At 38.5% G+C, this 140,581-nt stretch overlaps 4 protein-coding genes across 10 annotated transcripts; 3 read left to right on the plus strand and 1 right to left on the minus strand.

Annotated features, from left to right (window-relative positions):
- The first annotated feature begins 634 nt into the window (after nt 1-634).
- LOC310910797 (alpha-1-antiproteinase 2-like) lies at nt 635-11,177 on the plus strand. 4 transcript variants are annotated; one of them, XM_083863807.1, is made up of 6 exons: nt 651-698; nt 1,436-1,535; nt 5,442-6,107; nt 7,056-7,326; nt 9,094-9,241; nt 9,839-11,177. In XM_083863807.1, the coding sequence occupies exons 3-6, from the start codon at nt 5,459-5,461 to the stop codon at nt 10,031-10,033; spliced, it is 1,263 nt and encodes a 420-aa protein (XP_083719933.1). In that variant the 5' UTR covers nt 651-698; nt 1,436-1,535; nt 5,442-5,458; the 3' UTR covers nt 10,034-11,177. The 4 variants fall into 4 exon arrangements, with proteins under 4 accessions (XP_083719934.1, XP_083719933.1, XP_083719935.1 ...); XM_083863810.1 differs by lacking the exons at nt 651-698; nt 1,436-1,535 and adding exons at nt 4,745-4,852; nt 5,229-5,365; XM_083863808.1 differs by lacking the exon at nt 1,436-1,535 and having other exon boundaries at nt 635-698.
- A 14,546-nt stretch (nt 11,178-25,723) lies between these two features.
- On the plus strand, nt 25,724-33,903 carry SERPINA10 (serpin family A member 10). The gene is made up of 5 exons (XM_083864224.1): nt 25,724-25,792; nt 28,088-28,848; nt 29,787-30,060; nt 30,745-30,892; nt 33,681-33,903. Exons 2-5 carry the CDS (start codon nt 28,128-28,130, stop codon nt 33,870-33,872), a joined length of 1,335 nt encoding a protein of 444 aa, XP_083720350.1. The 5' UTR covers nt 25,724-25,792; nt 28,088-28,127; the 3' UTR covers nt 33,873-33,903.
- A 2,390-nt stretch (nt 33,904-36,293) lies between these two features.
- PPP4R4 (protein phosphatase 4 regulatory subunit 4) lies at nt 36,294-101,652 on the minus strand. Of its 4 annotated transcripts, XM_083862859.1 has the most exons (25): nt 101,460-101,652; nt 100,893-100,966; nt 73,915-74,017; nt 67,015-67,162; nt 66,268-66,341; nt 65,175-65,281; nt 62,580-62,687; nt 60,484-60,605; nt 58,821-58,943; nt 56,464-56,633; nt 55,325-55,444; nt 53,408-53,485; nt 52,521-52,604; nt 51,220-51,402; nt 50,397-50,502; nt 49,512-49,659; nt 47,554-47,698; nt 46,636-46,677; nt 46,462-46,536; nt 44,452-44,527; nt 43,899-43,979; nt 43,469-43,562; nt 42,961-43,031; nt 42,069-42,204; nt 36,294-37,404 (listed from the first exon to the last, which is right to left on the minus strand). In XM_083862859.1, exons 1-25 carry the CDS (start codon nt 101,571-101,573, stop codon nt 37,380-37,382), a joined length of 2,607 nt encoding a protein of 868 aa, XP_083718985.1. In that variant the 5' UTR covers nt 101,574-101,652; the 3' UTR covers nt 36,294-37,379. The 4 variants fall into 4 exon arrangements, with proteins under 4 accessions (XP_083718985.1, XP_083718986.1, XP_083718988.1 ...); XM_083862860.1 differs by lacking the exon at nt 46,462-46,536; XM_083862862.1 differs by lacking the exons at nt 67,015-67,162; nt 100,893-100,966; nt 101,460-101,652 and adding an exon at nt 69,362-69,459 and having other exon boundaries at nt 73,915-74,010.
- A 9,631-nt stretch (nt 101,653-111,283) lies between these two features.
- DDX24 (DEAD-box helicase 24) lies at nt 111,284-126,197 on the plus strand (the record flags this gene model as incomplete). The annotated part of the gene is made up of 8 exons (XM_083863253.1): nt 111,284-111,998; nt 114,667-115,044; nt 116,668-116,821; nt 117,189-117,704; nt 119,779-119,854; nt 120,421-120,609; nt 122,984-123,117; nt 124,588-126,197. The coding sequence occupies 8 exons, from the start codon at nt 111,284-111,286 to the stop codon at nt 124,805-124,807; spliced, it is 2,382 nt and encodes a 793-aa protein (XP_083719379.1). The 3' UTR covers nt 124,808-126,197.
- Nucleotides 126,198-140,581: the final 14,384 nt, after the last annotated feature.

The following is a 140,581-nucleotide window of genomic DNA, read 5'->3' on the forward strand; positions in this document are numbered from 1 at the left end:
CTGGCTGAGGTGTGCTGGGTGCCATGGGGTCCTGGATTCACATCTCTGCCATCATCCTGCAATCCCTACAGCAACTCCCAGCCACTACAAACATCAGTACTGCAGCTTTAATTTTAAAAGGGATGTCCCCAGAAATTGGCCTTTATTAATGGCAATAGAGATAATTAAGAAATAGTGTATCATTTAAAACAAATATGCCAAATAAAAACTAATAAAAGTCTGGTATAGAGGAAGCAAAATACCTTGTTGAAAAATACTAAATTGAGATCTGGCTGCAGCATGCATCCACAGCTCTCTTTTCCTTAGGCTCATGTCTAGTATTATGTATATGTTTCATTTTACTCTCTTCAGTTATTTCTACTGAATGAACTCATGCAGTTTACAGAACTTAATGATGCATATGAAGTATTTCCCAGAGTGAGTAGCAGATTCCCATCAGGAGGATGTGTAGAAATGCTTAGGAATGTTCTAAGAAAAGGCAGGGTCTGGCCATGCATATACAGCAAAAATCAGCTGCCTGACCAAAAAAATTGTCTTCACTGTTTACTCTGCACTGTTCCTAAAGTAATAATGCTTGTCTGTCCTGGTTAATGTTTTCTAGAGGACATTTTGCTTTCATAATGCTATTCAACTGTATAAATAAGAGAGGGAGCTGCAGGGTAGTCCTGGTGAAGACAGCAGGATCCTTGGAAGCTGCTGTAAGTAGTGATTTATTTGCTTCCTACAGAGACTTTAAAAGTGTCTCCTCTTGTTGAAGGCAATCAGTTTTAAATCTTTTCTAAAGTTGTATCTTATACTGAAGTCTGTCCTATATAATGAGGTTTTTGTTGTGTCAACTGGATATAAAGGACATAGGCATCACAACTCAGGCAATGAGTTGCCTACACATTGTCAGGTCACTGGAAGAAGGAGTAAGAATCTAAAAGCAGAGTAGGGTGTCCTGACAGAAAGCAGGATGGTCTCTGGAGACAAGAAATCCTAAAAGGGTGACTTTCCCTGATGTACCTCCTGCAAGAAATAGGCCCTGATTCATTAAAAGCCTGATGATGGGTACTCAGAACATTTTTTTTAATGTATTGGTGCTTCTTTTTAAATAATTCTGGTGATTTTTATACTGAAGGTCTACAAGAAATACCATTGCTTAGGGAATGGTGTATCAAATGTCTGCTTCCATTTTAGATGAGACATTATTGAGGTAATCATCAGATTACAGCCCACTGAGAGAGAAGTGCAGAAACTGGTGATTTTTCACATGTTCAGAAGATCACAGTGAGGTCAACCTTTTTAACGAGCCAAAAACCAGGCAGTGGTCAGGTGTACACTGGAAGGCAGAAACGGAAAACCTGGTCTGTTCCTGCAGAGAGAAGAAAATCCCCTCTATCTTAAACACTGCACTCATTCCTTTTTGTCTACTTTTTTATTCTCTTGGGCTCAGTGATGCTTCATCCCCGAGTGTATGCAGTAACTCAGGATCAACAGCAAATACTCATGGTGGCCTGGTAGAAGTGTGAGAGCTCATGTTCACCTGTTTCCAGGTAAAGGGATCCTGAGAGGTGGATGATGCCACTTTCTGTGTGAATTCTCCAATGCTGGTTCACAGAAGACAGAAAAACACAAAACAGTCCTGTGAACAGTCACAGATATTTCTAAAGGATAATGTAAACAAGGCTTCCACATTTCTGCTGCAGAAGGAATTACTTTTAATGGAATATTCACAGTGGGAACAGTCCAATGCCCTTGGCTTGTGTTCACAATCTCCTCAGGGGCTCAGTCATAGAGGTATCAAAACTCTGAATGACAAGAGAATTGAATGTCTAGATGATCAGTCTGGAATAAACCCTGAACCTGTTCAGGTCCATATAATTAAATATGCAGAGCTTTTTGGCCAGCAAGGAAAGCACAGGTGAATTTGTTGTGCTCCTTTGAACAGGTGGTCCGGGACAGTAGGCTTCTGAGGTCATGTTCTCACACACAGATATGGCTAGTCAAGTCTTTCTTTTGTGATTTTTTGTGTGCTTGGATGATTCTTTCTACAAGTAAGTAGCTTGTAGCTGATATTTAGTTCAGTAGACACACTGGAGGTTGTGGTGCTGTAACTTGATGTGCCTAGTGCCCCCACAGTGCTGCTTTCAGGAAACAAATTTCTCAGATTTCCTTCTTCAGAAACAATCAGGAGGGAAGCAGCACCATCTGGTGAGCAAACAGCTTTTCTATTTATACCTGCATATGTTTTTGAGTAGCGCAATTTTTCATGTTGTCTGAAATGAGATTATCAGTGAGGACCCCTTATGGGAGTAGCATGGGATGAATATTCATGTCCTGGAATATTACATGAGACTCTAAAGGCAGAAAGTTGTCTCCAGAATATCTTGAAATCTTGGAGACAGAAATCAGCCCTAAAATGGACAAAATAGATATATCCACAAAGAAGCAAGTTCTGTCAGTCAGAAAACTCAGTCCAGCCCACTCCCAGGTTTTCTGGTGGAATTATTCTAAGATAACTACAGCTAATCCCAGTGTTCTCCATTTTCTTTCTGAGTTGCATAGTAGGGAATATTGTATGCTAGGGAAGAGGTAATATATTCAGCAAATGTTATCACCAAGTCTACTACAGATAAATTGCTGAAAACACTGACTTCCAAGTGCTGGCATACTCTTGTATCACTGTCTGGTTTGATTGAAAGCTCTTCTTTAAAGTAATCTATCCTTGAACACCACAAATAAACTGCCATTTGTAACACACAAAGAAAAGAGGCAGAGGTTAACGTGTTTCCTTCCAGGGTATTCAAGTCAGACTGGATTTGGAGCTAGAATTGAAGTGCTTTTCACTTTTACTGCCATGTTAATGGATAATCTGTGGGGTTTTTTTCTGGAAATTATAAAAGTAAAGGCCTTAAAGAACTTTCTGCAAACTTAACCCCTTCAGTCTGGGATTTTCCTACAGTCTTTACAGCACAGGTTCTCAGCTCTATTCTTTTTAATGAATCATTAGCAACTATGCTCCATGGGAAAATCCATCAATCTTTAGGACTATATGAGAATCTGCACCTTCCGTTTCCTGCTGAAAGGGTGTCCATTGTCAATTTGTTAGTGGTTGGTCACTTGCTAACCCAGAAGCCACAATAACATAAAATGAAATAGTAAGTATCAAATATGAAATAACAATCCCCAATCATATTCTGAAAGTTCAGAGGGTGCAAATCTTACTATAAAAGTACCTTTAGGCTTCAAAACAGGGACCAATCAAGACGGCCACTTGTATCTTGAAGGCTTAAACAACAAAAAAAGATCTGTACAAATCACATCTGCTAAGTCTTTTATAATCTTATGCCTTTAAAACTAACCATTATCAAGATTTTTGTGAGGTCTGACTCATGAGTCTTGACTGTTTGTGATTGGCCAGTACTGAGTAACAGATGGATGATTCAGATTCAGATTCAGATTGTATTTAATTATCTGTGAATTCAAAGCTGTAATAAAATGAAATTAATTCCATGAAAGTACATAAATTAACCACAAAATGCGAACATGTTGTCAATATAGAGAAAAAAATCAGGATAGGCAAAATTGCCCTCAGTAAACTGTAACTAATATTTTACAGAACCCTTACAGCAAAACCATTTTGTTTCTTTTCACCATCATTTTGAGGTCAAGTCAGTTAAAATCCCTTTATGCTTTGCATTCCAAATAAATAGAGCTGGCATTTTGAGGCATACATAGAAAAACCTATCTATCAGGTGCTATATTTTGTAAAAAATATTAAATGTGATGAGATAGAGAACAGGTGGCAACTTATGTTTAAAATGAAATGTTTCTCATTTTTAGTATTCATGTTATTCTTAATAAATTATGACTGCAGCTGAGTAAATAGTTCATAGTAAATAATTTATTCATAGGCAGTTTCTGAATCAGCCTGCTGGATATGTGGAAATAGATGAGGCTTAGCTCTGATGCTTTTGTTTGGGAGTTGATTTCTTTTCAAAGTCTGACTAATACACTGGTTCACTGATAGCAGTTCTAAAAACACAGAACTGGAGCTCTTGTGTTGAGTTACAAGTATCTAGATATATCAAGAATTATTTCAATGTCAAAATCAGAAGAAATAATTTAAAACTACTGTGTACAGTAAATAAAATTGTAGCCACCAAGAACCCAACCCTTATGGTTCTTACACTTGTCAGTAATGCTGTTACAGCAAATAGGCCTGCTTTTTATAATTACTTTTAACAAAAAAGTAAATGTTTGAATATTTTATTATAGCTTGAATATGTTTTGTTGTTCTCATGAGTCTAACTGTAAGTGGATATTCTACTACTAATACAAATTGCTCCCTCTGATGATATATAGGAAGCAGGACCATAAGCATAGCACTTTCTGACGAGTCTCTCAAGTTGAGTCATGCCAGAGATGAGAGGTGCAATTGGTGTAAAATGTCTCTCTGTGCAAGATTTTAGTAAATCTGGCTCATTATCTCCCCAAACCCTGTGTAACTCTTGCACCATTTCTTTGCCCTAGATTCCTCCTCAGAAATGAGGCCTATTGGGACACTCATCCCAATTTCCAAGGTCTCTTTTTAAGAGCTTATACAGTGCAGAGTGTCAGCTCTGCAATGGAATGTGGCTGCCACGGCCAAGTGTAACACATTGATAAACGCTTTGCTCTTTGACCAGTGGAGCAGCTGATAAAAATAAGGCCTTGTTCTTTGCTAATGGCATTGACTGCTTCTGCTGTGCTGAAAATGAACCCTCTCCAATGGTTTTGTTGAAGAGACGGCACATTGTTTCAGGTTCTTATTTAAAACACTGCATTATTTCTATTCAGAAAAAAAAAACTCCACCTATTCCTTAGAGAGGTGGGTGTTTATATCTGGTTTGCTACTGAAGAACAGCCCCTATTATTTGTCCTTTCTTTAAATATGACACTTTGTCATTCTGACCAAGAGTTTTTTAATGATCTCCTGCCTGCCTGTTTGCTCAAATTCTATGTAGCTACTGATTGCTGCTCACTTGCATGAATTTCCTCTTTCTCCCATAGCCCGCAAAACACCCAGACTTCTTCTATGATAAACCTTTAAGGAATTATTCAGACCATTAGTGTCAAAAGCAGAGTGGTACTGCAGCCTTTCAGCGATTAGCCAAGAGGTGTTTTCTGATGGGATATACTCCATTATCCAGCCTGCTGAGGGTGCTGTGTATTCAACTAATCCATGCTGAATTTTGTCTTTGCAGGTATTTAGGGTGGGGGTGACAGAAAGTTGGCAGAGACTTGCCAGGAGGCCTGGGAAAAAAAAAAAAAAATTCTGGCAAGAACTCGAGAACATGGAAACTGAGGACAAAAGAAAGAGATAAGACTTTTTAATTCAGTGGTAATGACAGAATAACTCTTTCTACCTAATATAATTCACTTACCTCAGTAATACCATCTCCTTTTTTTTCCAATAGGATTTTAATACAAGAAGATGAAGACCACACTCTACCTAAGTTTGCTACTGGCTGGGTTTCAGGCTGTTGCCCACAGTCAGCTCCCACCCAGCGACCACAACAGCCACGATCCAAATGACCATAAACATCACGTACATCATGAAGGCGAAGCGATTGCTTGCCTCAAACTTGTGCCAAACAATGCTGACTTTGCATTCCAGTTTTTTAGGGAGGTTACACAGGAGAAACCAAATGAGAACATTTTCTTCTCTCCTGTGAGCATCTCCACTGCCTTTGCGATGCTGGCCCTTGGGGCTAGATCAGACACAAAGTCTCAGATCCTGGAAGGACTCTCCTTCAACATTACAGAGATTCAGGAGAAAGAGATTCATGACGGCTTCCACAACCTAATCCACATGCTGAACCATCCTGATGGTGGAGTCCAGCTCGACATGGGGAATGCCATCTTTGTAACAGAGAAGCTGAAACTCCTACAAAAGTTTTCAGATGATGCCAAAGCTCTGTATCAGCTGGAGGCTTTTACAACTGACTTTAACAAACCAACAGAAGCTGAAAAGCAGATAAATGATTATATAGAGAAGAAAACACATGGGAAAATTACTGATTTGGTAAAGGACATGGACCCACAAACTGTAATGCTTCTGGCTAGCTTTGTTTTCTTTAAAGGTATGTCTCCTCTAGGGTTCACATTCTCACTATTCATTCCTATCAACAAATCTAATGTTGCCTACCTTAACTGAAAACTGGTCTGGGGAAAATTTCAAATGCTCTTTTCTGGGCCAGAAGATCCCCTAATGGCATAGTGGAGGTGGTGGAGAGGTGTCAGGACCCCTCAGGAAGGCAGCTAGAGGCCACACAGTCTTGTTTCTCTTTGTGACAGCTCCAGGAGCTCTGTTCCAAGCCACAGCCTTCCATACAGCCTGAGCTGGTGTTCCTGGGTTTAACCATAACTCCAGTTGTCCCATATTCTTCTAATTTTCAGTGAAGGCACTGAGATTTATATATGACCTATGACCTCTTTTTAAATTATGCATTATTCAATAGCCTAATTTACTACATACTCCTTTTTTTCCCCTATCAGAGTCCTTTATACATGCACACTAACATTTATTTATGGGAGAAGCTTGTGATGAATAGGGGAAAACATTTTAAGGAACAAAGCAGAAACACTGTGCATTTTTGATGTGGGTTAGATGTGCCTTTAAGCCTGACCTGATCTCAGATATGAGATCCTACATTATTGTATCTACAAATTGAGGCTTATTATTAAATTCAATAGAAATTAATTGCATGCAGTATATGAGTACACAGGTGATGTTTATAGAAAGACCACTTAGATCTCCTGAACAGAAAGCAGTGTTGGTTACAAAATAGCCACTTAACTATTTCATTATTGGCATCTGAAACATAAATTGAAAGTGGAATACAATGCACTCTTTTGAACAGGTAAAAGATCCTTGCATTACTGCGATATACATTCTAAAGTGTTATGTTTGAAAATTTTGTATTTAACGCATGAAAAAATAGGTGAATATTATTACTAGCTATAAAAAATTTAGTCTGTGATGGGATAGAACATGGGATATTCAGTTAAATTCTCCTTCTCTGTATCAGGCAGCTGGGAAAAGCCTTTTAAACCAGAGCATACTGAAGAAAGGGAGTTCTTTGTTGATGCTGAAACAACTGTGAAAGTTCCTATGATGAACCAGATGGGCAGCTTTGACTTCTATTTTGATGAGGACCTGTCATGCACTGTGGTACGGCTGCATTATAATGGGAGTGCTACTGCATTTCTGGTTCTGCCAGCAAAAGGGAAAATGAAGCAGTTAGAACAAACTCTGGACAAGGAAATCATCCAGAAATGGTCAGATCATCTCTTACAGAGGTAATCTTCTGCAGTGGCACCTGATTTATAGTGGTTTTTTTTTTTTTTCTTTTGGGGGAATGCAAACACTATGAACATAGCAATTCTGGGAACTGAATGGGTTATTTTTGGCTTGTGTGCCCTAGCTGGAAAAATCTTGCAGCTGGTTGGCATTTAACTATTCTTTTGTTGATGGTGAGTGACTTGCTGCTCTCCCAACCAGAGCAGAGACCATCCTATTCCTCTCTAAGGAATAGCAAGCCTAGATTGGTGTTTCTAAAATACTCTATGGATTGAGAGGAATGGTTGCAATTTTAAGCCAAATCTTCTATACTGAGATTTCAGCTACTGTGTTTTTCCTCTTATGTCACTAGTACACTCTGATTCAGGCATAAGTCTGAACCTTAAATAAAGCATAACTTACACAGTTTGTAGTAGTGCTTACAGACATGGTATGTCCTACATAATTATGTTGCAGCATTCAGTTGTTGTTAGAACTGGCAAGTGATTAATTGTGGATGTCCTGATTTTCTGGCATTTTGTTTTGAAACTATAAATATCTAATGAGTTTCTGTTAGCTTCAACCATTGACACCAACATCAGCTAATGCATTTTACAACCTTGTTTGTCTGGGAGAGAAGAGATCTTAGCAACAGTAGATGAGTAATATCAAGTTAATACATGCTTAATTTACCAAGCTCTGCCCTAATTCACAACTAATAAGTGCAGTTCACACCCATATATCTCAGTGCATCATCACAGAAATACCAGCACAGTTAGTAAAAACATAATGGGTAGCAAACTGAATATGAGCTAATAATGTGGTACTTCAAATATCAAAATAAAAATGTAGCATTCTCAGCTGCAATATCAGGAAAACCCTCATTTAAATGAATTTTTGCTGCAAGGTCATTGAGGATCAATATAGGAGTATGTTATTCATGGGAGAAACTGTGAGAACCAAATGGCAATTTCTGTTCTACTGTTCTGTTGTTGCCAGTGCTGATACACTTGGTCCCATTCTCTTCTAGAGACTGGGCAGTATCACATGAGGTTTACAGCACTGCAGTTTGGGTCCCATCTGTTCTGCTGTTCAATATTCAGCCCAAGCTGTCACTGGACAAGTCAGCAAAAGACTTGAGCCACCTAAAGGATAATCACTGCTGTGGGTGACTTGGATGCTCTGAGGATCCCTGGACAGGCCATGAAAACAAATCCAACAGAAAGCACACTAAGCAGGAGCTGCCTACAGACAGCTCACAAAGGCAAACTCGATCATGGCCAGCCCAGAGGAGGAAGACAGTTACAGGATATGGAATCCAAATGTGCAGGCAGCAGGGAACAGACCTTTCCTGGGGCCATGCCAAATGCCCAGTTATGCCAAAAATACTTCTTTGATTTGAGATGCTGGGATCTGCTACACTTCCCCAGAAGCAGACTTTGTCAGAATCTCTTATCAGCTCTCCACCTTCTTGAGCAACATGGGTAATCCCTCGTCTCTGCCTGTAAAGAGGGGCCCTTGTTACTGTTCTACTTAGCAGAGTGCTCTCAGATTATCTGAAACAAATCACCAGGTAAATACATTATGACTGCTATTATTATGATCAAGAATGGTAGTTCTCATATCACCATGAGATGCATCAGCAATTGAATAAGTGCTCATTGTACATTCAGGGTCCAAACCACTGGGATTTGACACTCATGGGAAATAAAGAAATTTCTCACCATCATTTATATTGTTGAAAAAATCCTTCTCACCACCCTCTGTGTTTCTCTTCTACCTAACAGATTTATGAAGCTCTACTTCCCCAGATTTTCTATTTCTGGGAGCTATGAAATAAGTGACACCCTTAAGAAGATGGGAATTGTGGATGTGTTCACCAACCAGGCAGATCTCTCTGGCATCACTGGCACCCCAGATCTGAAGGTTTCCAAAGTAAGTCTGTGGCTGTTGTCTCTTTCCTTTCTTTCATAAGCATGCAGGAAAATCCATCAGTGGTAGCATCCAGAAACACCAGGTATATACAGGTCCCAGCTTCCCAATTTGCCTGTAGCTGGGTCACCCAGGCCCTTCAAGCTTACAAAAGGAGATTGACCCTTGGTGACACTGGAGATCAGATTAGATTGCTGCATCTCTGGGTTTTTTCCAAGACTGGTATTGGCCAAGATTTCCTCAGCAGTATCTGAAATACGAGAGGAGCATCAATTCCTGACTCCTCAAGGAAAACCACTAACGCTCCCAGGCACAGCACAACACGTCCTTCTCACCCTGGAGAATCAGTTCTGGAGGTCCAGACAAACAATTAGAGGTGGAGGGTCTATATCCTTCATCCAATATTTTGGACTTTTTTTAGGAGATTTCCATAGCTCCATCGTAATTCTCACTTGAGCAGCCATGACTACAACAACACAGCTCTTCTGCCTCTACACACTTCCCAGTGGATCCCTCAAAGCAGGGCTGCTTTAAAAGGACTCTGATTCATTTCTCAAGAGGCTGTTGACTGCCCAGAGTGACTGTTTTCTTTTTTCCTAGGTTGTCCACAAGGCTTCTCTGGATGTTGATGAGAAAGGTACTGAGGCAGCAGCAGCAACTGCTATTGAAATCATGCCAATGTCTCTTCCTCCAACCATTGAGTTCAGCCATCCCTTCCTCATGCTGATTTTTGATAGAGATACAAACAGTACACTCTTCATAGGAAAAATAGTTAACCCGATTATCACTAGCTGAAGTGACATATGAATTTTGTTTGCTACTACTAATTAAAGATGTGAAAACGCATGACATGATTTATTTCCATTTGTACCAACACATATATGGTTCTTTGTTAGCAGCAGTTTTTATTTTATGTCATCATCAAAAACTATTGGTATTGACCATGACACTTGCTGAAGAGGAGGAAATTGTTTTAAATTCAGCTAGAAAAGACTGTCTTTTTTACCTGACTGAAAGGCAAGGAAAGTTCTAAGCTTTGCCAGTATTTGGAAAGAAATGCTTATATTACAATGGAAGACTTCTGCTTAATATGAGGTAGTCAGCAAGTAAAATTATGAACATTCTTGCAAAGCAAGCAGAAGTGGTTGTAATTTACCATAAGTAAATCTGATATGGGAAGAGTTGGATCAACATTGCAGGGTCACAGAAACCTGGAGCTTCTGATGGAGACTGCTCTGGGAATGCAAAAAGCTGCCTTCAACAGCTTTCTGTACCAGAAACCCTTTATCATTCTTAGTATCAATCTAGCAGCAAATCTGCCTGAGTTTCTTGCAGCTTAAAAGAGAACAGGAGGATCAACTCTGCCTTGAATCTGAAGATTTTCACCACGTGTTACCAATTTGGCAGGTTTAGATGGAGTTACTGACTTCTGACACGTGTATCCATCAGTGATGAGGAGGATGTAAGTGAATGGGAAGGTGAGGTGTTTGGATGGCAATTATACAAGCATACTGTCAAGCAGCTGAGATTTGTGGAAAACCTTTAAGGAGACTCTGGAATATTAGAGATTTTTTAAATGCTTTTGTCCCTTTACAGCCAAAAATTTAAGTAAGGAGCATGCAATAAGCAAATCATCTGACCCAGGTAGGGGTGACAGGCACCTAGGTAGAACATAGGGCAGCATGAAGGCTGGCTGGGAACCACCTTCAATGGACTTGGTTGACAACTGGTATCAGAAGGAGTACTACTGGCCCTGTTCTCCCTAAAGTTGTGTGCTTTGGGAAGAGATTAAAGGGTGTCATGTCATTGGCAATGATGCTGGGAGCAGTCAAATGGCTTGGGAGGCAAACACAACTTCAGCAAGGTCTTGTGTGCCCTCTGTGAAATTTAAGAGCAAGTGTGATTTTATTAGCGTGGTGCAAAGCATTGTCTCCCCTACTAGAGGAAAGCCCCCTTTCTGCTCTGTGTTCCTAGTAAAAGCCCTCTGTTAACATGATGCTTCATGGGTTTTTTTTACTAAATACAGTCTAGATGAATGTATCAACAATTCATAGCATCAAAGGCGGGACTAACAGTGACAGAAGTGCATGTACTTTTCTGGCACATTCCTGCATACTTGTCCATCTGTCTGGGTGGCTTTGTGGCCCAACGCCCACACAGAAGTAATTAACAAGGCCCCCCACCCGACTGCAGGCTTTTCATCTCCTATAAATACAGTTGCAGGGTTCAGCCTCACTGGGGGTGGTCTCAGCTGTCATCACTCCTACTGTTTACTGCTGTTGAGCGATGGGCATCCAACACAGCAACAGTAAAACCTTTAGAGGGTAGAGAGCTCAAAGAGGTGAGATCCACAGTTATGTATTGAATTCTGTAGAGCTGCAGTTGAAAAATGGAAAGAATTGATTTTAGGAGCGTGATACTCAGTTTACATCAAGAGTGGAAGAAACAGAGGCCACAGATGAATTAAATATTGCTTGCTCAGCTGTAAACCACTTTGCAGTGGATGAAGACATAAACACAGAAATACAGCATCATAGGAGGAAAGTTGTCCCCATATGGTTCTGGGAGAGATTTGAAGATGAAGAGAATTCCCCACATAAGTGAAATCAGCATTTGTGGTCTGTTAATCCTTATGTTTGGAAGGAGATTCCTTCCTTTCCTACCCTTAGTGCCTTGGTGCCCTCACAGATGTGCCCCCTTCCCAAGCAGGATGCTGGAATTCTCTTTTTCTCACAAATTCGAGGAAGAAGAGCCCACAGGGCAGCAGGAGGAAGGCACAGGAGCAGCTACGCTGCAGCAAAGAGCTCGCACTTCACAGTTTGTTCTTCTCCTCTCATACGATCTCTCCGTGTTTGTAAAGCATGTAGGGGAGGTTACAGGGACACTCAGCGGTGCCGGCCATGGGAGGACAGAGCGGTGGTGAGAGGGGTGTCCGCTGTTCCCAAGGGGATTCCTGTCAGTCACCATCGGTCTCCAGGAGCCGTTTGCTAGACTTGTTCATCAGGCAATAGCTCCGGCTGTATTGACATCACGCTGTGATTTTCCACTGCAGGGTTTGCCAGAGACAGTGTTAAGAAGAGGCAGGCAGAACACGTAGCACAAAAGAGCAGCAGACAGCCGCTCCCTACCCACATCCCGGCTGCGCTGGGCCCTTTGCTACGCGGCCCCTTCTCATCTCTCCCCACCATCCACCAAGTCCTGCTCTCTTAATCCTGCTCTCGTCGCTGCAAGCAACAAAACAGGTTTTCCTGATTACACTCATTCTTCTCATTTCCTCTCCGGACCAGCTCTTTTTCACAGCCTCCCACTCTCCCTCCTGCAAACTAACATTCTGTCCCTCCCACTCGCCAGTGCCGTGTGTTCATGCCAGCGGGTCCTCCTCTTCCTTCCCAAAAAATGGAGGCCAGGAAAAAAAAGGGGGCCCTGCCTTCCACAAAACATCTCGAGGGCAGCACACTGAGGAAGGCTGGGCTGAAAGGCACGGCTTCGGGTCCCTAGGTTATTGCCATGTGCTGTGATGGGCAATGTGGGGATATAAATGAGCCAGAGACACATCGCAGGGACAATTAGTGACCAGGTTCATTAGCCGTTGAAACAGCCGGCACAGCAATCGAGTGTAAGGATGGAGCTCACAGCTGTGCTTGTTGTGATCCCAGATTTGGGTGACCTGCTTGTCCCTTGGCCAGGAGCCAGCCCTGTTTCCTTGACTGCACCAGGGCAAGGCCATCAGCACAGCCTCCAAATACCCCATCCCAGGGCTGCAACAGCCTCCTGGGCTCACACAATGACTGTTGAAACAGGCGTTCAGGGTTTTGCTCTTTTCTCACCATCACTAAGGCTGTACCTGGAGGAAGGGAACCAAAAGTCCCCTCACTTCCCACCCCACCCCCTTCAGCCTGCCTATAAAGAGGACTCAAGGGAAAAACTCCGTATTTACTCTTCAGGCAGGTGTGATCTTATAGCTCTTGCTCAGCAAGAGTAAAGACACAGGTCAGTATAAGCTCTAACTGCAGATACAGCAGTGTTGTTGCTGGTAACACAGTGGCCCGGTTTTTGTTAAACTAAGAGCACAGGCCTTGGTTCTCTGCACTTGCCAGGCTTTGCTTGGACCTGCCCAGGCCTGTCTGGGGTTTTGTTTTGGCTACTTTGTTTTTAACAGTAATATCCAGCAATTGAGTGCTATCACCTAATTCGTCTAAATTTTTTCTTAGCTTTTTTATGATTGTGTACAGATATTTATGTAACCAAGAGATATTAATAACAAGGAGTTCTTCTGCATAGAATGAGATGTCTGTGACCCTAGAATGAAAAATGAAAGCATACAGACATGGTGGGATGATAGCAGGGGACTGGAGAGTACAAGCAGAGGATGAAACTGGGCACCTCAGAGTTAAAATCACCTTGCCAGTGCTCAGTCACTGGTCATCAAAGCTTTACAGACATGGGAGCAGGGTGAAAACAGTTTGGTGCTTAACCAGTAACTATGAGAACAGAGATTGAGTACACAGTGTATGTGAAACACAGCACAGGTCCTGTGTCCAAGTGTACTGTGGACCTGTGAAACATTGAAGAAAAAAATTAAGGGGAAGAACAGGCAAATGTGTAACAGTGATCCCAAGCTGGCCCCAGAGCACACCAGTTACACCTGCCCCATGTACTCCTCCTGGCAAGGATGTGGCCAAGCCTTTCCTTATGGTAGCTGAGGATCTACATTTTTGAAAGAAAACATCCCCCCCAAAACACCCCTTTGTGGTCAGTCAGTGAGCTCTGCCAAGTGCTTCAAACCTTGTGGATCAATGTTGGACAAAAGGCAAAAGTTGGTGCTGGGGTGAAAGAGGAATAAGAGTCAAGGAGCCAGCCCTGGGTGGCAGTCCTGATTCTCTCCCAAAGACCCTCCCCTGGCCTGCCCTCCCACCAAGCCTGGGCCACAGGACATTCAGCTCTTCCCCACAGCTGGGCAGCAAGACATGAGGAATGCTGGCCACATCACGGAGGGGCGAGGGGACACTCCCAGGCAGGAGGCTGATCCACAGCCCAGGGACCTTCTGGGTCACTGCTCTGGGGCTAACAGGCACAGAGCTCTGCTGAGGAAATCTGTCCCACAGACAGAATTTCACACTGCTTTCTTTATTAGTCCAGAAACTGAAGAAAGCAGTGCAACAGGCATCAGCAGGACCCCTTTTTCTGTGCCGCCTTATCTTATCTGTTATACCGATATTCTGTTATTCAGTCACTAGATGTTTAGCAACTTGACCAAAAGCACCTTTTTTTTTTCCCCTAGATAGCTACAAGAAATAAGATGTCATCATTATTTATTCTCTCTTATCTTTAGGAGCTGAGCCAGTCAGCTACAGATTAGTGGAAGGCATCAGCAAGCCTCTACTCATTGACAAAGGAGAGCAGCTCACTGAGAAGAGATAAAATCACAGCTAAAAACTCTATCAGGTTGCTTTCTTCATGATTACATGGAAAAACTATTTTAAAACAAATCTTCACAGCTGTAAATGACTGTCAGGCCTGTGACAGCAACTCAGAAGTTGCTGTGGCAAAGCCCCTGTGTGCTCATGCACGTGTCAGAGTTCCCAGCCTCTGACCAGAACTGTGTTGGTGTTGGGGCACTGAAAACAACCAGCATTTTTTAGGACACCTTGTTGCAGGCCATGTGTGAATGTGGTTGTGCAGGTTATTGGTTGCAGGAGACAAGCACCAGAATCTGGTTTTGTTTGTCATCGCCCCCTAGGCTATCTTGGTATAATCTGAAGCATTTATATTACAGCTTGATCTAGCTCTATCCATTATTTTATATCCCTGAGTTGGCTATGTTAGTTTACACAGAGAAGCTATTTGTCTGGTAAATGATGCAGCTGAGAGATTATCAGACTACCTGCTGTGTTGAAATAGCTGGCTTCAAAGCACGGGAAATGACTGTTTAATCAATTTAACATGTTTGGCCACAGGTAAAAGTGTAGCATGACTTAATAATTGTATAACATTTAAAACTTTAACAAAAGCTTGGAGGATTTATATTTTATTTTAATTTATTATATTATATTATATTTTATTTTGGGGGGAATTTGATTCTCAATATTCTCAAAATATATTCTGAGTCCCTTATACAGTCATGGGGAAGAGACACACTGTGGAGTGGCTCTGCAGTGGAAATGAGCTCAGCCTGTCATGCTGGCCAGTGAGGGTGATGCCATCCCACAGAACCCAGCAGCATCAGCCAAGAAAACCTGCCTGACTCAGCAATCTTCCCAAACAGGCAGATTTTTTGTGCATGTTTCTTTGTCAAGTTTGTGTCCTTTGGTCACAGAAGAAAAAATTCCTAATGATTCCAGACTTTAGTAAAATATAAATGCAAAGTTCAAGGGTGTGTTTAAGCTGGTGCCTGCAGAAAAGCCTCTTTGGTTAGCAGAGGAATTCATCTCACTCTGCTTCTGCCCGTGGCCACCAGAATTGGCAGTGCTGGGGCTCAGCCTGACCACGTGTAAGGCCACTTGGGCAGAGAAAATGGGGGTATCCCTACAGTGGGGGGGTCATAATAAACAGGAGTTCAGCTGAGAGGAGCCTTGGGATTGTAACTTTCAGCCTCACTGCCAGGCAGAGACCATGGTACAGAACCCCAGTGTCATCCATTGTGTGTCCCTGAGTGTACTGTCCTTCCTTGGGTAGTACAGACAGGGGCATGAGGGGAAAGGAGAGGTTTCCATGAAGTTGGAAGTCTGAAGTCAGGAGTGTGTTTTTGCTGCCATATTTGTAGGCATGATCTCCCCTGCAGAAATAACACCAATTTCCAAATGTCCCCTTTAACATGGCACAAGCAAACCCCACAATTTTTAGAATATGACAGCTGAGATCACCTTATCATTGCAGAATCAAGAATAGACACTTGAAGACAGCCAGTGCATTTTGCTCCAGCTTAGCTCTGCCTACCATGTGTATCATACTGTAACCAATGCAGGTTACGTTTACCAACACAGGGCATATCTCCGCAGCTCCCGAAGTACATCAAGAAGAGATGAGTCTCACACCTCAGTTGGGGAAGTGAACAAAGCCACACATCAAGATAGCACAAAATCTGGACATTTTTGAGATTACTGGGAGACTGTGATGACAGCATTTTATAATACAAATTTCTCCCGAGCTCAAATGCATTACTGTTGAGATGACAAAAGCAACAGTGGGGTTTAGGACTCTGCTCCCTCCTGGCTGTTTCCCCACACCATAGAGCAGTGCTGGGGCTGCTTGACATGCCAGCAGGGCTCCCTAGGTGGGCTGTGCTCCAGCAAGGCATGCTGTCTTCTCAGATTCTTTCCCAAGATCTATTCTGAGGGTGACTGCAATTTGCCACCATTCCTAAGCACCATTCCTGTCCATTCCCCACTAATGGAGAGAGAGACACAGCCCAGGTCCTCCCAGCTCTGCATTTGTTTGCTTAAGTCCTGGCACTCAGGCTCAGTGTCCTATTTCTTTCCTACAGATGCACCCACACACAGATACACTTGTACACACTGACACACACTGATCTTTACTGTATGGTTTGGGGATATCAAAGTGTTAACCATTGTTAGTATAATTAAATCAAATTACTCTAAAGGAGAGGGTGGCTAAGGCACTCTCAGTACACAGAGGAAATTCTATGAGAAAATGCTTTGCTAGCTTATACCTTTTTTTTTTTTTTTTTTTTTTTTTGCTCTCTCAGGGCAAATTTAAGATAACGCTCATGTTTGCTTTGCAGTGAGCATGCTGACTTTGCATTGTTCTTCCATCCCAACTCCCTATTGCTTGATTTTAAACTAGGAGATAAAACTCCATTGCACAGCTCATTTTTCTTTTCAGCAGAACTGAAAAAAGATGAGGCATTTGCATTTCATATATACTTAGGACAAAATTTCTAGCCTGGCTTCAACTTTTGCTTTTGCAACCTCATCTGTTAGAGCTTGTTTCCTTGCAGGCTTTCAGTATCATGCTGTGGACTGGCCTCAGCAGTTGAATCTTTCACATCTACTTGAAGTAGACTGTTACCAACATAAACTGCAGCATGTGCACAATTAATTACCAAGGTGGTCCTTGAATGAGCAAGGGCAGTTAAACCCACAGCCTGCTCAGTGAAGTAATGGAGTTATGTCATTATACCACTGTCTCATACAGAGACTTAATGCCACTTCCCCTGAGCAGAATGAGCTGTACTACAACAGGCACAGCTGTATTGGTGTAATTGCTCCTACAGGGAGTCTCCCACTGGCTCAGCTCTCGGTGAGGACTCAAAACACCATTGCAGGTCTGGGCTTGCCAAGAGTAAGAGCTGCTGTGTAAGTCAGATAAGCATGGGAGTCACGCAGCCACAGAGGGACAACAGACCTAGTCCTGTGGTGCTAGCTAGCAGTGGAAGCTATGAGTTTTGCAAAGCTTCACATCTTGAATTTTGATCAAAAAGGCAGAAAGAGTTAAATCAATTTCCCAAAATTATATTCAGTGATGTGCTAAATCATCCCATCTTCCATTACACTAGATGCATACAAAACCAAGGTTCTGCTATGATCTAAAATATTGGTTTAGAATAATATAGTTCTAGGTTGAAAAATTTCTGTACAGAAATTTCTGACATAAATATTTTTATATTTTTCACCTGCTGAAGAGTTTAAGAGTATAAGCTCACCCAAGAAGTCACTCATGCTAGAACAAAAGTTCTCACAAGGATTTAGGATAGCAACACTTTCCCATCGCAGTTCTGCTGCATTATTTCCTCAGGTAAACAGCCCTATGTCAGCTAAAATTTACTGAAATAACAATAGAACATCCACACAGAAAGAAAGCACTGGTAGTTTTCCTCCCCTTAATATTGGAATTGTCTGTATCTTATATGTTTCTTTTTCATATGAAGAAGATCAGTTCTTTGTTTTTGATGTTCTGTTTCATGCTCCTGGTCGGCTGCAGCCCCTCAGGTTACACATTACCTGGGAGGAGAAATTTGATCTGGTACACAGTAGCAAGAGGCTGATGAGCATCTGAGCACATTGTCACACACCATCCACATTACTCCTACACAAGTCCGAGAAGGAGTTGAGACAGGATGTCTGCAGCAGGTTAAAAGCAAAGATGTTTGCTAGACCAATCTGTATGGAGTCCAGGCAGGGTGGATTATCATTGGGTCTGACCTCCCACAAGCATCAAAGTAGATGCAATGACAATATTTTTCCTTAGAATGGGAGCATCTTTGTGTCCAAGCTCAGATCTTCCAAGGCCTACTATAGCTACGTTGTGCCTAAGCTGTAAGATAACTACAGTCAAGTGGAAGATACAGGTTTGGGAGGCAAGTGTATAAAATATGAGGCTAAAAAGTGTGTTCTCTTACAGTCTCTTGATCGAGTCCTCAATTCTTTGCTATTACTGCACTCTGTGTTCACAAGAGACTTGTTTGCTTTTTGGTCAGAGAGAGCAAAGTCTTCTTGAATATAACCACTTGCTCAATAAAATGTAGCTGAAATATCATATTCACCCTACGCTTATCTTCTACTGAACAGAATTTTTGGCTGACAAGAAGTCTGACCACAGGAGTGGTTGTCCTTTAGAAGGACAGTGACTGGAACTTGAAGCCACTACTGCTCACTGAAGAAGAATGGGTGGTGGCATGTAATTTAAACCTCCTGTCAATGCAAATGCTTCCATGCTCATTACAATGCCAAAAAGAAAAATGAATACCTCCATCAAAAGCAAATTATATGATGCATAAATCTTGCATTCATTCTATAATCACATGCTGACCAAGGTTACTATCATTTACTATAGAGCGACTTTAGTGGGATCTAAAAATTGTTTCATTATATAGGGAACAAAATAGGTGCTTTCAATCAAAAATGCCTAAGAAGGAACAAGTAAAGATGCTAGATGAGGCCTTCTGGGAGGTAAGAAGGATGTCTTGGATGTGTTCAGTCACTTATTCTGATCTGGCCACAACCCCAGGAAGTGTCTGAAGTAAGACTGCTCCCACACTGGAGATACCACTCTCTTTAAAGGAATATATAATACAGTGTATTATAGGCTTTTAAATGCTTCAGTTTGGCACAAAATCCTGAGTGTAGGAGGCTAGGAATCTTTCCAACAAAAGGCATAAAGAACAGTGCTGATATTGTAGTTACGGCTGTAGCACAGAAAAGCAAGACTAACCTACAGTTGAATCACCACTGACAGTGGTCCTGACATTGAAGGTGCTTTGAGGTGACCCATCGTCCGCATCCTGTGGGAGCACAACTTTCTGCTCCAAGGGACACAGAGACTTCACTGAGAGACTGCATTGTCCATGCCAGCCACGTGGGAATGTGCTGTTACTAGCCAAGAAACAGCCTCGAATGGCCAGTTATGTTTTGTGGATTGATGGAATCTTGGGCCAGGTTTTGAGTGCCTACAAGTTTACTTTTTCTGTCCTCTGTTCAATAACGTCTCAGCTTTCTGCAACCTTGATTGTCATCCGTTTCTTCTCCTTCCAGCTGTCCTATCACCCTATAGGAATGAATACTTACATAAAAACTGTTAATCGTGAATATATATCACTATTCTTTGTTATCCTGGAAGTGAATATTAAGATTTTATTTACCAGCACAAAAGTAAGTATCTGAAAGCAAACATATTTGCTCTTTTTTTGGTACATACAAAGAGTTATCTGGCCTGCAGATTCACTGAAACCTGGTTTCCATAACTTCTCTAGTGTGGATTATCTGATGTCTGGCAAAGATGAGCTCACCACTTCCTCCCACACTACAGGCTGTAAAAGTGTCTGCCCTGGGTCAGGTCATTCATACCAAAAGCAGAATTCAGTATGTTTCAGAACTTTATCATTTTGTCATGGTGGATGCAAAAAAAGAATACTTTCAAAATATATTAAATGCAATTGAGATAAGGTGAGAGAGAGATTAAGATAAAGAAAATATAACCTAAATCTCCAAAAACCCAAGCTGAAAATTTACTGACTCAAAGTTTAGAGTTAGATGGCATTTTAACCAGGAAATATCAGGAACTGGGAAGAGCAGTTCTGTAGTGGCCTAAAAGAAATCTTTCAAAAGAGCTTTAAACTTAGCACCTGGTTTCCATCAGGATTGAAAGCAACTCATGCATTTGCTCCATTTGCCAAATTTTATTTCAATACAAATTATATTCTCACTAGCAATGTATGTGCATGCTTAAGAAGTTCCCTTTCAAAGATGAGTGAGGTTGCTAAGTGACATTAGCACCTAAATCAAGGAAGTGAAAAATTAACACCTCACATCTGGCATTGCCCACATATTCAATGCAATATTCTTAGGAAACATAAAGAGAGCCATAATTGAGTACCTATACAGCTCATGCTGTCCAGTTAATTATTTCACTAAATAGTCTAAATAGTTTTCCTTATGAGAAAGAAACAATGGACATGTAGATACTGTAGATACTATAGATCACAACACAGATGCTGTCTTTAAAAACCTCAGGAAGGGCCTGGAACTAATTCCTCCTTAAATACTCCATGAGAGCACAGACAGGTCGATACAAACTCTCTTGAGGAAGAAATGTTGCTTTTGAATGCCCAATCCATGCATCCTCCAACACGCAGAGCATGCTCAGTGCCAGGCTTGCAGCAGGTTACTGCATTGATATCTCTGTTCAAATGGAAAAACCCCTAAGAAACACAAGTACACAACCCCACAATGCAGAGCTCTTTGCCAGTCACTCTGGACAATGCAGATAGCACTAACTTGCACTCATTTGGTACTTAGTAACCCTCAGCACATTTCACAAGTGCCAGAGGGCACCTTTTGGATGTCTGCAGGGGCCAAAGTGAAGAGACTTCTTCATTACATCAGGTAATTGCTTCAGGCCAGACAGTCAAACACCACATGTCCCAGGAACTTAGATGGATTATCACAGCAGTAAGGAAATGCATGTGCAGCACATGTAAACTGGATAAGAAATAGTGGGCAAATAGGTCATATTTCAAGTTCAGGTCATCAGAAGTTATTGATTGTAAAATTTTCTGCCATTCTGAAGGGGCATCAAAAAGATTTTTTTCCCCTAAAACATACCAGTCTCTTACACACTTTGTAATTCCTGCCTTTCGAGTTGAAATTTTTCCAGGAATTTAAAATAGAAATGCACTTGCATTTCACATCTACTGAGGAACTTTGAGATACCCTCCTTGGAGAACAGAAATATCTACCAGTGCCACTTTTAAAATTTGTGTCTACTGCCTGCTTAAGTCCTGTCTCATGACACAAACCTAGTAAGGCACAGAGAAGGGCAGCTGTCCAAACACACAAAATTATCCTTCTTCCCATCTGAGAACTAAAAGTTGTGATGACACCTGCTGGCTCCATGGGGAGTCGGCAAACACCAGTCAGCCCCTTCTAGAGCTCTTCAATACTTGCAGGTAAAAATGGAGGATAAATAAATAATTATGAATTAAATTTTTTCATTGCTTCAAGTCAGAAAATCACAGGAAACAAGGCTAGGAGCTTTAAAAGATCATTTACTCCATTCCCTGGAAAAAAACAGGGTCTGCGCTACTTCCATGATACATCATGGATGATTGTTTTACCTCTTACTGAAAATTGATAGTATTTCTCTGGAAACAGTGTTACAGCGTTTCATCATTTTTGCATTTCCTATAAAAGATTCCACAGTAAGATGTGTTATTAACAGACAATTATACTTTCATTTGTGTGTTCAAGGGCACTTAGACTGCACTTGACTGTGAAGTTGAAAGCACAATGGAGATACTTCAGCCCTATTTATGAGCTACTACAGCTTTACTGCTTTGTCCTCCTTGTATAGTAGTACAACCATCCTACTGCAGGTGACATGCAGGAATAGGTACCTTCCAAAGAGGTTTTCACTGCAGGAATCCTGTCACATGAAATGTGGCATAGTTGTACAAAAGGGATCAAGCTTATAAACAGTGTAGGTCTGGGGCCACAGCTGCATCCTGAGGATTTCAATTATACTGTCCGTTCTTGGAGTGGGAGAAGCAGCAGTCACCTTGATGAATCAGCTTGTTGACAAACTAAGCATGTTCAGGAGACTGTATAAAGAGCTGTTTTATGACTGTTGTTCCATGTTACTTTATGTGTCATGAGTAATTTCACAGTGAGACTTCAGAAGAACTACAGATCCCTTGCAAATCATCCCCTGCACTACTCCTGGTATTTCGTTTAGTCTAAGAAACATGGAAGAGGTTAAATCACATTCAGCCTAAATATTTTCCTGATTTGACACTTTTTACTTTCTGTTGGTCTCCATTATGGTCAGTATTTCTGACCGATTTCACCTAGGTCCTTCAAGGCAGTTGTAAATACCCTGTGTCTGCCTTGACAAACCAAATGGGTAGCCACTAGCTGGGGACAAAAATTTGCAGGGCCTTGAGTGAAATGTGTTTGTTTAGTTACTACCTTGTTTGAGCAAGGCAAGAAACTCAGTTCCAAAAAATCTCTCACTGGGAAGCTGGTACAGATACAATTAATTAAACCACCTGTCTCCTTCCTGAAACCTGCTCTCAGTAGTGCAGTCATGCCTACCATATCTCATAGCCCACTTTGAATCTCAGCTGTGGTCAACTTACAAACTGCTAAAATGGGTCATGGCATGTGGAGCAGAGGCATTACTTGGGCAAGCACTATTGTTGTTCCAAGGAGATCATAACTGGGAGGAATAATAGTCAGAACAGGGACCCTAAGCCCCCAAATCCTGAATATTAGGATGACTGGTTTCTTCATGGTCACAGAAGGTTTCCTAAAACTGACTGAGGAAATTAAGTAAGAGGAAAAGCAGCCACTGAATCAGAGGTGTTGCCAGCCCCACAAGAACTGCAAAAGGAAGAATTCTTACAAAAGAAACTCTCTATTTGGAACAAGCAGCTGAATCTGCCTCTGCAGTACCTGCCCCCCAGGTACTCAAGAGTCACAGTGCTTTGTCAAACAGATTGGTGAGAACCTGGGCTACATCATCAGTGCCAAGTTTTTCAGAGTTGCATATGCATCCAAAAACAGTTGTCTATTAGAGAACAGACAGTCTTTAGCTCAACTGCTGCCCAGCCTCAGCACTGACACAAGCTCCCAGCAGAGACGCGACTGGGCAGCAATGCACTTGTATTGGTCTTGCTTGTTCTGGTTTCAGAGGTGGTTTTGTCCTAAACTGTAGAAAAGTGCAATTCTGCCAGAGTCACACACTGGCAATCCTCTCCAAGTAAATCACTCTGTGAACATGTATAGTTTGGCAGGGTGTTACCCATATGTTGTGTGGAGTTTAACTGCTCAGAAGCTCTGTTGAATCCAAAGGGCAACTGGCAATATAAATAGGAGTTGGTGGGAGGAATATGTTACTCTCAATAGTGTATGGTGGATACACTCAGCAAGGTGTTACCTGGCATAAAAAACTAGAAAGGACTTGGTGAGTAACTAGAGAGGAAGACAATTCTCTCAGATCTCTATACACAGACAATACATCTTATAGCAGCCTCCTTTTTCCTCTGGGTAAAACAGGATTGATATGGGCTTTGTAGTCCAGCAAAGATTTAGCCTAGAGGTTCAAAAACTTCAAGATTTCTTCAAACCCCTTTTTTCAGTGCCATCTATAAACAATCTTAATCTTTTGAATATTAAGCATCAATATTGAGTGTCTTAACTCAGCTTCCAGCAGTGACCACGTGTCAGTATCTTGGTCTGAGAAAGAAGAGGCTTGTTTGCTCCTGTCATTGCAAATAACTGCTGATTTTGCTGAGCACAAACGTTCGGTGCCCATCAAGTTTTCCTTGTATTTTCTTTTTTGGCCACAACCACAGTACCACAGTCTCCAGAAGACACACAGATTCAGAGACACGCCACAGTAATGCAGCTTTGTTCAACCATATCGGATGCAAATTTCTTCCATGCGATGAGAAGACATTTGAATTTCAAATCCAACTGAATTAACCACAAATACATATAGACTAGGAAGTAGGGAGGGGAAAAAAATCCAGTCACATAGACAGAGAATAGTAGTTCTGAAGTCACTGGGACATCCACAGCAGAGCTTTTCATGTTTAGGGACTAGACTGCCTGATGTTAGAGCAGGGCATTCAGTTCGTTACCCCATCTTATATTCCCATATTCTCTAATACAATGCCTACACTGTTATGACTGGGATTGCTTCTAAAAGGAAGAATATTTTTAATTAATTTAAACCAATAAGAATTTAAGAAGCTGGAGCCTGTGACCCTTCAGTTAAACTTCTTAAGATCATAAACCCCACAACTGCCCTCCAGTGTGGTGTCCTTGCAACAAGGGTACAAATCTGGTTAGACAATGGAGGGGCTACATTCAGTTCTTAAGCCCTTCCTAATCAAATCTTGCATTTTGTAAGCAACACTCTTATAGAAGCAATACTTACCAGCAACAAACAAAAGCCTTTTTAAAATTGACTCCTGGATGCCCTAATTCTTTTGGGGCTTTCTAAAATGTCCAGCACATCCACTTAGACTGCATATGATTTTTTTTTTTTTTCAGTTCAGTGGAGAATTAGAGACTAGTACCCTTATCTCACATTTTAAAGCCAAATTATTTTTCTTTTACAACCCAAATCAAAATTAAGTGCTCTATTTCATTTGAGAGTATTTTTGGAAATAATTTAGGGGCATGAGGGGAAGATAGGGAAATCCATATTTATGTTTTATCTGGAATTAGGCCAACAATCAAAATAGTGAAGAGTTAAACCATTCCATGCTACAAAATTTGTTGAATGAACTATGTCTTAAAGAATGTGCCTTGCCCAACTAATAAGGCTCAAGACCCAAAGCCAGCCTTCAAATCTGTTCAAGCGAGACCCCCCAACTTAAAATTCAAAAAAATATATTAATGCCTCCCACAGCTCTATGTAACTTTTGCAGGAATATCAGCTTGGCCCACTTTGCATTTTATGGGAGAAACATCCCTCAGTGGTTATCAGGCAGTTGATGTTGGCAGAGTGATACGTCACCAAATGCCTGGCTCCTCAAAGAGGGAGTGGAGCCCCAGCCTCTCCTCTCAAAGCGTGGCCAAATTGCAGGGCAAGGGAGCTGGTAACACCCCTACAAATGTTCTGTACCTTCTCACTCCCTCCTCCCCCCTCCCTCCCTCCCTCAAGCTCCCCCTGCCTTGGTGAATGTTGACATATTCTTTTATGTAAGCAGATAATTTAAGCAGGATTGGATACATCTTCCATGACTGAGTAGCTCACAGCCTGCCTGAAAAATAATTTTCATGGGCTATTGGATGGTGGGGGCCACATCCTGATAGGGTGCTGAAGGGCTAAATGCAAAGAATTTATTTTTATCTCGGTTTTCATGAAAGACAGAACATATTTACTGGAATACAACCCTCTCTTATTATGCCATTTATAGGAAACACATATTCAGTGTTTATAAAGCAGTTAATTTATAACAGACAAAACCGGATTATCAGTCTTTGGAAAAGCAAATATTTGTTAAAAAACTTCTAAATGGGACAGACATCTTCATCTCATTTTTAAACATAACTGATTGAGAAAAGTAACGGAAGAGCTACCTAATAGGTAAGATGAGATTTATATGAAGCATTTAAAGGAAAGATTATTATATTATTATATAAAAATATATATTGCAATTTTATTTATTTATCAATGATTCTCTAGATGTGATGTTTTAAATGGTTGTAGACCTTAATCAGCTTCTAATAGATTTTTGTCTTGCTTTAATGCCTTCAGAAGAAAAAGGCATTTGCACAAGAAGCTTTTTTCTTTGATATTGATAATATTAAAACTAAATATTTCTTAAAATGGAAATAATGTTCACTTTGCTCTAACACACATTTATTAATGAACTATCTGCTCTACAAATAAAGTGAGTTGTCTAAAATTAGCAATAAGCTCCACTCAGGTCTAAAAATACAAGTCTATAATGTACATAAATTCTACTTTATTGTTCCCAGAACTGTTTTTCCTAGTTCTAGAGGACATGATCTATTTCTAACTGATAAAGATGATACAGCTGCTGTAATTTTAACTTTAAATGTTTGCAACCTCAGATTTGCAGTGATTATTTAGTGCAACTGCAAGGTTCTTATTCCTCTGTTCATTACACCCAAATCAGTAGCAGTTTTCTATGTGTTTGCCTGAGGATTCAGGAATCTTTTTTTGAGTGTGGAAGAGTTCGGGATAAACCTGTAAACAAGAGATTCTGCATTTGTCCTGCCCTTTCCATCCAAAACCTAATTGTGTTGGGAAGGCAGAGCCCTCTGGAAGGCAGCTCAGCACTTTGCCCAGTCAGTCCCTTCACATCCCCTGGGGGAAGCTGGTGGCCTCTTGAGCCAAGCACTGTCCCAGACCTTCCAGAGAGAGGCAGGCACAACAGCGACGTCTGCCAAATGCAACACTGCCAGATGTTGTGCAGGAATTGCATCCTGCCTAGAAAAGATGAGGAAGAGTTTGCATTCTGAAATGCCTGGTAAGCAGTTAGGCCTGATGCTCTTCTAGAGGGAGGGACTGCTGCTGCAGAAAATCCTTTCCCTGTGATTGAATACGATCAAAAGCAAAATTTTAAAATCCCTGCCTCTTCGCTAGAGCTGACTCTGCAGTGTCCAAGGATGCTTCTTCAAAGTAGGGATGACTCCCAGAGGAAAGAACCTTCTTCTTCACTGCCAGGGCAGGTGCAGCATTGCGGCAGGAACAGGAACTCTGTTCCTTCAGAACAGAAGTGGGTCACTATAGAGGCAAAATGCTCAACAGTTACTGCAATAGCTCTGAACTGCACTGCTCAGCCTGCCCAGAGACAGGGAGTATCCCAGCACTCCAGAAGTTGCATGCACCACTTGACCAGCAAGGCAAGAGCTGAAGTCAAGTCATCCCCTTCCCTACTCCAGTCCTGAAAATCCAGACACTGGGAATCTCATTGAAAATAAAGGAAGGGTTAATGGGAAAGAAAAATAAAGAAAAAATATTCACAACATATTTGCTGCATATTTTGCTCTGTTCTCTGTCTGCCATGCGCTCGAGAGCAGGCATAACATTCATCGAATTCACTGCTTCCCGATTAAGTCATGACAGCCCATCTGTGTTGCAGCAAGTACAGAACGTGACCTATTATCTCAAAAGAAAATAGCACAGCACCTGACTGCCAAAAGCACCTCGTGACTTGGCACCCAAATGCCTCAGTACTCACATCAACATACCTTTTCAGGACTAACTCCCACAGCCTGAATCAGCCAACTGTGAAATTCAGCTGAACTCTGAATAAATTGGATAAAACCAGCTCTCCCATGTGCCAAATCACAAATTATACAATGACCGTAATTTGCTGTTACAGATCCTTAACTAAAAAGGAGTAGTTAGCAACTGTCATGTGATTCTAGACTGTTGAATCTCTTACTACTTTAATGAGGGGCCATACAACCCATCCTCTATCTCGTTTATTCCTTTGACCACTGCTATACAAAAGGAATTTGTGCAGGTTTGGTAGTCTTGAATATCCTGTTTAATTTACAGTGAGAAAATGCATCTCCAAGGATTGCGGCCATTCAAACTTTTTCTGTAAGGTGCAATTCAACACTGCTGTATGGGAGAGAATCCATATATTGCTTTAATGGAAAAATGGGTGACAATCATATTTGCACTTTATGCTTGCAAAGTGTATTTAATTAGCAAATTTACACAATGTCTGATGCTAAGGTTTGTCTGAGGTGTCCTGTAAGATCTGCCTAATCTTCTCTGAACATTTTGTTGGCCAGGTTTAAAGTATATACCCTGAAGATGCAGAAAGACCACTATGACCTTTTGCAATGTGAATGGAAGAACAAACTAAAAGGTCATTTTGTTGCCTTTCTTTTTTTCTAGGGGAAAAAAATATCTGAAGAGCTCATTATTGGATGTCAACATGAAAATAGGAATCTCCATACTTCTCTTAAGTGAAATATGTTTTGAATTCATTAAGGCTGATATCAAATCTAGATTTCCAAAGGAGGAAAAAGAGAGTAATTTATTGGAAAGAAATAACATCAGTATTTCCAAAGAGTGGTATCATCAGAAAAATATCTCTAAGCCTTTTGAAGACCAAGGTTTTGAAGACCAAGGTTTTGAAGAATTCACTCTTCACAACTTCACTGAAAAGACTGCAAATTTTGGATTTAACCTCTACAGAAAAATTGCCATGACACATGATAACAATGTAATCATCTCTCCCCTTTCTGTGTCAGCTCTCATGAGTGTCTATATGATGGCAGCCAAAGGAGAAACATACAGACAGATTGTAAAAGGTCTAAACCTCCATGCTGTGAAGGACAGAGTGGACCGCCAACATTTACCAGCTTTGTTTAAACAACTGAAAGGTAACATCACAATGAATGAAGAATTTCTCCTCGTGCAAGGTATTTTTTCTTTTATTCAAAAGGACTTCAGCCTCAAGGAGTCTTTTCTGAATTTATCTAAGCAGTACTTTGATATGGAATTCCTGAAAGTGGACTTTGAAAACTTAACACAGGCAAAACTTTTCATCAATCAAAACATTAACAAAACGACCAAAGGAAAAATCCCAGAGCTTTTTGAAGAGCTGGACCAACATAATAAACTGGTGCTTGTGGACTACATTGTCTTTAAAGGTAATTGCTCTTTTTATTTTGCAGAATAATTATTTATTAGGAGGATCAAGACTCTGAATTAAGCTACATTAGGGGGAGTTAAAATGAATTTAGAAGTTCTGTTTACTCTATGAATCTATCTAAGTTTACTTTTTTCTATTAAGCTTATTTAATAGTAATTGTTTTTCATTATAGGGAATCACAATTCTTCTATGTTGTCTTCCATACAATAGAGTCTCAAAGAGAACAAAAAGCCCTGTATCAAACTATCACAGTCCATCTCCAAATTATCCCTTTATGACAGGAAACAATGTTTTATTTTCATTCACCCATTAAAATGAAAAAGTCTTATTCACAATAGTCTTTAATGCTGGATACTGGGCATAAAATCATACATAGTACACAAAATCGTTGAAACAAAAATATTTTCTCTATTTCCATCAAGAATCATCTTCCCCAGAGGAACCCAAGTACCCCATTATATTACCTTACAGGGGAAGGGAAAAAAATACCAGTGATGGACAGAAACCATTCCATGGAGAAGCCAATCCCCATCCAAAACACTGGATAATTAAATTAAATACAGGATACTGAACAGCTGGTAAAGAATTTCAGAGAAGGTTATATGTTAGGAAAGGTCAGATGCTCACCAGGCATTTATAAAACAAAGAGAACATAAATTCTGAACTTGAGTGGCAACTAATCAACCTTAGAAAAATATTTCCCTTCTTTCTGTGAGAATTAAGCAGTTTATTTTGGGGATTACTTCGGGGTTTTGCTGTAAAAAATTATATACAAGAAACAAAAAATATACTGAAATTGTCATCCACTTATCCCAGACATAACTGACAGCCACTTTGACTAGATACAGAAAATATCCTATAGTTTTTTAAACATTTTAGAACACTTTCTGAACAAATCTAAACACAAATAATTATTTAATTTATTTCTTTCCTCAGGCAAGTGGGTCTATCCATTTAATTCCAAATTCACAGAAATGGAGACTTTCCACATAAACAAATACAGAAGCGTACAGGTACCCATGATGTTCAAGTCAGATAAAATTAATTCAACTTTTGATGAGAACTTAAGATGCACTGTGATAAAGATACCTTACAAAGGGAATGCCCACATGCTGATTGTTATCCCAGAAAAAGAGGGAGACTACATTTCAATTGAAGACCATTTGACTACAGAGCTTGTGGAATCCTGGCTTGGAAACATGAAAACCAGGTATTGCTTTGACACTCATGGGGTCCTAATGTCTTTGATGTCTACTGCAGCAAAGCAACAAAGCCCAGCAAAGTTTAGCTGATCTTCCTAAGCCTTCTCCCATGGTAGCATCTCTGTGGCAGGACGTATCTAGAGAGTCTTGACAGAGTTTGCAAGTTTTGACTCTGAGAGGACAAAACTTTGGCTCACCTTAGTTAAAAATGACTCTCTCTGTAAGGGCATGAGTCTTTCCATAGTCTTCCTTAGGTCTCCTCTCTCCTTAAACTTAGTACTGCCAAGCAAAATCCACAATAAATCTAGACATTAAACATTTCTTACTAGGGGAAACCCAGAGGAATTGATAAATTTGAATATAAAAATGTAAACTCAAATGATTACTGTGAAATGTAGTTCCTGAAGTGACAATTCTTTTCACCAGTCAATAAATTAGTGTGTCACCCTGGTATCAGGACACTGTAACTGCTGGTGGAAATATTTATACAGAGCAAATGATTTCTAGCATCACTGGCAGTCAACAGGTTAGAAATTATTTCCTGCCAACCTAAATTCCAGCAGAGACTCTTCAGTTTTTGTCCCTTCTTTTTCTGTGTAAACCTTATTTCCTGAGTAGTGTGCATTTCAGCAGTCAAGTGACCTACTGTTTGCATTGACTTTTTTTTTTTTTTTTTTTTTTTTTTTTTACAGAAAACTGGATATTTCATTTCCAAAGTTTAAACTAGAGCAAAAATACAAGATGAAGAAACTGCTTCAAGGTCTTGGAATTAAAAAGCTCTTTACATGTTCAGCAGATCTTAGTCATCTGACAGATCACGAATATGTAGCAGTTTCACAGGTAAGCCTACTAAAATTATTTGCTGTTTGGATTACAATAGTATATAAATGGCCCAGCCAAGACAGTCATATAAATTTATAGGGACACTAACAGCAAAGTATTAGTGCTATCATCTGACAGGTATAGGCAATCTACACATCTTAATCAGGATGGATCCCACTTCAAGTCAGAGGTGTGTAGAGATAAGGGGCAGTGACAGCTCAACACCTCCCAAAGCTAACCCATCACAGGAGAAAACCTCTGCCTCAAGAGGAATATGGTTGGCAGGGAATGAGCACCGTGTCTAAAAAACTGTGAATAAGAAAGACATTGCAAATGACAGTCAAATGGCAAAAGCCAGGGCAAGGAAGGAAATTCAAGGAGAGAACTCCTCATACACAGTTCAGAGACAGGTATACTTCTCAAAAAATAAAGAACCTTAGAAAGTTTAAATAATAAAATCTCAAAAAGATAACAGTGAGGAAGAAAAGTCAAAGCATTCCTGCTTCTCCTTCTGCATACTGTGGAAGAGAGAAACAGAATCTGACAGCAAAAGATTGGCACAACATAGTTGTACTCCAACCCACACAGATGTTCCACTTCATATGCTGAAACTTTTAAAGAACATTTAAACAGGTAAAGGCAAGGGCAGTGAACGGGCAAGAACACAGGAACACAGTCCCTTGGAAAAAGAGGAGCGGGAAGAGATTTTGTACCACTGTTTAAGGGAAAGCACAGATGAATTTCAGAAGACTGATTAAAAACAGAGGCTGAATGAGAAGCAGAAGAGAATGGAAAACAAAGAACTTGTCAATCACATCATTATCAATTATGTGACCAGAGATGTTTTATGAAAAAGAAACAGCTAGTCTATAAAAAAGACAATTTGCTGATAATAGGAAATTAAAAGGCATGGTCAAAGAAAGGAGATGAAAGACGTAACACACAGAGATACTTGTGCCCAAAAGAATGCAGTGTGTGGGAACAAGATAAAAAGCAATTAATTCTAAATACAAATTCATACATTACAGTAAAAGTAAAAAAAAAATTCTGAAACAAGATGAATTTATAAACAAGATCCAAATAAAATTAATCTGGCATAGGATTTAAAAACACAGCTTAATAAACTTATGTAAGGAAATTTTAGCATGCAACTGCTTGTGGTTGGTGGAAGGTTGTATGGCACTGACAACCCAGGACCATAACTCCAGGAGAGGCTTCCCAGAATCACAGAATGGTTAAGGTTTTAAGGGACCTCCGAAGGTCACCTGGTCCAACTCCTCTGCTCAAGCAGGGTCACTTAGAGCAAGTTGCTGAGGTCCATGTCCAGACAGCTTTTGAATATCTCCAAAGAGGAAGAATCCACAGTATCTCTGGGCAACATGTGCTAGTGCTCAGCCACCCTCACATGAGAAAGCGTTTCCCAATGCTCAGAGGGACCCTTCTGTGTTTCAGTTGGTGCCCACTCCTGTGGTCCTGTCACCACTGATGAGCCTGGCTCCACCTTCTTTGCACCCTCCCTTTGGGTATTTGTACTCTCTGAGAAAGAATCCTTCTGATGCTGCTCTTACAAGTCTCCCTACACCAAATCCTTGTAGAAGCCTTTGTGATTAGCCAGCTAACAGGGTGGTATAATTAACACTTCTATACAAGTTTCAAAACCTCTCCTGCTTGACCTACAGGTTTTCAAAATTGCAGTGGCTTAACAAAACAACCTTTCTGGGAAGATGTAACATCCAAAGAATAAATATTTAATGGATAAAATTTCAGTGATTTTCAGTTTGGTATCAACTATTTCATTGTTGGGAAATATAATGGCAATCTGCAGCACTTTTCCCCCTTTCTCTTGATCATGTAAATTTCATGCTGATTCTCAGCAGTTAACTCTATTGTGTTATGAAAAAATCACACTTCAACAGGAGCTGCTAACTGATATTAGAAGCAATATGTGCATCAGCTACAAAGTGCCAGAGGAGCATTCTGTCCTGTGAATTGTGAAAGACAAATATATTTTTAAAGACTATGTAGCAGAAAGCTCAACACTGGTGAAGTCCTTCGACTGTTTTCGCATAAGTATTTCCTAGAATTAGGAGTTTAGGAGCTGGAAATCCACTAGATGACCAGGTGGTTCACTAATACAGACACTAACACAGCAGAAGCACTCAGAGATATAAGCAGGCTGAAAGTACAAAATGGAGAAGATGAAAAAATGAAAAATCAGATTCTGTCAGGCTGCAATTTCAGTGAGAAAGGAAAATCTTCTCAAACCAGTCCAGGACTGTATCTCATTGGTCTACATATTTAGTCTCTGCTACCAAATGTACAAATTAGAAATATACTGGAAAAAAGCAAAGATTGGTGCATCTCCCTAAGCTCTCACAAAGTCAGCTGTGAATGACATATCCAGCCAGTCAGTGGTTGTGACTGATGAAAACACATTTCCTACAACTGACAATCTCCTTTGCACAGTTAGGTGTCAAAGAGGAGCACTCTACACAAATGCAATGGTTGCTTCATGCAAAACCCTCAATCTCTAAGTGTAGTCTGTGCTCAGAAATGTGGAAAAGTGCAATGACTCCCGAACCAGCATCCACACTGCGAGCACTGTGGCCATCGTGGCTGTGCTGACTCCTCTGCTGCTGAAGCAGACAGCACAGGGGTCTACCAGCCTAACACAGGTTGATTGCACTGAACTGCTCATTTTAATCATTAACAGAAGCCTACTTCAACTGAATGCCTTCACCTGGAAAAACACTCTTCACATTAGTATTTACTTCTGTCACATATTTATTTCTACCTTGCACTTCAGGTTGTCCAAAAGGCAGTTATTGAAGTGGATGAAGAAGGAACTGAGGCTGCAGTAGCAAGTGGGTCAGAAATAACTGCATTCACAGTGCCTCCTGTCATCAAAGTGGACCGACCATTCCTTTTCATGATTTTTGAAGAAACTTTTAAAACATTACTGTTCATTGGCAGGGTGGTTGATCCAACAGAAATGTGAATAAAGGTAATAGTTTCTATTCTTTGGTATGTAAGAGGCTTTATTTTTATTAATTTATTTTAGAATAAAAAAGACACTGAAATATGAAATGTGAAAACCTGTTTTGTCTATCCAGCTAGCACTAGGTCATCCTAGCAATATTTTATTAATGCCACATAACAACCTAACTTCATTAAGGCTCAAAGCAACAAAAATGTGACTTATATAATCTACCTTTGGTAACAGAAAAACCCAACAACCACAGAAGTGAAATTTCAAAAATTAGTATTTTAGTGATAAATCTGAATAAAAAGCTCCAGACATTCACATGCCAAAATATCCAGGAAGCTCATTCCCACACACTGCAGATTCCTCAATGTTATCTTCTCTTGCAGAGACTGAAGAACCCAGTGACCTCAATGTTAGCAGAATTTTGCTGGTTATAAAAACAGAAGCAGTATCAGGCCCTAAAAGAGAATTTATGATCTTTGTCTAGAGATCTTTATTTTCTTACTGTAAAAATAAGTCTATCATGAAGTCTACATTGTCAGTGTGACCTCTTTCAAAGCATTTATGCAGACTATCAAATCACCTCATTTTCTCAGAGTGCATGATGTGCCTTAAAAATATTCTTTGAATTAAAAACAAAATAGTTCTGAAAAATAACTCAGGTATTCTGATCTTGGAAAATCTGGCCTGTACTACTTCATAGCACAAAGCTTGCCCTCTCCTAAACCCAAAATTTCTAGCTGTAATATCATCTGGATACCAGGGTGAACTATGTAACAGGACTCTAAAATTGAACTAAGGCAGACTTTGGTAGGAAAAATCATACCTCCATTAAAGTGGAATAAATCTACTCACAGAGTTGATCCTAAAATCCAAAAGGTGTTGCCAAGATGTTTCAGAAAAATATTTCCATGACCTAAACACAATTTCCTTTATTCAAGTAGAGCATTGCTTCCGACAGAATGACCAGATTTTAACATTTAATAGATTTTAATTAGCAGTGTCCTATGTATAAAGTATGAAACAATGCAAAAAGCTACTTCCAGGTTTATGCAGCTAACAGATCTCAGCATTATTCTGCTTGCTCATACAACCTTCACAAAATAATTGCCCAAAAAGGAGCAGAAGACTTTTCAAAAATGTTTGACAAAGAACTTCACAGGTGTCTATCAGTAAACACACATAGATACATCTGCTAGAAAATATATAAAAGATACATTATAGGATAAAGCTGGTAATCTGTGAAAATCACCTCAGTTACCATTTGGTGTCTGCCCAACAGCCCAGATATTGATGTAAACCACTCACAAAAGGACTTAGGAGGCAGGCTCAGCTATGTGACAAGACTATGAAGATGCATCTTACCTAACTCTGGACTGCATTACAAACGTATCCAGAAAGAGAATCCCTCCTTCCTGCCACTGGTCTATATGAAAACCAACAAATTCCACTGCACAGCTGACCTTCAGCTCTTATCCCAGACCTACAGCTGACCAGCAGGTATTAGCAGTGCTCTCAAGGGTTCAAATGCATTGGTGCTGTTTAACAGAACTAACGGAAGTAAGTTGTCCCTACAAAGACTGCTTGGGTGGAGGTCTGTAGTGCAAAGGACTGATGAAAACATGCACAAGACACCAGAGCTATTGCAGAAGGAAAATGTCCAGTCCAAAAAATGTCTAAACAGAGCATTTAAAGATTACATTGAAGGAATTTTGGGTTATTGAATAGAGCATTAAATAAATTAATCAGTCTAAAATGACAGACAGTGACGGCCAAGGAGGAGCAAAAGACAGACTGTTTACAGAACTCATATGCTTATTAAGGGGAGAAAGGGCTTCAAATTTCTGAACTTACTGGTTGTTCTGCAATGCTCTAGTAAAGGCATCAAAAGGGCATACACAGTTTTGAGTCCTGTTCTACAGCTGGCTACTGACTACCTGAATTTTCTCCCTAAGAACAGACTGAGCAGTTTTCTGTGGCCCACAGGTGAGTAGCTGACCCTTGAGTCAGCTGTGCCTGGGGAACTGGGAGTATCTGTTTGCATTAATGAACCAAAAGCAGAAGCCAGGAGGAGCCAGCCCAAGGTCACCTGTACACCTACATCAATACTGAATGTTAAACATCATAAAACTTGAAGAAGGTTTTAAAGAAATTTGTGATTTACAAGATCCTATGCCAGACTGCAGAGCAAATAAATATTTCCACAGAACCCAAACAATTCCTGTGACTTAAGACAAAGAACACAGCTAAATCCAACTGTGATGTAGGAAGCTTAAGAATTCAGACAGTGCTTAATCCAAAGAAACTTTTTGTTTCTTCACGCAGACAGCATACATCCAGTATTATTACTATGTTAAATAAATACCCTCCATAGGTAAGTGCTTTTATTTATTTTAATTATAAAAGATGCCCTGAGAATTTCTTTTTCAAGAACATGCATGTACAGCATTGTCCTAGGTTTTATTTTGAGTAAATCATCATCCAGGTTTTTACATTATAAAAAGTAACCACACGCACATATGCATACACAGACCAGATCATCTTTATCATACACCAATAAATTTTAAAAACCATATATTTATTTCTGATATCAATATATTTATGCTGCCTCCATTTTGAAAGAGAAGCTGACAATAGCTTCATAATCTCTCTCAAGTATTGGCATAAATAGAACTTTTCAAAATATGATTGCATGTTTTTCACATAAATTTTGATAGAAACATTAGCATTAATACAAACAAATGCAGATGACATCACTGAACCATGACAGCTTGCAATAGCAGCTGATTAAAAAACAGATTCATTATTATGAATTATTAAAGTAAAAATACAATTTGAAATACTAAAATTAAAACAAGTATTTATACAACAAAACTCAAGAAACAAAACTTTTTTACATCATCCGGAGACATTTGCTTTTAGATTGCTTTGAAACTTATATAGAACTTTTATGAACTTAGTACTTGTAAAAACATTAATTCCAAATTCACAGCACAATGCTTCAAAAGTCTATGTGTTTTTATAGACTGATCAATGGTTCTGGACTTTGGTCTTAAACTAAGTTTTCAGATTCTTTAAATTGTGGGACTACTTTTTCATATTCATAACAATTCCTTCTATTTCTTGCTTAAAATATGGGAGCTAAGAGTTGCTAAGATTGTAAATAAGCCAATTAAATAATGGGTATGTGCATTCTAAATCCAAGACTTCAAACTACAAAGGCATAACTGAAGAAAACAAAATCTTCTCCTTAGCTGCAGCAGTTAAGAGCACATAGCTGAAGTTATATTTCATATCATTTCACTATGATGTTAGAATTCTGCAACCATTACAGTGTTAAACAGAACATATTTTACAGCTTGGAATTTTATTTAGAAGATTTAGTTTAAAAAATTTAACATTGCAGGATGCATTTTATTCAGTCCAGGCATTAGAGAGTCCCATCTGCTGCTACCACCCTGTCCCATCAGAACGTTGCTTCCTCCAGTCTCTGGTTCCTTCATTTTTCTGTCAGATGATCTAGGAATTTGATTTTCTGTTTTTTCTTTCATGCAAAAGAAGAAATGCATATAATAGGTTGTTACTATATTATTACATTACATAAGATATTAAACTGCCATTGTCCACAACATTTTAACATAACTCTTAGCTGCTGTACTTTAAAAACTACGAGCTGCTCTATTGTGCCCACCGAAAAAGCCAAATGGGCATATTCTGAGGGCATTCCTCTCAAGAAGGGTGAAGTTCTCCATGAAGTTGTCTACAGAAGGTCTTGTACAGTGAGCTAGTTAAGGTGGTACAAGCAGTCTACTCACAGCTACAAAGTGTGCCAAAAGTCTGGCACATTACACTGTGATTTCTAGGTGTTCTGTTAACCAAAGGTCATTTGGGTAATTTCTGGATTTTTCATGCCTTAATTTTTTAATCTTTAGATCTATTTTTTTTCAGTTTCAAATAGTTGTAGCTGTGTCAATTAACAACTATTTGTATCAGTCAGAAATATTTCAAAGAATGAGGTGTAACTAACTCTTGGAAATATTAATTTGCATCAATGTTTTACAGCATCATTTAAAAATAACACAACATATTGTTTGGTTTAACTGTTCTAAAACTGCCAAATATTTAAAAGCTTCATACATTATATGATAATATATCAGTGTCAGGATACCTACAGGCTTCATCATAGAAATGGGATGCAAAACACATGCCAGTCCCACTGGAACTCAGAACTTCCAGCATCTTAAATGTCATGATGAAAACATGATTAAAAGCTGTAAGTAACCAACTCAAAGTGTAGTAGATCAGTGGCAGAACTATTTCATATTGTGCTTAACTTTCTAAGCAATTACATGACTGGATGAAAGACATTACTTTAAGATACTTATCTGAAACATATAATAGGTACATCATGGTCATGCACCAAACTGGATGTCTTATAGGTCAGTTGTGAGCATCTTATAAAATACTGGTATTTATTGCTGCATAAAAATTAATTTTCTAATTTATTATTAGAAAGTTAATTTTTATGCAACAACAAATCTGCTCCCTCTTTTTACAAGATGGAAAACCTGGACCACACATCCTTGAAGAAAACTTTGATTCAAAGTGAAATAAAATCAGCCAATATCTGTATGTATATAGGCAAGATGCAAAATACTTAAATGCTATCTATAAAGTGGATATATTCATTGACAAATCTATAAAGTTTCTAAATAGTTTAAAGAAATGTATGTTGAACATTTGCACTCATATTACAGCAATATAAACTCAAGCAAAAGATCTTATTCTCAGAAAGCTTAATCTCATAAAGCTGAAAACATTCAAAAGAATATAATAAAGCTACATAGCATAATGATACAAGATCAGACTGCTTGACAGAACACAGTGTTCATGATTTCTGTCAATGTCTGCAATAGGATGATTCATGATTTAACTGGCAACTCTTCAAGAGGAAGTCAGAAAAACTTCTCTGTTCTGCATATTAAGTAAGATCTCTTGTGGGACAAATTACTCAACCAGTGCTCTTTCTGATTCTTTCCTATTCCATCAGGTACTTAAAGCAGGTAGTCATCTCTTTTGTGATTCCCCCATTAAGTTATACAGGTGCTACTTTAGCATAATTCTGGTATTTTCTATGGCCTAAGTATTACCTATTAGCAACTGACACCTACACAAAAACAAAACTTCCCTGACATCTGCTTGTGAGCACTGGATCACAATTTATTATTTTTTTTTCCTGGCAACTACGTTATTTTCATAAAGAGATAAAACTTTAATTGGCACACCCTTATGAATTAGTTCAAACTTAATGTTTGAACGCATGAGTGTTAAGAAAAGACTTCCACATATTTTACTTCTAGAAAAAGAAACATATTAGAATTTATCTTATTCAAGTTTCAGAGCCAGCAAACTGAAAGTTAGGTCTTACCAGAACTGAGATGGTCAGTGCAAATTTTAACCAGCACATATGTAAATCTGCATGATGATATAGTAAAAAAAAATACCCAAATATTATATTCTCACCTTAGTGAGTTTTCTGCCTTAGTCAGTCCACCAAAGGTGATGCTCCTTGATGAGCATCTATTCAATTGTACCTCTCACTGTACAATTGTCAAATTCTTCTCTCAGAGTGATTTCTGTCAGCTGCTTATATATTTGGATATCAAATTTTTCCATCATTAACTTAGAAAATAATGCTTTCTTGAAACAGATATTTTTGTTGTTTTGTTGTTGTTATTTTTTTAATTTAAGTGTGCACATATTTAGTACCAGGCCTGACTTCCCAAGTAGAATAAAGATAAAAAGTACAGCTAAACACATCTGTGATTGAATGCATTTACCACCAAACATTCCTGTATCTTTATCTCTTAATATCTCCTTATAGAGCTGCTTCATTTTCTTAGGAAAACAGTGAAGTATTGGGTCAGTTTACAAAAGAGAAGTTGAATCTACAGCACAGTAGACATTAGACCACCTTGAGAGATGTCTTTTCCCATAAGAACACAGAACACTAAAACTCTTACCCTGAACTAAATGTAGGACATCCTAAACTTCCTCTTCTTTCCTCAAAAATGTTTTTCTTCCCCTGGTATATTCTCTTTAGCTTCTGACCCTATGCAGTTCAGGGACTTTCTGAACCAGACAAAGTACCCAGACCATTGTGTTTGATCAGATACCTACTTTCAAATACTCTGCTCCTAAGGTATTCGTTTGGGAACAGTACACAGAGACTTGAAGCTGTGTTTCTTACATTCCACTCTCCTGCCTGAAGACAAAAGTGCAAACTGCTCTGTGTGAGCTTTTTCCTGTCCCTCTGTATTTAAACAAAAGATATCAGTTTTATTTTAAATGAAAGATAGAGAAAGCTTCAAAGTTTGGAAACATTTTATGTGATATAAAATATATGTCTAACTAACCTTTTCACCTCACTGCTTCGTGAATATTAATTCATCCATTTTCTCCAAATCCTTGTGGGACAGCAAATAATTAGAATTTCTACAGATTGCTAAAAATATTTACATTTGAACTAATTTTCTGGTTTTAAAGCAAGGAAAAGAGGCATACAGTGATTAGGGTGAAAGAAAATAAGGTTTTGAGCACACCTAATTTTTGAAACTATGTAGCACTCCATGACATTTTATGTTCTCAAGATGAATGCCCCATTTACTTTATAGATAACTGAAAATGTCAGCATGTCTACTAATCTAACTGCTGACTTTGAAATGGTGTGCTTTGAAATAAGTGACCCCCTAATGATCACCTATAAAAAGTCTGAAGAACTGTGGGTAGTACTAAGAGAAGCCATTAGACACTAGCAAAGGCAGGGACAGAGGGCAAAGTGATTTGGCACCTTACAGTACTATTCCTGTGAAACCACAAACTCAAACAATGAGATCATCTGCATTCACAGCATACCTTCCAAACTCCTCTACAAGATAAAAGCAGTTTTAAAAACTATATGTCACTATGCAAGCTTGAGTTCATTCTAGAAAACAATTTACCTTATACAGTGAAGATGGTAGAATTCCAGCAGAAAAAAGTCAAGTACACAAGCAGCTAAATGAATACTGCTCTGAGAAATTCCTTTTTTGCTTGCTAAACTTTTGAGTGCTTTATTTTAAAATTGAGTAATTTTATTAACTTAAAATCCTGAGTAAAGCTGGGCAGATGTTCTGGTTTGTTTTTTAAAGGAAACTGAAAATACAGAAGTGGAAAAATATGTTCATACAGATATTTAATTCACCAAAACAGACCATCACTATTGTTTCCTCTTTATACCTGGCAAACCAGTATAAGATGTTTCCTCTTTCCTATCTTAGCTTCCAGTGGTAGTTTCTGTTACATTGAAATCTACTTCCCCAGACTCCTTTTCTTGCTGTAGCTGGCTCCTTCCCTTTCTCCATTCTGCCTTGGCTAAGAATGCAAATCTCTGCTAGCAAAGAAAAGTCTCAGTTTGAGCCCACAAAATTACAGCTAGTCCAATGACAGTAATTTAGTTACAGTGTAAAAGGAATCTGCAGGGGATTTGCTGCTAGAGTCTAGAGAGATTTGGGTGAGTATATGCCACAGTGATTTTCTATGACTTACAGTTTTAGCACAGGAGCAAAAAATACATCTTTGATTTTGTTCTTGCAAAATGCTGAACAGCATAGGCTGATGTTTAAAGGAAAGCAGCCTGAGGGAGATGCCTGGCATTGATTTTTTCTTTTTTTAAATGGCTATGGTAAGGCAAAGAAGGCAGCATTACTAACAAGTACCAGCACCAGTTCATCATAAGTCTCAAGATTCATCACAGAATTGTTATATAATGATACCTAAACATATATAAGTCCACAAAAAGAGGGAAAATGAAAAACTAAGTAGTCTAAAAATACTTCTATTTCTCCAACTACAGGCAGCTAAATCACTGTGACTGTAGTTATTACATATCAAAGGCACTAATCTTCACTTTGTCCTATTCCACCCTCTCAATTATGTACCAGCTGAATGCAAATATATGCAGGAGAAACAATGTAAAAGACTAATTAGAAAGTAATGCCATCTTAGAAACACTTATAATTGCATACATCACATTTCTACCCTGCTATTTTAGTATTTCAAAATCTGTGTGAAGTATAATAAATACAGGCCTAATTTTACATGGCTCATTTGAGCTCCCTTTGAAAACGTTACCCCTAGGCTCAATTTAACATCTTGTCAACAACTTACATGCTCATCCTTCGGGACTGACTCTCCTTATTTCCATTGTTCTTTTGGTCAGCTGAGTTGAATAAGTTGCGAGAACAACTAGAAGGGAAGGCAGCATTCCCACTATTCCCAGCAGAATGAGTCCGGAATGAATCATCTGAAACATGGAGGTGAAACTCAGACAAAGAATTTTGGTTGAAAACAATGCACAGAAAGTAAACAGAATGAGCTGTTTTTCCTGTGGCAATAGTGGCACATTTCCTATGGCACTAGTCCAAAACTTTAATGAAATGGTTTCTACTTAACATTTCTTCAAGTATTTTTATGAAAAAGTCTCACTCAATAACTGGCATACACATTTTCAATGAAAATATTAATATATTTAATGTATGTAAAGAGTGTGATTTCTTGGGCCAATCTTTAGCTGCTTAAAATTTAGCTATTTAATGTAATTTAATTGCCTAGTGCCTATTGGTGAATGGAAAGACAGGTTTCTCTAGAAAGTCATTAATCTTAATCTTATCTTTAATCATCCAAACACTTTAAAATTTAATGGACAGAACTGCAAACAGTAGTTTCTCTCTCTTAATTCACTAGAAGTTTTACATAATATTCATCCCCCTCAAAACCCAACCTTTTAACGATATCTGGAATTCCAACCAGGACATGACAAACTCAATTTATTTTTACTATTTTAAAATGTAAATTAAAAAATGTGTAGAAAAAAAAATAATCTGAAAACCACACTTACTAGACTAGAACTTAAATGCCCAAATTTATTGGATATCTATTATTCTGCTTTCTTTAGGAGAATGACATCCTAGAGTATGCCTGTCTAATTGGGCCCATATATTCAACACCCAAACAAGAAAACCATACATTACATTAAAATAAATTACAATATCCTACTTACCACTAAAGGATAACATACAACTCTTTCCCATTCCTGGTACTGAAGATGTATATCCTGTAGCAGAACTTTTACTTCAAAAAAAACCAAACAAAACAAAACCAAATTAGTTATTTCCAGGAGTGTTCCTCTCAATTGTATCATGCTGCTGTTTAATAGTATTGGAGGTTATTTCTGAGTTCATATGAAAAAATTAGATGAGAAAGCTATGCTGAAATTTCTTTAAGAATTACAAAAATACAAAGTACAAAATTAGATTTACCAATTTATATTGAAAATTATTTTAATATATGATAAAAGGTGACATATCAAAAGGAATTCATAACCATTTCTAGGCTTCAGCATGCCTTAGATGGTATTTCTTCCCTCAGTTAAATCAATTAAACAGAAATCTGAAAATGTTAGTCACAATTCAGTGACCACATCAGAGATCCATGAGCATTAATTTCATAAGAGCAGTCTATTAGCAAACATTTGCCTATGAGGTAAGCAATGAAGATTATAAAGATACTTAGGGCACTTGTCTATGTTGCTGTATTTTGGATGCAGTATTTGAGTACTGAAAGATTGGCTTCGAACCAGCTTGGATTTTTTTTCTTCTTTGCCTAAAATGATAAAGAACATTTTTTAATATGAATATTGCATTTCCTCAGTAATTAAGAACACTTTTAAATATATTTTTCTGTCATCCTATGGTAAATGAAGGAAGGATATGATTTAAATACTTCAATTTAAAAAAATAAACCTTAAGTCATTATTTATACACCACAGAGTAAAAGAAAACTAAAAACCATATAAAATGCATTCAGTTCTAGGAGAATAATCTTTTCCTCTGTGCAGTAGGTGAAACTTGGGTCCACAGATGTCAACAGCAGCTTTGCTGGATATAACCTGATGATGTGAGATCACAGTGTTCCAGGTGAGTTTTTGAACTTTCTTACCTGCTGATGTACCAGAAGAGCTTCCAGAAATAGAGAGATTGATACTTTTTGCCAACACTGATGACGTTTTACTGTCTCTACCTACAAAAAAAAAAAAAAAAAAAAAAAAAAAAAAAAAAAAAAAAAAAAAAAAAAAAAAAATCCAGTATAATCCCTTCCCTTTTAAAACCTAAATTTATATAAAAGAGAGGACATAACACATTACGGTCCTGAAGCAATGAGCAATAATATCTAATCCAGTGCTACTAGCACTTCAGAAATACCACAGAAAAGTACACTATATCCCAAAGCTAAAAATAAGAGAGAACTAAAATTGCAATGTATTTTATTAAAAAAGCCAAAATAAAACATATATATTATTATATATTATATATATTATGAGGCATTTTTTCATAAAGAACCTCAGAAACATATAGCAACAACATTTATTTCCTATTTCTAAAGCCATATATCCATATTTATCGTATAAAGTTTCTCTTCCCTCCTCCTTTCTCTACTACCTTTGTAGAAGAGTAAAGCATGCATAAACATGTACACAAATAAACAAACTTACGCTTCTTTTCAAACATTTTATCATTAATATTTGTAGTTCTTCCTTCATTTTTCTGCTTCTCTTTTTCTAATTGTTCCTAAAAGAATAAATAATTTCCTTAGATATTACTCAGGTAAAATGAAATAAACTGTGTTCCCAAATAACAGTTCATTTCTACTCTCTCCTGCTTATAATACAATCCCTGATGAATATCCAGAGAACCAATTAAGTAGTACAGAAAAAAACCAGGGTACAGGGTATTTTTAAATATCTCATTTAAAAACCACAATCTGAAGAAAGCTCAGAGTTGAAGCTCACATCTATAACTTATAATTAAAATTATGCCTGGCTTTTGGGGTTTTTTGTATTCAAAAAATAAAAAATACAGACATTGGCAGCTGGCAATGTAAAAACTTTCTGTAACACAGACACTCTGAAAATAGAACAAGCAACTTTTATTTCATACAATTCAATGGAAATGTATTTCTTAAGTTTTAAGGTGTGTCACATATATTCAAACCTTATAAAGATCTAAAATTAACATCTACAGTTGATAAATCCTTATGAAAAAATCAAGTATATAAAAATGTTCAGGTTCATAGAATTTATTTGCCCTTCTGTAATACCACCCAGCCTAAAAGTATATTCCATTTGGTGAATAAATATCACTCCAACTTCAAAAAACTAAGCAATATTAGCTTATATTATATACTATTTTCATAATAAAAATTGTTAAACGAAAAATAATTGCTCTAATCTATTTTTTTCATGTAGTTCTAATTACTACCCAATCAAGAAAAGAAAGAAGTAACTAATTCAGGTCAGGGTTGCTGGAATATCGTTTCTACAAAGTCAGCAACTAAAATTAAGGAAACTCACTAACATATTCAATATTAAAATATTTAGCATTCAGATACATTTAGGTGGGTTGCATGGCTCTTCATCTGTTTGGGACTGCAACATGTCACAATTCACTGTGTCCACCTCAGGTTCCCCAAAAGCACACCTCTCACAGGCAATGCTTAATGAGGCCTTTGTGATACAGAAGGGTTGCACATATCAGTGGCCTATATCATAAAAATTCAGGTGCTTTTCTAAATACAGCTGTAGAAACAGGGTAAAATTTGATGTCATCATACAATACACAGTAACACAGAGTACACGAGGCTATTTTGCACCACACAAATACTTACAGTATAAAAGCATTAACTGTATCTACCTGAAGACTGCTAGAGCCAGGTTCAAGAGTTTGAGTGTGTGTAAGCAGGTCCTGAAACAAAGCTGAACCACTGGCTCAAGAAGTGGCAGCAAGTCTGTGGGTCAGGTATATTTGCTCATACTGACCTGCAATAAACCTAGTGACATCAAAGTGGGCCACAAATGTAGGAAAGAGTGATATTTTTGGGACACTCTTGAATCTCTTTTGGTTCACTAAAAAGAAGTTCATTTACTGCAAGTCAGAGGGACCACAGTAACAATCTTAGGATCTTCTGAATCCTATCAGCTGCTCAGTTTCTGCCACCTCAGGCTGGAGGGGAGGCAGCAGACAGGACGACTGCAGTGGTCTAATCTGGGCTTGTGGGGAAGATATAAGGTGTGTGCTAAAGTGCCTGCTACACCTTCTGCCTTTCTCTTTTTCCTGGCTAATAGGAAAGCCTGTAACACAGAGCATTCTTTGCCTTCATTGGGACAAAAGAAGTTATGAGATTAATTTCTTTGCCTAGGGAAGCCACATGTGAATTCCGAGGTGTTCCATTGATCAGTTTATCATGTTATACATGGTATTCCTCAAGAAACTCAAGTTTGCCTTTCTAACTGATACAGCAAAATTTAGGTAGTAAAGAAAAAAAAAGTTACATGTTATTTGGAAGGACTTAACCCTAATATAAAGTGTAAAATGAAACCGTACACAGATTATGAACCTATTCAGCCTCTTCAAAATATGCATTTCCCCTACCTTAAAATTATTGCCTCATTAATATGTAGCTACAAACTATTTAAAAATAATGACAGTGTACTGATAAAATATACCATTTCCAAAAGGAGATGTTCTTGTCTCTCTTTTCCTCGATCCAATAAATCATTTTCATAAAATCTTTTCTGAAACTTCAAAATAAAATCAATAAAAATAAAAAAAAAAAAAATCACTACATGAAAATGGAAACTAAGAGTAAATGATAAGTACTAGAGTTAGTAAGTACTTACAGCATCTACAGAGATCTCCATCCTGTCCAGTTCTAACACCGTCTACAACGAAAATTAAACCATTATTTATTAATACTCAATGGCATGACACACTTTGAAGTAAAAAATTGCCTTTTCTTCCTAAGTATTTTAAGCCTATGCTTTTATTTTTATTTTTGTGGTACAAATGCAGTTTACAAGTGTCAGAGAGTATTCTCAGAGCCCTGCTGAGACTCTCAATGAACAGATTCACAGAATATCTACATGGAAATCAAAATACACTCAAGAAAGCACCACAGCAAGAATAGCTATAGCACAGGCTTAGGAACCAGGACTGAACAAAGTAACTGAGGAATTTGTGTATAACTCAGAAGGTTCCACATAGGTTCACCCAGTCTCTTTCCTGCAGACTGGCCCTGTAAGGAAGCCTCCTACTTAAGCTATTTCATTTCATGGTTTCCAAATTCGAGACTAAGCACGGGCATTCCTTAAAGATGTATTTTTTTGAATATTCACATTAAAACCACGTTTGTAATATTTTAAAATGCTGCAAATGCTTTGTCTGCATATTGCAAAATACATGGACTAACAAGATATCTCTGTCTTACAGACCTGATGAGTTTTACTAGAATCAACATTCAATCTTTCTCTAGTCATTTGCTATTTTTTCATAAATGGTCCTTAAGCCAAAATCCTGAATTCAAATCACGACAAAATAACTGCAATATAAGTAACCAAGGAAACATCAACACTCCTAAATTTCACAGAACGTACTATACTGTATTATCTTTTAACTGTTCAAAATTACATAACAGACAATGGAATTTTTAATCTCCCGTTCTTACATTGAGAAAATCAACAGAAAGCGTAACTTCAGTCATCTGAACTTTCAGTGATAAACCCAAGATAAAATGCTGCTTAAAAAAGAAAAATGCTTACTCTTTTCACAATAGTCAGGACATCTTTGTCTTTCTCTTGACACAGAAGTTTCCTTATACATAACTCCAACTGCTGAAGTAAATGTTTATCAGTGGGAATCTTCAGAGTAGATTTGACTTTTGGCAACAAACAGCATAGCTTCATTCTACAAAAAAAACCCCAAACAACCCAAATATTAACTTTTTGATGCAGATGTTTAATGTATATTGTTAATTCTCAATTTATTGCATACTAGCATTTGACACAAAATAATTAGGTTAATAATTAGGTCTTATTTTTCAGAAGTGATTGTTGCTTATGTGTCCAGACATACTGTTTTCAAAAAGTCTCTACAGATCATTAATACAGTCCAAGTAAAGATATTTGGTTTGCCTGTTTTTTTTAATCTAGAAAATTAAGGAGACCTCCTTAATTTGCACAACTGACTTTATCAGTCACCTAAATATCCTGGAAATCTGGTCCATTGGTACAAAGGAGCCCAAGTCTCATTAAAAAATCATGTTACTGCACGTAGTAGCATGTAATAGTGACTAGTTTTAATCTATAGAATTATATTAAAAGAAACACCAAGAACAATACATGGGGATATTCTCTCAGAGTCAACTGGCTTTGGACCAGAGACAATCCTTTGCCAGACATGGTTACTCTGATTATAAACATTCAAAACAAATTTCTCATATGAATTATTTTTTCAATTTTTATATCTTCAAAATATTTTAATCACGAATTAGTCACAATTTCCCATATACCAAGAGTTACCCCACACTGTAGAAATCCAGAATAGTATCCTCTTAAGTCTGTTTTAAAACCATCAGCTAACAATGTCTAGCCTGTAAACTTCACCAGAGACAGTGCATTTCTTTTGTACAGAAACAATCCAGAAAAGAATTAAGACAAAATGAATTTTAATGTCAGTTAAGGAGGGATTGCAAGTTAGTCCAAGTTTCCATTAAATTGTAATATTGTACCCACAGAGATTTTAATTAAAATATTTGTTAAGAGGAATAAGCTACTTCAGATTATATACAAATTTAGTTTATTGTTTTAATACAATCCTCTTAATTTAATGACATAATACATGAATATTAGTCATCATAGAAAATGATTTCATTTTTAGGATCCTGCTGAGTTGAAATGTGGTAGTTATAGTAAACACAGTGTCTATTTAAACAGTTTCACTTAGTAATAAACCGTATGTGGCAAAGCTTACTGAGTGCACACATGTATAGGCAAATTAAGCTTACATAAACCTCTGTGCAGCATTAATATAAGATGTTCAGATATGTTAATGATGACAACATAAATGACACAGAAACAAGATTAAAAGCATAAAATCACACAAAATATGTGACAAAAAAAGATCTACTTTCTTAATGGTAAAAACTGCCTGGTCCCTATCTGTTTAGAAAACGAAGGAAAAACAGTTACTACAAAAGTAACAGGAAAAACACTGTATAAAAATGAATAACTGACAAAATTCCCTAATATTATTGTATTGTTTTTCAATTTTCCTTAAAAAAGAAGTAAATACCCTTTTCCATAATGTAAAACCTGTTCTAAGTTGTTTAGTTCAGACCACTGAAAGAATTGCTTGAGTGTTTTACTCTACACATAGTGACAATGAAATGGATGGGAATTAGTGGAGATTGAAGCTGTGTTCTCTCCCTGCACTCATGAAACAGAATATTACTTTCTTCCCATCTATTACTGTCTCTCCTCTGTCTTATTGTTTGTTCCCTTCACTCCCAAACCTTGGTGCTTTTGATCAGTCTCTCAAGCACTCAGAACTGCCCCGCTTCTGGAATTTTCTAGCACCATTCCCACACTCTCCTGCATCTTTAATACTGGTCATTCTGAAGGCTCTTTATGTTTTTATTCACATCCCATTATTTAGGCAAAACATGAAACTTCTAACAGTATTTCTTAATATATTATACACTGCTACATATTCTTCATACCTGACATTTGCCACTGGGTCATGTGTAAGTTCAAGCACAGGTAAAAAGAAGTATTTACAGAAGAATGATTTTGAAAACAGTTCCATAATGAATTCACATGTATCTAAAAACCGAAGTCTGTTCCAGTAACTTTTTCCTTGGCCCAGTTCTGAAAAATAAAAATTTGCAGATATTATCTGTCAAGTTTTCAATGTCAGATAGAAAACATTTCATAGGTTGACCTTTGACTTAAAGATGGTAATCATAGTCATCAAAAGACAATTTCTCAGCCTATCTCAAATATTTCTTTTTACTTAAAAACTAATTTTGTCAGTGAGCACTTCAAAAAGCAAAAGAGCAAGTGACCTAGCTACTGTGTTAAACAAAGTCCTATATGCCTCTCAAACTGCGTCATAGGAGTACCAGAATTACTGTGTAAACATTAAGGAATGTTAATGAGAACTTTTAAAACTTCCAAGCTATCTTTAAAACACATAGCATACACGAAAACATCAACTTTAGGTGACTGATTAATAAATTAATTTTTGAGATTTATTCAGCACTTTTGCTGAAGCCTCCAGAGAACTTTACTTCAACAGAGGAACACTGCTTTTTATATTGCTGCAACCACAGTTTAGTAATTTTGGCTAAAAGAAGTAGGGTTGGAGGGGTCTTGGTATATTATCAGTTTCTGCACTGCCTCTTTCCCAATCCCTTTATATAAACTCCAGATATATTCCTCACACATGCACGGTACATTTCGCTGGTGATATGAGCAACTGAATGCCTTCCAAGCACAGTCCCTCCAATTATGGAAGGAAATTACACTGAATAAATGCAACTGTAAAAAGATCTTCAGTCAAAACTAACTTTAATTTCTCAGTAATCGAGGAAAGACCATCTTACGTTCGATCAGTTTCTGAATAACCTCGTGTCTCTGTTCTTGTTTGCGGTTGTAGCGCAAATAAACACAGAGAGTCCGAGCAGCTGCTTTTTGGACTGGCAGGACATTCTTGAAAGAAATAAAGGGAACACAATTAAACAAATCTGAAAGAGTATGACTAAAAATATATACAGAGTTAGGAAAAAAAATAGTTAAAATCTAGCCTAACTTTATAAGTTTTGAAATAACTGTCATAATGTAAGGGAGAATTAGGAAGTCTGGACAATTCATGAGACACCTGCTTCTTTATTCCTTCTGCCCAGCATGTAGATTCAACTATTTTATAAGCACCTTAAAATATTTCATGTTTGCAAGGCATCTTTTGTATTGCAGGTGCTAAAAATAAAACTTACTGCATCTTTTTTACTACAGTTTTATTCTTCAATTAACTCAGTAAAATTTCAGACTAGTAGCTCTACATGACAATTTATTTTAGAAATGCAGAATTCTTTCATAAAGAACAAATACTATGTAATGTATGGAATCAGGAAAAAGAAGGCATATTTCAGAGGAAAAATTTTGATTTAGCTAGAAACAAACTATGTGATGATGAGCACAAAGAAAGGAGGAAGTCTTGGGCAGGAGGAAAACTGTCAATCCAAACTTTGTTTCTCAAATGGAGGCAAGTTTTCAGCAAAAATTCTCATAGAAAGATTGATACACCATATGAAAGGGATAGTACTTTAAGATTAATATAACACAGGAAGTACTACACATAGCAAATATCCAGTGGTCTGACTTGCATTAACAAATAAAAAGAAATCAGAAAGTGACAGGTGGGCTCACATTTGTCAAAATGATTGTCAACATCCTGTGAAGAAAACGGTAATAGATCTGATCACTTGATATGATATGAGGGAGACATGCATATTTTTGTAGTAACTTCTCATGTGTTCTCCATTTTAAAGAAGTTGCTGCTCTCTGTTCTGCCGTTGTTAACGCAGGAATCAAGTCAGGAATAGAGAGTAACTAGAAACAGAAAGATAAACAATAATTTTACATTTTCAAGCTGTGTGTCTTGTCACTATGCTTAAAAAGCAAATCACAACAATATAAGAAGGGAAGACTAATCTAAAAGCTATTTCAGTACCTAACTAAATACACTTTCATCTCCAACCCCTTCTCCTGACAAAGAAAAACTAAACACTGTTCTCTTTGTAACACCCTTTTGCAGATATTAAGACCATTACGCCACCTCTCCTCAGCATTCTCTTTCTAGAACCAAATGAATCCCATTTCTCTCTTATCCTTTTAATCTTTGCAGTTATTGTTCTCGATCCCCTAATTAGTTTTAGTAGGAATTAATTTTAGTAGGAATTATACATATTTTCTCAGTAAAAGGCAAAGTATTTATAGTGGCCAAGATAAATTCCCTTTAGCATTAAGGAAAATGAAACAGACTGCCACACCTGACATTGCATTTGCTGTATGTTACATATATATACAGCTGTAAACATCTGATAAATTAAAATGTTTAAAGTACACTGTCAACTTGTGTCTGTACAAGAAAATAAATTTCTTCAGTTCTTATACTGTTGCTATATCTCAATTTATCCATACATTTAGGAAGTATCCTCAAAAACAGCATCCTTCCTCTTCCATCTTAGAGGTGAGGAGTCTTGGAATAAACCATCATCCAGAGCCACATAAAATTAAATTAGAAAAAGTGGGAGCTGAGTACAGATCTCTTAATTCAGTGTCTTTACTTCAGGAAATAGATTTCCTTCTCTAGCAGAAGCCTGAAAATGGCACCCATGAGCAATTGACACAGCCATATGAAAAAGATTTAAAATAGGTATTAGCTATAATTCCCTTAATATGAAACTAAGCTTTGTTTTCACTTAACTGTGGTTAATTAGAAAAAGAACATGCATAAACTGTTAATTTCCATATTAACTCTAATCTTTCCAATTTTTTTAATATTAAAGTTTATAAAGTCAACAATCAAAAAACCAAACCAAACAGAAACTTCATTTGTGTCCAAAGCAGAAACTAATCATGAAAGCCTTTTCCTACAAAATTTGTCTGAAATTTCTTACTCCCTTCATTTAGAAAGAAAATTTAAAAATCCCCATGAGAATACTCACCTTGCTTTCTGATCCATTGTTTTCTCCTCCATTAGTCATTAGTTCAAGGATTTCAGGAAGGTGACCTACTAGGGCATCTAACACCTATTTAAAGAAAGGCTGCATGAAAAGATCTGTAAATGAACTCAACTCCCTTTTTAACTCACACCAACATATCCCTGCTGACACCTCGCAAGTTACTGCTCTCTCATGTTGAAAAAAAAAGATTACTTGCATTGATTAGTTGCATTGATGACTGATATTTTAATGCAGTAAGTAATATAAGCATTACACATTTCAGTTTTTATGGGATGAGACAAGTTTTCTAATTGGAGTAGTCTAACTTACTACTGGAGTAACCAGTATCAGAGGAAATGGTAATTTTTTTTCTCCAGTATACATGTGTCTCTTTTTTCCATCCAAAAAAGTCTCACTGTGTTAACTGCAATATAACTGATTCATGTCTATGCAAGTTACTTTGGACCAAAACTCTTTCTGTAAACCTCAATCTTCGAACCATACACAATTTCTTTATCTCCTCTTCAACTGGACAATAAAAATAAAGCAAAAGACCTTGAATACTATCAACTATTATTTTAATATAGCACCAAACCCAAAGCTTTTTAGAGTTTATAAGGCCATAAATAATACATCAATTACAACTATTTATAATTAGTTTTTTTAAAAGCTAATAAATTTAGTGTGGGTTTACTAAATTCCAACACCTTTCTATTTTCCTCCTTTTTATTCGGAGAAGGCTGGCATCATTATGCAGAGTCTGTGCAATAGAAGTAAAAGTTGTTATCATTTCAAATTGTTACTCTACTGTGTCAATGAAGAGTTATTAAACATGAAGATAATCTGCCTTGATGTAACAAGCAAAAAAAGTTCTGATAAAAGTGTATTACCTCCAGTGACTCATCCTGTAATAGCGTAACCAGTTCTTTATGTATTGTGTACACATCAGAATTTAAAAGCTTAGCAACCTAAAAAATGACAGTAAGATAGCAAGGTGAAACATTCCTTAGTTCTATCGCACAACACCACTTACTTACTTTACAGCAAGCATGAAGAGACACAGAAAAAGTGTCTAATATCAGCTCCCTACAGTTGTGTGCTTTCCCATTGATCACATTAAAAATACGCTTACATAAAGCACATGAGTCAAGAAACCGGTCTATTATCTAACTGTGAAACATGGTTTTAGAATTAACTCTATTTCACATTTCCCAAAAATGTTTTTGGCTGCACTGCAAGGCTAGAATTTTCCTTGTGGAGTATTCAAATGTTATAAATTAGGAGAGTTAAGAGTCAGCCTGCTGTATAAATTACAGAAGATAAAATGCAAAATTTTCTTAGCCTGTGCTGGATTTTAACTTTCCTCAACCTTTCAGCTGAAGTTTTCACTCCTTACTTCTTTTGGTTTTTGACTGTGACTTATATGATTCATAAGTCTTATGTAAATTTTTAAAAAACACTAGCAGTCAGTCCATCTCCATGGCATTAAAAGGTTTTATAGCAAGCATAACACAAACTTGAGGAACAAATTTTTTTTGCCACAAGAAATATTTAGATGATGTTTTTTAATGTTTTTTTAAGCCAAGTGAAAATAGGAACTTACTTCCAATCAAGATGAAGCTTTAAGGAAATGGCTACAAGGACTTGTATTTTTTGGAAAGTAATCCAGCTAGCAGGGAATGCCATAAATTACACATTTTTGTCTGTAACATGGTTGCCTAGTTAAGCTGTTACCTAGTTGAAGCTGTTAAATCAATGAGAACTAAATGTACATTTAGACCAAGGTATAATTTTAGTTTTTATAAATGAGCCAAAATACTTTCTTTATATTCAGGTGGTACCTTAATAGTGCTATACAACTAAAATAAAATATTGTGTAGAATTAGATACCAAATTTACAATTTCAACAATTATGTTGGAGTATCATTCATTAAAACAAGGCATCAATAGGTAATGAGAACTAGAAATCCATACATCTTTCTTACAGTGGTGGAAATGGAGCCATTTTTCCTTCTACTAGTCACTTAAATGTTGTTAGCAAACTGCTTAATTTACCAATTTCCCCAGCAAAAAAATGGGATCAAAGCTGAGCTCAAAGACTGAAACACAAACAAGGATTCTCAGTGAGAGAATATGAAAGCATTGAAGATTTCCCTATATTGGTTTCTATATTCAGAAGAGTGTATTTTAATTTCTGGAATTCACTTCATATAGTTACTATTACCTATGCATTTGTACATTTTTTAAATTTTATGAAAATAACAGAGTAGAATTTAGATAAGCTGAATGAAAATATAAGAATACATATGCTGTTACGTCTGCATAAATTTCCAAGTAGTTTCATATTAAATTGACCATTTCATTTAGATTTGTTCCACATAAATATTCCTCACATACACCAGGAAACTACAGTTCTAAAAGTTTTCAGGCACAAAAGGGGGAAGTTCTTTTCTCCCATTTGTCTGTTTTCTAATAGTATTGAAAAACTTCCAAGTATTATAGTTACTACATTTATTTATGTTTGTGGTACTAGATCATCAAAAGTTTCTTTTAGCTTTTGCTCCTTACAATGTGACCTAGCAGTAATCTCTTGTAGCCAAATGTCACACAACTTAATTAAATAATGTGTGTATATGGGTATATACAGAGGTTAGAAGGAACTGAACACTCTTGATGAACTAAATAATTTAAATACATTTTCTCAAAACTCTTTATTTTGGTTGAACAGTCACAAATGTAAGCTTAAAGACAAAAACAAAATAAAATTAACCCATGTGTGCAGTAACAAAGAACCATTGTAGACTTACTTCAAAGAAGCTTATGGCCATGGTATATCTGACAGGAACTTCAGGGTCATGACAAAGGCAGAAGAATATAGAATAAAGTTCTAAATGGAAATTCTTTGGATCCACAAAAACAATCATGGCCTGTGGAAGGATAAAGTCCTTTTTTAACTACACAGCTAAAGGATGACACTAAAAGAGATTATCAGATGAACTTGAGAGATAACAGGTTGTCATTGTGTGGAGGTTTTACTGGCCTTATTAAAACACAAGAACCAGAAAAAATCCAGAGTTGAGAACTAAACCAAATTTATTTGTCTTCCAGACATGCTGCAGGCTGTTTTTCTGAAGATAAGGACTAAAACAATCAGATATAAAACTTCAGATTTACAAATATTGTTAACGTTTCTGTACTCTAGCAAAAACTGTAAATGGATACTTCAAAAACAAAGAACATTTCAGCAAGCAGCAAAGCAAGAATCTGAATTTCAATAAGATTGTGTTTGTACATACCTTGGTTTTGCTCAAATAAACCAACAGATGTCTACCTACATACAGTGTGCTTGCCTTCAAAAGGCAGAAGAAAAAATAATTGTCTATTGGCTCTTGGTACAAACATGTTTTCATTGAATGCAAATGCAGAATGTCAAAATACAAAATAGATTTATAAAAATACGACTGGTATATTTAAAAACTTTGCATAAAATTGAAGACTTTCTGTAATCAGGCAGGAACGTGACTAAAGCATCAACCTGAGCATCCAGTTTCAATCTCCAGCTCCCCAGAATGATGTGACACACAGTGAAAGTGAAAGTGTAGATTCAAGTGGTTTGAAACTGAGGACTCTGTTTCACAGACCTTTTCCCAAATCCTTTGTGCTAAGCATTTGGAGAAATGCGTAGGAAAGAATAAGATCAGTACACTCTTAGAACAACATTTCCTCAGTCAAAATTTGCCAATAATTTTCTGAGGCTCTGCAAAGAGTAGTACTTCCTGCTAAGTCTTCTGGACAACCTCACTAACTGAAACTTTGCAGGAAAGAGCTAAAATCTAGCTAACAATGAAGAATTTGGGAATAACTCCTCTATCACTTGTATAGTGCTATTCGGTAAACCATATGCACACTACAAATTAATATTAAACCTTAAATTAGTATTACTTACTGGAAAATTGTAAGCACAGTTCTTCCTCACTGAAATATATTTCTTTTCCTGTTCCAGAGTTTGCAGATGTAGTTGATTATCATTATGTCCATTTTCCTGCTGTAAACCCAGTGTGGAAAGCTTCTTATAAAACTCCAAAAACCGCAAGTGCTGTTCAGGAGTAAAAATGCCTCAAAAAAAGAAAAAAAAAACAAACCAAACAAAACAACAAACTTTCCTCATTACAAATGCTATTAATAATGTACCCAAACAAAGCTTATTTTTAAATTTATCAAATATCTTAATTTTATCACTCTGCTGCCTCCCACTCCCCTTGAATTTAGCAGAGTATAACCAGAACACACAAGTACTTAGAACAAACTGGAATGTAACTAGCAAGAACAATTCAAAAACTATAAGTAGTACATTACTAATAAGAGAATAATCAAGGAAAGGCTCAATTTTATATTCTAGAGAGGGAGGAAAGCTACAAGTGATTGGTATCAAGAAGGCTGAAATGTTTAATTATTTTTTCTTTTTCAAATTCCACTAGTATCATCAGGCTGAGTACAATTAATAACTCTGACATATATTCAAGCTTTAAGCAGAGAAGTAACAGGTCAGTGATCTTAAACAAGAGGTTTTCGAAAGTCAGATGTGCATCTGCAGTCAGATGTGCTTCATTCCAGTATTCAAAATACTTAAGTACTAGTTGTTGAAATCTTAAATAAGGCAAATAACAGAACAGAAAAGGGTTGAAGTGGTATTGATATTTAACAGCTGGAGAGGGAAAGGACAAACATATAATTATGTAAGTCAGGTTACTTCACGTTTGAAAAAATTGAAACAAAAAAAGAAATTTAAAAAGTCTACTACAAAATAGCAACACACGCACACATACACCCACATACACCCCCCAAAAAACAGCAGTAGCCAACATGGCAAAAGGAAAACTTGTCAAACAGATTCGGTTTTCTTCTAGTATGGGCTAACAGAACCTGTGAAACAAAAGAGGCAGTAAAGGTCGTGAGTTTCACAACAAGGGAACAGGAATGATAGGTTAAAAACTATAAAGGTGCTCCAAAACTGCTTGGAAAAAAAACCAAGAGAAGACTACCCATGTGCTACTGACAAGACAGGCCACTGTATAAAATAAGTTCTATCCCAGCTGTGGTACTATTCAGTATTTTCATTGATTTTCTGGATGCTAGACAAGAGATTTGGCTTATTCAGTATTCTGAAAGAATCAACCAAGGAGAGAGACTACTTATTTTTCAGAAGATAGAGTTTAAAATGATCTTCAGTAACTGAACATATGGTCTTAAAACTTTAGACTACTATTCCATTAGAACAGCAGTAAGGCACCATGCTTAGCCTGATCTGCATCACCTGCACAAGGCCAGGAAATAGAAAGACTAACTAGCTGCTAGATCTTTTTAAAAAAGCAAATTTTCATACTGAAAAAATGTGAAGAACAATGTATCAGGCCAGACACATGAAGTAACCCTTTCACTTCATTCAAGTATACTAGGGTGTAACACTTCAAGAAAAATATGAATTTGTCACATGGAGTTCAGAGGTGAAGAAAGATCAGGAATTAATCATTTAACCTAGAGAAAAGAAGACTGGAAAAACATGATAAACACAGGATGGACTGTCCTAGATCTCTGTTTCTGAAAATAACATTTTGACACTGTGGAACAGCCATGTCAAGTAATCTGTATTGAAGCAATGGTCAATTTCACAGTCTCTAATATAATCATGAAGGTTCATTTTAAAGAGCTGTAGCAAAGATCAAAGGATTTAAGAGTCTAGGGGGAAATTATAATGTTTCTATGCTGTTCCTCCACAGGTAATATATGGTGGGCAGAATTATCAAGGAAAGTTGTGCTGTGCTCAAGTGAAAATTGAAGTACGAATTATGGGTCTAAAAATTATGAGTACAGATGTGCCCTCAGCTGCAGCTGGGGAATCTGCCTGGCATTAGATCTCCTTTCTCCCCTGAAGTTCCTCATGGGCCACACTCTGCACTGTGCCTTAAAAAGGAGATCAAGCACAGAAGTGAACAAAGTTAACATCATAATGTTTTCAAAGGTTTCTAGTTTCAAAAATTCAATCATCCAATCACAAGCTCCAGAACACCCAAATAAATCAGACAAACCAATAAAGATAAAACACCATGTTTCCATCTTTGACCCTGTCTAAACAACACAAAAACAACAATAAACAATACTCAGATGGTCACAATAAGAGGAAATATCCAAAATCTAACCAACTACCATTTTATTTGATACACTCAAATCTGGGTATTTCCAAGGGGTTCAAATTCTCCAATCTTCCCACAGTCTTAAGATTTTTAAAAAGAAATTAAAGCATACCATATAGTCCATTACAAAGTTTCCCTAAATGGAAAGATAAAGAAACTAGGATAGATTCATCTGCTTTGAAGGATTTTTCACAGAACGATTTCACTAATGGGAGAACAGTTTGACTCCGATCATCTGAAAAACAAAAGAAATTTTTAGAGTTCACCATTTGTCAATATTTTAAAAAGAGCACAGAGACTGAATTTCTGTAAGAAATTGAGAAAAATTTCATTTAACATTCTCAGGATTTCTCCTGGCAGGCACTCACTGAAGGTACAAAACCAGAGATAGAGAGAATGATCCTAAATTTAGAACCTTTCCTGTTTTGTTCATTTGTTTGTTGGTTGTTAGTTAAAAAGCATCCCCCAGCAGAGGGTGAGGCAGAGAATAAATAAACAGTCACTACCTTCTCCATCCAATGAGAATACAGAGAGAGAAAGAACACTGCAATATTCCTACAAGATTTCCTCCAATAGTAGGAATACAGGGAGATCAAGACTGAACATGACTGTAACAGTAAATAGAAAAATCAGGATATGCTGCAAGTTAATTTTTTAAACCTATTGAAAAGTGATTCAAAAGTTTTGGTACACAACAAATTCACAGACAAACACAATAATTAAGGACACAGGAAAAAAAATTCAGAAACTAAGGCCAAATCCAAACACTCTGCATCGTTATAAAATAAAGGGGCAAATGTTTGAAGAAATTTGTATCTTTGGACTTATTTTAAATAAAATCATTGTATTAAAATGTTTGAGTTTTAAAGGGATCACGATTTTTTTAATGGTCAGATCAACAGCAAAATTCAGCAACTAATTGTGGCTGAACAAAGTTAAGATGGCCTGAAGAAATATTTTGATATTGTGGGAGAGAAACTCTAGGATATAATTTTGGGTCATCTACCTTCAGAAGTGTTAATTTTCTAGTTCAGCCATGAAAGCAAAACCCACACAAACCCAGTTTCTAGAAACATTCCTTAAAAACCTGTAAATAACTCCTGATTGCTTTCTCTAAGCCTCTTACAGTAACTCAAAGCAGTAGTTACAGCAGGGAGTGGGGGGAGGAGGAGTGAAGACTGAGAGGTGAAAAGAGAGGCACAAACTTGATAGCATCAATACAGAGGCTCAGGAATTAGAAAATTAACCTACTATCATACTTACAGATATAAACACTAACTGCTAAAAAGTCCATTCACAGTAGTCTCCCCAAAACTCTATTATTTTTTTCTTTTCCTTGTCCACTTCTTTATATGGCTTAAATATAACCATATATTGTAGTAATTCATCACCAAGTTCCTGTATAGTACATTTTTGTTGAGTTAATACTTTGTATTCTGTGTACTGATAGCACTACAATAATTGATTAAATACTAGCAACTCAACATTCCTATAATTTATACAGTAATTTTACTCATTCCATTTAGGCATATTATATTAGAAACTTGGAATATGGTAATTGATTCCATGGACAACTAGCTCACCGCCCTTAAACCTTTCTGCATATAAAGCACTGCAAGACAAGAAATACGAGGAAATATAAAGGACAAAGCAATGATCAAAATAAAATCAGAAATCTCTGAATAGTGCAGTCAGAACAAAAAGCATTTAAATACAATTATAAGGTGCACTAGAGCAGTACGAATTGGGCTAGTAAGCCTAAATTAAATTTATACCTGCATCAAACATATCGAGCAGATTGACTAAGGTCTCAAAAGCTGCCAGGCGTACACTGCTGCCCTCATCTCTTGCCAGTTCCACTAACTCAGGAAGCACCACAGTTTTTGTTAGTTCTGTCCTGCAATGTGAAGCAAGCAGTCAAAAGAAAACTTCCAATGAAACAATACTGCCACTGCAAAACAGAATTCTTCCTTGAAATACTCATTTAGATATTTCTTCAGTAGTCAAGAAGAAAAAACTGACAAAGTTCTAAGGAAATTAAAGTCAAATAAAAACCTCCAGTCAATCTCAGGACTTTTCTTTTTCATCAACCAAAGAAATATGCAAATTTTAAATGCAAAACTTTATCATTAAAAAAACATTCAAATTAGCTCAAAATAAATTAGAGAAAATGTAGTCTGAAAAAAATCAAAGGACTCCAGCTATTTCACTGTATCTCTAAGAAAATTCTTATGATCAAATATGCTCAATATGATGGTCCAAAGCCAAAATTTAATAAGTATGAGCCATGTTGGATTGAAGTGTCTGGAAATTTTATACATCAAAGATGAGTCATCTTTAGAGAGAACATCTACTGCTCAGAGAAGATGCAATTTCCCAACTAGTCTAATCTCTGGCTTTTGGCCTTGGTTTAAACTAGTAAAGAAAGGGTTCAGCTTGTCCTTTTTTGCCTTGGTATGTACTGACCTACTAACATATTACTAATACTTAACTCTAGGATGCCGAAATAAAAATATCCCTTCAAACCAGACTAAAGCAGTAACAGCTGCCCCTTTTGTAAGTCAATATAAACAATAATCCTTTCAAATATTTATAATCAGCATCAAAGTGATTTGCACCTAACAGAGTTTATTATATTTACCAACAAATCAAGTGGTGTTAAGAGTATTCTTCCAAGCAAATGATTAAAATTTCAAATAAAATTACGAGAAAATGATAGATCATTTAGTGACAATAACACTAACTAGAAAAAATAAGCATTTTGATTGTTGTCACATTACACCTTCAATATTTGAAAATTTCCTCATGTCTGTTTAGTTATTTTTTAATTTACCTACTACCTATTCATCCTCCACATGACACACTGGAATAGCTTCCATACTGAAAGTACTCAATGCTCACCATTTCTCATGAGATTAAATCATCTAAAGCATTGAGAAGGGATTAAGTAAAAGCTTCAGAGAGAGAACGAATAAATTAATGCTAAAAATAAAAGTTGGTGAGGAAAGAATCAAAGAAAAATACACAGGACAGACCATTGATTGATAACCATGTATTTAGCCCCATCAAACCCACTGTTCTAAGGCAGGGTAAATTACCAGTAATGCTGTTATTTGCCGCTGCAAAATACCTATGAAGTTTTCAAACTTTCAACTCCCACACAGAATAAGTGAAATTTAGTTCATTTTAAAGACACTAAACAGAATTAAGAAAATTTCCTTTCCAGTATGGTTACTTATTAGTATAAGATCTAATCTATCTCTGCTGTCTAGCACTGGGTAAGGAATGTTACTTGATAGATTTTCAATTCTGTAGAAGTTGCTGCTTTTTTTCCTCCCTGACAAAATAACAGGTAGAGAGACCTCAAATTTTAAAATATTCACTCAGAGACCAATCGTGTAATTAACATTTTCTTTTATTAAGTTCCAGACTTTTTCAATCCTATGTGTGAATATTGAAGGCCTTCTAGCTTCGAGCAGAAGTTGATACTGAGCTGAAGTTTGCTTACATTTAGCATCCTTTCTCAAAACACTGCACAATAATTATTAAAACTGCTCATATTTGTCAGAATTTTCAAGTAAGCCAAATACCACCAAATGATAATTGAGATAATTTCAAGAAGAAATAAATGAAGCCATTATTTACAAAAAAACTGCTGGGTTTATGGTTCAGCAATTTTACTATAAAAGAGAAAGAAAAATCTAAAAGTAGAAAAGAAACAACTACCAACAGCCAATTACTAAGAACACATCTGTACATTCCAAATTCATTACTGAGTATGCATGAATTCAGCAATTTTAAAAGGCGTTTTTAGGTCAACATTTTAGAGAAATAATCTGCATTTAAGATCAGTCAGGTAAATTGCACTCACCCTACTCCTCGAGCTACATGTTCCAGTTGCCGACACATGCAAGTTCTGACTTCATATTCCACATCCTGGCACAGTGATTTTACCAATGGAAGAACCTCTCTTTTAATACTAAAGATGTGAACATTTTTTATTAACACATGGAACAAGAATATATAAAATCTATTGAGTAGCACTGAACTTTACTCATATATTAATTGTTTATCCCATATACTACTAATTTATCACACACAGTAAATGATTTTTCTGATAATCAGCAATTAGAAAAGAATATTGTACACTGGATGCAAATATGTGCTACAAAGAAACAGGAAAAGGAATATTTACTGTCATTATAATTTGCTCGTATTTCATCTATTATTTCTTATAAACTACAAAAATAGTAGGTACTACTGTAATAGAATGCTGTCCTCATTTAATAGCCATCTTCAGTACAATTTCTGGACAGCCACTGAAAGAATAAAAAGATTATATACATGGAAATGCAAATCCCAATTAAATGTCTGTAATACCTCATCTTTGATATGCAGGTATCACCCAAGACATAATTAGGAAGAAAGGAGAAAAAGAATTGAAGATTAAAAGCTTGAATATTGCAATATCTTCAGGGTAGTAGACCAAGTATTCATGTAAATCAATGGCAGATACAAAATAAAAAATTTGATTCCTATTTCAGTATAAACACATATTACAACTTGGCAGAATCAGCCATTGTGTTCCCTTTCACTGCCCAAGGTTCTGTCATAAGTATTCATAAATTATCTCTATAAAAATCCTTATGTTATTGGAAAACTCAAGATAAATAATATGTAGACACTGACAAGCCAATTTTCAAGCCAGCTTGCACAGCCTCCATTCATTCCAGTGAAAATTAATTTACTTCTTGCAGAAAAATTTTGCCTCAAGTTTCAAAAATTGTACAATCTTGGGAGTGTTTAGAACACACTAAATTAGAGGGTACATTAAAAAAAAGAAAGAGACTTTTTTAACTTGGAACACTGGAACAGAGGGTAGAAAAACTAATGTTTCATGACAAGGATAGGATATAAATAACCTGGGAGTAACATCAAATAGAAGTTTTTAATTACAGCATAAATTTTAAGAGGAAAAACTGTGCCATTCTGTAGAAGAAAGTGAAGATATGCTTATATATTGCCTTCTCCTGAGGTTAGATATGTCTTCTGGGCATGTACCAAGAGCCCTTCTGAAAGAAGAATGAGAGTGTGTCCTGAATTTTACTCAGCCTGCCACATTCCATACCTGAAGACCCAGCTCTCTCTTCAGGCCTCTGAACTGCACTCAGAGCTCTCTACCAGAAGACCAAGATGTCCCAGAAAATTCTGAATTATCCTTCTTAATATGTAGTGGCTGTGCAGAAAAGGTGCTAAGACATGTTTACTGAAACGAGGGGATTCCTTCTGAACAGCAAGGAATCATGTTGAAGAAACACCACAAAAGATGTGATTATCATGGCTCCTAATTATCACCACTATATTTCCACATAAGATTCCAAGTAATCCCTAAAGTCACTTATTTCCATGAGAATGTAATATCAAATAAATAAATGCAATGGCTGTTCTGACAGAGTCCTAGAGACTTGGAATATAAAGATTTGGTAACATTCTCAAAAAATACTACTATACCATTTTCATTAATTTTTGAATGTCCAACAAGTATAGTCTAAACATCAAATTAAGATTTAGACAGTTTCCTTTTACTCTCTAGTGTTTCTAGTTCTTTTTTACTGAACTAGTGCTTCTAGTTCTTTTTTACTGAAGAAAAAATAATCTAAGGAAATTTATTCTTAAATGTCTTTTCATATTGTCCTGTTGTTCTTCCTTTCTGTTATGCTGTAATTCTTACATTTTGGGGCAGATCAAAATTATTAGAATGGACTTCCTCAGACAGACAGTTTCTGGGCATTTAGTGGCCCATGGTGGGTTTCTACTGTAATTCACAGTCGCGTTGTGTTGGATTGCTCAGAGAGCAAACACATTTGGTGAAGTGGTCCTACTATCATAAGCCTGAGTAAACTGACCAAGGAATGTACCACACCAACTGCTTTGGGCAGATGAGTGACTCAGATTTACTTTCATCATTGCATCCTCTTCTGTCCAGACTCACAGATACTGAACCTAAGGGCTGGATAGTATCAGGGAAGAGCAGTAGTTCCTGATATATCTACATTTTAATTAGGGATGGAAAAAACCAGATCTACATGCTAAATTTGGTCACATAACAAAAAGTTAGGAATGGAATTCCTCTTTCTTTGACAAGAAACTCTAAGGGGATGAAGTTGTGTTCTGTGCCTGTAAGTAAGAAATCCACTGCGTGGTTTATTTTCTAGTAAGAAAAACAATATGGAAGAGTGGCATGAAAATGGTATCCATTCAAATGTGTGAAAGAACATACAAATTCAAGTTATAAAATGATGAACATCAGCAAGTCTGGACATGCTAGTTAAATAATGAAAGGAGTCTGTGAAAAAAAAAATCATTTTTTGCAATAAAGTCTACTTTTCTTGTAGTAGTTTTTGTCCAGTAAGGAAGAAATACTAGTTTACACTGTGGAATGAAAATATATTGACAGCCTACTTACATATGAGCTTCAAATTTGTTAGCTACTTTTCCCATGATTTTACAACTAACTAAGCGGGACTGAAGTGTTTGAGAAAGTTGTGCTTTGGAAACAAGTGGATTCAGGATCTGCATGGAAAAAAAAGAAGAAATATGAGCAGAAAAATTGTGAGCATTAAATAAAGTATTCCTCTTCTTTAAAAAAAAAATCTAGAAAAACTTATCCCAAATGTCATTAACCTTTTCACTGAATTAATCAGTACTAACAATAATGGTGCCTATGCACACTAATAGTCGATTTTATTTAAATGACATCTTTGAAATTACTTTGCAATTAGATTTTGGAGGTGACTAGAATAATTTCTCTATGTTTCTTCCAACCTAATTTTTTACCCTTTAGAAGATGTTTTTTTAAACAGTTTTGGATTTTACTCTTATTTTAATGAGAATTTTTGTACTACACAAACAATCTTATATTTAAGTCTCCATATTGTTTTAAATTATACACACAGTCAATATGTCTGCTGCAAAGCTTTTAATCTCAACAAAATACGAATACTTAAAAGTGAATAAATTAGCAGACTAAAGGAGACTGGCATTATAACTTAGGGACAGATTTTCTTCTTCCTTCTTGAGCTACACAGTGAAAAATTAAGAGTGCAGTGCATTAGAGTTTTTGGTACACCAAGAACTACTGAAATACACTAAACAATGCATCTCCAGCATTCAGTTCCATTTAGCAGATTATTAGAATTGTAGTTCAATAGTAAAAAAAATGTAGTTTCTTCATTAAGACATAAAGTGAGATACTATCCTGTAAACCAAAACAGGATGCAGGAAACGTTACTGAGAATACAAAGTGCAGTGGATGTGTTACAGTGGAGTGTAAGTGTTGACTTTATTTGCTGAAGAACACTATTTTTTTAAGCTAATCTTCCTGTCTCACCTTTTTGCTCATTTGTCTCTTACAGTGTGTTCCACAACCACAATCCACAATTACCATTTTCACAGATATAGAACTGCCACTAATCTGACTGAGGTGAATAAAACTTGCAGGGAAATACAGTCTTACAATCTTAATATTCTTTTATGTTAGCATGAGAGATTAGTATTACCTCATGTCTGACAGTTTCTTTTGGTAAAGCTTCTATTACAGCAAGAAGAGTTTCTAACCATGCATTGCTGACACCTGTTTAAAAGAAATGAGTTATATGTGATGTCTTATATTGCACATACAACTAAACCAAAATATACATCAGTTTTACAAAATTTGCTTTAACTTTTTACACACGTCTTCAAGGAACTATGTATCTGAAAACCACTATATTAACATTCAAGACTTCAGAGTAAGAAGTAGGATAGGTATGAAGCAAAGTCTTCCCCTGTTTCTTTTCCCTTTCCAATTCCTATATAAAATTATAACTAGTCTAATTGCTTTATAAAGCTAATTTCCCTCATTTAGAAGCACTGAAACTTTCTAGTCACACAACAGACCTTTTTTTCCTTGGTATTCTAAAATTAGTGTCAAAGAAATTAAGAAAAAATAATCAACACAGAAGAAATGTCAACCATCCTCCCTCCATTTTCTCAGCCACAAAACGTTGGCACTTTAGGAGAAGCCCAGACTCAGAAACAACTTTCGGATTTAATCCTTCAGACAAAGTGAGAGGGGTTTTTTTGCTTCAATCAGAATTACATTTAAATATCAGTATGAAAGTGGTCGTCATGCCAAAATCTTTTCATTCATGCAAGTCTAGACACAAGGTCACAGTGGTTGCACTGTTGATACAGTATTGTAAGGTCACTAGGGAAACAAAACATGTAGAGGTCATCAGCCATCAGAGTAGCTGTACAGCCCCGACCTGCATCTCTGTGTTCCAGGTTCTGAAGAATGATGTGTAGGAAGGAGTGGGAGTACGTATGAATGGACACCGACTCCTCTTGCAGAACAGTCAAAAAAGAAACAGCAGCTGTTAACTGCATTTCCACTCCTGCAACATGTAGAACCTCCTGTACAATTACAAATTATAAAAATTTAGAAAGTGAGGCAGAAATGTACTGAAAGAACATCCAAATTTTTACATTCACTTTTAGAATTAATATGCAACAACTTGGGTTAACTACAAAATTTGCTGTAAAATTATTTTCTCTTAACAGCAATTTATTGCAGACAATTAATTTTCTTGATATATCATGATATATCATGAATCTTGTAAGAAATAAGAAGGTACTTATAATATCTTTTGTGACTTTAAGTTTCATCAATGCAATGTGTGGATTTTTCTAGTTTACAAAATGAGGGGTAGAAACAGACCAGCCAACAATTGTACTTCTGCTGTTTATGCACATGAATTAAAATAAAAAGTTTTTCATTCATTCATTCCTGCATTCCTAGACAGTAAAATAGCAGAAGACAATTTAAATTTTATCCCTCGACTAACATGGAATGCAAATGAAAAGTACCTATATATAGTCTTAAGAATAAAACAAGATACACTAGAATATTTACCTAGCTAACTAAACATTTAGTACTTCTGAGCTCTGACACACAAGAATGTCATTAATTAGGTTGTCTTTAAAATCATCCATTCAAAAGTTAAACAAAGTTAATATATTGAAATGAAATATTACTATTTTTTAAATTTGAAAACAGGCATATTAAATTTTCAATTTCAGATTTATGCACAGACCATGCAGGATGCAATCTTTGACACAGCATTCATTGTAAGTATTGGTAATTGTAAATCTGTCAACTAAGTGTACCATTTGTTTACTTTTCTAAGTGTGTCTTTCTATTTCACGAGAAAATAAAATGTTCATTGTTCTACTACTAAAGCATTATACTCATTTTACAAGTGATTCCAAATTCAGTAGGAGTTTAAAGCCTGCATTTCCTACTTAGCACTCTATATATGTGGGTTTGCTTCTTTTTTAAAGTGCTTGATACGAACAGTGTTTTCTCAGATCACTCACCAAAAATCAAAAACAAACTGGACTTTTAATTGAAAATAAAAATGTCTGGATCAGATTAAAAACAATAATAATTTTGCACCTAAGTGCATGGTTGCTTATGGATTGGACTCTGCACTCAGTTACAAACTGGCTGCATGGCCAGGTCCTGAGTATTGGTGAATGGAATTACATCCAGTTGGCAGCCAGATAGAAGTGGGAATCCCCAGGGCTCAGTGTTGAGGCCCGTCCTGTTTAATATCTTAATTAATAACCAGGCCAAGGCCGATGCTCTGAGGTTCAACAAAGGCAAGGGCTGGGTCCTACCCCTGGGTCACACAACACCCATGCAGGGCTACAGGCTGGGGACAGAGTGGCTGGAGAGTGGCTTTCCTCACTGAAAGGGTGGTCAGGCATTGGAACAGGCTGCCAGGGATGTGGTGGAACTACCACTCCTGCAAATGTTCAAAAGGCATGCGGATATGGAACTCAGGGACATGGTGATAATCGTGGTGCTGGGTAAACAATTGGACTCAATAATCTTAGGGTTTTTCCAAATTTAATGATTCTATGACTCCAAGCTTTGCATATCACAGGAATTTTGCTGAGAAAATAGTTTGTAGAGAACATCTGAGAAATTACTACTTGACTTGATAAAAACCAAGAAGTTTTCATTCTACAAATATCAAACCATTTGTACATGCAAATGTACACAGAAATTATTAGCTTGTTTCAAGGAGAACCATAACTTATCTCTCAAGACCTGTCTCAGTTTAAAACTATGTTTTTTTCTAAAGAGATTCTTTGTGTCCTTGCTCCCATAAATTAAAAAAAGAAACAGCACTGTGCTGCTTTCCAACAAAATATTTGCATTCAATACCCACAGAAACTGCCTTCTTCTTATTTCCACAGACTGTCCTTGTTCCACCATTGCTCTTACAGCCACAGACAAGAAAGAATAAGGACACCCACCGATTTTGTATTTCGAATATTTCTGGGATCAGAATATCTGTCCATACTTTTCTGGGATTCTGGCTTACACTTGTTCAAAAAAACATCACCAAGAGAACCAAGAGCACTATCTACACACTATAGATGCTAACACAGCAGTGCAGACCAGAAAATTATGGAGCAGTGCCAGGTTAACAGTTGGACTTGGTGAACTTAAAGGTCTTTTCCAACCTAAATAATTCTGTGATTCTATGAATTCAATTTTCCGTACATATTTACTTTGTACGCAATACAAACAGGGTTACTTACCAACAAACAAAGTTTCCAAATAGCCTCCTCCACTGATCCCCATAACTCTGGATAGTCATGTGTGAGAACACATTCTCTGGATGTGCCTCCTCATGGACCTCGGGAGACATTGAAATATAAATTTCTAGACTGCTTACACACCTGCCTGCACTGATGTTTACACTCAGAACTGTACAGTTCTGCATTTGGAAATGTATGGGTTTCCTCTTTCCGTTTTCATACAACCCAAGCTGAGTAACTTAAATTTACTTAATTTAAATTTATTTATTTAGAAAGTAATGTATTCTTCTATACATGGATACTCCACAAATTTTCATTCCAGACTAAAAAAGCTCTCCCTATCTTATTCAGACAAGCATATTTAATGGAATTTAAGGGTATTAGCATGTTCTTAACTATTCTAATGTCTACAAGTTAAACTCGGACATCAAATTAGAAAACTTGGCTTATTCCATTAATTGGAAAAAAGAAAATTCACCTCTAGTTTAAATCAACATTTTGTCCTGCAACAACAGAATTCTTTTGAAGGAATGCTGCAAGCAGAGACATAGGCAAATCATTTTACTGATTGCAGTGGTATGATAGAAATTTTCATTTAAGACTAAAAGACACAGAAATAATGGAGATTACAGAAGCTCAAGGATACAATAAGAATGGACATTAAAATTAACGTTAAGTATAAGGAAGGACGAAAATCACCCCACCTTTTCTTAAACTATAAAATCAGCTATGGAAAAGAAAAGCTTTCAAGAGGAGGCTGATATATTAGGAAAATAACTACCTACGAAAATCAGTTTGGAACTAATCAGACAACACTGAATAAAGCTTGATGTATACACAACAAGAAGAATAAGCACAGTTCTCTGCAATCACAGCATTTGGAAAAATGTTTATTAGTCATTCAGATAGACACCTGCAATCTCCCTCCATCACTTTTGGTTGCAGAGCCCAAAGATGGAAAGCAGGAAAAATACTATTAACATCATCTGAAAAGAGCCATTTTGTGCACAAAGAGAAATGCTTGTAAGAATGTCGAAGCTTTCCCTAGATCTGCATTTCAATGACTTCCAAGGTTCATGAGGAGGTGCATGCAGAAATCCAGAGTGGGCTCTCTATGCAGAACAACACATACAAGGATACAATTTCATTTTAACGGCAGAATTTTAAAAAACACCTTCCTAATCTCATTCCTACGTTAACATCTAAATTATATACTGTAGGTTTGTTTAAATAGCATAACCAAAATACTGACAATTAATTACTTATGTATGTCACATTTATTGATGTATTGATTTTACTCATCTGAGACCTAAAACACTTATGTTAAATAGTGTCTTTGATAAAATTTTAATTTAATTAGATTTCACAGAATGATAAGCAATTTGCATACACCCATTTCTATATCTCTAGAAGTAACCAGATTTACCAATTTTTCACAAATTAAATACAAATTTGCAATGTATTCAGACTGAATATTCCTTGCATTTATTTCTTTCTTCATCTGCTTTATCCTCAGTTCTAATAAAAACATTAATTTAGCTTTGGGTGTCTGCAAGCATGCTAAGTACACTGGTTTCCTTATGCAATTATATGGTGACAATACTTCCAAATAAACAGCCCTCTGAAACTACTACAAAATTAGTTTTTCATGTGCCAATTTGATTTCACAAATGAAACTACTCCCAACCTAAAGAAGTAGAACCTAGTGCAGTAATTTAAATCAGTTTATTTTCCTGCAAGGGCAGATTACATTTGCAAGACTCTAATCGCAGTTGAGTTCAATTATGCCTTTACAGACTATAAAAGTTTCCATTTAATGGTCAGGATGATTCCTCCAATAAAAACAAGGTTAAGAAAAAAAAAAAAAAAAGGTCAGGTTAACAATGTCAAAAACAGTTTTGCAGTTAAAAGTGCAGTGCACATGGCTACAACATCACTTTACTTCTATTACAGATAAATAATATTAGATAACAGAACACCATTGAAGAACTGGCTTTATAATTGCATTGCCACAGAAAGGAACTTAACTCCTATACATTCCACAAAGTTTGAGTTTAAAAAGCTTAAACTTGAAAGGAACGCCTGGATTTAGACTGACCTCATTATATTTTACTTTTTTACCTCTGTCTGGAGCCCATTAACTTAGGTTTCATTTATTTTATCATCTAGGAAGTCATCCAGTTTGGGTTTAAATGACACTGTAAGATGAAAACCACACTACTTTTCTGAGCAATTTGCTCAAAGATTGATTGCATTTATTATTAAAGTTGTCTGCTTCATTTCAAATATTTCTATCTTCAATGCTTCTTTCTTCATATACTGTTTTCAGCTGAATGTCTTTAGTATTATACAGGAAGATACTTTTACAAAGTAACTAAGTACACCCTGATCAAAGATCACACTGAGATCTAACTGTCACTGTACAAATACATTCCAGGCTCTAGGCCCTATTCATGCAAATGATCATACTTTCAAATATTTTCTTCATCCCTATATAAAAAAAAACCTTAAAACTAGAATCAAAAACTGTATTCCCATCTAGAATTTTTATTGAAGATGGGCTAAGACCAGCACTTCTCTACAGCCTAAAAATAAGTGTTGAAAATCTCCAGTGTTTCCTATTCCTCCTTAACTTCAGAAAGAATTCTGCCCTCAGGGTAGAAAACCAGAGGCATAAATGGATTCAGTATGGTAAGCATAAAAAACCCAAACCAACTTTTCTTGAAGCCAGTAGGTTGGTTTAGAAAGACTGCATTACATATGTCAGAATAATGTGGTTCTAACTGCAGATATTTCGTGCAAGTTGAAGGGTTACCAATTACTTCGCAATTTCAAGTCATTCTTCTCAAAGCATTTTTACACTCATACATACTTAAGCAAAATACCTATTAACCTGCATCTTATAGTGCAGACAGCAACCAGACACACTGTAATGTTTTAAAGTGTCTAAACAATCTGTCAGTCTATACCAGCCCTTAGTGCTGAGGAGAACTATTTCTTGACCATTTGCTGAATCTAAATAACCAGACAAAAGTAGGAACAGTTTGTCTTAAGAAAGAGAAATCTCCTGAGATCACAGATGTTTCAGGAGGCAACATAAAGTTGAGAGGTGATGTCTAATATTCACAGAATGCCTGAGGCTGGAAGGGTCTTCTGGAGGGCATTTTGTCCAATCCCCCTGCTCAAGCAGGGCCAGTTACAGCTAAGACATGCCCAGACTGCTTTTGAATACCTCCAAGGAGGAAGGCAATAACGTCTCTAAGCAACTTGTGCCACTGCTCAGTCACCCACACAGTGAAAAAGTGATTCCTGATGTTCAGAAGAAACCTCCTGTGTTTGTTTGTGCTTACTGCAACAACAGTTGAAGCTCTGTCTGTCACTGGGTATCACTGTAAAGAGCCTGTCTCTGCCTTTGCTTTGTCAGGTGCTTGCATACATTGGTAAGGCCCTCTCCAACCCTCTTCTTCTGCAGGAGTCCTCCTAGGGGTCTTTAACATTATTAAGTTTTGCATTTGGATTTGTGATTTAGTTTGGTCTTACTTGGCCAAGGCTGCTCCTTAAACTACACCTTTCATGAACCTGTACACTTCTGGGAAAGGGTTCATATCTGGGACAGAGTGGAAATACAGAGACAGGTATCTTCTCCACAATCACAGAATCATAGAATGGTTTGGGTTGGAAGGGACCTTTAAAAGTCAGCTAGTCCACCCCCACAGCAATGAGCAGGGACACCTTCCGCTAGACCAGGTTGCTCAGAGTCCCATCCAGTCTGACCTTGAACCTTTCTAGGGATGGGGCATCCATAACTTCTCTGGGCAACCTGTTCCAGTGTTTTACCATCCTCATGTTAAAAAATTCTTCTTTGTATCTTGTCTGAATCCACCCTTCTTTAGTTTAATCCCACTGCCCCTCATCATATCGCAAAAGGCACTGCCAAAACGTTTGTCCTCATCTTTTTTATAAGCCCTCTTTTAAGAACTGAAAAGTCAAAATAAGGTGTACCCAGACCCTTCTCTTCTCCAGGTTAAACAACCCAAATATCCTTTATGAAAATACCTCTATACAAAATTACTATATAACATTACATGGTCAGCATGCATTTATCACAGCTATCAGTGGCTTACTAAAAATGTAGAGGGAGAACATGAAATTGCACAGACAGCTAAAAGCAAACTATAGTTTTCTGGACACCACCATGAAGATCCTGATGTTTGGATGAAAGGAGATTGAGAACATCAGAATCAACCATTAGGACTGGATAGTCCTCAAAAAGAATTCTCAAAAAACTGTCAAAACACTGGTAAATCTTTAGAAGTTTTAAATAATATTATTTCTGCTTTTTTTTTCCATCCATTGTAACAATTTTTTAAAAACTGTTACAAGTATTACCGGTAATACTTTATAAGTTCAGTGAATTAATGCAGAAGACCTACTGGACTGACACCTCCTAGACTGAGTTTGCAATAGAAGTGTGATTTTTTAAATTTTTTTCGTTAAAAAATACTTAAACGGGCAGAAAAAGATACATTCAAACCTCAACATACAAAACTTACTCTGATTTTTGGTAAAACCCGACGAAGTGTTTCTGCAGGATTCTGTCGCATAAGGACTGGAAGATTTGCCACCACACTTGTTCCTTGGATATCCTGACCAGAACTTACAAAAACATAAACATACAATACAATAAGTAATACAATTACTTACTGTGATGATTACAAGCTTATGGCTTTCATTAAAAAATAAGACAAAACCAAGAAGAATAAACCTCCATTATTCAGGTTTTTTATGCAAAGCAAAGAGAGGTTGTTTTTTTTTTTTTTTTAATAATATGTAGTAGAAGACCATATTTAAAAATAGCAACCTATCAAGCTATTATATATAATTTCCTACATGGACTGTTTTAATTTTTAGTGAAGCTTTGCATAAAAATACAAAACTTTTGAAAGACTTTTTCAAACCAGATGATCAAGGCAGTGGTTTCATGGAATCTTTTGCCTTATAGCAATACAAGAGATAAACCATAGGAAGGAGGCAAATAGAAACATACATGAAAACAGCACGCAATGTACAACATTTTAACAGAAATCTACCATTATTTCCTTTTTGTAGGGAAAGCAGTCAGATGTATAGTCATATGCACACAAACACGATTAAAAATGGAAGTAAAAAGTTGGTTAAATTACACATCTTGTATCTTTCTCCTCATTCTGTCTCTCTCAATGGTATCCCACAATTGAAAAAAGAAACAAAAACAAAGCAGGATGGGAAGGAAATGGTAGGCAGCAATTAAAAAAGTACGAGACGAAAAGAAAAATTACTCAAGTGGATCAACTCCTAGAAGAGAATCAGAAAGCAAGAGGGTCTGGATGCCAAAATTAAAACTAAAATTAAACATCAACACATCCTTTTCCTTTGGCAAAGCACACATATCTTTGTGTTATCCAGTAGTAATGCAAAAAGCCAAGGTAACTTGGAGAAGCTATTTAATTGAAATTTTATTCATTTTGTATCAAGATGGAAGAAATCCTAACTGCTAAAAAATGCAAACAAAATGCTACCATTATCCATCAAAATGTAAAAAAAAGGGAAGCATTTCCCTTTAAACCAGAAATTCTTAGTATCTGGCTTACTGCCAATTAAGAATGTGAAGCAGGAGGCATTTCAACACCTACACAGTCTGTAATTTTCCAACTGCAGAAGATTTCTATTTCTACCAAATGAGCTGCACCATAGATTTTCTTTAAATATTGAGGACTTCAGAATTATAGTGAATTATTGCTAAATGCTCAGATGTATACATTTTTGGAGTAATAAACAAATTAAAATAAATGTTAAGTCTTTTCTTCAGAGTCACAGTATTAAGAAGGCACAGTGTTATAAAGGCACTATTTCTTTATTAACAGTGCTAACTACAGAAGAACACAACAGAGCCCTATACTTAGAAGTAATTTAGCTCAGCCTCTTTGTGCTAGAAAAATCCACATATCATTTAAATATAAAACTTCAAGACTCATCTTCTGAGTTCATCCCACAGGAGATCCCAGTGACTTAGCAATGCTGGGAATCCTCAGGCAGGGAGGGAAGCTCTTGGGCCCCAACACTCCTGTCCTAATACTTCCTTCCTCTGCAACAACTGCTTGCTGGTACCAGACCTGGTCTAACTGCAAGACCCACTGCAAAGCACTTTTCAAATACTTCTCAAGCACAACCACAGAACTAAGCCTTATCCCTCTAGCCCCTGCATTTGCTTTTACTTGTTTCCTCTACCAGCACAGAATGAAGTCCACATATATTTGTCATATCTTGAGATTAAAGCAAATCCTCCCAGAAGGAAATGGAAAGTGATGTGGACTGAAAACTGAGTGAACTCTAGAGCCTAAAGGGTTGTGATTAGTGGCAAGGAAGCCAGTCATAGGTGGTTTACCTCATGGTCTACCTTACTGAGGGCAATAAAGTTTTCACTAATGGCCTGGGTATGGGACAGAGTGCACCCTCAGTGTATGCAGATGACACAAAACCAGGAGGAGGTACTGACAGACCAGAAGACTTGTCTTCAACAAGCTGGAGAAACAAACCAAAAGGGATCTTAGGAAGACCAGCAGCAGGAAATGCAAGTTCTGTAGCTGTGGCAGAACAGTCCCATGCACCAGGAGAGGCTGGGGACCAGCCAACTGGGAACTGGCTTGGCAGGAAAGGACCTGGAGGTCCCGGTGGACACAAAACTGACCTAGAGCCAAGAATGTATTCTTGTAGGAAAGGTAGCTGACAGCACCCTGGGCTGCACTCAAGAGCATCACCAGCAGCTCAAGAAACATTATTATTTTTCTCTCTATTCAACACAAGAAAATCACAGGCAGGCACCGGCAAGTTCATTGCAATCTTTGTGCAGAAGCTTAGACAAAAGGAATTTTTAATTTTGAGAAGAGAAAGCTTGGAGGCCTTATTTGACATGTGTAAACTCTGACGTGAGACAGTAAAGAAGACAGAGGCAGATTCTTCCCAGTGGTGCCCAGTGATACGATGCAAAACAATTGGAAAAAATTCAATACACAGGAAATTCTACCTAAACCTTAAAAAACCCACCAATTCTTCTATTTTAGAGTATTCAAATATTGGAATGAGTTGCCCACACAGGTGGTGCAGTCTCCATCCATAGGATTCAAAATCCTGAGTTCAGGACAAGACTCTGAATATATTGCTCTAATTGACACTATTTTGAGCAGGGAGGTGGACTAGATGATCTCTAGAGGTCCCTTCCCACAACTATATATGATTATGTTCAGGGTATGTCTTGCCAACTTTTCAAACTTTCATGAAGCTCAAGGAAGACAATAAGATTTCTTACATTAATTTTTAAAGCATTTTTAAAAATAGATTCTACAAGATAAGAACAAAGAAAATTTTAAAAGTCCCTGGGTACTCAGTTAGAAACACTTCTATCTGAAAATGGATGGAAGGACTACAACTCCTTCTGCAGCAAGAAGAATGAAGATTAGTCAACTGGATGTACTGTGAGACAATATTACCACAAAGGATTTTGAAAAAGAGAAGATAGATTTACATTTCTCTCTCCTTCATTCACACTACATGATGGCAGGAGCAGAATACAGTATTGTAAAGAAGACTGAGGCACAATGTTTACCCAAGCTCTAACTGAAGCTCTGTTTGTGTAGAGGCTTTTCTTTCACACTGTGGCTAACTGCACCAGTTCAGCAAAAATGACTTGTTAAATAGCCATTGTTGAATCAACCACTGAAGTCTGTGCTCTGTGTAAACAGAAGTTCTGATAAATGGCTGCAGGGAATTACAGTGTTAACTCACCACCCCTTAAGTGACATTATTTTCAGTCCAAGATTCTATAATGTTCTATGTTGGTCCGAATCTAAATTTGTTGAAGTAAAAATTTAGCAACTTCAGTGAGTGAGGTATTAGAATAACATGATTTAAAAAAAAAAAAATTCAAGTATTCTGTAACTAACTGGGCATTAGGAAATGAAATTCCTAATTCATTAGGAAATTAAATACAAACACTCAAACGTCAAAAAGGGCATCCATGGTTGTGGGAATCTTTGGACACATTCATAACTCATCTGCACAATGTCTTGAGCAATGTGATCTAGCATCAAATGGCATCAGACTTGGAAGTTGGCTCTGCTTTAAGCAGGGTATTGGACCAAATGATTTCCAAGGGTCTCGAGATGTAGGAATGCATTTCCCACACTCCCAGCAGGTGCTTCTAAATAGGGAAAGAGTTTCAGTTCACCTTTAAACATTTTAGTAAGTTTACCTAAAAACTTCCACACCCTTCGGACAGTAATTGACTCAGTGCCAAGAGTCACCTATTGGAGAAACACCTATTGGATCTTGTCACCATTCTTCAGACCCTCTATCTCCCTCTCTTGGCTGCAACCCAGGTTATCTCTCTCCTAAAACATTCAGTACTTAGAAGGGAGCACAAAAGAAAGTAAAGGCTTTTTGGAGTGTCTTAGCAAGGCCAGAGGTTGGAGTGTCAGAGGTTTTCTCAGACATCTGTGCATGGTTCTTTCATTTGTTTTCTGTAACGTTTGTTATCTTGATGTTTTACTTATTAAACTTTTGATTTACAAAACACCTCAGAGGAGTAGTCTCGCTCAAATTAATTTTAGCCACTTCTCTACAAAGGCTGGACCCTCAGAGACTGATACATTAGCACCTGGCTTATTGCACTCTGGCCACGAGCTAACCTGTATCACCCACCCACCTAAACTATTCAGTGACTGGGATTCTTAATCCTAGACCTAATTCCCTATTTGTATAAAAGTTCAGTGCCTGACAGGATTTAGCCTTTTCCGAATTATTCGACTTCAGTTCTCCCTCCAGGATTTCTGTTTTCCTGTACAATCTACTGTTGCCAAGGCAAACTAGAAATCCAGATAAATATTTCTGTCAATAACATTAAAGTGTATGGCTCATAAGACTTCCTTCGAGAATCACCTTTAGTTTATTGTGAAAAATTTTACATAGCAATATTTCAAATGCAGATGGGTAGACACAGACTTAAACCTACTACACTGCTTTCTAAGTACTGTTCTTGCTAATAAAAACTAACACTTTTATAAGAATTTTGGGGTTTTGAGGGGGTTTTGGGTATAAATTTTTATTTGACTGAACAGTGTTAGCTTTTTAGTAAAAAAGGGGGGAATCTAGAAATTATGAAAACGTCTTGGAATCACAAATATTGATGTGTCATTTAAGACTACCTTTCATTTTATTTAAGTGAATATTCCTTTGATAAAATACAACCTAGTATTTTCTGTAAAAGTACAATCCTTTCTTTACACTGGTGTAATGCAGAAACTTTCCTTTTATTTCATGTGAGGTATGCTTACATTTCAATTATACTTCTTTAAACATAAACCATGTAACAGTAGTGTCTGAACAGCTATTTCACATTTATTGTAGTGATTTATTAAAAAACTATGGACATTGATCTAATACCAATATCCAACTATGACGGACAAAGACTCTCTAACAGTTTAAAGTTAGAAAGTGTATGTTTATTACGACGCCGGGCAGCGTGTGGGATAGCTCCCAGAAACACACGCGCAACTTACAGATCATCACAGGGCCTTTTATCTACAGAAGTATTGAATACACAAACTACAAATGCATATTCATAGCTCTGATACCTCCCATTCCCCGCTTCGTATGGTAATTAGCCCAAAAAGCCACCAAGCATGCGTAGTTTGTTCTTTGAAATGGGTCGGTGGTCTTTTTAATGGGGTGGGGTCCCAAAATGATGAAGTAAGATTGTCTTCCTCAGCTCTGACTTTTTAACCTTTAGTGTTTGTGACAGCTAAATCCTGTTTTTCCCAGGACTGTTTGATTTATGATTGTATTGTATTCATGGGGTCTATTGATTATTCAGGATGCAGAACCTCTAGTTTGACAGCTCCTCTGATTGATCGGTTCCTTCCAAGGATTATCAGTTCTTTCAGTCTGGCTTCTGTTAGCAAAAGGGAAGTCCTAGCTACATTATCTCAGCACTATCTATTTTGACTACAGTCTTTAATTCTTCTAAATCTATGCCTCATTTTCCCCACTTCTCCTTTTAAAGTGAGTAAATTCTTTTACTCAAAAGTGTCAATCCAATCTGTACAGCTAGTGTCTCTTAAGATCAAGCCATACGCTTTTGATAATGAGGTTAAGGCTGCTATTCGTCGTAGCATCTTTCAATTCCAAACAAGCATCGCAACAGATAAAACTAGACTTATACTAACTAGAATAAGCAACACAACTATAGGGTGGAGTAAGGCATTTAGTATACCAGTTGCTGTTGGAGACCACTCAAAAAGCACATCCCACCAGTGATGAGACAAATGTTTCTTAAGCCTCTTAAATACTCCTTTGATGGTTTCTGTGTCATAGTGAATTGTAATTAATGTCCTTCTTCCCTCTTCTTTAATTTCCTTTAAGATTTCTTTCAATCTGGGATGTTCCTATGGGTACAGGCAGTATCTTACAGGTGCCCGATAGTAAAAATCACATCCTTTAATTCTGACAAAATTGCAAATACACAAATTGAATTGGGTAATTTGGTTGTCTATTTTTATGATGTGGCATGCTCTCTTTGGACAGACACAACCTTGCCCTGTATACACCAGTGAAGTTTTCTGTTTGTCTCAAAGTGACAGATCTTAACTGTCTTCTTGCAGTACAGGGCTCTAGATTAACAGTTTGCTATTTTCCTTCAATTTCTTGTGCTCACATTTGGTGTTCAGAAGGGTACAATACAGTTCCCTCATGATTTAATCTTTAGGGGACTATTGGCATGTATAGTTAAAACAAAGGCTGTCACTGTACTAGACACAGGATTATAGGTGAAATACTCTCAACCTTGTTCCTAGCACCCCAGTGAGAGATCTCTAGATGGCACCTGGGGATTACAGCCTTTCTATTACAGGTATTTGAGTCATACTCTTTTATTGCACACCCCTCTATTTTGAGTCTAAATGGAGGACATTTCCTTCCCATAACCTTTAGCATCTTATTTAAAGCCTTACGAGAGTAAGCATCATAAGCTTTTCTTTGGCACCTGTTTATCTCAGTCACATTGTACCTACGCAGTATTGCATTGACCCTTGTTATGGTTAAGCTTATTACAGCAATAATTACAACTTTCCACATAGTGTCTATAATAACTATTAGTCCATCTATTTGTGGTTCCGAGTGAGTTTCACGGTGGTCTTTTAGTTCATCTTCGCCTGGGGTGATCTTCCAGATTTTTTTGGAGCTTTCTTCACTCGGGAGTGATGGATCCAGGCCTTCTGTTCTTTGATCTTGATTGCAGTGAAAGTAGTAAGAAGCATCTGGAATGCTCCTTCTCACTGTGGTTCCAAGAACTTTTCTGCAAAAGACTTAATTTCTAGGTTGTCTAATTTTTGTTTTGAGCTCCAGCGACATATTTCTTAATTTCTTTATTTAGGGCCACCATATACTTGTGGTCCTTTATCTGGGGATATGGTGGCTGGAACTCTACCCTCAGTACTTTTGCAACCGTGCTTTGGTTACTTCTCAGGCTTTAGCCATTCTAGTAGGCAAGGCTTCTGGCCATCCTGAAAAGGTATCAGTTAACACCAATAGGTAACGGTATCTTCCCTTCCCGGGCAGCTCTGTAAAATCAATTTGTTATTGTTGCCCAGGTCCACAGCCTTTCCCAATTTGTCTCATTTTAGGCTTTGGTGTATTTTTGGAATTAATTTGGAGGCAAAGACTATACTGACGGGTTACCTGTATCACTGTACCTTGTAACTTTCTGGCCACAATTCTTTCTTTCAAATAATTATACAAGATGTCTATTCTTCAGTGTGTTTTCTCATGTTCTCTTTACACTAATGGCCATAACAAATAGGATGGTACTACAAGCTTCTCTTTCTCTGTCATGGCCCACCTTTCCTGATTATAATTTGCTTTTTCTGCTTTAATAAGTTTCTTACCTTTTATATTACATACTGGCTTACCTTTAATTGAAAATTTTTTTCCATCTGGGATAAGTGCTACCTCAATTGTCTCATCGGGTACCTCACCTTTAGCTGCGTCTTTTGCCTCTCTGTCCGCCAGCATATTCTTCTAATTAGAGCTCACTTTTTGATGCGATCCGTGCCATCCTCTCAAGTAACTACACAGCATCTAGCAGCTTTAGGATTTTTTTCCAAATGACTCCGTGTGCAAGGACTACCTCAAAGGCATACCTTGAGTAAATGTCCAGCTTTCTGTGCAGAGGTGTTGGTGGGCAATGGTCCAGACTCTATTACCTCTCTGCTGATGCATACCCAGCATGCCTCTTTCCACTGACAACGTAGCTGCTTCTGTCAGTAAACCAGGTCTCAGCATTCTCAATCGGAGTGTCCTTCAGATCCGGGTGAGGCGGTCGTGGATCACTGGTTCTCCTATACTCCCGCTGAGGAAGGAAGCTGGGTTCACAATGTTAGTTACCACAATCTTAACATCGTCTTGTTAGGAATCTCTGTGGGGAGATCTAATGTCCTCCTTTTCTTCAAGGACTGCAGACATTGTATAGGGGAAGTCTGGGATCTGCAAGCCCAAAAAGTTTAGGAGGCTTACCGTCCGGTCCACTCATGTTCTCTGGACCTGGGTAGCTATTAGGAGGTCTTCTGCATACTGGAGCAATTGTTTGCAAGCTGCTCCCCAAATATCTTCCACTTTGAGGTTCTCCTGTGCAAGGACCACTTCAAAGGACTCAAATGAAAAGATTTTCTGGCTGGCTTTATGGAGAGGGAGGCAAAAGAAAGCATCTGCACATCTAAAACAGTAAATGAGTTAAGATATAAGGGTTAGCAACTACTGAATACAAGCCTTCAGTTATCTTGTCAACAGCTAAGTTATGACTTGTCAGGCTTCTTTACTGGCACGATAGGAGTGTTGAAATTAAACTGACACTCCTTCAGTATCTTTAAAAAGTTTTCTTTGCCCTGCCAGCATGTCAGGAGCCTACACTCCAGGAAACACCTAATCTATTTTCTTTTTTTTATTATTATTATTTTTTTTCTTTTTTTTTTCTTTTTTTTTTTTCATTAAACTTAACAGTTTTACATTCTTTACCTCCAAAATAATTTTTCTATTTTTAAATATTACTTTTGCCTCCAGCTGCTTTAGCAGATTTCTGCCCAAAAGTGCAGATGGAGCATTAGGCATATAAAAATCGATGGATTCTCTATTGTTTCCCCAGTTTAAACTTCAATGGTTTGTAAATGTAAGCCTTTTTTAGGTTGGCCAGCCGCTTCTTTTATTATTACATAGTTACTGGTTACAGGTGTTAGGGTTTTATTGCCCCGGTGTCTTATCAAGAATTTTATTTCTTTTTTTTTTTTTTTTCTGTTATGGCATCAAGCAACAATTGGGATCTGGTAAATGCTGCTTGATTACAAACTTCATTTTCTTAGCAACCCTTTTCTCAAATCTCTAAATCACTCTCCATCAGAGGTACTTAAAAGAAAAACCCCATACAATTGCCTAGACACTTAATCCAAATTACTGGTTATTAATTTTTAGGGTTTCTGAAATTCCGTTTCTGGGCAGGGGAACTTTTTGAACCAGCTTTTCAATTCTTGTTCCTTCTATTCTTAAAACAAAAAGTTAGCAATATGTATTCTTTAAAACAAGGCTCGAAGCACCAGCTGTTGAAGAAAGAATTTGTGTTTACATAAAAAAGGAAATTTTTTTTTTTTATTTAAAAGAAAAACCCACGCGATTACCCAGACATATAATTCAAATTACTGGTTATTAATTTTTAGGGTTTCTGAAATTCCATCTCTGGGCAGGGGAACTCTTTGAACCAGCTTTCCAATTCTTGTGCTTGAAACAAAAAGTTAACAATTGAAGAAAATTTGCAATCAACTTCTTATACACTGTCCCCCTTCACCAAAACCTGTTTATGGGATAGCAATTTTTTAGGCTCACAAAACAATGGGTTCAAAAACACTCCACAAATTTTTGCACTGAGGAAAAAGCGGGGGGTTTCTCGGTCAGGCAGTTTTGGCTCTTTTTATAATTAAAACTGTATTCCACAAACAAACAATAGTTAAAACAAACACATCAGGCTTTTCAGAATTTCAAAGATACAGCCGGAGGTGACAAATCCCGGCTCCCTGCCGGTTACCGGGACAACCCAGATTCCTGCCTGATCACTGTGATATGTCACAAAAAACCACCCAAAACTTTTTTTTTTTTTTTTTTTTTTTTTTTTTTTTTTTTTTTTCTTATAAACAACAAACAGCCTATTCACCCACAGATGTTTTTCTATTGAACAGCACACTGATTAAAATCACACTATCAGTTATGCGGTCAGAAATTACAGCGCTCTCCGTGACACCCTCCAGTCACGGCCCAAGCACATCCCCCCTGAATTCTTCTGCTTTTCAGCAGAGATATCCTTCCGCAGATCGGCGGGGGTTTTAAAATCTCTTAAAAACAAAAACACTTACAACACAAACTTAAAAACAAAAACACTTACAACACAAACTTTCACAATTCACACACATACGGTCACTCAATCACAAAGAAAACCCAAACAGACACGAATACACACACATCCAGCGTTCGCGACCGCAACTCAAAACGGGACCCTGTTCACTTTAAAAATTCAGGCTAGCCTCTCAGATTATGAATCACCAAAGTGCACCTTTAAACTACAAGCCAAATTGGAACCAATACAATAGCTCTGTGCTGCCGCTGCTTTCCCCCTTGAATGCAGCCTACAGTGACCAGCGTTACCTGGACAAACCAAAGATGGAGCTACTACGCTCCCGACATCAATAGCTCTGTGCTGCCGCTGCTTTCCTCCTTGAATGCAGCCCACAGGTGACCAGCTTTACCTGGACAAACCAAAGATGGAGCCACTACGCTCCCAATACCAGCAGCTCTGTGCTGCCGCTGCTTTCCCTCCCTGGAATGCAGCCAACAAGTGACCAGCTCTACCTGGACAAACCAAACATGGAGCCACTACGCCCCCAATACAGCATCTCTATGCTGCTGCTGCTTTCCTCCCCTGGAATGCAGCCAACAAGTGACCAGCTCTACCTGGAACACAACAACACAACAACAATACTCCTCGGAGATTCCAAAACCCAGGCCTCTGCTTTGCATAAGACGTCTCTTATGACTTATAAGCCGCCTCTATTCAAAGGTACCTTCATTCAATACATTTTTCTTTAAACATACCTTTTGTCCGAAGCTCCAGGAGGTTCAGGTCTTTCCCCGGGTGGACGGTAAGGTCTGAGGAGCCCTCACCCTGAAAACTCCGGGCAGGCGCCTTGAGGGGTCCTAGACCCCACCGGCCCCACGGCCAGAAAGAGCAGTTCTCCTGGCTGGCTCGCCAAAATGATTTATTAAAAAACTATGGACATTGATCTAATACCAATATCCAACTATGACGGACAAAGACTCTCTAACAGTTTAAAGTTAGAAAGTGTATGTTTATTACGACGCCGGGCAGCGTGTGGGATAGCTCCCAGAAACACACGCGCAACTTACAGATCATCACAGGGCCTTTTATCTACAGAAGTATTGAATACACAAACTACAAATGCATATTCATAGCTCTGATACCTCCCATTCCCCGCTTCGTATGGTAATTAGCCCAAAAAGCCACCAAGCATGCGTAGTTTGTTCTTTGAAATGGGTCGGTGGTCTTTTTAATGGGGTGGGGTCCCAAAATGATGAAGTAAGATTGTCTTCCTCAGCTCTGACTTTTTAACCTTTAGTGTTTGTGACAGCTAAATCCTGTTTTTCCCAGGACTGTTTGATTTATGATTGTATTGTATTCATGGGGTCTATTGATTATTCAGGATGCAGAACCTCTAGTTTGACAGCTCCTCTGATTGATCGGTTCCTTCCAAGGATTATCAGTTCTTTCAGTCTGGCTTCTGTTAGCAAAAGGGAAGTCCTAGCTACATTATCTCAGCACTATCTATTTTGACTACAGTCTTTAATTCTTCTAAATCTATGCCTCAGTAGGAAGTATATTATAAACAGACTCAGTCCCATGGAAAGATCTGGGGGTTTTGTTACAGTAACTTCCTTTAAGATCCTCAGTTGAACAAGGACAGAATTGTGAGCAATATAATTATTAGCACAGTCTTGAATCTGTGTATTACAAGAGAGTGAATCTGCAGTAAATCCAGAGTAAATTAGGAGAAGAGACATAAAGATATTTCTTTAAGAGAAGAGACTTTATTTTTAGGCTTCTATAACTTTGCTGAAAATAAGAGAGAATGAAATTAATCTGAAAATTTAACTCCATAATAATATCACTTACAATTGACATTGCAGTCCTTTCCTAGTAAAACCTAATTTTCAAAACCAGTTTCTCATTTTGATCTTCTACTTAAGACATATGTGCCCATGATCATTTTAGAGCACATCTGAATAAAATTTACACGGTCTATACATAAATAAGAAAAAACTAATTACATATCTGAACTTGTACCACTACAGGTGAAACTTCTATTGTAATTAAAGTAAGAACCAAAACCCAAAATTTAGCTGCATGGTAGTCCTGTATTCATAGCAACCTTGTTTACCAGGATAGATCTGGTTAACTGAAGTCTCTTATTTCTGTTTCCTTGCTGAATATCTGTCAAAGAGATAAAGGAGAATGTCTAACTCATACGGATACCCCTTTCTGTTTCTGAACCATAACAAATACATTATAATGACACAGTAATTTCTTTCTTCCTAATATCATCAGTTTCTATGAGTTTATACATTAATTATTATGAGTAAACATTGAGCTTTTCTCCCTTTAATTTTAAGAAAAGTTTCAAGAATGTAAGAAGTGCCTCAAAGGAAAACATTTTTCCTCACAAATATTACCCCAATATCAACAATCTCCTAGAAGATAAATGTTTCTCCTTCCTTAGAGAGCCTATAACACATATTCCATTTTGTATGGTTTCTAGGTAGAATTTGTTTTGGCATTATTTATTTTGAGTCTGAATGTGAAAAGTAAAGCCAGTCTTTGTACTTCAAGATCAAGATAATGTCATTTCCCATTCCTAGGTGATATAGCAAAAATGAGCTAGGAGCTGGAATTATCTTTCATTCTGCCAGTCTTCATTCACTGACCCAGAATTTATAATTTTCACATTCAACAAGATTTGTCATGTTCACAGCATGCATTATGTGCTATAAGAAGTCTTCTGAAAAAGCACAAGACCTGTAATTTTTCTACACTGAAAGTGGAAAAAAAATCACAGATGCTAACCGAATTTTAGAGGGATAAATTACTTCTGTTGACCTAAATTTCTCTTACAGTCTAATTTAGACACAAAATATCTTTTCATTCTCCAGTCTTATTTTTTCCATCAGTATACTTCACGCACACAGAGAGGAAAACTTTAAATGATGTAATAAGTACTAAAATCTACTTAGAGTCTTCTTCAGTTTGTGGGTCTTATAAACAACAGATCCCAAAGCTCCAACTTTATTACTATGTGTGTTTCTATCATGCCTTCTCAGCCTTTCTGACTGTAGCATATTCCATCCTCTAGCAATACCTTTTTTTCATAGCAACTCTAATCTAATAGTCATAGAAGCTGATGAGAATTTCTAAAGAGAAGAAAGCTGTAGCTGTACATTTCAACCTCTCCTTTCTAAACTGACTCACAGGTCTAAAAAATTGTTTATTTTTTCAAGATTTATTGACAGCTCTAAAAGAAACTGCCACTTCACCTCAACCCTTGCTATTAGTCTCCTCAGTCATTTAAAAACATATTATGCTTTGTTAAATCCACTTGCAATTCCTCTGTGTGCTATTAAGAAAAGCACATCAAAGGTTAGGAAAGCAACTGTTAACTGGTCTTTCTGCCTATATCTGCTTGGCTTCATAAAAAAGACCTTTCTGTCTATGCAGGAGTTGAAGACCACAGTAAAAGCCTGAAAACCCCAGCCTTTTAAGAATTAAAGTACAAGTAGAACTTCTCAGCAATCTTTCAAAAAATTCAAACTATTTAGAACAGGCTTATAATTCCCATAACAAAATCTTAATAACAGTGCAACACAGACAAGTGGTAAACAAAACACTTTGTACATGAGTTGACCAGCCCTTTTCAAAATCACAGAGACTGCATCAAAAGAAAATGCAAATGTAAAAGACCCATAGAGACACTATAAATAATGCTGAGTACAGAAAGAAAGTACAGGGTATTAGTACAGTGACTGAATGAGAAGCCACAAGGATATAAAAAAGGGTAAAAGAGAGGGTTTGAAGCTTTTGATCACAGCATTTTCCTCAGATGCAAGTAAACCATAACTAGATATCTTAGATATATTTTATACAGATATCTAGATATTTTAAGTAGATAGGCATCATATCTAATAATACAAGCTAAGCTTATGTTCTGAACTGAAAGATACAGGAATAAAATTCTGAGCACTGAAAAATACATCTGAAATTTTAGAAAACAATTTGAAGTTTTAGCTGTAGAAGCAGCTTTATTCTCAGCCAAGGAAATCTAACTGTTGGCTCAGAATGATTTCCAACAGTTCATATTAAATTTCTATCAAATTACTGCTGTTATACTCAGAGGGCCTGATGACTCAAAAGAAAAAAAATATCAGAAAATGAACACAAAACAGTGAACTTACTCCTTATAAGAGCTAGGTTTAAGACAAGTTAGACGAGGAAAGCTTTGCTGGTTCACATTCTATTCATTATTCAAGGACTATACATGGCAGTAATGCTCATATTTTCAAGTATATTGGACAGCTACTTCAGACTGATGCAGTTCCATGCATCAGCAATACAACGTTAAACAGCTGACTCTAGTGCTGCTTTCTCATTTATCAAAAGCAACTATAGATCAAAGGCACCTTTTTGAGGTAAATACACAAATAACTAAAAACTGCTTCAATTTCAATCTGTTCCTGATTCATATTCTGTCAAACAAAAAAGTGTTTTACTTGCTTTATGTTCACTTTGGAAAGTGAAAATTCAGCTGCTTAATGAAATAGAAGAGTTAGAGTCACCTCTCTCAAACAAACATGAGATTTGTTCCATGTTGGAGTGGGCAATCAAACTAGGTAATACAATTAACATAATAAATAAATTGAAGTGGTAATGCAAGTCTTTCAAATTTCCAGCTCTTTGACAGAATAATTTCAAACAGTAGATAAAAATGAGCATTAAATATACAGATAATTAATCCACATCTGCATTCTTTATAAAGCCATTATCAGCACATCATCAGAATCCTCCTGCCTACCTGGTTTGGGCTGGGGTAGTTAATTTTCTCTCCAGTGGCTGGTGTAGGGCTGTGGTTTAGATTTGTGCTGAAAACAGGGTTGATAATAAAGAGATGTTTTTGTAATTGCTGAGCAGGGTTTACACAGAGCCAAGGCCCTTTCTGCTCCATGCTGGGGAGGAGACTGGGGGTGCCTGAGAGATTGTGGGGAGACACAGCCAGGACAGGTGACCCAAACTGACCAAAGGAATGTCCCAGACCATATGGCACCATGCTCAGTGTATGATGTCGGGAGGAGAAGGAGGAAGGGGAGGACGTTTGGATTTGTGGCGCTTCACTTCCCAAGTCATCATTACACATGACAGGGCGCTGCTCTCCTGGAGATGGCTGAACATCTGCCTGCCTGTGGGAAGCACTGAATTTGCTTTGCTTTGCTGGTATGCATGGCTTTTGCTTTCCCTATTAAATTGTTTTTATCTCAGCCCACAAGTTTTCCAGCTTTTACCCTTCTGATTCTCCCCCAATGAGTGAGTGGCTGCGTGGGGCTTGGCAGCTGTCTGGGGTTAATCCATGACACTACTCAATTATATTTAGGTAACTGTAGTCCTAGTAACATTCCCTATCTTAAAAATCACTACAATAATCTTAAATAGCCTTTTGTTACACTATTTTTTCCCCACATAGTCATATTGACTTATTTCTAAGTTATTTCTATCCCCGATAGAGTTTGACGTTCTGCAAGAGAAAGAATAAACAAAAACATTTACCAGTAATTCCACCCACATTTACTAAAATTAGACCAGAATAATCTCTGAAGAAAAGAATATCTCTTTCCTTTGAATGCATGTCAAAAATGCTCAGCTGCATAGCATATATTCACAGCATATATTCAGCGTTAACCACCAGAATTTCTGGCTTATCTATTTACTATGTTGGTATCAATATCAATCTATAAAAGAAAAAGTAACATAGAAAAAGAAAAATTATGTTAAAAAGCATCCATTGATACAATACTATTTGCATGCCATTCCCCTGCCCTCCTCCCTACGGTTTGTTTGTTACTAAAAAGGAACTTTATAAACTGATCACAATAAATTTTTAGTCTAAGCTCATGGTGTAACATTAACACAATGTATTATTTTCATGAACGATACTTTTTTAGCTATCTGAAGAGGCATCCATGCAAATGAATATCGACTAGCAGAATTTCCCATAAACACAGTGCTTAAGCTATCAATGTTATCTCAGTGCATAAATAACTCCAAAGTTCTATACAACTTCCACTGGGCCAGCATAGTCTTTACAGATATCACACAAACCATCTCAGTTGGTATTCAGTGAGCAATGCCCTGAAAATAATGAGCTTAAGGCAAACTCTCAGTCACAGCAATGAGGGCAAAGCAAAGCAAAGTAAGAAAGGGGAAGGAATAACATTTGGGGGAAAATACTCACATCCTCTACCAAAAAGCAGGTAAAGTGAGTCATGAACATCTCAAATGACCTATCAAGTACTAAACTCCAGTTAGAATTTCTTTCAGCTCATGGGATTTACAGGTGTGGGATATTATACCAAACAGATCCAAAAGCTGCCACGTTCCAACTGTTCATTTAAAGCAACCAAAACCAACTTTTTTCATTTAATAAGGAAGTAAGATGAGACATTGAAGAAGATTTTACCTAAGGCCCTCAGAATTTGCAATAAATATGTAAGATACAAAGATCTGTATATTAATTTTGTTGATCTATCTACCCTCTAACACGTCATCCTCAAATAGGTGGGACAGTTTAAGTGATCAAAGCACAAGTGTACTTATCTGCAATGAGTTGATTTTTACATACCAGCATGTATCCAATAATTTATTACAAACTCATGGTGCAAGTATTTTCTTGCAATATAACAAGTATGCAGGGTTCAAAAGAATTTACAAATAACCCTTAAAATACACCTAATTTGGCTTTACATGGTGATAAAAATAAGAAGAAATAGACATACTCTTGAGTTAAAACCTGTAGTAAAGAAGCAGGTTAATTTTAAGTAGCTATCATTCTTTTCTCTGTTGATTTAGTGATTATCAATTACTGCAGTTAGAAAAAAACAAAAATAAAATTAAATCTTGCCCTGAATCTAACTAACTATAATCTAACTTCTAGTTCCCAAAATGGCAGAGAACTAGGGGTCCTAATCCAGAGCTTTGAAATGAAATTGCATAAAAGAGATTAACTGTTTATAACAGAAGAATTTTGGTGCGAGCAGCAATCAGGCAGTGACTCATGTTTTGCTATTTAATATGGACATAAATCCTCCCCCTCAAAAAGCTCAGTTACAATTTCAGCAGTGAAAATGGCATCTTTTCTGTTTCTCCCTTTAAAGACAGGATTTTTATCTCCAAGCCCAACAATGTAAGCAATATTATCACCTAAAAAAGTGTATTAAAGCAGATGCTTTTCACATCTCTTTTACACATGTTTATTCTGCCAGAAATAATACAACCAACCCCTACTTACAACAAAAATAAAATTAGCACGTTTAAAGCATTTTCTTTCTGTCCCTAGTTGAGCCTTCTCAATATACTCTTGGTAACAGAAGTTAACAAGCAATTTCACTGAGGAGGGGAAAAAAAAGCCAGTTTACACTACTTTAGAAAATCCACAAGCTGGTCAGCTGCACTTCTCATGCAACACAGACAAACAGTAAATCATCCTATTTTTTAGGCAGAAACTACTGCAAGCAAAATGTAATGGTATTATTGAGTGCAACATCACTTCTGCTGTGCAGCTCTGTTAATATCAATTGTGTTACCAAATGCTTTGATACATCTTGAATCCAACTTTCCTGGTCTACTCCAATTGGTAAAGAGAAATAACTTGGAATTAAACAAGCAGCTTTGAACAACCTTTATTTAATCGCAGCATAAACTGGTGGCTCCAGTGCTTGATGTTGTTCTTTGTTGTCCAACAGTAGCTATGGGGAGGCAGCAGAGGTGGGGAGAGGGAGAAACTAATTGATACCTACCCAAATTAATTTACTGGTTTTACTTCAAAAAATGTGGAATTTTTACTAGAGGCATAATTGACAATTTGGACACAAAGCTACTTCAATAAACAAAAAAAACCCCAAGTCCTCCAAGATTTTCTGTTTGTATCTTTTCTCTTGGACTGTCACATAAAACCTTTTGGAAAGTTATGTAATTTTATTTAAAGTTACATTGTTTTGCCATTTAAAAAGCTAAAAACAAATTATATCATTCTGATTCAAGATAGACTGGGGAAAGATATTTTTTTCCCCATAATCAAATAGGAGATTTAACTCTAAAAACTTGAGAGAAAAACGCCCCAGGAAAAAATGCTGTATTGGTCTATTTCCAAAGTTAGAAGTATTCTCTTAAACTGGATAATTCTTGACAAATGCATAAGGAAAAAAGAAAGTTAAATTACTTTATTCCCTATTAGAAAGAATGTAAACTATGCTCTTTGAGACTGAAGCCTTTCTTCACCACTGTACATTATATTGACCTAGCAATGTGGGTCACCTTCATTTATATAACCTTACAAACACTGTCAGTTCAAAAAAAAAAAAAAAAAAAAAAAAAAATCTGAAGTCCTACAACAAACCTCTGTTTGTAAACAACTATACTCTGCTTGGACTCACACACTTAAAATGATGCAATTCCAGTCATGCCAGTTCATCTATCCCTGCTTCTTACAGCCTAAATCTGACTTTCTTATAGTAAATTCAAGAACAAGTGGAAGAATGTGAAAGAAGGCATTACATAGAAACACTGAGGCTAAATTCACACTGTAACATGTTTATGTAAAGAAAGCAGCTGAATTTTGGAATTATGCAATTACTAAGAAGTACTGCCTATGTGTAGTCTGTTAGGAAAGGTAATACATAAGGGATAGATGGGCAAGATGTTTCCAACAACAGTTAATGAGTTCAGTAAAGCATAGCAATTACCCTTGGTCCTGCTCTGAATTGATATGACTGACAAGGAATGACTCAGCCACTCTGTACATGGGAGTTGCACACATTCTAAGAACCCACAGTCACGTAACATGGAATAAACAAAACTGCTGCTGGAACAACCGCTACCAAGATACAGAGACATATCCAGAGCCTGATATTTTTGTTTCTTAACATTAACCCCTCATAGAGTAATGTTTTGCAAAGAGAAATATGCAGAAACTTTTTTTTAATGTAAAAGAAGCTAAATAGAGTAATTTATATAAGAATACCTGTATCATCCAGAGTCCACTCAAATAATAACATGGATGTGAAACATCCGGTACTTTCTGCTTATGTAAAAGTACGAGGCTGCAGCAAAAAAGCCTCAGACGTATGCAGGAGATCTAGCAGAAGTTTTAAAGTGGTTCTTTGTCCCTTTCTTCATTCTGTTTAATTATCACTCTTAAACCAGAGAGACTATACCAGGGGAGATAGGCCACAGGGAATTAGCATTCAGAGGGAAAGGTTCCATCTTGTCAAACAGTGTCTCCACCAACAGCAAGGCTATTCATGGAGAGAGGAGCAACTTCAAACTGCAGTGAAAGTGATGGCCATGTAAAACTAGTTTTAACAGATGCAGGCCTAGGAGTTAGGAGAGCTCTGGTTTTCAAAGCCTGCAAAAGATACTGTTACTGTTCAGACTGCAAAGACACCTCCACAACCTGATCTAGGAAGGGAAAGATACCTTGGGGGGGAAGGAGAGGAGAATCAAGATATAAGAATGCCAATGACATGTTAATTCTCAAAGGGTGAATTTCAAGAACAACTCAGTTATGAACAATTCCCATCAGTGTGCTTTTGTATTACTGGTCTTTTTTTAAAAATCTTTGCCCGAGGACATAACTGTCTTTGGCTAGAGATGCCACTTCTGGCCTGAGTTTTTGAATCTTAAGTGACCTTCTTATTCAGGTACAGAGTCCTATGATTGTGTATAATTAAAACAGTTGGTTCTTTAGTTGTAATATGGATTTTGCCAGCCTATGTCAATAGAAGCCCTTGCTATAGAAATCACTTCAATTTCTTTTTCTGTTTGTCCTCAAGAACTAAAGATAACTTTTCTTATACAAAAAACTGTCCCTAAAAGATTAAGTAAGATGCTCCTACCAACGTTGGAGAACTTCTCAATGAATAATGTAGATCTCTTTGACTTGTTTAGTCTCAAGGACTGTCTACATTCCCACTTTGTTTTCACTGCGCAGAAATTTCTGTCTAAGTAATTAAATGATCCTGGTTTTGTTTCCTGTGACATAAAGCTTTGGGCTCCAAGGCTTGACAAAAATCCAGGGTAACTCAGTGTTGGCATTTAGAGTACCAGCTGGTGGAACAAGGACAAAAACATTAATATTACTAAAGTAAACTCTAAAAATAGTTAGATGAACCATTATACAAGTTTACCCCAGAGAGCAGGATTAATTTTAAATCTCAACAAAGCTATTTCTTGTCTCATTACAAATTCTTCTGTCATAGCATAACAGGCCCAAGACTGCAGTCCTAGTTCCCAAAGTCCTAAAATTATAACCAGAATTTCACCTCAGTAAAACAACTTCCCTTCACATAAAGTTTACAGTGTAGCAATATGAACCAATATATAATGGAGTTCTATCTACCTTGCTTTGCAGAGAAAAGCTTTTAAACAGCCCTGATTGAAAGAAAAAAAAAAAAAGAAAAAAAAAAGAAAAAAAAAGAAAAAAAAAAAAAAAAAAAAAAAAAAAAAAAAAAAAAAAAAGGGTGTATCAGCACTAAGAGTCACTCTTCTGAAGAGTCTCAGAGTACTCAGAGTTTTTGGGACAGGTAGTGGTGCATGCTACTAAACTGCTATTAGGGAAAAAGTAGCTGAATCTGCCACTGAAACTGCTGTTTCTTCTCTATGCTAGCAACATATGGAGTCAGAGTGCAGAGCCACAGAAACATCACATCAAGACATGTGAAGGGCTTCCTGTGTCACCAACAAAGTTGTACTCAAAGCATGAGAAGGAATTTGCAAGAAAAGCCTTTCCAGCAAATAAGAAATTGGTTGGATGTTGACATTTAAAGGATGGTGGTCATTGGCTCAGTCTCAATGGACATCCGTGATGAGTGATGTCCCTGAGAGGTCTGTACTGGGATCAGTGTCATTTAGCATCTTCATTAATGATACAGACAAAAGGATTGAGTGCACCCTCAACAAGTCTGCCACCAACACCAAGCTGAGCAGTGCTGGCACATCATGAGGTTTAAAAAGACCTTTCTTCAAGGTGCTGCACCTGGGTCAGGGCAACTCCTGCTATCAACACAGGCCAGAGGAGGAATAGATCAGAGCAGCCCTGCTGGGAAGGATTTGGGGGTGTTCGTGAGAGAGAGGCTGGACATGAGCTGGCTACATGCACTGTGCAACAGCCCAGAAAGCCAATTGTATCCTGGGCCTCATCCAAAGCTGTGTGGCCAGCAAGGCAGTGTGACTCTGTCCCTCTACCCTGCTCTCACAAGACCCAACCTGGAATTAATAAAAAAATGACTGGGCATGGCACTTAGTGTTTAGTTTATTTCACATGGTGGTTTTTATTCAAAGGTGGACTCAATGACCTTAGAGGTGTTTTCCAACTTTAATGATTCTTTAAGTCCATTTTATGTCAAAGGTCTTGTTATATAAACAACAACTGATACCATACCTTCTATTCTCTGGTCATTTCAACCAGTACTTTACTTCACAGATTCAAAGTATACATTCAAAACTAGAACTAAAATTACATTCAAAACAAGAACTAATCTGGTTTGCTGTTGACAGGAGAGTCATCTACCAGCTGTGACTTCTTCTTTAAGGTCCCATTTATAGTAGCATGAGCAGTTGCATTTTGTCCCACACTTAGTTGGAGGCAAGCATCTGAATTTTTTTTTAGAATTAGCATGCATTCCCTAATCTGACTGAGATTGCATAGCTGCAACAGCATCAGCGCTGGTACACAAAACTTATCATTAAGATGCAGTCATATAATGAAAGGAGAGGAGAGCTCCTCTCTGATATCAGGAAAGCTTCTTTCAGCTTAACTTGGCTGTGAAATCAGACACTAGGAGACCATAACTTCATAAATACCATAAGCCAGCCAAAGTCTCAGACATTTCACCCCCTCACAAGCATTGTTCCCATGTTCAATTCCTTTGTGCTGGCACAAGGGCTTTTTTTAAAGCATATGAAGTCCTGGACCACACAGTTGATCAGTTTTAAAACTAACTATCATTTTCAGGGTTTCCCCCAGGTAAAGTCCCCAATGTGCTGTGCAGGCAAAAGGGCAAACATAGCTCAAACACTAGAATAGGGAGAGGCACTGCCATCTTCCTGCACTGTAACCTGAGAAAGAAAACTGAAATGTAGACTCTCCTTTTTCTTTAATGCTTCTCAATGCACTACATTAACTCAGCTCAGTATATTCACAGCTGGTTCCTCAGGTGCAGTTTCACCTCAGCAAATACGATTAACAGAAGTATTTGCACAAATCTAAATTTGAATAAAAGAATGTGCCTTAGCAACACTTTAGGAGTCTACAGGTACACCTTTTACTTTAAGGTGAAAGAATCAATTTTATACTCATTAATTTATTTGCATAATACATTTAAGGTCAAACAAATAGTTAATCTTTCCAACTAAGTGAATTAGAATGAAACTTTTATAAAACTTAAGTTGCAATTTGAAAAATAAAAGATGGGGGAAATGAAGAAATACTTTTTATATTGATATTTACAGCTTGTCAGGACAGATAGAAGAACTATTTTCCAATATGCTGAGCATTACATCTGGATTATTTAGTATACCATGTATGCATCAAGATCATAAACTGTATAATTGGAATGGAGTAGCCAGTTTTTGTGATTATGCAACACACCAAAAAAATTTGACACAATGCAGAAAATCAGCTCCTAAAGTTACATATAAATGAAAGCTTTCATTTAAAATCAAATGCTTTTGAAGTGATTTACCTGCACCTAGAGAAAAATTAAATTTTACAAAATTAACACCATCACTAAAAACTAGGAAAAAACAAAAAAACCACAAACTTTCAAATAGTAGTGGTTTTGACATTCACAATCAACAACATATAATGTATTCAAACATGTTTAGAATTTGAGAATGGTCTAGCTAATCAAGGACAGCTTGTACAATAAAGTACAACTTTTCTTGTTGTGTCTGTGGTCTTTTTAAGTCATCATTAGTCTAGAGGCATTGAATTCTTTCCAATCTAGATAGAGTATCTATTGTGTCAAATAGAGTATCTATTCAAAAACTGTGTTAAATGTTTTAGAAAGGGATTGTGTTGTTTTCTACACTGATAGATAGGATCTCTCCAAAAACAAAGGGTTTGTTCCCAAAAGGGTGAAAAATTCAATCTTCCACCTTGATAACTCATTATTACCCTGTTATTTTGAGTAAGACACAAATGTCAAGGTCTGGAAACTCTAACACTAAGCAGGCACAAACGAAAAAAACCCACCCTAGCTGAATACAAAATTATACAGTACACACGACAGTGTATGAGCCCCAGGGAAATCTATCAGAAAAGTCCTCAGAAAACAAACCACCCTGCAGTGCACATGCCAGAAAGCATCCAGAACCAGATTCTCATCAGGCAAAGAATACCTACTTTGGGCTGTATACCACAAGAGTGAGCTACAGTAAGACAAATTAATATAAGTAATAACATGAATCGAGCATCAGAGAACATGGAAATTAAGATTACAGGCAAAAGTTCACAGCAGGAATAAAAATTACTGTCCCTGAGCTGCTTCCTGCCACTGTCCTCACAGAGGTCACGATGCCCTGAGTTGGAATGGAAACTATTCAGTTGCTTCAGTGTGTTCTGGCAGCTTCTCTTAATCTGCTGATGGTTTTATGATAAGCCATCAATCTTGACACTGACTTGGTTGAGACACAGCTACTTTGCTGTCCTTGTTCTTCTGTTGGGACAGCATCATGCAAAGAGCAGAGAGACTACAATTCTCCAGTGACTCCTGTTAGAGGCTCCAGAAACCACCAAACACACAAGATGAAGCTCTAAAACCTAGATCTGAGACACTCAAATGCCTCTCCCTCCCTATGTCCCTAAACCCATTTGATTTCAATGAGAAGTTCATAAACATCCCTGACAGTCTGGTCTAAGGAAGCCCAGTTCCTCTACCAGAATCAAGGTTAAATGAGATTAAAACAAATTACAGGCCACTTTGATACCACATTCTTATTAAATTAGAACTTGCTCAGTCTAATTGCAGAATGTTACCTAATTAAAACCCAGTATTCTGAGCATCAGCAATTTAAAGCAGAAGTTCACTTATGCTCAAGTCATGCCTGGAGGCATGCTCAAGGCCACCCTGGAGAGCTACTACATTTCTCCTTTTGCTTGTAGAACTGTTTCTATATCCACATGATGTAGCAAATCAAAGAGTTAATTTATCTAAAAATTAATGTGACTAGAAATTATCAGCTTTAGCTAGATCTTCTTATCAATCTACTTCATTACATAGTTATCTGAAAAATAGTACTAGCAGAAAAGGGGAGACTGAAAGCAAAGACATCCACTAGAAATAATAATGAGAGAGAGATTAACTTTTCAGGATTATCAAAATTACAATTATCACTTTAGAATGTAAAACCAAATTATGATAGGTAACAACAAAAAAAAAACAATTACAATGAAATCATGTCCCTATGGAACTGAGCTCTCAACAAGATCAAAGCATCAATGTACTTACCACGTGCTAAAAATATTAGTAGGTATATAATTATATCATACTTAAGAGAACACAATGAACAGAAATTTACAAAATCTGTGATCATACATCATGACTAGACACAGTCAAGATGCTGTGAAAATCGAAAATAATCATTAGATGGTTACAAATACATACCAGATGAGCAAAACAATTAACTTTACAATGTCAAGAAGTAAAAGACCATGCCAGAAACTCTACAGTTTTTTTTCTACAAATCTATCCTCTCCAACTTGTATCTCTCAATGTATCCATTTTCAGACTACTATAGTAAAAGATTTCAGGAGCAGAAATCTTCTAAAAACAAGTATCTAGTAAACATACAACAACTCTGCATATTAGCAAATCCAAGTTCAAGGGTGGGGAGGAGAAGTCAGGGGCAGGTTTTAGAAGAAAAGGATGTGAAAAGAAAAGAAAGTGGTTGAGCTTTTTTGTTCAGAATGAAAGCCTTTAAAATGTGAAGACTCTTTCTGAACTGTCCCAGAAAATCATTAGTACAACATTAGCTTTGCTGTAGCATCCAAAGGTTTCACTCAGTATTAATCAGCTCCATTGCACTGAACAAGCAACACTGAAGATATCTCAGTAAATTTAAAATCTTCAACTTGCAGATTAGGGTCCAAAAAGTAAATGACAACACAAAAGACATTGTGACAAAAGAAGTATTTTGATGCTCAATATTTAAGGTGAGAAATTTGCTCTCTATTATTGTTCTTGTACATTTTTAATATATATGGAGATAACACCATCCTTTCCAAACAGGATACAGCAGAGGTATCATTAACAATTTGTTTCAATCTCAGAAAAGCCATATCTATAGACAGATTTTCAGAAAAGGCAGAGGGGGTTTTGGATAAGATTAAGGAGAGTCTCACACAAGGAACAACCTGAAGGACAGTGAATAAATGCATCTGAGTGAGAAAAGGAGGCACAGAAAGACTGGACTGACATTACTATCAAAAAGCAACAGGCAGGGATATTGTATTAAAATAGATGAGAAATTCCTGACAAGCCCAAAGTACACACTCTTGTACATTATATAAAAGGTACTACTGGGTTACAGGCAGCTTTTCAACCCTGCTCTTACTCCACTCAGCACAAGGACAGCAATATGCTATTCAACAGCAAAAGCTTTCACTAGATTATTGTATTAACATACCTGCACACTGAGACTACCTTACAAAAAACCTATCAAGCAGAGTTAAGGGTACCTTTCAGAAATGATAACAATGCAGAGGAAAAAATGAAAGCTTCATTAAAAGAAAAAGAATGTTATGTCTCAAGAACAGCTGCTTGAGTAGAGAAAATCAGATAATGATGTCAGGAGAAGGTCAAGGCCAGGTTGAAAAGCAATTGATAAGATGAAAGGCATGAAGTGGAACCCTTTGCCATTTAAAAAGGCTATAATTTTTTCAGTAAATACATGCTGGAAATGTGATCTTTAACTGGAAAAAGAGCAAAGAAATTTGCTACCACACTGGAAAAGAAAAATATAGCACCTCTGCTGGTTTTTGTGAGGTAAAACTCAGAATGGATACGTATCCTTTCAGTGATATATACCACATGCAGTATGTTTCCTCTGAATTTCCCTACAGTCAACAGACTGCTTTGATTATAGCAATTAAGAGGAAAGCAAGTTTTAAAATCATCTATTTAATAAATTTCAGCATTTAAAAAATACCCAAACCGTAAACAGAAGTCAGTATCAAAAGCAGTATCAGTGGACAAAAATGATAACTTAAAAATAATGCCATGCACCCCAAAAAGAGAAAATTATATCACCAAGAATATCTATTCTAAATACTGACTGCAGGCATAGACTAGAAAAGCATTTAAAACAGCAGAATAAGCAAACTGAGAGGGAGCTGCAGCTGGTTCTCCAATTACCAGGTATTGTTTAGAAATGCATATTCAACTCAAAATTCCCCAGAACATTTGTAGTCTCAAAGATTATTTAAACACAGTATTTGAAAGATCCAGATTTTTAACTACCAAATTTAAGTTATTCAAGTAGCTGCAAATAAATACTTTCAACAAGAAGGAGGTAAAATGAAGAAAACCAGAACAGATGGAAGTATTAACACAGTACCTTCTACAGTAATTTCTAAGGACTATAGAACTAACCACTGAAGTTTTCTCTTCTGAAAGTCCAAACACACACAGGATGCTACAACAGTTACCAGCCTGTGTTAACGGGCCGTGAGTGAATATTTGCTTAGAGCAAGTATGAACTCCTGAATTATTGGTGTTAATAACATTAACACTCAGGGAATCTTGCAAAATCAACTGCAGGGGAAAAGATGATTAAATACAACTCTGTGCTGGTGAGGAACATATTAAGAGCTCAGAAATTCCTACATATATACAGACATCCCATTATAGGGTGATTTTTTTAAAATTACAGTACCTATTTTTATCTTGCCTATATGCTTAACATAGCTGAAGGTAAAAGAACTACTTATAGACAGAAAATTAAAGGAGTGAAGAGTAAAACACTAAAAAAGCTGTATGTAAACACAATGCTTCACAGCAACATTTTAGGAAATACCTGAGTAGATAAACAGCCCTTTCAATATCACTGAGTTCTTCATCAACTGTCAATCTTTCTATTTCTTCTGGTGTCTGTCAAGTGTGAAATAGAGATTATGAGTTTACAATGCCTTACTATTTCACTGTTTAAATCTTAAAACAACCCCTTTCTCCCCACACATACAGGGACAGCTTCATGAGTAATTTGAATTTGTTCATGAAACCTCTAGCCAATATTTCAAATTCAATCAAATAAATCCTCTACCAGGAAAAGATGGAATGTCAGAGAAGTACAGTTTCAAGTCAGACACTGTCACTAAACAAGTGGCATATAAATTGACATCAAGACCCAAGTTAGTATACGTGTTCCCATCTTAATATTCTTATACTGAAAACATTAAATCCCTCCTATATAGAATTCGAGATCGTTTATTCTAAAATGACTGACAATATTTCATATCCTGGTGCTGTAAAAACAAGCAAAACAAACTACCCAAATAATTGTCTATTCACTCATTTGTGTATAATTAACACAGAGACAATGTAAAATGGATTTTGTAGCACCGTTCTTTCTCGAGGTATGTACCTTCAGGCTCCTGCGTACTGGCCTCTCTATAATAGTTAGTTCCTGCAGGTCTTCTATGTATCCAAAAAGACTGCTATGACTAAAATCCATGTTGGAGAAGATTGCCGGGCGCATGTAACAAGCCAAGCCTTCGGCAGCGGTGGCAGTGCCCGGGCCTCACATGGCAGCGGAGCGGCCCCGCACACTGCGGCAGCGCCCGCCGCCCCCGGAGCCCGGCCCCCCGAGCCCGGCCCCCAGAGCCCCCAGAGCCCGGCCCCCAGAGCCCCAGAGCCCGGCCCCCAGAGCCCGGCCCCCCGAGCCCGGCCCCTAGAGCCCCCGGAGCCCGGCCCCCAGAGCCCGGCCCCCAGAGCCCGGCCCCCAGAGCCCCCAGAGCCCCCAGAGCCCCAGAGCCCGGCCCCCAGAGCCCCCAGAGCCCGGCCCCCAGAGCCCGGCCCCCGCCGGAAAACTTTCCCCGCTCCGCCGGCCGGGCAGGCGGCGGGGCCGGAGCCCGCAGCCCCCAGAGCCCGCTGCGGCCGCCGCTGCCTCGGCGGGCGGGAGTTCCGAGCCAACTTTGCCCTCCTCGCCGGCCACCCCCGTCCGGGCGAGGGCGCGGGGAGCGGGGCGGCCCCGGGCGGCAGAAGGGCGGGACGGAGCCCTCGGCTCGGGCTCGCTCCTCACCGGCGGGGCAGGGCACGGCGGGCAGGGCGCGGAGCGGAGCGAACAGCCCAGCCGCGGAGCCCGGGTGCCGCCTCTCCGCCCGCCCCGGGAGGAGGGACGGTCGCCGTGGTGCAGTGACGCTCCCCGCCCCCGTCCCGCGGCGCGGCCCCTCGGCTCCTTTCCCGGGCGAGCGCCACAGCCCCGGCCGGGGCGGTCCCACCCCGCCGAGCCGGTCTCCGGGCAACGCGGCGCGACCGCGGCCTCGGCGGGGCAGGGAGCACCGGGCGGGGCAGGGAGCGCCGGGCGGGGCGGGAGGCGCGGAGGAGGCGCGGCCCCTCAGCCCCAGCCCTGCTCCCCCGGCCCCTCAGCCCCGGCCCCGCTCCCCGGCCTGCGGCGGGAGAAGAGCCCCGGGTCCTGCAGAGCTCGGCCGCTGCTCCTCCAGCCCGCCCCTGTGGGCACCGCGTTCCTCGTCAGCCGCCCTGGGACCCACCGCCAGCCTCGCCCGTCTCACAGCTGTGTGAAAGCAAAATTACACCGCAGAAAACTGGTAACAAGTGCTGTTTTTAATGAAAAGTCCAAAGCAGGTTCTTCCCCCAGTGAACACTTCTATATTACTGTTTAAAAAAAATACTTCTTAGGCAGTAAATTGTTAAATTCTGACAAAGACATCACTTACACTCTCCATAAATTCTTATTCTTCACCTTTTGCATTCTAGACCCAGGTGACGCACCTCGTACTCACAGCAGCAGCACAGATTTCCATACAGATAGTTTTCCTGATTTATGCTGTTAGGCCTTGGATGCCTTTACCATTTTGGCTCACAAATGTGGATTGCCTCAGGGGTTGAAGGGAGAGTATTCTTTTTAAAATAAAAGTATGCGAATTACCTCTGATTCATATACAAATAAACATGGATAATCTTTAAAAACTTAGTCATATAGCTTCTTTTAGGATGTGTTAGTAATGCAAAATACATGCAGGACCAAGAAACATCACAGAGAGTTACACTCAGCCTTTACTGATGTAAGTAATTCACCAGACAGTGGCCTTTGTAATGGTTACATGAACACATCACACTCTGACCAGGAATTAAAAAAAACTGTAAATATTTCACAAGGGCTTATTTGAGGGGCTGCGATGTTTTTTTTAATCCTTGTGAAATGCCCATGTGACCAGGTAAGTTTTCCTGATTAAAAGTAATTCCAGAAATCCTAAAGATTATATGATATTCTGAAGTATATTGCCCAGAATTTTATTAATATTTATTCTATGACTGGCAAGTGCCTCAGCTTCTATCTAGCAAAAAAATAATCATTGTCTCCAATGCCTTACTTCTCTGTCTACCAGTTAGGCCAAGTCCTGTGCTTGGACAAGCCAGTAAAATATTCAAAAATTAGAGCATCTCCATTAATTTCAAATGTACAACACAACTATTAGCAGAAAAATATAATCCAATATACATATAAATAAAGTGTTATGTAATAGAAAACTAAAACCATTTGGCATTTTCAAGGCATGATGATGAATTAAAATGAGAAAGTTTTTTGAACATCTCCTTTGCAAAAGGAGCATCATTAGACTGCAAATACAATAAATAGCTGTAACTGAACCTAAGTCCTCTCTTAAAAGTAGGTAAGGACTAACTCTACAAGAGAAAATAAAAAAAAAGAGTTTTAGACAATGTTCCTTCTTCAGATCTAAAATCCTGGCATGCAGGCTTCTGCCAATGATAAATATTAGGAAAACATACTGTTAGTTAGTTTGGAAAATTCTTTTGCAAATTCATCCACAGCCAATCTGTGGTTATTTCACCTTGCAAGTAGTTCTCATGAATCTTAGAGATCTTCTGAGATCAAAGGTGTTTTCTTTTGCATGCCTTGAACTCAATGCAGTTTTCAAACAAGGAATTCCAGAATTCAGTTTTAAAGACTGAAAAATATGGAGTTTAAATATGCGATTAGGATGATTTCTCCTGTTATATTTTACATAAACTTTGTAAGACACTAAGGAAGATAGTTTTTCATAAATGTAAACATTTAGAAAAACATCTCTTTTTTATTGCCTTTAAAAATTGTCCTTCTAACTCAGTCGAGGAAACACTGAGCAGACCCATTGATTCCCATTAACTTTAAAATTTTAGATATGTCAAAGAAATCTACAAATGCCCTGGAAATGTGAAAAGCAGAATTTTAAAAACTATTATTTTTTTTTCAATAGATATAGTACTGGACTAGAATAAAGTACACAGAAGGAATTATATTAAAAATATTTCATTTTGACCCATACATTTGACAGAAAAAAATAAGCTTGCATATTTTGTTCCAAAACCACATATATAAAATTGAATCCCCTCTGATAGTAAACCTGCAGGCAAGTGGTCTCTCATTTTCATCTGGGATTAAAGTCACGTATGAGTTCCCTTCCATTGCTGCTGCTTTCAGCTCCTCCCGTTTCCACTCCTCTCTTCTCTCAAATAAAGCTCTACTCTCAGCTTCATTCTAACCTTGTCAGAGCTATTGTATTAGACTCAAGAGCTATTTCATGCTGCTTTATTGAAATCCAGAGTGAATTGGAACCTTCATTTTAATACAGGAGCTGTGTAACCTTGGAAAGACAGCACCAGGCTGATTTCAAATAATCCTTCCTTGATGACAGCAACAGCAGAGCACCTGGGAAAGTGGTACCCAGACTAGAGGAAGAAGAAAGAGAGTGTTATTCATGCCTTCTAAAGCAATGAGCTCTAAATTCAATGCAGGTGAAGAGTGGGGGGAAAAAAAGAAGAAGAAAAGAAAAACAACATAGATGGAAGGACATTGTACTTGAAGGATTCTTTAGATACTCTGACTCTACCTAAGGACTCTGGGCTGAAGTGATTTGTCAGGTTGGACAGATGCACAATTCTCCTTTGGTACCCAGAGGTTAGGTGTCTGTCTTCTGGAAACTGCTCTGAAAAAGATGTGTTTCTTACTCTACCTGTTACATATACCAAAAGAATCTACCTGTAAATTAAAACTACTCACTGAGAAATTGAAAACTTGTGAGGTCTCAGAATGTATTGCAATGCCTGAATCAGCTGAAATAGAAAAGAACTGGTTTGGGGGATACAGAGAGACATGCCAAGAAATGCTTTCAGGCAAAACGTGTGTGCTCCTGATTAAGAGCCAGAATTTCTCATGCAATAGCCAAACCAAAAAAGAAGGAAATATTCAGCAAAGTACTTTTTAATTATGATGGGGGAAAAAAACCTCAAAAACGAAATCATTCTTCATTTCCCATTTTCTTTAATTTAATAGTCCAAAGAAAAATAATTACCAGTTCATAATGTACACGATGGAGATTGTGCACTGTGTAATTACAGTTCTGCTCAGGACTCAGCACCTGAACTGTGCAGAAGTTCAATTCAGAATTGTCTGTTCACCACCACTGAGAGACTACCAAAGCTGCAGCAGCTGTCACTCACCATTTCCAAATGAGCGACCTCTGACTGGAATTGGTTTTTGCAGCCCACCAGACTCTTAAAGAAATCCAATTCTGATGTTCAATCTAATCCCTTAGCCTTACAAAACAAGGTTGGTTTTATTCCATTTGTACTCCAAGTAAAAATTTAGCCATGAACAGTGATTCTTCAGAAAATCTCCGTGTCAAGGCAAACATGTAACAAGATTAATATAAAAGAAACATGCTCAGAAATATGAATCTACTTCAGAACAATACTTGGAATGTAGCACACAAACACCTCAGCAGAAAAAAAGATATTATTTAGCGTATTTTCCACTTTGTTGCTAAGAAACTGTTGCTTCATTTCACTATTGTCATTTGCAGAAAAATCTTGATTGTTCTTTTGCCATTTTGGTCATCTCATTTTAACAGCTATGAAAATAAATGGGTTATAAAGGAAAAAGCACTCGAGTGTCTTCCATGTGCTTTGATCTGTAGCCTAGTCTCCCTATTCTTTTCTGCAACTTAGTTCTCTCCAATAAGATGTAAAAAATCAAATAGATTATTTTACAAGAACACAGAAAAGATCCTTAAATTTATTTTTATGTAACATATAAAATCTGTAAGATCACAGCCATTGTGCTCACTCTGTCCTTCTCAAAGAACTAATAATGTTCTCCTACAGTGTCTAATCTGCTGCCCTCGGTCCAAAAATAGTTAAAAGCACATGCAAAAAGAATAACAATAGAGAAAACAGAAAGTGTTGTTTTTCTTCAAATATTCCAGCTATTTGTATGCCTTTTTACCTGGCTGTAGGACCTAATACCCAACTACTTTACAAAGTTTAAATGATTGATTTTCTATTGTAAAAACTGGCTCTGCTATATTCACAAGAGGAACCTGATGAGTCCAGTTCCTTGCTATGACAACCATGAACACTGTCTGTCATACTCATGTCAAATATTATATTAAAACTAACAACTTTTTGCCTTCTTTACTCATTAGTTGCCATAGGAACTTCAGATTTCCTACCTAAAATTACTGTTGGCGAGTTTACCAAGTTTCTTCTTGTGCTAGTGTCCTTTATTCTTCCTTTCCTGGTATTTAAGGACTGCAGTCATATCTGCTCTAATCCTGGATTAAACAAGCTAAGCTCAGAATTTAGTTTTCACTCCTAAAACAGGCTCTTCTTTCTCTTGACCACCCTAGCAGTTCCCTTGGCATCTGCTGCAGTTTGACTTCACCTCTCCTAAATTAAGGTGATCAGAATATAGTATTGAAAATAACAACATCTGGGTAATAATGCCTCTTGCAATGAATGTGTATCTGTACAGGAGTTAGTTTATCAAATATACTACACTGGCAGCTCACAGTTAATCTTGTGGTCAATTACTACTGTCCTTAAATTTAAATGACCTTAAATTAATTAAGTCCCATCTTAATGGTATACATTCTCAGTATTAACTTTAGCTGAAGAGTGCTGTACTTTGTATAATACAATTCATCCAATTATTCTGGTCCTCAAGATCCTTTCAATCGGCCTTGATATCACAATTCCCCTCGGTATTAATAACTGTGTCATCAGCAAATTTAATATTGTATCACAGTTATTCATTAAATAAGATTAGTTCACAAGACTTTAAGAAACACAAATAAACACTTGTATATAACTGATAGGTTAATCTATCAATATACACACCAGTGTGCTCCCCCAAAAGAAACATGCATTTCCCTTCCTCTTTAGCTATCTTCTTTCCCCTTTAAATTCTGTCCTATTCCTTCTTCCCCTATGAAAAATATATTGAGATTGTCCAGATAGTTTACATCACTTTATTTTCCTGCCCAGAAAACCAGTTACCTCTTAAAGGACATGGCCTGATTTCCCATTTCCCCTTGGTTAACCAATATTGACTTTTATTTAATTTCCTGTTATCTTTATAACTTCCTTTAGTATTCTTCCCTTGAAAATAGATATCTGAAGTATCTACTGCATCTGACTGCATTTGCAACCATTCCAAATGTTTCTCTCCTGTAAAATGGAGTTGTCTTTGCTATTCTTCAATCACACAGAAAAATCTTCACCTTGATAAATCTGTACTTGAAAAAGTCTTTGCTCCTGTAACTAGAGTTAAACATGCCAGTACTCTTAAATCCTGTGCTTAGAGATTATCTTGTTCTCCTGGGTGTATGAACACATTCGCTGAAGGAGAAGCATAATGTCTGACAAAAGGCTTCACAGAGTTAAGAAATGCATTTGTGGAGTTGGAAGAACAGAGAAAAAGCAAAAAAAGGCAGCACAGGCAAAGGGGTCTATATTTTCAAATGAGGTTTAACAGTAGAGAGTTATTATTTCCATGGTGCTGTGCCGTAAGATCTTGTCAGTCCTAGAATGGTGTTCCAGAACTCCTGAAAATGACGACGAAGGCCTTAAGCCCGAAAACCAAGGCTTTACCTTTCCACTTCAGCACCAGGACAAGCCTCATCTGGCTGTGTGCCAGAAACGAGAAAAGAGCAAATTTTACAGTCTGCAAAGCACAGGAGACATCAGGGCCCCCACTGGCCAGCAGCTGCGTGTTTTTCAGCTGCACAGTGCACTGTGAGTATTAATACAAATCACAGTACGGTGGCATTCTTTTATTAGCAGAAATAGTATCAAAATCAGTAATTAAACACATACTGACATTCCTGCAAGAGACAAAAAAAAAAAAAAAAAAAAAAAAAAAAAAAAAAAAAAAAAAAGAGAGAGAGAAAGAAAACAAAGAAGGTGATTACTAAGTGAAAGCCTACATCAGTTGCTGACATGCACATTCAACTGATCCTGGTGCTGAATTCAGCTACTTGAATCCCAAAATTAAAGGTATTGGTCAAAACAACCTCTGGCTTATCCTTCCTTAGGAGAAGTCTTCCATATTTTATAAAAAATCAAAATATTAATTGAAAAAACATATATCTATTATGTAATACTGCACAGGAGGGACCAAACCACAATCCCTGGGCTCCTGATCTGCAGGAATGTAAATATACAGCTGGGAAGAACAGGATCTGTTACCAGGTAAAGTTCTTCATGAGGACATCAAACCCTTCAAGTTCTCTTCAGCTCTCAGACATACTGGCTTAAATAACTTGGAAACTATTGATAAAATAACAAAATATGCATGTACTGACATGAGTTATGCAAGCAAATGACATAATTCATTAGCTTATTAATACAGGTTATTATCTTCAATTCACAATTTCCTGGTATTTAAATAGCTGTTGATCTAAAGAAGCCCTAGAGGGGTAAAGCAGAGCTGTTCCATTTGTCACTGATACTTTTACTAAGAGCTCACTTGACACTGTCGATAATAGAATTGTATTTACCAGGAGTTTAACAGCTGACTCTCTGTTAGGACACAAAGGTGAACTTCTCATTGACAAAGCCTTGCCACGACACACCAAAGCTGCGCCTCTTTCAGGTCACAAAGACTCAGAAAGATTAATGTTACAAAGGCTTAGAAAGATTATTGTTACTATAGTAGTAAGCAAATGTTTCGTTCCCTTGGTTATCCCATTTCAAAGCAACGCAAATAACCCAATGCCTCTTGCCCAGCCAGTTCACACCGTGGCAGTGAGGAGGTCACCAGGTCTGTGCAGGCTGTTCTGAACCTCATTGCTTGTTACAAACAGGCACGTTCCTTCTTTCGAATTGAGATTTAGGGCCTGTAATTCAGGTCTGTAATCCCTCGGTCTAGAATGTACAGCTCAATACTGATCAAGAAAAGTCAGCTGCACCCCTCACATGAATTCTTACTGGAAAAGTCAGAACACTCCTATCTCCTGTAAAAACATGTTCACAATTACATTAAATATCACAATTCAACATAATCTGGCAAGTCATTTCCACATTAAATCCTTCTTTCAGGACAAAGCTGGAAACTCTACAACTACAAAAGGACATAGAATTACACCTAGGAGTAACAGCTAGGAACTCTTCTGTCCAAGTTTTTTTTTCATTATTTTTATTCAGCTTCAATGTTAAATCAGCCACACCAGAGTTCCAGAGTAATCTGTTTCTTTTGCTTCTGCAAATTTACTTTTACTAAAATGCAGTAATTTAGAAGAGAGAAAATGGAAAAATTGCAAACTAGCTCTTTTGTCACTTACAAATTTGAATCTAAAAAAACTCGGAAGGAAAGGTACTTTTAATGAAGGAGGGCATGAAGAGTGCTGAGACCCTTCCCTAAGGCTGGCATTAGGATGCAGTCCCAGTTCCTATCAGTGACAGTCCTGTGGGCAATCACTGCCTCCAGCTCAGCACGAGGTAAGTAAGGTTTAATGGCTGTAGTGTTAAAGGTACCGTGTAAAGCCCTGCTCCCTGAAATCACTTCCTGACTGTCACAGATTTAAACTCATCTCCTACAGAACCACAGGACCAAGCATCAAATGCTCTTTAGTCTTGCTCATGGAATATGAATTGGAAGAAACTCCTCATATTGTGCATTGGTAAATCATTGATGATGATGACCTAGAAGTGAAACTGTCACTGCAAACATTTAATATGCTTATTTCTGCCCTTGCCCTTACAACATTAAAAAAGAAAAAAAAGTAGAGAAAACAACCTTCTGTTTTCCCATCTTCTCACAGAAACAGGAAAGACCTGCAAACACCAAATAGAAGAAATAATTGTAACTGTTTCTGTAATTGTACTTGCAGCTGCTGTCCTAGTCTCTGTCACCTACACAGCTCCTGGTTTTTAACCCACTCTCCCCATCTCATAGCAAGACGCTCTTCTGATCATCGGACAACCTTTTAGAAGAAAAAAAACCCCTCCATTATAATTTATTATGTCCTCTTCCTACAGCAGGACACGGCTGCGAAGAGCACGGATCACACAAGAAAAAAGAGCCCTGCTGTGACCTGGGTGGTTTGCACTTTGCCTGGAGCTTTTTGCAACTTCTCTCCTAAATGCGAAACTTTACCCGCAACAGCCTTTAAAAACGGGCCCACACGAACACACAAGCAAGCGTGAACAACAACTCTTTGTCCCTGAATGAGGATGCCGGCGGTACCCGACCGCAGGCGCGGATTTCGGGCTGGTTTTCCAGAGGCCTCACGCGCAATCCCCACGAGACGCGCCGCCCGCGGACATCCCCACCGCCCCGGCCGGCGCCGCGCCTGACGTCACGACGCGCACTGACGTCACGCCGCGCACTGACGTCACGCGGCAATGGCGGCGCCCAGGAGCGCACGCGGGGGGCAGTGGCGGTAGCGGCGGGCCGGGCCTTGTTCCTCTCTGTCCCCTCTGTCCCTCTCCGTTCTTCTCTGTCCCTCTCTGTCCCGTGGCTCCTGAGTGCGGTAAGCGCAGGGCAGGGCGGGGCCGGGCGGGGGGAGCAGGAGCCCGGAGCTCCCGCGCGTGGCGGCGGAGGCCGTGCCCGGTGTTCCCGGGCTGGGCAGGGGCGGGAGCGCGGCGCGGGCTGTGCGGATTTATTCTCGATTCTACTTTTATCTCCACTAGTGTTCCAGGAGGGATGCAGTAGGCCTGTTGTATTTAGTTGTTTTATAGTTTATTAAATTATATTTTAGCTATATGCGTATTAGTCAGAAGTTATATTTAAGTTATGTTTAAGTTATGTTATTGATATATTTTAAAAATAAGTAAAATAATTATTCCATGAATTCCCGTTCGCTTGAACATCAAGATAATCTCCATTCCTTGGATTTGAAGGCCTCCTTTTTCTTCTCCCTGTGTTTCTCTTTTAGGTAAAAAAAAATGAAGGCCAGAAAAGGAGGAAGATTTAGATCTCCCTTTAAATTGAAACGAAAAGGCATTGCAGTAGTAGGAGAATGGAAAACCGTGCAGATCGACCCCAATCTGTTTGCTGAGGAGGAGTTCCGAGATATAGTGTGCTTGGAGGAACTCACAGACTACAAGCTAGTAAGTTCTTCCAAAGTGGGGAAAGTAAAACAGAAGAGGAAGGCAGAGAGTGCTTCTGAAGAAGGCAGTGAGGAGGTGGAGGAACCTGTCGTCCCTCCAAAAAAGAAAAAGAAAAACAAAGATTTGAGAAGCCAAGCAGATAAAGGCAATACTCCTAATGCAGCAGAAATTGATAAAGAGGCAAAGTGTAATGAAACAATTGAAGAAGCTAATTGTGAAGACCATGGACATGTGGCTGAGAGCGTGTCAAGCAGTAAAGACACTCCAAAGAAGAAGAAAAAGAAGGTACCTAAAAACAAGGCTTCTCAAGCACAGGAAGCCCTTCCATCAGTAGCTGCTTCTAAAAAGGTCAAAAACTGGACAACAGAAGTTTTATCTGCCTCAGCTGATCAAAAGGCTGATGTGTCTGCATGGAAAGACCTGTTTGTACCTGAGCCGGTGTTGCAGGCTTTGAGCTACCTGGGCTTTAGTGCTCCAACTCCTATTCAAGCCTTGGCCTTGCCTTCTGCCATTCGGGATAATATGGATGTTCTTGGTGCTGCAGAAACAGGTACAAATCTGTTAAACCGATTGGGTGTGCTGGGAGCATCCTCTTTCTCTTCTTAAAATGTAGCCCATGGTTGCAAGTTTTTATATGTAGACGAAGCAGCTTTTATGTATTAGAAGAGCTTTTGTCTTTGGCATATCCAGCATATTAGTAAAGTTGTAAAACTTTGTAATTTACAAACATGGGAGCATCCCATCTTTACAAAGCATGCAAAACCTTGAAGTCTCAGTGAGATTTTATGCTTTTGGCAGAAGTCTCTTTTCCTCCTTCTCAAACTGCTTCCTGTTTTGGGAATAGTAAGGTGATACTCTGCAAAGGCAGAATTAATGAAGAAAACAGGGTCACTTCTGCAGCAGCCAAACATGTACTCCTGGCAAGGCAAAGCAGAGAACCAGATTCCTGTGGAGATAATTCATACCAGTGTGGAGCAGGGAATAAACACTGGGCACAGTGTTAAGTGTGAATATGACCCAGGTCCTGCTCAAAGCAAAATGGGCCCACCCTGTGCTCTGTCCCCTGGCTCTGCCTGGTTGTTGTCACCAGCCCTTCTCCCTGCTTGTGCTTAAAGTCAGTTATTAATGATTTGAGAGGTAGGTTCACATCCATTTTGTGCTCAGCTCATGCTTTGAGCATTGCTAGCCTTCATGAAATTTGTTATAGCTCCTTGTTTAATTAATGCTATGAAGTCTCAGAACATTATGTTCCCTCAGACTTTGTTTGTGGTTCATGTCTTTGAAGTTTTGCCTTAAGGAACATTTTTTTTCCCTGAAACACCTAGAGATAGGAAGCACAATTGGAAGCTGCTCAGGTTTAAAAGCTTCCTTTACACTGTTTTCATCTGTTCCAGTTGCTTTATCTCACTGCTTTTCTGTAAAGTCATTTACTGCTCTCGAGCAAGGAGGTATAGTAACTAATAAGATATGCAGTCATTTGCATATTTATTTTAATTAGAAGCTGTGTTGATGCCATTAGCTTTAGTAAGATTAGAAAGCCCTGCAGGGAGTGTTTTTAAAAATGGAACTGAAAACTTAAATGGTGTTTTTGTACTGCAAAAAAGTGTCATTTTGGCAGTGCTGGTAAGCAAATTCCTCTCTAGCTGCAGAATGGAAAGCGTGGTTGGTGGCAGGCTGTGTTGTTGCTTTATAATTTTTGTGTATAATTTGTGTAATCCTGAGGTAGTAGGAATGTGTTTTGCTCATTTATTCTTTCATGAGTGATATCTATATTCTCTCCAGAGAGTCCATTAGATTGTCATGTTTCTATAGAAACTTGATAGATGTGGACAGCTGCCTGTCAGGAGGTGCTGCAGCTGGGAGAGGTTGAAACTCTCTAGTTCTTTTCTCTGCATCCTGCAGCACCTCTTAGCATTGGGCCTGAGGAAGGAATGTGTGAAGTTAAATAACTATTAATCTTGCTTGTTGTTTTTGCAATGGGTCTAACCCTTGCTGTTCATTCCTGTGTATAACTAGTGAGGTTTCTGGTTAAGGAGCCAAATCTGTGTGAAATTATACCATATGAAACTGTTTAAAAGAGCATGAATTGGCTTGAGCTGTAGTGCCAAGATATTCTTTCCTCCTGGTTTTGCATGCCTGTCTATGGCATGTGGTTTGTGTGTTATAAAGAATATATGTCCTCTGAGGTGATGATTTGTTTAAATTGTGGGTGAATCTAGTGCCTGCAGAATAGTTCTGATTATCACAGCATAATCTGTCTGGGTGCAGTTTTGACAGTTGCACCAGCAAACTGCATTATATCTAATTCAAAATCAGCAGTGCTCTTCACCTTAAAAACAGATATTCTGTATTACCAGAACCTTATTGTGTAAGTGCTCTAAATACAGGTTATAAACATTTTCCACTTGAAGTGCAGACAGAAGTCATAAAATACCTCCCAGCCGTGCAGAAAGGTGAATGAGTGGATACAAGACTTTGCAGCAGCACTGGTCCTCTGAAAAGCTTAACTGAGATGGATGTGCTACCAGGCTTTTCCTAATGCCTTTATTACTGACAGATAGCTCAGAAGGGAATGTGTGGCAGGGATGTAACTTGCAGTTGGTACAGTGGACCCTTGCAATTAAACTTGCTTTTGACAAGCCCTGTCTCTCCAAAGTGGATTCTCTCTTTTAAATTAGATGTATGTGTTCTGATTATAAAAATGTGACCCAGTGCTAGATCAGGAAATTAGACCGTGGAGTATTTCAAAATACAGCATCTTAGAAAGTTGTAAATACAGGACTATGAATAGAAGATGGAAGCTAATCCTTCAAGTGCATTCCAGTTTGTCCTTGGCCTCATTTGCTATTCCTTTATTTGGAGAGTGTTGATTAGAACTTTCAATTAGGGCATGGTATTCTCCTTATGGGCATACAGTTCTTTAAAAATATCTTGACTGCAACTGCAGCTTTTAAAAAACATTCTAAAACAAATAAATATGCCTGACCTGCTAGAGATTGGAAAACTACTTGTTCCCCAGAAACAAGAGAATGGAGATGTATAAAGGGAACAGGAGAAAAGATGCTACTGCTGCAAGTTTCTGGTCTTCTAAAGACCATGAGTTTGCGTCTGTTACAATGGTGTGTTTTAAGAACAGTGTGTGATTGGCTGTTGCTTTTCTCATCTTTTCAAATAAATGACTTGTCAGTCTGTGTTATTATTCTTGTTTGTTTTTTTAGGAAGCGGCAAAACGCTTGCATTTGCAATTCCAATGATTCACTCTGTGCTGCAGTGGCAAAAATCAAATAACTCAACAACCAGAAATGACAGTGTTTCGAAAGAGTCCCATCAGCATCATGATGAAACAAGATGGGAAAGTGAGGATGAAGCAGAAAAAGTAACCCATCAGCAGGTTGAGGATAGCGGAGATGAAGATGATCCATCTTTCACAACAGGCTGTGTGAAGGTGCTGGAAAATGTTGAATTTGATTTCAATGACGAGACACATACTGTTGACTCCCATAAAAAGAGGCCTCTTTTAGGACTGGTCCTTACTCCTACAAGAGAATTAGCTGTACAAGTAAAGCACCACATTGATGCAGTTGCAAAGTTTACAGGTATGTAAATCCCACAGGCCACATTGCACAGCCAGATTAGATTGTGTTTGGATCTTGGCATTGGTGTTGGGCCAGAATGTGTGCCAGACTTTCTTCCATAAAATCATAAAATTGGTGTAGCTTTTGAGGGGTTAGAGTTTTTAGCCACTGATGTGTGAGAAATGCATGGGGATTCTTCAGTGAGATGCACATGGAAGTAAGCAGTTAATGTGAGCTATTTTGCTTTAAAATGTGTCTTCCTTCAAATAGGTATTGATTCCTGCTCTCAACACAGAATCAGTACTAGATACCTGGCAACAGCTAGCTTCATTCTAGTTTTGGATAATGTAGGCTATATATAATTAATAATTTCATTATATATAAAATTTTAATTATAGATATAATTTCATTTTAACAATTATATAAATCTTTGCATATACTGTATATGTATAACTTTGTTCTATCTAATAAAAAGATAGAACAAAGGCCGTAAATATTTAGAGTAGATGGCATTGCTGGATTGTCTGACTTCCTCCTGCAGCAGTCAAGCCACAGAAGTGTTACTGGGTAACTTGCCTGACAAAAGCAATTCCCCCTTCTGCCTTTCCTTTCCAAACCAGAAGTCAGTACATCTGTTAAGTGGATGACTGAGGACATGAAACTGTTGAAGATGGCGAGTTTTTTCCAATTCTCTCCACTTCTCCAGTACCAGTAAGGTTTATTTATTAAAGGGGATATGTAGTGCAACAAACTACTTTTAAGCACATCTTCCTTTGGTGTCCGTATGTCCTGCTGTGCTCATCTGATTACAAGGCTTATTTTAACTGCTAGCCTGAAATAATCAATTTATGTCATGCAGTTCTGATAGGAGCAGTGCTATTTATGTATACAAATCTGCTGCCCAAGGGATAATATAGTTGGTGCAGCAGAAGAGGAGATGTTTTGATGTGGATTTTCTTTATTGTCTCAGACTCACTTTGGGAAAAAAAATTGCTGTGGAGTTTGACTAGTCCAGAAGAGAGTGGAAACTTGGATACTGGAAGGGTCTTGCACAGTAGCATTGAGTTATCATGGGCCAGTGTATTCTTTGAAGAAGTAGGGTAAAATAAGCCATGTGTGGAGTCTGCTTCCAAACATAAACTCCTTTTAGTACCTCTGCAGACAACTTAAAGCTAACAAGGTCTGTGCTACTGTGCAAGAATCATTAATCAGGTGGGAGCATACTTGGTAGGCATATTCCATAGCAAATGAGCATTTATTTAGCAAGACAGGCATTTTTCACACTTATTCTTGAAAGGATCTTCTGGTTATTCTTAACAGGAATATGTTTGTTCATGCAAATATAACTGAGAAAACACAATACTTAAATATGTGTGAACAAAACTAACAGCTATGGATGTGATTCTTCATGCTATTGAAAGACAGGTGCACTAATTCTTGACATCTAACTAGAATGAGGATTTTTCTGTAAAATTTAGTGCATTTCTGTATGCTCAGTGTTACATAAAACCCCTGAAGATTCCTGGCTAAAATACTTGTTGAAAGTTGCGGTGTAGACTGTTTAAAACACTTCATGAAGTAGATACATATAAAAACATTCCCTGGTAAATTAGTGAAATAAAATCTGTTATTTATGTGTTCCAGGCATTAAGACTGCAATTCTAGTAGGAGGCATGGCTGCACAGAAGCAGGAACGTGTACTGAATCGACAGCCAGAAATTGTAATTGCAACCCCAGGCCGTCTGTGGGAGTTAGTTAAAGAGAGACACCCACACCTTTCAAATCTTCGTCAGCTCAGGTAAAAGTTTCTTTTCAGACAACTGCTGGATACTGAACCAGGCAGCCCTGCATATAGATTAGGTTTACTAACAGATTAAATAATTTAGATTACACAAGATCACCTATTTCTGTGTCAGAGTTTTATTGAGATGCACATTGGTTATTTTGATGGATGGAAATGTCAGTTAAAGACAGTAGTAACAACCTGATTTTTCAAAAAGAAATGCAGAAGGCCACTGTAGCTGCCCCAGCATACCTGGTGTTCCTTTTGGCTTTATATACATAACATCCTTTATGTGTTTATCAAGAAAAATTTTTTCTTAAATGTATCAGGTTTGTATTTAACTGCACAAGTGTGTTTTTACTGTGTGTTTTCTACTTGACAGGTGCCTTGTGATTGATGAAGCAGACAGAATGGTTGAGAAAGGTCACTTCTTAGAGCTGTCTCAGTTGCTGGAAATCTTAAATGATTCACAGTATAACCCTCGACGACAGACTTTTGTTTTTTCTGCCACTTTGACTTTAGTCCATCAGACTCCCACAAGAGTCTTACAAAAAAAGAATGCTAAAAAGATGGATAAGAAGACCAAACTAGAATTGTTAATGGAAAAAGTAGGAATAAAAGGCAAACCCAAAGTAATAGACTTAACAAGAAAAGAGGCTACTGTTGAGACTCTGACAGAAACCAGAATCCACTGTAACACAAATGAGAAGGACTATTATCTCTATTACTTTCTTCTCCAGTATCCAGGAAGAACCATGGTCTTTGCCAACAGCATAGATTGTGTAAAACGCCTCAGTTCTCTCCTCACAATCTTAAATTGTGATCCTCTTCCTTTGCACGCCAACATGCACCAAAAGCAGAGGCTGAAAAACCTGGAAAGGTTTGCTGAGCGAGAGAGGTGAGTTGATTTTCAGCTTCCTAGTAGAGAAAAACAGAAATTGCATGAAGGGTGATGGGGAGGAGAAACAGCTCTGTTAGAGTAGGGGCAGGTTGGGGAAGTTAGCCAAGGATGTGAGTCCTCTGTTCTTGAGCCCAAGGTATTAACAATTTAAGATGAGGTTTCACAGTTAAGGTGATGAACTGGAGCAAGCTCAGTGGAAGGGCCACCAAGATATTCCAGAAGCTCTGCAGGAGAAAAGGCTGCAGGGACTGGGAGTTTGTATTACCTGGGAAAAGTATTTTGTGGGGAGTTAATGGCAGCCCTCTGACACCATGAAAGGTTATCCAGAAGGTTTTTCAGAGTGGTGCTTGTTGGAAGGATGAGGGTAATGGGTGCAAGTTGAAATAAGAGCTTCAGGCTGGATATGAGAAAGGGCTTTTTCTCTGTGAGGGCAGTTGAGCAGGGGAACAGGCTGCTTGTCTTGGAGTTTTTTGAGGCTCAGTTGGAGAGAAGCCCTGCACAACCTGGTCCAGTCTTGCAGCTCATCCTGCTTTGAAGAGAAGGTTTTACTAGAGACCTCCCGAGTTGCACTGGAGCCTGAAATAGCCTGTGGTCCGGGAGCTTGTTGCTGCTGAGGGAACTGTCACTTGCCCTGTTTTCAGACATGTTTTTAGAACTGTTCTGCACAGCTCTGCTTTGTAGTTCATTTGATCCTCTGTAAGTTATTGAATCTAGTCCTAAACCATCAGAAAACTAACCACTTATTACTCATTTGCAGGTTGAGTTACATAAATTAGTATCCTGAGGGTCAAGGTATCTTTGAGCAATGCAAAAGAAAGGGCAGTTGTGCCTTTCAGCAGCAGTGGGCAGCCAGGGCTTACCCAAACAGACCTGTCCTGCCATTTTTGGAAACATTGTTTTGGGTTGTCTTTGTCCTGGCCTTTGGGAGGAGATTTTTTGTGTCATTACTTCCACAGTCCAGGAGCCTCACAGTTCAGTCCTGCTGTGAACTGCTGCGTGCTGTCTGGGAGTTTGTACCTTGTTAATGGATTCAGGCATGGAGAGCAGAGGTTGAATTGCTGTGATGGGGCTGCAGCATCCCTTGGCAAATGTATTGATAGCATTTGCATAGGTCAGGTGGGGTGTTTTCAGAGACTGCAGATTTTCAAGGCAGGAAAGAAATCGATGAGACCATCTCTCATGGCCTTCTGCAGATTGCAAGCTGTAGAATTTTCTGTTGTTATTTCTGCTTTGAACCTTGTAGCAATTAGAGTATGCAGTCAGATGCCATAAAATCTTAACAAATTTCCATTACCTAAAAGTTACTCATTTCAGTTGCTGGGAGATGTTTTTAAAACAAACTGTTCCATATCCTAGGGAGACTTTTATCTCTGTAGAGACTGTTTATATAAAAGAACAACTTTTTTGAGTAGTTCATCTTGTCTAAGGAGAAATAGTAATTGTTAGAACAGAACTTCTTCCTTTATTTCTAGGTTTCAATTTACTGAGAGTTTATTTGAGTGCAAGTTGGTAGAAGATACTTCACCCCCCAAAAATTGTTATTTAAATAGATAATGTTGATAATGTGATTTTTTCTCAACTGGTAAAACTTTTAATAACATGTCTGTACAGTCAGAGGATCAATTGTGTTGTTAATGGTGTGGTCATAGCAAGCCAGAGAAATTCTTTAAAACCTGGAGAGTGCACTGAAAAGTGTAATGCAGGGGCACACACCCCCCACTTCCTCATTGACATTTTTTTCTAGCAGTCTTGTGAACTGAGAGAGAAAAAAAAACATAGGAAAAACAGGATACAGCTAGGTAGTGCATTTATTTATTAAAAACAGACCTGCTGAAGGTAACATTTGCATTTTTAAATTTTACTTTAAGAATTATTGTTTCAAGACTGCCCTTGAGGTAAATTGGGTATTGTTTCTGTAAGGGCAAACAGAATGCATACGTCCTACAGATACTACAGTATAAACTCTTTTCTTAAACTTATGTGGTAGAATTCTAGGTTGCTGTATTTTATGTTCCTTGGCAAATTATTGACTCTTCAGTTTTATGTTCATTAAATTTTGTCACTTTCCCAGCTGTGTCCTCCTGACAACAGATGTTGCAGCTCGTGGTCTCGATATTCCTAATGTCCAGCATGTCATCCACTACCAGGTAAAGCATTTTTAATGTTTCTCCTTTTACTATTTTGGTTTGATATAAGTTTTTGCCAATCCAAATCCTGAACACTGCAAAGCTGTAATTCTTGGTCCCATATATAGTATAGTCCCAAGTACAGAGATTAAATAATTTAACTGTCCTTAGTGCTTTGTACTTAAAAATCTGATTTCTGCAGTGGCTGACTGCAATAGGCAGCGCTTTATGAATGTGTGCTGCAGAAGTGACATAATAGATATGATCCTCCTTGCTTTTTGCTTACCTTTGATATGCAAAGGTGACAAATAACTCAGCTTTATAACTTTTCTCTGAGGATGCATAAAATATTTTCCTGCTTTGCAAATGAAATGACAGAGGGTCAGAAGTTAGGAGAGACTCACAAAAGATTGCACAAGGAAAGATTCTGGTTCAGAGAACACAAAGTGTGTCAGGACATCACCTTTAACATCACTTTCATCTGTGTCACATGCAATGTATGGGGTGTGTAAAACCTCTTGTCCAAGGCATGGCAGGCTGTGCTGGCAGCAGCCCATGGCAGCTCAGGCTTCTGTGGATTCTTGCAGGTTCCCAGAACATCAGAGCTGTACGTGCACAGGAGCGGCCGGACAGCCCGAGCGGCCAACGAGGGCCTCAGCCTGCTGCTGATCGGTCCCGAGGACCTGATCAACTTTCGGAAAATCTATAAAACCTTGGAGAAGAGTGAAGAGCTGCCATTTTTCCCGGTTGATGCCAAGTGCATGACTTCGGTTAAGGTAAAGAAATAAGGAAAAGTATTTTTGCAGTCTGAGTAGTTGCTTGCTTATTTATATTACTGGTATGATATTGCCTGTCATGTTCATTCCAGGTTCCAAATGAAATTTACTCTTGAGGATCTCCATTTGAAAATTAAGTTAATTACACTTTATATTTTGTTAAGCATTAACTATGATTTCTCCTCAATAACTGGCTCAGGAAAAGTATTCAAACATAAACATTTTTCCAGAAACAGTATAGGGAATATGTTTTGTGGCTGTGGAGCTGGGATGGGTCTGCTAAGTGCATTGTTTAAAGCCTCTTACATTAGTAAGAAAACTAACAGACTAAAGAACAGTAGCAGGTCCAGGGTTATTCAGTGCCTCTTCACATCTGATGTTGTGAGTTGTCTGTTTGTCTAAAAGTTCTTGTACTGTGAGGCCACAGCTGCCACTGAACCCACTGAAACTGAGCGTGTTTCCCTTTTCTAGGTTATTGCCCATTTTAAAGAGGATTCAGTCATTCACTAACTGACAAGATAGACAGTGGGTAGAATTAACAAAACAATGTGTTTTAGAAAGCATCTAGCCACTGCAGATTTTCTACTTCTTGAATAAAAGACTATTTCATGTCTCAGCATTCTCTTAACAGTTTGGATAGTCAGTCATATAAAAATGGGACATATTTAAATATTGGATTTTAAAGGAATCCAGCTGGGATAGGAATGTCTGCATATTGCACAGTCATTGAGAACAGGGAAGACTGGAAGCAGTGAGATAATGCAGCAGGTGTCCTTCTCATGGTGATTCAGGCTTACCTAATTGGATTGGACTGAGCCCAGGGTCTACCCCAGTGGCCAACAGCAATATCCTCACCTTGGGAGTAATGACAGCAAGTTTCAAAACCCAGGCTTGCTGTGAATAGGGTATTTCTTTCAGGAGATGCAGCTTTCTGAAAGAGGAAGGAAAATCAAATAAATGCTTCCATGGATTGGTTTTTTTCTCCTCTTGGTCGTAATGAAGAGAATCTGATTTCCACCCCTATCTTCCCACTGCCCCCTTGCACCCACTAAATGCTTCTAATTACTCAAAGAAATGTTGTTTTGAAGAGTGTTGCTTTAGAGGTTCCTTCTGTGTTCCTTGATGAGTAGTTCTTGACTCTTAACATGCTCTATCAATTAATAGGCAAATAAATACTGTTTCTACACTTCCCTTTTCCTGTCACTATCTCACAATCTCTCTATTTGTAATAATGCTCCTCTCCCCACAAGAGATCTTTGTAGCTGCAGGACTCCAGCCTCATAAGCCCTTGCAACACTCAGGTCTTCTTACACTTTGTCCTGGGTTTAATCACAAAGTCATTGTAGTTGGTACTAATAGTTCTGCTGGTTGTGTCTGTCCTGTTGGGACACTCCTTCCCTCCTTTTGCATGCCTTCATTCAAGTTCAGGAAAAGTCTGAAGGGCTTTCAGTCTTGAGAGGAATAAAATTGTTGAACCAGAATAGGCTTAAAGAGGACTTAAATTTTACAGAGATGGAAAAGCTTACTTTAAATTTCTTGTAATGATTTAAGTGACTGACTTAGTAGTCCACTGCAAGTGTTACTTCTTCTCTCTTTCTCTTTGGTAATTACCCTGGCAGTCCTGGCTGCTGCTGTTACTTGTGTAGCACTTGACTATTCAGATTCCTGCACGGGTTTGTTTTATGCCACTGCAGGCACATTCCAAAGAGCAGAACTTGCTTCTGGTTGGTTCATATTCACTGTGAGTGCAAATTTTCTTTCCACAGTGAATTAGTTATTTGTTTGGCCTAGCTGGAAGCCTGCAGGTCAGGTTAAGTTTGCTGGACATCTTTGTTCCACCTGTGTGCAGCTGGGAAGAAGGACAGGACATTCTGTCCTGTGCCTAAACAAGATCCAGGTGCATTCCTGAAAATATGAGCTGTTGATCTGTTCCTTCCATATGGCCTGCGGGACTTTACTTTCTTCAGAGTGGAATGAAAGTAGTGGCTGCTCCTTACTGCTGAGACTAATAACTCTGAGATCAAGCTGTACTGTATAAGTATGTAACTTGGAAATGATTGGTATCTCAATCATGGTTTGTTCTTGATGTCTCTCAAGTGTTTATAATGATTCATTCATAGAATGTTGAGTTGACGTTCAGGTATGTTTAGTAGTTGAGATATTTTAGAAGTCAGATTCTATCATGGATCTAAGGAAGAAAATGCTAGTGAATGATGATGTGTTTATTAGGTGGGGCATCTCCTGGGACATAGGTAGGGAACAAAAGTGTTTTTGCACCCCAGTTGCATTGTAGTGCATGCTCTCAAACACCTACACTGCTGAAGTACCCCACATTTAAACCTAATTATAATGTCTAAATGTACTTTCATTGCAGGAACGGATGAATTTGGCAAGGCAGATTGAGAAGGCAGAATTTTTCAACAGTCGGGCAAAGCAACACAACTCCTGGCTCCAGCAAGCTGCAGAGGCTCTTGAGATGGATCTTGATGATGACATGTTGATGGGCAAGTAGAAAAATGTTTTTTCATGGGCATGCTCAGTAGGGCCCATAGCTCTGTTGTCCAGAAGAAGCCTCACTATGGCAGAGAAGCTTTAACAGCTGCAGGGTAGGGGTGGGGGAAAGGAAAGGAGTGGTTTTGATGCGTGGTGTTAGTGGTGTTTTCAGGATGATCGTGCAGTAGAGAGTGCTGGAGCTGAGGGAGTGAGGTGTGACAGTTCTGGCAAGTCTCAGACAAGTCTACATATTGTAGGACAAGAACTGTTGAGCTTTTGGCAAGCATTTCAGAGTAATCTAAGCAGCCCAGTATGTCCTGATTGAGTCTTGTCCCCTCTTGTCATAGAGAAGGCTGTTTCCACACTTCTGCTTCTCTCTCCCACTCTCTTGTAGTCAGGCATCAGGACAGGAGCCTGACAGCTCTGTGTGGGAACACCCAGGAAGTGCTAGGGAACACCAACTATTATGTGAGCCTTAAGTAGGTTGAGCTGTGTGGGCTAAATGGCCAATACATATATTGAAGTTGATGAGGTTTTTGGTGGTTTGTTAGAAGTAAATAATTTCTTATATTTTTAAAACTAATTATTTTGCAGGCTGTAGCTGAGAGATTGTGTAGAGCTGTACAACTGCAAGTGGCTATTAGTTCAATACCGTGAAGTTTTGCAAAGCTTAGATGCACTGTAAAATGCCCCATTGTGTTCATATTTTGGGAGGTGAAGGGAGGATTTCCAACCAGTTCTTTGAAGACAGGCTGAATAGGGTTGCTGCAGAGGTCACTTCAGATTAGCCTGGCTATAACCTGTTAGCTGCTAAATATGCCAATGCCTTTATTTTGAAACATGTTTAGATTAATGTCTTTTTTTATTCATGCCTGGACTAGCTGGTTCTCAACCACTTTGCAAGCAAACACTAACCATCTCTGTCTAAATTGTTCAGGAGTGCTTTCAGATAATTAGCACTCTGCTGTCTTGTTTTGACATAATCTGAGTATGCTGTGCTCTGGAATGAGTTTCCAAACAGCACATCCAATCCAAGTAAGTTGTGACTCTCAAGTGAAACACTTTGTAATTGCCACCCAGAAACTTGCCAGGTTTATGCTTTAAAGTGTACTCAGTCTCTAATTCTTGTGTAGCTTGTTAGAGACCAATTAAACTCCCAGTCATTCCTGCCATAAGTGAAGTGCCTCTTACACAGTTACAAAAGATTTAGTAATGTGCTTTCAGCTTTACCTTACAGCAACATTGATTTCATTTTTCTCCTCAGTTCAGGCTTTAACTATGGTTACTGAGTAGTCAGGGTTCTTCTCAATCTCGTTACCTTGTGAACAGCCTGGGTGATCTGAAAATGTCACAGATGACTGGGAGAGACCTTGTTAGAGAGAGGAAAGCTGCGGTCAGCATCTGCCCCTGTCACTTCAAAGGCCTGCAATGCAAGTCTTTTTCTTGTTGTAACATTCTGTATCTTTGATTTCTGCCCCAAGGGAGAAAAGCTAGTGAGCAAGAAGAAAGCCAGAAGCAAAAGATGCTGAAGGGGATGAAAAAACAACTGAAACATATGTTGTCCCAGCCACTGTTTAAAGTCCTTATGAAAACGAAGTACCCAACACAGTCTGGAAAACTACTCTTGCCTCAGACATCAGTGAGCTATTCAGCTCTAGGTGCCGTGTCCAAAAAGCAAGCCAAGAAGAAGAAATCAATAAAATAAAATTAGATAACAGCAAGATCATTGAGTGTGACAGAAGCAAGGATTATCCTCATCAAGGCTGCCAGTGCTTATGGAGGAACCCAGCTAGAAGACAGATTGTATAAGGATGTTGCCCAGGCACTGGTTGTGCAGGCACAAAACAGAATGCTGGTTTAAAGGGCTCAATTAACATTTGGTTAGTTACTGTTGAATCTTGTCTTGGATCTTGGTTTTTTATGGTCTTTTTTTTTCTTAAATCTCTATATTAATAGAAATTAATTAGTTTTCACATAGTTCTGATAATTACTCCATTTTGTGAGATGGGTAAGAGTTACTGGGTGAAATTCACTGTGGGCATACTCTAATGATAAAACTTTATTTGAATTTTAGTGTCTTTGAAGGACAGGGGAAGGTCAGCTATATACAGTGCGAGTACAGTCTGAGCTGGTGGTAGTGGGAGGTTTGGCTTTTACTGCCTCCAGCTCAGTGTGAAAGGCAGAAAATACAGATAATGTTACCGGTAAGTCTACATACACTTCTGGTTATGGAAATGTCCCAGTTTTCTTTCTCCTCTGATAATATTTCTCTGTTATATTCTCCACCAGGTTTAAATCTCTTAGTCCTGTGTTAAAACATTTTGAATGTGCAAAAAAAAGTTAAGGTGGCAATGGGCCAGGACTGGCCTTGGGAGGTGTGTAGATTTCTGAGGAATAAGTGTTGCTACTCAGTATTTTCTTGATTAATATTTGAAGTTAATACAGTAAGCCTGTATTAGAAAATGTTAGAACCATGATCTTTGCTGTAATGGAAGAGATGATGTTTTGAAATATCACTTTTGAAGATTGCTCCATGATAATTATGCTTTTAAAATAATTTTAACCTGATCTGGGCAAGTATTTTTTAAAACTGTTTTTAAAAATATGTCAGAAAAATATATTTTGAATTTTTGTTAAATTATATCTGCCATAAACTCCAAATCCCGTGTCTGTTTTCAGTTACTTGAGATTTCTAAATCCCTTATAGCTGATGCTGTTTACACTTAGCAGGCAAGGAGAGCGGAAAAGCACCCAAAAGATAAGACAGTGGAATCTGTATTGGTGGGAGGACAGGTAACCTTCACCTGCTGGCTCTGGATGAGGTTTAGTTTCTGTGTCTCAAACAGTATGGAATGAACCACTGTCACTGCCATGACAAGAAACACCAATTTACTCAGCTACTCAGGGAAATTTGTCTGAGGAGTTGAGTGCCCCCTCTAACCACTTGCTAGTTATGTGAGAGTAACAAACTCTTTATTCTTTCATCTGTGTAAATAATTCAAGCTCTCTGTCTCTGGAGGGCTTTTCTCTAGTTTTCACGCATTACTGAAGAAGAGCTGTGACAGTGTAATCATAAGCATACAGAGCTTGTCAATAATGTATGAGGCTTTCCTTGCAATGCACTGTTTGTCTCATGCCCTTGGGAACAGAGGGGGAAGTTTTGGGAAGAAGCAATGGTAAGATTCTGTTTCCTCTCTCATGTGAGAGTTAATGCAAACATCTTTGGAGTTAATGTGACATCTGAAAAATAAAAAGAATTTTATGACGTTTCCTTGTAAGGAAGGCTGAAAAAAGGAACTGAACAAAGGTAAGCATGCCCTCATTTCTTTCCTGTGCCATTTTAATCCGACTCTTACAATATGAAAAGGAAACTTGTATTGGTTTTGCATCCTGAAGGATTTGAAGACCAGGTGGGCCTTTTCTGCATCTTATGATGCATTTCTGTTTCCATTTCATTAACAAAATCAAGGCTAGATCCTGACAACAGAGCTCAGCATTTCCCTGTCTGAATCTGTATGAGTTTCAGCAATTTCTAATTCCATGAGATGAGGAGAACTGAATTGGAGGACTGTGAGAGTATTGTTATTTCATTTCTATCATTGCTCTCAGCTGCTTCTGTTTCCCTGTGTTTAACAACCCACCTCTCACACTCCCAGCCCACTGTCTTGCCAGGTCTACCCAGGGTGGATCATGGCATGTGTGCCCTCCTTGCTGTCTTCATAGAATCGTAAGACCTGATGCCACCATGCCCATACAGCAAAGTGCCACATCCACTTGTTCATTGAACACTCCAGGGATGGTGACTCCACCACTTCCCTGGAGAGGCTGTTCCAATGCTTAATGGTTCGTGTTTGCTTGTGGGACATGCTCTGGGGCCAGTTTTCTTCTGCAGCCTGGTATGTGCTCTGCATGAATTCTCAATGTTTAAATCTATTGGTGCTGCATCCCCACAGGAACATAAGCTTTAAAATTCCCTAAAAATATCTCTGTGTCTTAAAAAGAATAGTTGTCTAGAGCTCTGAAATCTCTCTTGTGGCTGCTTGTTTTGCCTTGTAATCATCTTAGCTGAGTCTTCTAGATAGAGGAAAAACCTTATTTTTGCTTTAGCTAGTTTTAAGAAATTGTTAAACCAATAACTGAAAGATACTAGCATTTAGCTGCCCCACACCAATGTGCATGAAGTTACTGCAAAAAGGACAGTAAAGCAGAATGTTTTCTCCAGCTCTGATTTGCATGTGTACCAGTGGTGCAAATTAGACATGAAGAATTTTACATCAAGTCCATATGGGCAGTGTAATCTTAGAGTTTATCAAATACATAGTATCAAATCTTTCCTCTTATGTTCTGCTAGTACAGCAGTTATACTGAGGCCTCAAACCAGTAATCTCATGTTTTGTGGCTGCTTATGTCTACTGAAATACCCACAATTAAATGACTTATTAAGTGTATTTATGCTGTCAAAGCTCAAATTTCCAAGTAGTTTAATAAAAGCATGACTTCAGTAGAGTTGGGGGTAGACTACAGGCTACAGAGCAACCAGTACTAGCTAACAGAAAAGTGAAACAATAGCTTCTGAACCTTTATTTTTATTTTCTGAATGCATGGGGCCAGTTGACCTCATCCCTGCCATAGAGTTCCTGCTCTGTCATACTCTATAAAGAAAAGGAAGAGTCCCTGCAGTTTAAGGCATCTGCTGAGGCCATAGCTTGGATGGGATCTCACATATTAGACAAGAGAGTTTCCTGACAGTCCCCATGCCTTTTCTCTCCTCCCCTGTATGTTAATAAAACTGCAAATTAGCAGAGCAGAAGCTGGAGTGATGCCTTGCCATATGCCAGCAGCCCAGGCACAGGGCTGGCCATGTGGCACAGGGGAGGTAATTCACACCTTCCTGAGAGAGAGCTGGGTACCACACACATACTGCAATTAGTCTGCATCAGGTCCCTGGGGGAGAGGAGGTAGAAAAGGGACACTTTCTGACAGCCTCACCTCATACAGCCTGACAAAAGCAGGAAAATATGGTAAGAAGTGCTGTGCTTTCCTGGGTGTTGAAACGCCCACTGCTTTGTCCTGTGCTAGGAGGATGTGGGTTTTGGGTGCCTGAGTTATTCCAGACTTTTTGATGAATGGCTTGGTGAAGGAAGGAGCTCAGAAGACCATGAAATGAATGACTGGTAATATAGCAAGCAACAATCTGTAATACCCAGCAGCCATTGCAGAAAAGTAGGGTGTTGTCAGTGGTCATAGATTTGGGAAGCAGAAGGGAGGCACAAGACAGAAGGGCTGTATTTAGGAAAATTATCCTGGTTCTGTAACCCTCTATAGATGCCCTCTATAGCCCCCTTCTGACACTCAGGAAGATGTTGTCTGATACTGTTCTGGCCTGTGAGAGATTTTCTATTTCAGCTTCTTTTTGTGAAAGGTATTGCAAGGCTTCAATGTTTTCTCAAGTCAGTCATAAGCTCCTCCTGGGGTTGGCCTCCCAGAGTGAGTAAGAAAGAGGAAAATGATCTGTCACTCCCGTGGCAAGTTTATTGGCCTGCGGAAGCAAGTGAATAAGAGCTGCTATGCTTCTTTGCCTTGGAGTTCAGCAGCTCTTGCTGTGAAACTGGAAGAAATTGTAGCCAGTTTCCAAAGCAACCAACTTTAGATGGTACAAATTGCCAAATTTCTGTAGGTGAGAGCTGCACTTACAGAACATAAACACAAAACCTGGCTTGGAAAAGCAGAACAGGTGCTACAAAATACATATGGGCTTTAGTACCACTGGGCTAATTAAAGGTCTGAATACTTATTATTACTGATGTAATTGTATCAGTATAATCACTACTGTGGATGGTTTTTTAGAAGTAAAGTTTCTTTTTCTTTACTTGTGGCAATACTTATAGCAGTATGAGCTGACAGGTGTTATGGATTTACCCACACTGGCCATCTTAACAGGGTCCAACCCTCAGATCCCAGTGATTAATGTCAAGTCCAAGTGAAGGTTTCCAGTCCTTCTTTTGTTAGTTCTCAGGTTACAGCTGTGTGTCTCTGGAGAGGGATCCCTTCCCCAGACCATGCCCCTCAGTTATACCCGTACCACCCATCCCACAGTCCACACATCTCTTCACTTAATTCTGCTCAGCGGTCTCTTGATTTCTTACTGGTTTTCCCTGTTGCTGGGGTGGCCTTCTCAAATTACCTTGTTCTCTTGGAATTGTCTCCTTTGTCCTTGCATTCTAGAAAACAAAAGGAACTAAAACATCTATACAATGGAGAATTTAATACTTGGACTGGAGTAACCATTCTAGTACCTTAAGGCATAGAGGACAGCAATAATAAAACTGGTTGAAACCATCTGTCGTGTGCCTTTTTTTCTTGTAGATTTTTTTCTTTCTTTTGTGTCCAGGGTATAAATTTGGTAATTTGTTCCTCTCCATCTAGGAGGCTGGTCATAGCAGAGACAGAGGTGGCAGATACAGCTAAATGCCTGCCAGACACTATTTCTGCTGGTGGCACAAAGTATTTTTAATAGCCCATTGCTCTTTTCCTAAAGGCAATTTTAAAGCCACCTGACTACAAATCCAAGTAATTTTATATTTGAGAGTCTTATTCATTCTTTTCTCCTCTCCTGAGGACTGTGAATGATACTGAAGGTGTAGTTATCACTGTGTTCCTAAAATTTTATAGGTGTTGTTTAGTATTCCTGCTGGAAGGGAGAACCTCTAGCAGGTTCTATGTTTTCAGGTATTCCATATCTGGTAAGGATGTTTTAATCACTCCCACAGTAACAGTTTTCCTTGTGAGAAAAGCTTCTATCTATTCTGAGAGCTGATCCATGATCACCAGTGCTCGTAAGAGGCATGTCGGTATAACCACTTTGAAAATGGGAAAAAATAATATGATCATACTTCAGCCTCTTGTTTGTGTTTTGTGTTGGAAAACTTTCAACATGTGGGACAAGAAATAACAATACTTTTTATTGCCATATATATTCTGGGAACTGCCCACATTTTTTCTATCTGGTTAACAATTACTAACATCTCTCCACATATTTTACCATAAAACCACTTAGCCAAATTCATTAAATACTTTCTTGGTAGAATAGGTTATCTCCCAATACTCCAAATTCCAGTTTCATCTTTCACAGCCTCCCAACATTCCAGCCCATCGAGCCCATTCTTCCTGAGTAACCCCTGCGTTTATTTGGGCTGGATTATGGATCTCTAGTCAGCCGCCAGCAGAGGAAGTTACTACGATGGCACCCTCGTTGTAGGTTGTTGGACATCAGTTTTAGTTGCTTCATCTGCCAGTTCATTATTTGTTCTGCTTTTGCTGTACCCTTTGATTTGGGCTGGACAGCACATTATAGCAATTTCCCTTGGAAGGTGAATAATTTCCAAGAGCATTGAGATTTCGGTTCCGTTAGAAATCTACTTTCTTGCTGAGGGAAGGAACCTTCATTCTTTCCATCGCATACCCTTTGCATGACACACTCCAAAAACTTACTTAGAATAAGAATAAACACTGCTGATGTCCCTGCCAGGCTGCTCATGCTAACACAGTTAATTCATCAAGGCCTGTAGAGGTTCTGCTTAAAGTACCTCTGGCTTTTTCACCACTACACAGCCTACATATCATTTTCCATTCATGTAGCATAAAAATCTGTCAATGATAAGGGTTAGATTTGAGTTCTCTAGAGGCTGATCCAGCAGATCTTCCTGTGTGCAGTTGGAGTGAAACACAGCCTTAGCAAAATCATGACAGGGCTCATGATCATAAGGAGCAGGCAGTAAAGCTGCTGGATTCAAAACACTACGTCTCTTTAAAATGACACTATTCTCATTTAAGATAATGAAATTATTTTAGATCACAGCGCTGTGCAGTTTGTGGGGACGATGCTTCAACATCAGTTTTACTTCACGCGGGACATTGAGGGTTGAGAGGTGCCCCGAGGGTGATGCTGTGTCCCTCCCTGTGACCATCGCCCCCCGGGGATGCTGTGCCTCTCCCTGTGACCATCGCCCCCGGGGATGCTGTGCCTCTCCCTGTGACCATCGCCCCCGGGGATGCTGTGCCTCTCCCTGTGACAGTGACCCCCGGGATGCTGTGCCTCTCCCTGTGACAGTGACCCCCGGGGATGCTGTGCCGCTCCCTGTGACAGTGACCCCCCCCGGGGATGCTGTGCCGCTCCCTGTGACAGTGACCCCCCCCGGGGATGCTGTGCCGCTCCCTGTGACAGTGACCCCCCCCGGGGATGCTGTGCCGCTCCCTGTGGCGGCCGCCGCTCCCGAGGCTCCGTTACCGGGCTGGATCCCCGGCGGGCCCAGCAGCGCTCGGTGCGGGGCCGCGGGGCGGCGATGTGGCCACGCTGTGAAGGAGCGACTGCGCCCGCTGCTGCCTCGCTCTCACACTTAGTTCTAAGGATTTGGACTATCTGCTCCAGTGCAGGAGCAGAAGCTCCTTTTATACTTTGGAAATCCTTTCCTCTCTCTGGACCCCACTGTAGGGGCCCCGCTTCTGCCTTTGGAGCTTCTCCCCCAATATCCACGGTCTGCAGTATGCTACTGTGCCAAAAATCTACACAACATCCTTCAAGCCGTCTTTAAACAAGCTGAAGAATATAGTAGGAGAGCCAGGGCAGGAGGGTCCGTGTTAGTTGTTGATTTTTCCGCACAAATGCAAACAGAAGTTGGCTGCCTTCTGATTCAGGAATGGTAAAACCTAGCAGTGCCTGGAGGAACTGCTTAATTAGAAAAAGGTATTTTTCTGTACACAAAAGGACTTTTCTGTACTCAAAAGTCTTGTTGTTACCCATAACCAGGGACAACTTCCTCCTTCAAATAAAGAAAATGCTTGCAGTTTCCATTACATGACAATCACATTTTACTGCACTGCTTTGTTATTTAAAAACAAAACCAAATAACAAACCAAAAAGTTAGACTGGGAAAGGTTTATCTATTGTACATAATTGGAAGTTGTCTTTGTTATTCCAGTATTTTAATTAAAGTGTTCCTTACACAGATGTGAAACCAGAACTCAGTTCATGATGAATTATGGTCTCCCAGAGCTGGGTTATGGTCCAAGAGCAAACAGACAGACACTGATTCCACTGCTGGACAATCACTGCCACAAATTAATATTTCTGCTCCTTAGTGTATTTACATTTATGACCATTGCATATGCTCTGAAAAGCAAGTCAGGCTCTTGTATATATGGCACTGTTTCCCCAGCAGAGGACTAATGGACAGGGCACAGGTACACACAGGGCTGGTAAATGTGCCTTGCTCTACACAACAGCCAAAGCAGAGGAGTTAGCAAGGAAGCAGTTCAAGAAAAAAATTCCTGTGACCTTGCAATTACCAGAACTTCCTGTTCTTCTTCTCTGCTTTATTTTTAAGCTCTTAGCATAACTTTTCAGATGAGTTAATGTGAAAAGTAAACACTCATTTAGAAAAACTTATTAAATACCTTAGACTGTGTGGAGGGAACTAGATTTGCACGACAGCTTTATAAGTGATGCTTGCTTATTCCTGACAGCTCTCATTAGTTACTGATCCAGTCCTATTAATACAGTCAGAAGCATCAGCTGCACACCAGGTTCCTGTGTGCTTAACAAGCATTGATCAAAAGGTTGTTTACACCCCCTAAGTCAGAACCTGTTTGGGTGCCAAATCATTTGTCACTTTAAAGCCCTGTTTGTTCAGCAGGCTGCATGGTGTCTAGGGGATAAACAGGTATCTTCTCCTGTTAATATCTGGTAACTGGTGAATATCAGGCATTGTGTCAGGGTGCCTTTTGCATAAAAAATTCCATGATCCTTCAAACCTTTTCACAAGTTTTGAAGAAAACCATCAAATTCAAAAAGCTGATGCTGTGAGTAGTAAACGGGTTTTCTCTCTGGTTCAGCCACTGGTTTTATCCATCCTGGCAAATCCTATAGTACATTTTTCCCTACCCAGCATGGAATTTAAAGTAAGTTCCCTTTGGAGTTGGATTATAAAGTGCATAGGACATTGAAGCAGTGGATACATTGAGAGATAGACTGGTACAGTGATTAACTCCTGTGCTAGTTTTGTCACCCCTGACATTCTTGCTTTCAAATGTTTGAACCTTTGTAGCACCATCCTCACGCTGCTTGATGTAAACAATATGTATTTTTAGAATTTATCTATGTGTTTTGTATAGTTGTTCTCTGAGAGGAGAATGTGACTGATGGTCAGAGTGACCAATGGAGTCAGGAGGTTGTAACTCCTTGGGCCAATCCTGGCCCTCTGTAAAAAGTGTATATAAGTTATTGGAGTCAGATAATAAAGAGCCTTCCATGTTTGACCCTGCTGCTGCCTGCTGTCCTCCGTGAGGGTCCACACCCACGTCGCAACATGTTGCCCCTCTAAGTGAAGGGGTAACATAGTTACACACAGAGGTGTTTTGTGGACATATTGTTTTGTCCCATGTACAAAACTTAACCAGACTGATGCTACTGCACAAGCAGTGATTATCCTCCTTGTGGAATCCTGCCTCCTCCTTGCAAGAGGGAAATGAAATCCATTCAGATAAGAGGGAGAGCCTTGCTCTCCTCTAAGTTTTGCTTCAGCACCTTGTATCAAAGTCCCTCACCACTGCCTGCAGTTACCACCCACCTTTCTGCTTTGCTTCCCTGGGCATTATCACTATAGAAATCCTTCCCTTTATATATTTTTAACCTTCCTTATATTTATTTGTTCAGTTAATGCACTAAAACCAAATCTTGCCAAGTGTTGTTGCATTGCAGTGATGGAGAATACAAGGAGAGGTCTCGAAAGATGATAAATACTCAAAGCAAAAATATCTGTTATCTCTTGTTAATATGATTTAAAACAAAAAATGCAATAGGACAGTGTTGTTTAAATTTAAGTGACTACAGCTAGGGCATTCCTACTCTGGGTAATGCATTTTCCTTCAGTGTCTCCCTCTTTCTAGCAAAATGCTCTGTACCTGTCTGTCAGCTCATCTCAGAGAAGAGTCTCTTCTTTAGCCCTTTTCCCTGTATCCAGAAGCATGCTAAGAGAGGGATTAAGCTTGGCCTTTCTCCTGTTAATCCAGCACTAATGCAATAGCTATTTATATCACCAGAACCTCCCACATTTTATCTCCTGGACAGCTGGCATACCTTGAAACCTGACTGCTGTTCCCATCATCCTCCCACTGGCCATGGCCGTGTTTGTGCTGGTGGCTGCTGCCCTCTGCTAGCACCCACCTGTCCCTCCCACAGTAAAGGGGACCAAAATGGGGCAGGACTTGGGGCAGATCAAAGCACTGACAAAAAAAGAGAGAGATTTTCACAGGGCAGTTGAGTTTATTTCAGATCTACAACACGGCTCCGCCAGCCACAGCTGTAGCACAAATTGAAGAGTTTCCTGGAGTCTTGCTGGTTTTTTTAAGTATTACCTTTGCTCACATTCTGCCTCATTTTCTGCATCTGTTCATTGTTCCTTGGCCTGTGCAAGCGGGTGATCCTCGGGGCTGTTTGTAAGCCAGAGCTGCAGCCTTGTCTGGAGGTGCGGGCTCAGCTTAGCACGTTACTCACCGTGTAAGGATGGACCAGCTGCTCTGCCCATAAACACCTCAGTCTGCCTGGGCTGGCTGATGCTTTTTTCTGACACATTGAAAGCACCACGTGGTAATAAAGATCTCTCAAGCTGCTGCATGTTCCAGCTTTGGCATGCTCTTTAGGTTCCCGTCAAAACATCAGCAGTGTTTGCAGTTTTACTCAGTAGGTTACTCTGTTTCTGCCTGTGTCAGGCAGTGCTCATTGATGGCTCTTGCCAGGTCTCAGGCTGCCTGGGCCACTCTCCTCTCTCCTGCAGGAGGCAGCAGGCTCCACATTTCAGAGTGTACTGATCCTCTGCAAGCCTCAAAGAAAGACTGTTCTGTAATCCTTAAGCTTTTTTGTGTCTTCTGAAGCCACACAGATGTGATATCAGATAAAATACTCTATTCTATCAGATTGGAAAAATAATTCAAAAATCTGTCTTGTTTAAACAGTTAAAAGTGAAATTCAGGCTAAATGAAATTGATGGATTGGGGAGGTGATTTATTCAGGGCTTGTTTGGGGTTGTTTTTTTGTTTTGTTTCTTTTCTTTCCTGTGTTGTGGAGTATGATCACCTTTTAGGTGAAAATGTAAGATCAGAAAATTGCTTGGGTTGGAAGGGACCTTAAAGATCATCTAGTTCCAGCCCTCCTGTCTGCCACTGCCCAGCATCCAGAGCTGCCTGGGGCCTGTGCAATTCCATTGCATTTTACACTGCACAGGTTAAACAAAGGTGCAAAGAGGAGGAGCAAGACATTTCTGAGTTTTGTTAATTAAAGCTTCTGAATTGCATCTGAGGATCTCTGTCATACTGGAATGGGCATGGGCACCATTCTGCCTTTGCAGGCCTATCACAGAAGAGACGACTACAGCAGCTCCAGCAGCTCCAAACATTTGGTTTTCTTATAGAAAAAGAACTCAGTATGGCCTGAAGAAAAAAAAAATAGAAAATAAAAATGTTTATGTGTTTATATAGCTTTGTAGTTAAAACTGTAATATTACAGTTTCAATTGAAATCCTTCCAAGCATTATGGTAGAAGAGGGAAAGCCAGGCAAAATGTTGCTGAAATACAACGTTTAATTCAGTGGAAAATTCTGATTTAATTTCTGAAAACATGAAAGACTGCAGTCAAAACAAGAGCTGTCATGCCACTGAAAAGTCACATTTTACATTTGCAGCTGTCATTCTTGTCTGAGGGCTGAAATCCTGAGGGGACCCCTCAGCTTCCTTTCCCTGGGAGGTCCTGGCCTTTGCTACTTGCCAGAGAGAGGGTGATCCTGGCCTCTAGGAAAGCTGAAGGATACGGAGGGAAAAGTGCAGCTCTAGTCTGTAGACCCTGTGATTTTCATTTTACAGGTATTTACATAACTGTTGGAGTATCTCAAGGTTCAGTTTCATTTTCTATCAAACTTCACAGTTTCAGAAAGTCCTGTTTACTCAGAAGCAGTTTCAGCATTAGCAGTGCCTGTTAACAGTTAATGAGTTAATGAGATGCACTCCAGGACTGGTGCACAGCAGCCTTTTCCCTGTGCCTGATGCTTTGTCCTCTCTTCCACACAGTGATAAACACCAGAGGAGAGACCCAATAAGCAGTTGTGGGTGAGGACAACCCAGGTAAAGAGAGGGGCCCAGGAGAAGGACAGAGGCAGCCAGAAAGTGTAGGAAACATGTATCCCTTTTAAATCTTACATTTTAAGTCCTAATTAAGCTGATCACATAAGATGTGGTGCTCTGCCTGGTAAATGAAGTCTTACAGAGCTCTGTGGCATTGCTTGTCCCTTCCCAGCAAATCATGCTGTCCCTCAGCTGACTGAGCTGGACAGACTTACTGGGGTCATGTTCCATATGCACAAACTGTTCTTCAATCATTTGTCTTAACACATCAGCAACAAGAACACCTCAGGTCTTTAAACACATTCTTATTTTCTTCTTTATTTTACTGTACAGGTTATTTTGCAGCTGGTTGATCTCCTGACTTGGTCCTGGTTGGTTGTATAGACATTTTTTATATAGGGGATGTCTTTTAAAGGTTTCTAAGCTGTGAACTGAGCTTTGATAATTCCTACTTATCAAATAATATCAATTTCCAAGTACTACTGAACTTAGCCTTCGATACCAAAGGAAAATCCATGTCCTTCTCCACATGAACACAGGTGATATGGTTTCAGAGATTTTGTTTGGGGTTTTATTTTTATCTGTACAAACCATAGGAGTACTGGTTCATTCTGGTCTTTAGCCATACAGCAGCACTATATGTAGTAACTATGGTATCATAAAATCATTCAAAATCTGAAATGTGGAACTTAACAGGATCTGGGGTGGCTGAGGTGGGTTGAGGGAAGTGACTCTCCCTCTCTACTCCATTCTCTTGAGACCCTACCTGGAGTACTGCAACCAGCTCTGGGGCCTCCAAACTCAGGAGGACATAGACCTGTTGGAATGAGTCCAGAAGAGGGACACAAAGCTGATCAACAGGGCTGGAGCACCCCTACTATGAAGACAGGCTGAGAGAGTTCAGGCTGAGGTTGCTCAGCCTGGAGAAGACAAAAATCCGGGGAGACTTTATAGCAGCTTCCAGTACCCAAAGGAGCTCAAGAAAGCTGGAGTGGAGCTTTTTAAAAGGGCATGTATGGATAGGACAATGGCTTCAAACTGAAAGAGGTCAGGATTTGATTAGATATAGAGCAGAAATTCATCCCTATGAGGCTGGTGAGGCTCTGAAACAGGTTGCCCAGAGAAGCTGCGGATGCCCCATCCATGGAAGTGTTCAAGGCCAAGTGTTGGATGTGAAGTGGAAGGTGTCCCTGCCTATGGCATGGAGAGTTAAAACTAGATGGTGTTTAAGGTCCCTTTCAAGTCTTTCCCTTTCAATTTTTTTTTTTTTTTTTTTTTTTTTTTTTTTAATGGATTAACTGATACATCACACTTTTTTTGAAAGAAGCAATTGTTATTCATTTACCAATGGACTGACTGGACATGGGGCTGTAGAACAACTGGAGAAAAGGTGTTCCTCTGTGTGATCAGAAGAAATTTCACTCTATACATCATTCAGTGCAGTCCGGTGGCAGCCCAGGTCCACCCAGCCCACTATCCCATGCTTTGGATGAAGACCTATCTTTACCATGCTGGAGAGCATGGAGAGACCAGAGACAAGCCTCTCACCACAAGTGCCTACCCAGGTCCCTGTCATCAGGCTGAGAGGCCAAGTGACCTCTCATGGCAGTGCCTGGGCATGAACAAGGTGAAGACAGTCACAAGCCCTGCTTCTGCAGCTACCCAGGGAGAAGCTCAGGATTCACAAAGTGAGAGGGCAGCAGGATCTGCAGCACAGTGGTGGGACATTTTGGAGAGCATGTGTGAATCTGCATTCTGCTCTGGACACAGCTCCACACCTGCCAGCTGAGGCACCAGTGCAAGCTCTTACCACCACTTACCTATCTGTCCTAAAAGCTGGCATCATTGGCACCAGTACAACTCCTTGTTGAGTTTGGCAATAAGCATGGAGCACAAACTCGTCTCAGCTGCTGTCCCACAGGGCTTTTGCTAGCTGGGGATAATTTTTTGTGACTCAAGGAGGGCTGGTCTTGACAAGTGGTTTGATTCCAGAGCTATTAAAGCTGATGCTACCTTTGGACTGAGACAAAAGCCAAGGGGTTTGATGCTAGATCTGAAAGAACTTTATGCTGCCTACAATGAGTGCCTCCAGCTTCATCTGCTGGTGAGTCATTTAGGAGTGTCTAATTCCATGACTCCTAGGAAACAAAACTTCACCAACCAGCTCTTCTGTTTAGAATGGTGTGAGGGAGAATTCAAGGGGTTGGTTCCCTGCAGCCTGATGCAAAGCAGTGTCAGATGCTTCCTTTACAATTTGCTATGGTTTTCTAGCAAGCTTGCCCTAGTGCAGAGACTTGGCAGTTTGCAGGAAAACTGAATGGAACATGCTGTTATGGAAATCCTGGGTCAGGTATTCACCAGGCATAAGTCAGCAGAGCCCCTGTGTTTCATAGTAGTGAATAACTTCTCATACAGAGTGAGGGATGCTGTGAAAATACAGCACAGTGTGTGTTACTGGCCAGTACCAGAGCACGGTCATGTGATCAATGATTCTGGGTTTGCTTCTTTCCCTTTCTTGTTCCCCAATGCTATTCACATCTTCTGGCCCTGGAGAGCCTCTGGTCCTGCTGCCCTCCTCTCTCTTCCCCTCCTGAGCTTAGGAGCCCCCCAGAGTGGGAGCATCATCAAGCAGGGAGTGTGAACCTGCAAGGTTCAGCGTTAGACCCAAAGGGGTAACATCTTGGGAACTGTCTGGATGTTATTCTTTTCCCTTTCCTCTGCCCAAGCATATCTCTGTTATCTCTCTGTTAAGACAGGATTATTCTGCTAAATCCCTTTAGGCTTTGGCAAAGGCTGGAGAAAACTCTTGAAATAGTGATGGAAAAACATGGCACTTCTCACTTTCTAGAAATGTCCATATATAACTAAACTTAGGTAGTCTCCAAGTGGATTTATTTATTTATTCTAGCAGATTGCATGCTCTGTGGCTTTCTCCAACACTACTCTGCTCCCCAGGTTTACATTACCAGGAGCTGAATCCTGAAAAATCAATTTTGAAGAACATGTTGTGGTATATCTTGGCCAAAAATACAAGTCTCCCTGTCCTGGCTTTATGTTCTGTCTGTTGTCAGATCACCTAAAAGGAGCTGAATCCACCAGCACTGTTATTGTTGCAGACTGGCAGCAAGATGAGACTAGCAATGTGCACACCAGATATGCATAGGTGCATGTGCTGCTGGTGATACGTAACACATTTTAGCATATTTCCCCCAGTGTTTCTGTTGTTTAATGTATCTATTAATTTTCAGAGAAAAACCAAGAGCTGAAGAAATACTGCTCTTTGTGAGGAAATTGAACCATGGAATCACATCATGTTTTCCCAGTGTTGTCTTTGTAGTTTTGCTGGTAGAGCAGAGAGAGTTTGGAATCCTTGTTCCTCTCTGTTTATACTCCTGCTGTCATCAGCAATGCTAATCTGAGGGGTCCTGCAGCTGCCAGAGTGCCTTGGTGAGCAGGGCAATTCCCCAGAGGTTCAGCTGACATGGGAGTGTGTGTAGTCCTCACAAAGGAGTGCCACAGGTGTGCCATACTCAAAGTTTCTTACTTACCTGCCTCATGTTGAGGCTTGATGGAAATCCCTTCTCCTTGCCAGGGCTGCTTATGATGGGGTGTCTGAGAGCAGCCTGACTTTCTCCTTGTTCTGCCTTGGCACAAAAGCCCTCTACCCCCTGCAAAGAACTGAGGATTGCCAAGTTCCCAGAAAAGGCCATTCTTCCCATGCTGACAGAGCAGGGCTTCAGCCCAGTACAGATCCCTTTGGGAGGTCCTCTCTTTCTTCTGGCAGCTGCCAATGACACTTATGCTTTTGTCCCTGTCCCCATTTCCTCCCTGTGACTCTGGCTGGTCTCCTACAACCTGCTCACCTGCTGTCTGAAATGACCTTTCTCCTGGGTGGTGTGTAGCTCCAGCTCTTTAGTTTTTTCCACAAGATGCTGCCCTTCTTCTGGAGTGAGAAAACTCACTCATCAGCATCTGGATGAAGAGAGCAGCAAGCTGAGCCACTGTTGTGCCTCTCACTTGCAGAGTGACTGCTGGCTCTGGCATCAGCACTCAGCCACTGCTGAGCAGAAAGGTCAGTGATGAGATTAGTGCCACTGGACACAGCCCATGCCCAGAGAGCAGCACTGGAGCCTCCCTGGGACGTGGTCTGGAGTATTGACCAGATCCAGGGTGACTATATGAGGATCTTTGGGACTGCTTTCTCTCCCAGTGAGCACATAGTTTCTCAATTTATCCAAATTAAAATAATAAATAAGGATGATTGATTGAACCAAAAATATCACAAGTATTATTTTAATCATAGAAATCA

The sequence above is a fragment of the Zosterops lateralis genome (assembly GCF_965231275.1).
Source record: "Zosterops lateralis genome assembly, chromosome: 6".
Lineage (NCBI taxonomy): Eukaryota > Metazoa > Chordata > Aves > Passeriformes > Zosteropidae > Zosterops > Zosterops lateralis.

Excerpts from the sequence above, each read along its gene's own strand:
- PPP4R4 (XM_083862859.1), bottom strand. The coding sequence starts at position 101,573 with ATGCGCCCGGCAATCTTCTCCAACATGGATTTTAGTCATAGCAGTCTT. Across the intron at positions 74,018-100,892 it reads AGGGCTGTTTATCTACTCAG|TTCTGGTCAGGATATCCAAG; the intron begins GTATTTCCTAAA and ends TGTTTTTGTAAG. Across the intron at positions 56,634-58,820 it reads ACTTTGTAATGGACTATATG|GCATTTTTACTCCTGAACAG; the intron begins GTATGCTTTAAT and ends TCTTTTTTTGAG.
- SERPINA10 (XM_083864224.1), top strand. The coding sequence starts at position 28,128 with ATGAAAATAGGAATCTCCATACTTCTCTTAAGTGAAATATGTTTTGAA. Across the intron at positions 28,849-29,786 it reads GGACTACATTGTCTTTAAAG|GCAAGTGGGTCTATCCATTT; the intron begins GTAATTGCTCTT and ends TTCTTTCCTCAG. Across the intron at positions 30,893-33,680 it reads AATATGTAGCAGTTTCACAG|GTTGTCCAAAAGGCAGTTAT; the intron begins GTAAGCCTACTA and ends CTTGCACTTCAG.
- LOC310910797 (XM_083863808.1), top strand. The coding sequence starts at position 5,459 with ATGAAGACCACACTCTACCTAAGTTTGCTACTGGCTGGGTTTCAGGCT. Across the intron at positions 6,108-7,055 it reads TAGCTTTGTTTTCTTTAAAG|GCAGCTGGGAAAAGCCTTTT; the intron begins GTATGTCTCCTC and ends TCTCTGTATCAG. Across the intron at positions 7,327-9,093 it reads TCAGATCATCTCTTACAGAG|ATTTATGAAGCTCTACTTCC; the intron begins GTAATCTTCTGC and ends TCTACCTAACAG.